Source organism: Moschus berezovskii, chromosome 28, assembly GCF_049115385.1.
Source record: "Moschus berezovskii isolate FMDL1 chromosome 28, NW_MosBer_1.0, whole genome shotgun sequence".
In the NCBI taxonomy this organism is placed as follows: domain Eukaryota; kingdom Metazoa; phylum Chordata; class Mammalia; order Artiodactyla; family Moschidae; genus Moschus; species Moschus berezovskii.
Window position 1 is genome coordinate 15,238,220 of NC_142487.1, and position 122,327 is coordinate 15,360,546.

At 41.6% G+C, this 122,327-nt stretch overlaps 1 protein-coding gene and 1 pseudogene across 2 annotated transcripts; one reads left to right on the forward strand and one right to left on the reverse strand.

The window, feature by feature from the left end:
* The first annotated feature begins 13,989 nt into the window (after positions 1-13,989).
* On the forward strand, positions 13,990-118,622 carry KATNAL2 (katanin catalytic subunit A1 like 2). 2 transcript variants are annotated; one of them, XM_055416820.2, is made up of 16 exons: positions 13,990-14,116; positions 65,449-65,519; positions 69,115-69,281; positions 70,811-70,853; positions 72,597-72,714; positions 73,778-73,876; positions 76,260-76,358; positions 76,568-76,645; positions 80,738-80,836; positions 84,189-84,252; positions 84,451-84,569; positions 94,567-94,658; positions 96,814-96,924; positions 116,662-116,824; positions 117,611-117,713; positions 118,224-118,622. In XM_055416820.2, the coding sequence occupies exons 1-16, from the start codon at positions 14,066-14,068 to the stop codon at positions 118,361-118,363; spliced, it is 1,617 nt and encodes a 538-aa protein (XP_055272795.2). In that variant the 5' UTR covers positions 13,990-14,065; the 3' UTR covers positions 118,364-118,622. The 2 variants fall into 2 exon arrangements, with proteins under 2 accessions (XP_055272795.2, XP_055272801.2); XM_055416826.2 differs by lacking the exon at positions 13,990-14,116 and adding an exon at positions 44,488-44,608.
* Positions 35,936-37,897, reverse strand: LOC148773580 (elongin-A pseudogene; annotated as a pseudogene).
* Positions 118,623-122,327: the final 3,705 nt, after the last annotated feature.

Genomic DNA, 122,327 nt, shown 5'->3' on the forward strand with positions numbered 1-122,327 from the left:
TATAAGGAACAAGCTTGACCTGCCTCAGGGGGACATCAAGCAAGGGAACCTGTTACTTGTTCTTGCTCCCCCTGCTGCAGCACGGGCCCCACTAAACCCTTGCTGAAAGAAAAAAATGGAGTTTTAATAATATATATTTAGAGATGAGTTATCTGTTAGGCATCTTTCTTGTCATTCTTGAAAACTCTCCTGCATCCTTGCATGCCCAGTTAGAAGCTCTGTGGCGGTAGTTTGATGTAAGTGAGGCTGTGAATACAGGATCCAAGGTGTTTGTGTGTGGAGGGGCTACTGGAGAGAAGGGGAGAGGCCTTGATGGATTCATACACACTTTGAAGAACACAGTCAATAAAAAATAAAGGTTTATGAATAACATACACTCACAATTCGCCCTATAGAACATCTTCAAGCTGTAAGAGAAAGAACAAGTGGAATAACTTTTCTCCGACTGAAGTTGGACTGTGTTTTTCAATATTTTAGAAATAATATGGCTTGAAAGAAAAAACTAATATCCCTTGAGAAATAAGTGGTAAGCTTTGATTCTGTTTTGTATACATCAAAGGAAAAACTTGGAAACGTCACTAATGTGCACAGTTCAGTTCAGTCGCTCAGTCATGTCCGACTCTTTGCGACTGCATGGACTGCAGCACGCCAGGCCTCCCTGTCCATCACCAATTCCCAGTTTACTCAAAATCATGCCCATTGAGTCGGTGATGCCATCCAACCATCTCATCCTCTGTCATCCCCTTCCCCTCCTGCCTTCAATCTTTCCCAGCATCAGGGTCTTTTCAAATGAGTCAGCTCTTGGCATCAGGTGGCCAGACTACTGGAGTTTCAGCTTCAGCATCAGTCCTTCCAATGGATTTTCAGGACTGATTTGCTTTAGGATGGACTGGTTGGATCTCCTTGCAGTCCAAGGGACTCTCAAGAGCCTTCTCCAATACCACAGTTCAAAAGCATCAATTCTTCAGCGCTCAGCTTTCTTTATAGTCCAACTCTCCCATCCATATGACTACTGGAAAAACCATAGCCTTGATTACATGGACCTTTGTTGGCAAAGTACTGTCTCTGCTTTTTAAATATGCTGTCTAGGTTGGTCATAACTTTTTTTCCAAGGACCAAGCGTCTTTTAATTTCTTGGAGCCCCAAAAATTAAAGTCAGCCACTGTTTCCGCTGTTTCCCCATCTATTGGCCATGAAGTGATGGGACCAGATGCCATGATCTTTGTTTTCTGAATGTTGAGCTTCAAGCCAACTTTTTCACTCTCCTCTTTCACTTTCATCAAGAACCTCTTTAGTGCTTTTTCACTTTCTGCCATAAGGGTGGTGTCATCTGCATATCTGAGGTTATTGATATTTCTCCCAGCAATCTTGATTCCAGCTTGTGCTTCCTCTAACCCAGCATATCTCATGATGTACTCTGCATATAAGATAAATAAACAGGGTGACAATATACAGAATCGACGTACTCCTTTTCCTAATTGGAACCAGTCTGTTGTTCCATGTCCAGTTCTAACTTGCTTCCTGACCTGCATACAGGTTTCTCAAGAGGCAGGTCAGGTTGGTCTGGTATTCACATCTCTTTCAGAAATTCCCGCAGTATATTGTGATCCACACAGTCAAAGGCTTTGGCATAGTCAATAAAGCAGAAATAGATGTTTTTCTGGAACTCTTGCTTTTTCAATGACCAGCAGATGTTGGCAATTTGATCTCTGGTTCCTCTGCCTTTTCTAAAACCAGCTTGAACTTCTGGAATTTCACAGTTCACATACTGTTGAAGCATAGCTTGAAGAATTTTGAGCATTACTTTACTAGTGTGTGAGATGAGTGCACTTGTGTGGTAGTTTGAGCATTCTTTGGCATTGCCTTTCTTTGGGATTGGAATGAAAAATGACCTTTTCCAGTCCCATGGCCACTGCTGAGTTTTCCAAATTTGCTGACATATTGAGTGCAGAGCTTTCACAGCATTGTCTTTTAGTATTTGAAATAGCTCAACTGGAATTCCATCACCTCCACTAGCTTTGTTTGTAGTGATGCTTCCTAAGGCCCACTTGACTCTGCATTCTAGGATGTCTGACTCTAGGCAAATGATCACACCATCGTGATTATCTGGGTCATGAAGATCTTTTTTGTATAGTTCTTCTGTGTATTCTTGCCACCTCTTCTTAATATCTTCTGCTTCTGTTAGGTCCATACCATTTCTGTCCTTTATTGAGCCCATCTTTGCATGAAATGTTCCCTTGGTATCTCTTATTTTCTTGAAGAGATCTCTAGTCTTTCCCATTCTTTTGTTTTCCTCTATTTCTTTGCATTGATCGCTGAGGAAGGCTTTCTTATCTCTCCTTGCTATTCTTTGGAATTCTGCATTCAAATAGGTATATCTTTCTTTTTCTCTTTTGCTTTTTGCTTCTCTTCACAGCTATTCGTAAGGCCTCCTCAGACAGTCATTTTGATTTTTTGCATTTCTTTTTGTTGGGGATGGTCTTGATTCCTGTCTCCTGTATAATGTCATGAACCTCCATCCTTATTTCATCAGGCACTCTGTCTATAAGATCTAGTCCCTTAAATCTGTTTGTCACTTTCACTGCAAAATTGTTAGGGATTTGATTTAGGTCATACGTGAATGGTCTAGTAGTTTTCCCTACTTTCTTCAATTTAAGTCTGAATATGGCAATAAGGAGTTCATGATCTGAGCCATAGTCAGCTCCCGGTCTTGTTTTTGCTGACTCTATAGAGCTTCTCCATCTTTGATTGCAAATAATATAATCAATCTGATTTCGGTGTTGACCATCTGGTGATATCCATGTGTAGAGTCTTCTCTTGTGTTGTTGGAAGAGAGTGTTTGCTATGACCAGTGCGTTCTCTTGGCAAAACTCTATAAGCCTTTGCCCTCCTTCATTGGAAGGACTGATGCTAAAGTTGTATCTCCAATACTTTGGTCACCTCATGCGAAGAGTTGAGTCACTGGAAAAGAATCTAATGCTGGGAGGGATTGGGGGCAGGAGGAGAAGGGGAGGACAGAGAATGAGATGGCTGGATGGCATCACCAACTCGATGGACATGAGTTTGAGTGAACTCCAGGAGTTGGTGATGGACAAGGATGCCTGGAGTGCTGTGATTCAGGGGGTCACAAAGAGTCGGACACGACTGAGCAACTGAACTGAACTGATTCTGTGCTCCAAGGTCAAATTTGCCTGTTATTCCACGTGTTTCTTGAATTCCTACTTTTGCATCCCAGTCCCCTATAATGAAGATGACATCTTTTTTGGGTGTTAGTTCTAGAAGGTCTTGTAGGTCTTCATAGAACTGTTCAACTTCAGCTTCTTTAGCATTACTGGTCGGGTCTTAGACTTGGATTACTATGACATTGAATGGTTTGCTTGGAAACGAACAGAGATCATTCTGTCGTTTTTCAGACTGCATCCAAGTACTGCATTTTGGACTGTTTTGTTGACTATGATAGCTACTCCATTTCTTCTAAGTGATTCCTGCCCACTGTTGTAGATATAATGGTCATCTGAGTTAAATTCACCCATTCCACTCCATTTTAGTTCGCTGATTCCTAAAATGTCTACGTTCACGCTTGCCATCTCCTGTTTGACTGCTTCCAATTTGCCTTGATTCATGGACCTAACATTCCAGGTTCCTATGCAATATTGCCCTTTACAGCATCGGACCTTGCTTCCATCACCAATCTCATCCACAACTGGGTGTTGTTTTTGCTTTGTTTCCGTCTCTTCATTCTTTCTGGAGTTATTTCTCCACTGATCTCCAGTAGCATATTGGGCACCTACCAACCTTTGTGAGAGCCCCATGAACTAATGTGCACACCTGATGCAATTTTCATACTTTGATGATTAGGAAAACAATGTTTCAAAACTCAAGGATAAGAAATTTATTGAATGTTTTATAAAAGAAGAGGAAAATAAAATTTCCTTAGAAAGAGGGCGTTTTTCTTTTCTCTGTAGGTATGAATAGTTTAGGAAGCAATTAATGGATATATTTTTAAAAATGGTTCTGGCAGTGTGGGCGGGTCACCTGATGCCTTTGCAGTCCCTGGAGTTGCAAAAGAAAGGGAGGTCGGATTGTCACTCTCTTCCTCTGAGATGTCTATTGCTGTTCAGTTTCAAGTCCTATACGAGGCTAAGGGTCACTTTTTCAAAGTCACTTTAATTTCTGGAGAATATTTTCACTGGATATAGAATTAAGTTGACAGCATTTTGTTTTCTCTTAGCACTTTAGAAATGGTTTTCTATAATCATCTGGGCTCCTAGGTTGTTTCTATGTCTTTGCCATTGTAAATAATGGTGCTATGAACATGGGTGTGCAGATATCTCTTCAAGTAAGTCATTTCATTTCCTTTGGGTATGTATCCAGAAATGGAATTGTCATAGCATATGAGTTCTATTTTTAAGTTTTCTGAACCCCCCCTTACTGGTTTCCATAGTAGTTACACTAGCTTACATTCTCACCGAGAGTGCTGTTGCCTTTTTTCCACAGCCTCATCTCTTGTATTTTTAATAATAGTCATTCTAATAGGTGTGAGATATGATACTGTGGTTTTGGTTTGCATTTCCCTTATGATTAATGAGGTTGAGCACCTTTCTACGTACTTATTGACCATTTGCATATCTTCTTTAGAAAAATGTCTAGTTCAAGTCCACTGGCAATTTAAAAATCAGATTGTTTGTGGTATTTTTTGTTATTGTATTGTATTACATAAGTTCCTTATATGTTTTTGTATATTAACCCCTTATCAGAAAGATGGCAAATATTTTCTTTCATTCTGTAAGTCGGATAATTTCCTTTGTTGTGCAAAGCTTTTTAGTTTGATGTAAGATTGCCAGGAGAAATATCAATAACCTCAGATATGCAGATGACACCACCCTTATGGCAGAAAGTGAAGAAGAACTAAAGAGGTTCTTCAGGAAAGTGAAAGAGGAGAGTGAAAAAGTTGGCTTAAAGTTCAACATTCAGAAAACTAGATCATGGCATCCAGTCCCACCACTTCATGGCAAATAGATGAGGAAACAGTGGAAACAGTGGCAGACTTTATTTTTTTGGGCTCCAAAATCACTGCAGACGGTGACTGCAGCCATGAAATTAAAAGACGCTTACTCCTTGGAAGGAAAGTTATGACCAACCTAGATAGCATATTAAAAAGCAGAGATATTACTTTGTCAACAAAGGTCCGTCTAGTCTAGGCTATGGTTTTTCCAGTAGTCATGTATGAATGGGAGAGTTGGACTATAAAGAAAGCTGAGTGCCAAAAAATTGATGCTTTTGATCTGTGGTGTTGGAGAAGACTCTTGAGAGTCTTTTGGACTGATCCAACCAGTCCATCCTAAAGGAAATCAGTCCTGGGCGTTCACTGGAAAGACTGCTGTTGAAGCTGAAACTCCAATATTTTGGCCACCTGATGCCAAGAGCTGACTCATTTGAAAAGACCTTGATGCTAGGAAAGATTGACGGCAGGAGGAGAAGGGGACGACAGAGGATGAGATAGTTGGATGGCATCACCGACTCAATGGACATGGGTTTAGGTGGACTCCGGGAGTTAGTGATGGACAGGGAGGCCTGGCATGCTGCGGTTCATGGGGTCGCAAGGAGTCGGACAGGACTGAGCAACTGAAATGAACTGAACTGAATCCCACATGTTGATTTTTACTTTGGTCATTTGTGCTTTGGGTGTCATATAGAAAAAAATCATTGTCAAGGCTGGTGTTAAGGAGCTTTCCCCTTATGTTTTCTTCTGAGAGTTTTATGGTTTCAGGTCTTACACTTAAGTCCTTAGTTCAAGTTAGTTTTTGTGATGCAAAAATGTAACGCAAATAATTCAAGATAAGAATCCAATTTCATTTTTTTTGCATAAGGATATCGTTTTCCCAGCATCATTTATTGAAGAGATTATCCTTTACTCATTGAGTATTCTTGGCTTCCTTGTCGAAAGATGTATTTCTTAATATGGGGCCTCAGAAATATTTGAAAGTCAGTGGTCATGTGGAGAAAATTCTTTAGAAAAAAATTATATTACCTTTGGAAATAAGGCAAAAGAGAATATGGCATGTCCTGTCAATATCATACCAGAGTAATATTTAAGAGGCCCAACTGTTTTTCAAAAAGACTTTTTGTGACAATGGAAATGTTCTATATCTATGCAGTCCAATATATTTGTCATTAGTTACATAAGACCATTGAATACTTGAAATGTCACTAGCCTGACTGAGAAACTAAATGTTTAACTTTAATTTTAATTAGTTAAAATACAAATGTAAATAGCCAACACTAGAGGAATGTTTCTATGTCCTTTAGAAAAGAAAATGTCAAGATCTTATTGCCCCGTAGACTATCAACTAGTTTTGTATCTAACCTAGAAATCTTATTTTAATTTTTTTTCTCAAAATGCCTATAAATACCCAGTTTGTCAAAATGCTCTTTAAGCTTCACCATCTTATTGGCTTCCTCAGTTAGTTAGACAAAAATCTTTGACATATGTCCATTCATATCAAAGAGAATCATATTTTTAACTTTTTGAAAATCATGTCAACAAAACAATGTGATAAATGTCGTGTAAAAGGGTGTATAGTGAAATCAAGGCTTCCCTGGCAGCTCAAGTGGTAAAGAATCCTCCTGCGATGCAGAGACCTCAGTTCGATCGCTGGGTTGGGAAGATCCCCTGCAGAAGGGAACAGCTACTCACTCCAAGATTCTGGCCTGGAGAATATCATGGACTGTATAGTCCATGGGATCACAAAGAGTTGGACACGACTGAGCGACTTTCATTTACACTTTCAATGGAATCAAGAACTAGTGTTCTCTCCACCTCAGCTCTGCCTGGAGTTTAAGTGTGGTGATCTCATGAACGCCACTGACTGAACTGTCCTAGAAAGTGATTCCTGAACTGACTCTTAGGAGGTAAAAGGGCTTTTATTAGACCACTGAGGTAGGGGTCTGATCCTCCAAGCAAAAGCAACTGCTCAGGACTGGTTCACAAGCATTGCAAGGAGTTCATTTAGGAACTGAGTATAGTGGAGAGAAACACTGGTTCAGTCAGGAGACCTGGGTTTGCATCCTAACTCTGTCCTCTTGGATGACCTAAAATTAGTTAACTCAGCTCTTTGAGCCTGTTTCTACAACTGTAAATTGGGAGTATTAATAACTTTCCTCAGGGTATTACGAGTAAATTAGATAATCACATGAACCACATAGTACATTGCTTGGTGTCCTGCTTTAAATGTTCAATAAATTACAGCTATTAGTACTGATGAGAGAGTGGTGAACAATTTCAAATGGTGCCAAGTTTAAATATAGTAAAGTGTAAAATAATCTGTAATTAAATTTTCTAATTAGGAAGTTGGGCTTCCCTGGTGGTTCAGTGGTAGATAATCCGCCTGCCAATACAGGAGACATGGTTTGATCCCTGGGTTGGGAAGTTCTCTTGAAGATGGAAATGGCAACCTACTCCAGTCTTCTTGCCTGGAAAATCCCATGGACAGAGGAGCCTAGCAGGCTAGAGTTCATGGTGTCCCAAAAGAGTCAAACATGACTTAGCAACTAAACAACAACAACCATTAGGAAGTTTCTGGCAACTCTGACAGGAACAGTTTCAACAGAGTAGGGACAGAAAGTTTTGAGAAATGAATGGGAGGTGAGGAAGTGAAGAAGTCAGTCAGTCAGTCCTTTCAGAAAGCTTGGAGAGAGGGTCAGAGAGGTGATTCAATTTAATAATTATAAGATGAGAACTTTTTTAGACTGAGGTGACTGAATATTTTTGTATCCTGAGGGGAGCAAATGGATGAAGAAAGCCAAAGAATGAAGAGGAGATGCTTTAGAATAAGATTCATAGCAAGAGAGACAGAAGGGAAAGACATTGAAGACACAAGAGTAGTTTAGTACATGAAGAAAATAAGCAGAGGAAAATGTAAAGTCCATGTTAGTCCACATATAAGGAGTAGCTCTCATGCAGTGGAAAGTGGAGGAGAATGGAAAATTTAATGCAATAAGAACCCACCTGCAATGCAGGAGATCTGGGTTGGGAAGATCCTCTGGAGAAGGGAACGGCTGGCTACGTACTCCAATATCCCGGCCTGGAGAATTCCATGGACTGTAGTCCATGGGGTCGCAAAGAGTAGGACACGATTGAGCGACTTCCACTTTCCACTTTCACTTGAATCCAATAGTCTCTGACAACCAAAGTCCACAGTAGATTCTATCAGTCTAAATGGACCAAATACAGACAATTTCAAAGTAAAGTGAAAATTGGAATTTCCAAACTTTTCCTTTAGTTGGGAGGAAGGGAGAGCCTAGAGTAGACAGGATGCCAAAATACAGTCTTGGGAACGTAAGCATCAGCTCATAAACGCCTGAACATCTGCTGAAATAAAGGACAAATAGTATGATGCATAAACTTTAGAGACAGAATTAAGAGAAACAGACAGTTGCTCCCCTACAAATTCATCAAAAGATCATTTGAATGCTGAGCAACTTCCACAAAACAACTTCTGAACAGTGGCAGAGGACACCAGGCACCCAGAAAGGCAGCCCATTCTCTTCGAAAGGATATAGGACATAATACAAAAGACAAAAAGGGAGACAAAAGAGGTAGGGATGGAGACCTATCCTGAGAAAGGAGTCGTGAAGGAGAAGTTTCCACACAGTAGGAAACCCTCTCACAGGTGGGTGTGGGGGAAGTTTTGGAATCTCAGAAGGCAACATAACCGAAAATAAAAAAAAAAAAACCCATAGAATACGTCTAACCTCAACCACAGAAAAGAGAACTTTCCTTCCAAAGGTTCTAACCTAACAAGTTAATGTGCAACCTAGTCCACTCACAGAACAAAGGATTGGGCAAATACCAAAGGAGAGCTAGCTGGCTGTGGACCAGCCCCTCCCCATCCGGAGGCAGAGAGGTTTGCGACAGCCAGAGCTGGAAGGCAAGGAGCTGCTGCAATATCAGCCTCAGAGATGGAATCTTCTACCAAACTGTGAGCAGGCTCCCAGCTGCTAAACTCATCTTCCTGAGATCCTGGATGGTTGACAGCCGCCAGGAGGGTTGCAGCCTGAGATTAGCTCTACAGAGGAGACACACGCACACCTGAGATAGTGTTCTTGTTGTGCAGCCAGGACACCAAGTGGCCAGGAATGGGAGGTGATTAAGACGCACAGTCCACCTTGGACAGTGCACTCACCAAGCACCTGGTTACCTGAGCTGATCAGACCTGGGAAGGGCACAAAATGCACACCCAATCCACAGAGACTGAGCCAGAACTGTGTCTGAGTGTCTCCTGTGGAGGTATGGGTCAGCAGTGGCCTGCCATAGGGGCAGGGGCTCTGGGTGCAGCAGACCTGGGTATTGCATAAGCCCTCTTGGAGGAGGTCACCATTAACCCCTCCATAGAACCTCCAGAACTTACAGAGGACTGGGGAAACAGACTCTTGGAGGGCATAAACAGAACCTTGTGCACACCAAAACCCAGGAGTAAGGAGCAGGGACCCCACAAGAGACTGACTCAGACTAGCCCTTGAGTGTCCAGGAGTCTCCGGCAGAGGCATGGGTTGGTGGTGACCTGCTGCTGGGTCGGGGGCATGGATTGCAGCAGTGCATGCATGGGACCTTTTGAAGGACCTTTATCTTCATTACCTCCACCGTAGTTTGGCCTCAGGAGGGAACACAGCCCTTCCCATCAACAGAAAATTGGGTTAAAGATTTACTGAACATGGCCCTGCCCATCAGAACTTTGGCCACCTGATGAAGAACTGACCCATTTGAAAATACCCTGATGCTGGGAAAGATTGAAGGCAGGAGTAGAAGGGGACGACAGAGGATGAGATGATTGGATGACATCACTGATTCAATGGACATGGGTTTGAGTAAACTCCGGGAGTTGGTGATGGACAGGGAAGCCTGGCGTGCTGCAGTCCATGGGGTCAGAAAGAGCTGCACACGACTGAGTGACTGAACTGATCAAAACAAGACCCAGTTTCCCCCTCAGTCAGTCTCTCCCATCAGGAAGCTTTTATCCTTATCCTTATCCATCAGAGGGCAAACAGAGTGAAAACCACAATCATAGAAAACTAATCAAACTGATCACATGGACCACAGCCTTGTCTCGCTCAATGAAACTATGAGCCATGCTGTGTAGGGCCACCCAAGATAGATGGGTCATGGTGGACAGTTCTGACAAAATGTGGTCCACTGGAGAAGGGAATGGCAAACCACTTCAGTATTCTTGCCTTGAGAACTCCATGAACAGCATGAAAAGGGAAAAAGGTATGACACTGAAAGATGAACTCCCCAGGTCAGTAGGTGCCCAATATGCTACTGGTAAAGAGTGGGGAAATAACTCCAGAAAGAATGAAGAGATGGAGCCAAAACAAAAACAACACCCAGTTGTGGATGTGACGGGTGATGGAAGTAAAGTCTGATGCTGTAAAGAGCAATATTGCATAGGAACCTGGAATGTTAGGTCCATGAATCAAGGCAAATTGGAAGTGGTCAAACAGGAGATGGCAAGAGTGAATATCAACATTTTAGGAATCAGTGAACTAAAATGGACTGGAATGGGTGAATTTAACTCAGAGGACCATTGTATCTACTATTGTGGGCAGGAATCCCTTAGAAGAAATGGAGTAGCCATCATAGTCAACAAAAGAGTCCAAAATACAGTACTTGGATGCAGTCTCAAAAACGACAGAATGATCTCTGCTCATTTCCAAGGAAAACCATTCAGTATCACGGTAATCCAAGTCTAAGCCCCGACCAGTAATGCTGAAGAAGCTGAAGTTGAACGGTTCTGTGAAGACCTACCAGACCATCTAGAACTAACACCCAAAAAAGATGTCATCTTCATTATAGGGGACTGGGATGCAAAAGTCAAGAGATACCTGGAGTAACAGGAAAATTTGGCCTTGGAGTACAGAATGAAGGAGGTCAAAGGCTAATAAGAATTTTGCCAAGAGAACGCACTGGTCATAGCAAACACTCTCTTCCAACAACACAAGAGAAGACTCTACACATGGACATCACCAGATGGTCAACACCGAAATCAAACTGATTACATTTTTTGCAGTCAAAGATGGAGAAACTCTATACAGTCAGCAAAAACAAGACGGGGAGCTGACTGTGGCTCAGATCATGAACTCCTTATTGCCAAATTCACATGTAAATTGAAGAGAATAGGGAAAACCACAACACCATTCAGATATGACCTAAATCAAATCCCTTACCATTATACAGTGGAAGTGAGAAATAGATTCAAGGGACTAGATTTGACAGACAGAGTGCCTGAAGAACTATGGATGGAGGTACATTGTACAGGAGGCAGTGATCAAGACTATCCCCAAGAAAAAGAAATGCAAAAAGACAAAAACGCTTGTCTAATGAGGCCTTACAAATATTTGAGAAAAGAAGAGAAGCTAAAGGCAAACGAGAGAAGGAAGGATATACTTGTTTGAATGCAGAGTTCCAAAGAATAGCAAGGAGAGATAAGAAAGCCTTCCTCGGTGATCAATGAAAAGAAATAGAGGAAAACAATAGAATGGGAAAGACTAGAGATCTCTTCAAGAAAATTAGAGCTACCAAGGGAATATTTCATGCAAAGATGGTCTCAATAAAGGACAGAAATGGTATGGAACTAACAGAAGCAGAAGATATTAAGAAGAGGTGGCAAGAATACACACAAGAACTATACAAAAAAGATCTTCATGACCCAAGTAACTACGCTGGTGATAGTTTATGGTGAAATGTGTCGGATTCATGATCTCCAAAGATTTAGTTTCGGGACCAGAGACCAGCCTGACCACTCAGGGTTCTGAGTGGCAGAATTTTTATTACAATGAAAAGGGACAGAGAAAACTTCTGACATAGACTTCAGAAGGGGGCAGAGAGTTCCCTACTTGCTAGTCTTCAGCAAGGGAATTATATACTTTTTAATTAGTTATTACAATAAATCAAAGAATGTCTCAAGTTTGTGAAAATTTTACCAGATCCACTCCCACAATTTACATTTTAGGATAACAGGATCAGAACTTAAAAATAGAAAGATCCTATTAGGCCAACTCCCATAATTTACATTCTAAGATATCAGTATTAGTCAGAGGGTTTTCAGGTAGGAGAAACTATCCTCAAGCAGGATATATTGTTGTTGTGTAATCCCTAGTACAGAATTTAAATTGAGTTGTTTGTTGCGTAACCATCAGGGCTTAAAGAAAAAAATGTTTTATGTGACTAAGACTAAGGAATGTAGAAAAAAAAAAGTTTGTCCTTTCCTCCTCCTTGAGAATTCCAGACCCCTATCTCCTTCTCGAGAACCCCAGACTCCTCTCTCCTCAGAGACCCCCCCGACTTCTTTTCAACCTGCCTAGGAATTAACTCTCTCAATGGTGTGATCACTCACCTAGAGCCAGACATCCTGGAATGCGAAGTCTAGTGGGACTTAGGAAGCATCACTACAAACAAAGCTAGTGGAGGTGATGGAATTCCAGTTGAACTATTTCAAATCCTAACAGATGATGCTGTGAAAGTGCTGCACTCAATACACCAGCAAATTTGGAAAACTCAGCAGTGGCCACAGAACTGGAAAAGGTCAGTTTTCATTCCAGTCCCAAAGAAAGGCAATGCCAAAGAATGCTCAAACTACCGCACACTAATTGCACTCATCTCACACGCTAGCAAATTAATGCTCAAAATTCTCCAAGCCAGGCTTCAACAGTATGTGAACCGTGAACTTCCTGATGTTCAAGCTGGATTTAGAAAAAGCAGAGGAACCAGAGATCAAATTGCCAACATCTGTTGGATCATCGAAAAAGCAAGAGAGTTCTAGAAAAACATCTTCCTCTGCTTTATTGACCACGCCAAAGCCTCTGACTGTGTGGTACATAAGAAACTGTAGAAAATTCTTAAAGAGATGGGCATACCAGACCACCTGACCTGCCTCCTGAGAAATCTGTATGCAGGTCAAGAAGCAACAGTTAGAACTGTACATGGAACAACTTACAGGTTTCAAATCGGGAAAGGAGGACGACAAGGCTGTATATTGTTACCGTGCTTATTTAACTTATATGCAGAGTACATCATGTGAAATGCCTGGCTGGATGAAACACAAGCTTTAAGCTGGCTTAAAACTCAACATTCCGAAAACTAAGATCATGGCATCTGGTCCCATTAGTTCATGGCAAATATATGGAGAAACAGTGGAAACAGTGCCAGACTTTATTTTTGAGGGCTCCAAAGTGACTGCAGATGGTGACTGCAGCCATAAAATTAAGACACTTGCTTCTTGGAAGAAAATCTATGACCAACCTAGACAGCATATTAAAAAGCAGCGACATTACTTTACCAACAAAGGTCCGTCTAGTCAAAGCTATGGTTTTTCCAGTAGTCACGTATGGATGTACGAGTTGGACTATAAAGAAAGCTGAGGACCGAAATATTGATGCTTTTGAACTGTGGTGTTGGAGAAGACTCTTGAGAGTCCCTTGGACTGCAAGGAGATCCAACCAGTCAATCTTAAAGGTAATCAGTCCTGAATATTCATTACAAGGACTGATGCTGAAGCTGAAGCTCCAATACTTTGGCCACCAGATGCGAAGAACCGACTCATTGGAAAAGACCCTGATGCTGGGAAAGACTGAAGACAGGAGGAGAAGGGGACGAAAGGATGAGATGGCTGGATGGCATCACCGACTCAACGGATATGAGTTTGAGTAAGCTCAGGGAGTTGGTGAAGACAGGGAAGCCTGGCATGCTTCAGTCCATGGGGTCGCCAAGTAGTCGGACACGACTGAGCGACCGAACTAAACTGAACTGCCAGTCATCCCCTTTGTGTCTCTCGATTGGCCAGTGCGGTGCAGAAGCTCCGGATTAACAGGTTTATTTTAACGTTGATTGGCATGCGGAAAGAATCCATCTTTGCCCAGTGATTGGCCGGCAATTCTAGGCTCTGGCCAATCCTGAAGGGGGCGGGCTGGTTAAGCGTCAGGTTTCCCTGAATGGCCTCGTTGGCTGTACTGGTCGGCCAAAGAACTGGTTCCTTTTCTTCTTTCTCTCGGTTCCTAAACGCAGCGTCCGATGGAGCTATCTTACCAGACCCTCAGGTTCACCCATCAGGCTCGGGAAGCGGTAAGGAAAGCATATACTATCAGGAACTCCTCTCCTCTTGCTGCGGGCCGAGGCCTGTGTCCAGTTGCTATGGCGACGGACTCCGCTGCTCTTGTGGCGCAAGCGCAGTCTGGTGACTAGGGTTGAAGCGGGGCTGCGGGAAGAGTAGGATTTGGGCTCGACTACTGTGAGATCCATGAGTTTGAGTATACTCCGGGAGTTGGTGATGGACAGGGAGGCCTGGCGTGCTGTGATTCATGGGGTCGCGGAGAGTCGGACACGACTGAGCGACTGAACTGAACTGAACTGTGAGATCCAGCCAGTCTATTCTAAAGGAGATCAGTGTTCATTGGAAGGACTGATGCTAAAGCTGAAACTCCCATACTTTGGGCACCTCATGGGAAGAGTTCCGTTCCTTTCCGTCGCTCAGTCGTGTCCGACTCTATGCGACCCCGTGGACTGTAGCCTACCAGGCTTCTCCGTCCACCGGATTCTCCAGGCAAGAATACTGGAGTGGGTTACCGTTTCCCTCTCCAGGGGATCTTCCCGACCCAGGGATCGAACCCGGGTCTCCCGCATTGGAGGCAGACGCTTTAACCTCTGAGCCACCAGGGAAGCCCCCATGGGAAGAGTTGACTCACTGGAAAAGACTCTGATTCTGGGAGGGATTAGGGGCAGGAGGAGAAGGGGACGACAGAGAATGAGATGGCTGGATGGTATCACCGACTCGATGGGCGTAAACTCACGTCCATCTCAAACTCAAACTCAAACTCGAGTGAGCTCCGGGAGTTGGTGATGGACAGGGAGGCCTGGCGTGCTGTGATTCATGGGGTCGCAAGGAGTCGGTCACGACTGAGCGACTGAACTGAACTGAGCTGTTTGATGAAAGAGACGGGAGAGCTTGTGACTGAGGAGATGAGGTGTTGAGGGGAAGGTATTATTATCAGGCAGGCTGAGTCTTGATGAGTGAGCGGATTTAGAGTATGGTCAAAATGAAATTGTTGAAACGCAGGATAACACTGACCTGGGAGTTGGAAAACAGGGTTCTGGTCGTGGTTCACCACTACCAAGGTTGAGAGACCTTAGGAATTTAATTCCTCTGTCAGGCTTCTGTTCCTGCAGTAGAAAGTAAGGTAATTGGACTATAATCCTTTCACACAAAGATTTCATGAATTTTACAATGCGTCTTGTTTCCTATTGTCTGTGTCATTGGCTAACTGGCTCAACAATATTTTCCACAACAAAAAACGTGAATTGAAGCTGTATTATATGCCAGGCATCAAGGATATAACAATACTTCAAGGGGAAAATTATTACAAACTTTTTTTTTTCAGTTGAAGAATACTGATATTTAAGCTCCATCTCCAGAGAGTCTGATTTACTGATTTTGGTGTATCCTGTTCATTGATAGTTTTTAAAACCTCAATTGTGATCTCAATCTCAATTGCAATGTGTCGCCAAGATTATGAACCACCACTGCTGTTTCCCACCTTTAAAAAGAAGCTGCTGCTAAGTCACTTCAGTCGTGTCCGACTCTGTGCAACCCCATAGACAGCAGCCCACCAGGCTCCTCTGTTCCTGGGATTCTCCAGGCAAGAACACTGGAGTGGGTTGCCATTTCCTTCTCCAATGCATGAAAGGAAAAGGGAAAGTGAAGTCGCTCAGTCATGTCCGACTCTTAACAACCCCACGACTGCAGCCTACCAGGCTCCTCTGTCCATGGGATTTTCCAGGTAAGAGTACTGGAGTGGGTTGCCATTGCCTTCACCGAAAAAGAAGCTAATAATACACAATAAAAGGTAACCTTTTGGCCTTACACTCCCTCTGCCTAGCAGTGTCTCTCCAACTTCTCCAATTTCTTTCCAACTTCTGGAAAGGATTGGCTACACTAGTTGTTCCCACTTTGTCATCTCTGGATTGTGCTTAAGCCCTTCCAAACTGAGCCTGAACCACCTGCATCAAAACATTTGGGGATGGCTTTTAATAAAGCAGATTTCTGGACTTCACTGAGAATTACAGAATCAGAAGCTCTCTGGGATGAGGATCTTGAAACTTGCATCTTAAATTCAGACTCCAGGTTTGAAAACCACTGCCCTAGATACTCTCATACATTTTCATGACTTCCAATGCCATCTGTATGCCAGCAGCTTCCCTAAACTGATTCTAGACTGACTTATTTGCTGAGCCCCAAATGCATGTGATATCCTAGAATATGAAACACAGAGAGGATGATAAATCAGTTGCTTACTTGACAAATCCAGTGGAGAATCAAGTATCTGCATGTTAACTTGTTCACCCCTAACTCTTAACCTTCCTTTCTAAAACTTGTAGCTTTCCCAGTCTTCCTCCATCTGGGAATGTGAAACCACCATCTACCCAGTGGCTCAAATCAGAATTCTGAGAGTCATCCATAGCTCCTTCTTCCTGCTACTTCCTGCTTAAGGAAGGCATCAGCAAATCTCACAGGTTCTATTTATATAATGGGCCTTTAATAATAAATATGTCTATAGCCTTTATCTGGGTGCAAGCCACCATAATCTATCACTTGAACCATTTCAATAGCCTCTTAACCATTCCCCCTGTTGGTTTTACCTCCTTTCAGTCAATTCTTCCTCCAATGATCAGAGTGATCTTAAAATTGTGTCACTCCCTGGCTAGGATCCTTTTAATGGCTTTCCATTATACTCGGGATAAAAGTACCACCTTGACATGATCTACAGAGCATGGTAATGTTGTGGCCCAACTTCCCCTTTGCCTCCCCACTGCTCAAGGAACATTCTCTCAAATCTGACATGTTTCTGAACTCCATAGAGTTTGTACCATATAGTTTATTATTTAATTGTGATTAATTTATGTTATTACCTATTTCCTGCATGTGATATTGCCTCTCAGACAGAATTCATGTGACTTGAAGACAGAGGCCCAATCTTGTTTTTGTGTTCTGCTCCCAAGATGGCACTAGGGAGAGCCATATTTAGGTATGCTCATTGATGTCTTAAACTCCTGGGGTCTAAATGCAAGGAATTGTACTGATTAGGGGTCTGTGAAGGGGATCGATTGAGGTGGGAAAGATAATTGGTGAGTTTGATGTATGTCTGTAGGAACTTTGATCGCCTATGTTGTCTACTGTATTGGATTTCAAGAATGCTTCCTCTTTATTTGGTTGATTTTTATTGTTGTTTCAAAGTTTAAATATATATGTCCTCATATATATATATATATATTTCAATTGGATTTTTGTTTTAAATAATGTAATGCCACCACTCAGTTTTAAGAAAGTTTCCTGTTCCCTTTCACATCCTCAAGTATTGCTCCCCAGAAGCAACTGCTTTTGCCCTTCTTAGCAGCTTCTTCAAAATAGCAAGTTAAAACTTCTTAATTGTGATTTTCCATTGTCAGATGTAAGTTCTACTTACTTTGATGGAAAATGACCGTTTGGCTTTTTTTCATCCTACCTCGTTCCTTCCCCATCCTCTCTCTCTAGCCCATACTTCCCTTCGTCCATTCTCCCAAGATCGTTTTATCACAATTTTTGGTTAAATACATATTCAGTAAAATTGTGTATATTAATCCGACCATGAAACCATTATTCACAGCTGAGCCATAGGGTAAACTGTGGTTGTATTTTATTTTTTATTTAACTGTGGGATAGGACTCAATAGTAGCTTAACTCTGCCTTCTTCTTAGGCTTACTTTTCTGTATTTTTGATTCTACTTTCTTCCTAAATTTTCTGAAGGAATTGTAAACCTCCTCTCCATGTGGTGAAGCTCACCAAGAAAATTTTCAGGTTTTTTTCTTTTCCTTCTTTCCTTTTGTTTAGAAGAGAGACTTAAACAATTTGTTCATTTTTGGTTGTGCTGGGTCTTGGTTGCTGCACGGGCTTTCTCTAAGTTGCAGAGAACGGGGCTACTCTCTAGCTGCAACGTGCAGTCTTCTCATTGTGATGGCTTCTCTTGATGCAGAGCACAGGCTCAGGTCACGTGGGGCTTCAATAGTTGCTGCTTCTGGCTCAGTAGTTGTGGCCCAGTGGCTTTGTTGCCCTGAGGCACGTGGGATCGTCCCAGATCAGAGATCAAAGCCTGTCCTCTGCATTGGCAGGCAGATTCTCAACCGCTGGGCCACCAGGGAAGTTCTTCTTTTTCCTTCTTCTTGCCTTATATCCCTATTTTAGCAAAATACACCAACCAATGGCTGCCAGAGAAAGGGCACGTGGGAGGCAAAGGTTTTGAAGTATGTATGTACATACATCCATACAAAGCAGCAATGTATGAAGTGGCTTTCCAGGTGGCGCTAGTGGTAAAGCACCTGCCTACCAATGCAGGAGATGACTGAAGCGACTTAGCATGCACGCACACTGTGTGCAACTCTGTCCTTCTCTCACCTTGGCGATGGTTTGGCTGAGTTTGATACTCTAGGTTGGAATTGGTTCATGTCATTTGAGGAGGCATTTCTCCGTTATTTTTTAGCTTCCAGTGGGGTAAGCGACAAGTGTGATGTTATTCATTCTCGGAAGCCTTTTAGAATCTTCTGCTTACCATCTCTAGGTTCTGAATTTTCATGAAGTTATCACTTGTTGAGAATTCTTTTTCATTCCCAGTGCTGGTATAAAGTTATGGGCCATTTAGATCAGGGAATTCATGCCCTCAATTCTGGAAAATATTCTTGTATTATTTCCTTAGATAATTTCTCTGTCTCTTTTTTTCCCTCTCTTGCTCTTCCTTTCTTTCTCTCTCGTCCTTCTTCCCTCCCTCCCTTCCTTTCAAGTTTTCCTTTCCTGGAAGTCCTATTCCTTGAATGTTTGATTTCCAAGTGGAATCTGTAACATACTGTTTTCTATTTTATTTTACATTGCTTATTCTTGTTTTTTCTTATCAAGTGACCTCCTTAACTTTTTATCCCATTTTGTTGAGTTTTAAATTTCTGCTTTCATATTTTTATTTCCAGACACTTTATTATTGTCTCAATGTTCCTTTTCCAAGGCTCCTTTTAACCCTGAAGGTTTCCTTTCCCTCTCCCTCCCTGCCCCAGCCCCTTCCCTCTTTGTCTTTTGCTTCTAGTATTATGTCTGTTTCCTCTCAAGTTTTTCTTTGCTTTTTTCCCTGATGCTCTGGCTTTCATGTTGGTTTTCCTCAGAAATCTAGTGAACCTTGCCTGAGGTAAGACACCTAAAAGCTACTTAGAATCTGTGAGCTTAAGAAGAGGCTCCTCAAATAAGGATGGGTTTTTCTGTTGGATGATCAGGTAGGCAGGAGCCTTTTTACTGTGACATCCACAGAAGCCAGTTTCTGTAGATATTTGCTCTGAGGTTTTCAGTTTCTCCAAGAAATCCTCTTCACTTTCCTACAGGGAATGAGGGCAAAACAAGCATGCTTCCTATCACTGTTGGAGTTAAACAGGGAAAGGCAGTTGTTTGGGGTGGGGGGGTTTCTCTTCACTGTTCAGTGCAAAATTTATACTTAATTACTCTCTCCTTTTTAAAAAAATTCCTTACCATCATTTTAATGTGATTTGGGGAGACAGCAGAGAGAAACAATCTCTAGAACAGTTTTTGTTTTACAGATATGTATTGTCTTCTGGACACAAAGACTCACACCAGCTGCTTTTGCAGGAGGTGAATTTTAAAAAAATCAACTAATATATGATTCGTATCTAAAGGATAGCTTTATTTTGTTATTGTGGGTTTCAAGTCAGGCATTTGTCATACATGTTTGTATGTTAAAATTTACTTTTAAATATGGTTATTTATTTGCATATGATAGGGGTTGGTGGCTGTTAGATACTTCTGAATTCATAGACTGGTTTTTACTTAACACTGAGGTGTAAATATACATTTATTCATCAGTTCCTACAATGAACACTTACTTAGTGACTACTATGTATAAAAACATGGTGTTTTGAGATACCTATGATGTTTTGGGCATTGACACTGCTGATTAGCCTTAGGAAACGCCTCTTTGTTTTCATGATCCTACAGTTTCCTAGAGTTCTGTTTTCCTTCTTGGCCTCTTTAATGCCCTTATCTTTCTCTGTCCCTTACATTTTTGTTCTTTAGGATCTAAACTTGCCCCTTTTGGTCAGGCTGCTTTCCGAACTTGACACAGTGCCCCTCCTTGATGCAAAGAGTAGACATCACCATGCCACCTTTATCCCAGTAAATTATAATTGGATTTTTCCTTGTCGATCCCTTCCCCTGACCGCAGTAGACTATGAGCTCCTCTAGGGCAGGAACTCTGGTAAGTTTCTTTCCTGACTAGTAAACTGATCGTGTTTCGGAAGGGCGTCTGAGTCTCGGTGTGCTGGGATGTTTTGAACATTCAGGTTTTGACCCAGTAGTTCTGGGTGTGCATCATGGTGCACACCTGTGTGGCACCGTAATGATCTGTGGCTAGCAAAGATCTGTGAGTGGAGAATTTTCTCCTATTCCATTTTAAATTTAGTGTTTAATTAAAATAAGGCTATGTCCAATTTGTAAACCTCTGCCACTGTTTTTTTTTTTTTTTTCCTATTTGAAGGTAAGATACTGGGGGAAAGGAACTCTGAGGAGCAATTGCTTCAGTGTTTTTAATTTGACCACAGAATTTAAACCAAACAAATAGTAATTGCTATCAATGCAGAAGAAAGGTTTTTAGAAAGCCATAATTGAGCCACACATTCATGTGCAAAATAATCTGATACAAAGTTACTTTTATTTATTCTCACGTGTCATTACATGTACTTTTCAAAAGTTGTGACTTTGCTTGTGTGAAACTTTTATATTAAAAAAATACCTACTATAAGTGTTAACTAATTAGTGAGGTGGCAGATTAGGTTTTTAAATGAGTGTTGTTAAATGCCTTAGCTTTTATTAATCGCGTGGTCCCCTAAAAAAAAAAAACTAGGGTAATTGAAAATTTAATTACATGCATGTTTTTCTTCAGAGAACTAAGGCTTATTAAACTTTAAATGTTCAAACATTTAAGCATCTATTGAAATACCAATAGCTATAAACAATGAGCAGTTCTAAATACTAATTGAATGAGCTCTAAATCACCATAAGCTAAGCTGAATTTTAAGTAACTCTTATGTTTTAAGTGCTCAGCTCTGCTCTTAACTTCAGGAAGATTAACTACTTCACTGCTGACCACTGGTGTAGCCTTGTGGGGATCTTTAAAAATGCTGTGGCTGATGTAGAACCACACTTTTTCTGTACCTGGACCAAGAAAGGGAGACTGATCAGACAACCTGGAACATTTTGCTAATATCACATTGATACTCTTGGAGATGTGTTTTTTTTTTCTTTATTCCCCTACTTTTAACCACATAACGGAATATACAGATGTGAATTTGTACATTTGGTGTTTTGTGTTAACATCCTTTCTTTCTATTGTAAAAAAACCCCACCACATTAATTTTAATAGATTTTAAGTATAAAAAGTATATATCTCTCCATTCAGATCAGTCTTGTGTACATTTAAAAAATCTGATACAGCTTCCTGCTTTCAAATGTGATACAGCAAATAGTACCAGCAGTTTTGCAGAGATGAGACAGGGAGCTGAATTTGGGAAGACTTCAGTGGTTAGAATTGGGGGGGAAGAAGACCAGAGAGGAGGCAGCTTGGCGAACAAATTGCTCCATGCTTCTGAGTTTTGTGCTGAATGCTAAGCTGTGCATACACAGACTGGAAATGTTTGAAGCTGGGGAAAAGCCAATTATCAGGGAACTGTAAGAGGAACAGCTACCAGTGCTCATGTAACACTGAGATGTTTGAAGTCCAACCAACCTGAGTGGAGACCTCTTGTGGAACAGCAGAGCATTTACTAGAGATTCTAGGAAGGCAGTGCATGGGGGAAGATCCCCTGGAGGAGGGCATGGCAACACGCTCCAGTGTTCTTGCCTGGAGAATCCCAGGAACAGAGGAGCCTCGTGGGCTGCAGTCCACGGGGTCGCAGAGTCAGACAGGACTGAAGAGACTTGGCACAAAGCTAGTCTTAGAATAAACATGACTTTACATAACCTCTTTCCTAACAAAACTTGACAGGGTCAGAATTACCTGCAAATAACTGAACCATCTGCTTCCCCCAAACCTTCGACATACTTAAAAGAAGGTAATATAATCTAGAGATTTGCAGGACTGGCATCCAAGGAAAAACCTACTCAGTTCAGTTCAGTCGCCCAGTCATGTCCGACTCTCTGCGACCCCATGAATCACAGCACGCCAGGCCTCCCTGGCATCCAAGGTAAAACCTACTAGCGGTCATAAAATACAAGAAAATGTGCCAAAAGGAGGACAAGAATCCGTCAACAGAAGACTCAGTAATACAGCAAAAGACAGAATTAACAGACGGGGGGTCTTTAAAAACAGTTGTTATAAATACGTTTAAACATTTAAGAAAAACATTATTATAAAAAGGAGAAAAACAGAAGCTATAAGAAAATAAAACTTACAGACTTGAAAAATAGGCAGAATTGTTTCTGGGTCCTCAAGTCTTTTTGTCTATTTCCTATGCCATTGCCACACTGTCTTAGTAATATAGTTGTATCCATTCTTTTCTTTTTTTTTTTTAGTTATATCCATTCTTCCTGGGCTTCCCAGGTGGCTCAGTGGTAAAGAATCCGCTTGCCACCGCGGGAAACGCAGGATTGATCCCTGGGTCGGAAAGATCCCCTGGAGAAGGAAATGGCAACCCACTCCAATATTCTTGCCTAGGAAATCGCCAGAGGAGTCTGGCAGCCTACAGTCCATGGGGCTGCAAAAGAGTCAGACACTTGTTTAGTGACTAAACAGCAATCCATTCTTGATATCCTCTAGAGCAAAGACTTCTACTTGTTCTTTTTTGTCAAATGGTCACACTATTACTGACATGTGTTTTACATATTTTAGAATCAACTTGTCAAATTCCACAAAGGTTGCTGAATTTTGATTGAGATGGCATTGAGTTGGAAGAATAAATTTGAGAAGAACTGATGATTTAAAAATAATGAGAATTACAAAGAATTCTCCAGTTGAAGAGTATCGTTTCTCTTTTTATTCTGGCTTCCTTAATTTTTTTCAGTAGCAGTTTAGAGTTTTCAGCATAGAAAACTTGCCCATTTTTGTTATAAATACTTGTAGTTCTTGATACTATTCTAAATGATTTTCATATCATTGTAAATGGTTTCTTGGTTTTTAAAATTTAATTTTATATTTATTACTGATATGTATAAATGCAATTGATTTTGTATGTTGATCTTATTTTAGCAATATAAAATAGTGTGCTCAGAGTTCTTTTTTTAATCAAAGAAGTATGTTGATTTTTACCAAATACTTTTCTACATTTGTTAAAGTGATATATTTCTCTTTATTTTGTAATGTGGTGCATTAACTATGTTGTTTGATTCTCTAATATTAAAGAGTCTTACCTCATTCCTGGGATACGCTGAAGTTTGATGTTACATAATGGTGATTCAATTTGCTGATATTTTGCTTAGACTTTTTCCATCTATATTAATGAGACTGGCCTATTGTTTTCCACTTTTGAGTGTCTTTGTCAGGTTTTAGTATGAAAGATATGTTGTCCTCATAAAAATTGAGACATATTCCCTCTTCTTCATTCAGTAGAAGAAATTATGAAGATTGCCATTGTGTTTTTCATTGAATGTTTGGTAGAATTTGCTTTGAAAGAAATCTAAGAATGGATTTCCCATAGCAAGTGTTTTGCTTTGTTTTTTTGTTTGTTTATTGGTTGGTTTTTAAGAAATTCAGGTTATTTTCATCAAAACTGTTGGTACTGTAGAATTTCTTTTTGCTGTTGGTTTGGTGTGTTATGTTTTCTTAGAATTTATTGATCATCTAAATTTTCAAATTTATTGGCATAATCATAATATCCTTTCTTAAAAAATTCAACATGTATGGAATCTAACCATCTTCCCTTTTTATTCTTACATTGGTTTTTTGTGCCTTCTCTCTTATTTTTCTTCATTAATCTTACCAAAGGTTTATCAATTTTGTCAGTCTTTTCAAAGAACCAAGTTTTGTTGATCCTGTCTATGGTCTGTTTGATTTCTATTTCTCTACTTTTGCAGTCTTTAAAATTATTTCTTTGCAAATCAAAACAACAATGAGCTATCACCTCATACCAGCCAGAATGGCTAGCATAAAAAAATCTACAAACAAACGTTGGAGAAGGTGTGGAAAGAAGGGAACCCTTTTAGTCTGTTGGTGGGAATATAAATTGGTACAGTCACTATGAAGAACAGTATGGAGGTTCTTAAAAAAACTAAAAACAGAGCTACCATATGACCCTACAATCTCACTCCTGGGCGTATATCCAGAGAAAAACATAATCTGAAAGGATACATACACTCCAGTGTTTATTGTAGCACTGTTTATAATAACCAAGATATGGAAGCAGTCTAAATGTCCATTGACAGAGGAATGGATAAAGAAGATGTGTTACATATATACAATGGACTATTAGTCATTAAAAAGGATGAAATAATGCCATTTGCAGTAACATGGATGGACCTAGAGAGTGTCATACTGAAAGAAGTAAGTAAGTCAGAAAAGGAGAAATATCATGTGACATCCCTTTTATATATGAAATTTAAAAGGAAATGATACAAATGAACTTACAAAACAGAAAGACATTCACAGATTTAGAAAACAAACTTAGGTTGCTGGGGATGGGAGGGATAGTTAGGGAGTCTGGGATGGACACGTACGCACTGATATATATATATATTTTTTAATTTATTTTTATTTATTTATTTATTTTTATTTTACAATATTATATTGGTTGGTTTTGCCATACATTGACATGAATTCGCCCCAGTTGTACATGAGTTGTCCCTCCTGAACCCCCCTCTCATCTCCCTCCTCCCTTTATCCTCCCTCTGGGTCATCCCCACACACCAGCCCCGAGTATCCTGTAACATGCATTGACCCTGAACTGCTGATTCGTTTCACATATGACAACATACATGTTTCAATGTCATTCTCTCAAATCATCCCACCCTCACCCTCTCCCACAAAGTCCCAAAGACTGTTCGATACAACTGTGTCTCTTTTGCTGTCTCGTATACAGGGTTATATTTCCATCTTTCTAAATTCCATATATATGTGTTAGTATACTGTATTGGTGAGTTTCTTTCTGTCTTACTTCACTCTGTATAATAGGCTCCAGTTTCATCCACCTCATTAGAACTGATTCAAATACATTCTTTTTAATGGCTGAGTAATACTCCATTGTGTATATGTACCAAAGCTTTCTTATCCATTCGTCTGCAGATGGACATCTAGGTTGCTTCCATGTCCTGGCTATTATAAACAGTGCTGCAATGAACATTGGAGTCCATGTGTCTCTTTCAATTCTGGTTTCCTCGGTGTATGCCCAGAAGTGCGATTGCTGGATCATATGGCAGTTCTATTTCCAGTTTTGTGAGGAATCTCCACACTGTTCTCCATAGTGGCTGTACTAGTTTGCATTCCCACCAACAGTGTAAGAGGGTTCCCTTCTCTCCACACCCTCTCCAGCATTTATTGCATGTAGACTTTTGGATAGCAGCCATTCTGACTGGTGTGAAATGGTATCTCATTGTGGTTTTGATTTGCATTTCTCTGATTATGAGGGATGTTGAGCATTTTTTCATGTGTTTGTTAGCCATCTTTATGTCTTCTTTGGAGAAATGTCTGTTTAGTTCTTTGGCCCATTTTTTGATTGGGTCATTTATTTTTCTGGAATTGAGCTGCAGGAGCTGCTTATATATTTTGGAGATTAATCCTTTATCAGTTCCTTCATTTGCTATTATTGTCTCCCATTCTGAAGGCTGTCTTTTCACCTTGCTTATAGTTTCCTTTGCTGTGCAGAAGCTTTTGATTTTAATTAGGTCCCATTCATTTATTTTTGCTTTTATTTCCAATATTCTGGGAGGTGGGTCTTGGAGGATCCTGCTGTGATTTATGTCAGAGAGTGTTTTGCCTACGTTCTCCTCTAGAAGTTTTATAGTTTCTGGTCTTACATTTAGCTCTCTAATCCATTTTGAGTTTATTTTGGTGTATGGTGTTAGGAAGTGTTCTAGTTTCATTCTTTTACAAGTGGCTGACCAGTTTTCCCAGCACCACTTGTTAAAGAGACTGTCTTTTCTCCATTGTACATTCTTGCCTCCTTTGTCAAAGATAAGGTGTCCATAGGTGCGTGGATTTATCTCTGGGCTTTCTATTTTGTTCCATTGATCTATATTTCTGTCTTTATGCCAGTACCATACTGTCTTGATGACTGTGACTTTGTAGTAGAGCCTGAAGTCTGGCAGGTTAATTCCCCCAGTTCCATTCTTCTTCCTCAAGATTATTTTGGCTATTCAAGGTTTTTTGTATTTCCATACAAATTGTGAGATTATTTGTTCTAGTTCTGTGAAAAATATTGTTGGTAGCTTGATAGGGATTGCATTGAATGTATAAATTACTTTGGGTAGTATACTCATTTTTGCAATATTTATTCTTCCAATTCACGAACACGGTATATTTCTCCATCTATTAGTGTCCTCTTTGATTACTTTCACTAGTGTTTTATAGTTTTCTATGTACAAGTCTTTTGTTTCCTTAGGTAGATATATTCCTAAGTATTTAATTCTTTTCGTTGCAACAGTGAATGGAATAGTTTCCTTAATTTCTCTATTTTCTCATTATTGGTGTATAGGAATGCAAGGGATTTCTGTGTGTTGATTTTATATCCTGCAACTTTACTGTAATCATTGATTAGCTCTAGTAGTTTTCTGGTAGAGTCTTTAGGGTTTTCTGTGTAGAGGATCATGTCATCAGTGAACAGTGAAAGCTTTACTTCTTCTTTTCCAATTTGTATTCCTTTTATGTCTTTTTCTGCTCTGATTGCTGTAGCCAAAACTTCCAGAACTATGTTGAATAGTAGTGGTGAGAGTGGGCACCCTTGTCTTGTTCCTGACTTTAGGGGAAATGCTTTCAGTTTTTCACCATTGAGGATAATGTTTGCTGTGGGTTTGTCATATATAGCTTTTATTATATTGAGGTATGTCCCTTCTATTCCCACTTTCTGGAGGGTTTTTATCATAAATGGATGTTGAATTTTGTCGAAGGCTTTCTCTGCATCTATTGAGATAATCATATGATTTTTATTTTTCAGTTTGTTAATGTGGTGTATTACGTTGATTGATTTGCGGATATTGAAGAATCCTTGCATTCCTGGGATAAAGCCCACTTGGTCATGATGTATGATCTTCTTAATGTGTTGTTGGATTCTGATTGCTAGAATTTTGTTAAGGATTTTTGCATCTATGTTCATCAGTGATATTAGCCTGTAGTTTTCTTTTTTTGTGGGGTCTTTACCAGGTTTTGGGATTAGGGTGATGGTGGCCTCATAGAATGAGTTTGGAAGTTTCCCTTCCTCAGCTATTTTCTGGAAGAGTTTGAGTAGAATAGGTGTTAGCTCTTCTCTAAATTTTTGGTAGAATTCAGCTGTGAAGCCCTCTGGACCTGGGCTTTTGTTTGCTGGGAGATTTTTGATTACAGTTTCAATTTCCGTGCTTGTGATGGGTTTGTTCAGATTTTCTATTTCTTCCTGGTTCAGTTTTGGAAAGTTGTACTTTTCTAGGAATTTGTCCATTTCTTCCAGGTTATTCATTTTATTGCCATATAATTGCTGATAGTATTCTCTAATAATCCTTTGAATTTCTGTGTTGTCAGTTGTGATCTCTCCATTTTCATTTCTAATCTTATTGATTTGGTTCTTCTCCCTTTGTTTCTTGATGAGTCTGGCTAGTGGTTTGTCAATTTTATTTACCTTCTCAGAGAACCAGCTTTTGGCTTTGTTGATTTTTGCTATGGTCTCTTTTGTTTCTTTTGCATTTATCTCTGCCCTAATTTTTATGATTGCTTTCCTTCTACTGACCCTGGGGTTCTTCATTTCTTCCTTTTCTAGTTGTTTTAGATGTAGAGTTAGGTTATTTAGTTGACTTTTTTCTTGTTTCTTGAGGTGTGCCTGTATTGCTATGAACTTCCCCCTTAGCACTGCTTTTACAGTGTCCCAGAGGTTTTGGGTTGTTGTGTTTTCATTTTCATTCATTTCTATGCGTATTTTGATGTCTCTTTTGATTTCTTCTATAATTTGTTCATTATTCAGCAGCGTGTTGTTCAGTCTCCATATGTTGGCATTTTTAATAGTTATTCTCCTGTAATTGAGATCTAATCTTACTGCATTGTGGTCAGAAAAGATGCTTGGAGTGATTTCAATTTTTTTGAATTTACCTAGGCTAGATTTATGACCCAGGATGTGATCTATCCTGGAAAAGGTTCTGTGTGCGCTTGAGAAAAAGGTGAAATTCATTGTTTTGGGGTGAAATGTCCTATAGGTATCTATTAGGTCTAACTGGTCTATTGTATCATTTAAAGATTGTGTTTCCTTGTTAATTTTCTGTTTAGTTGATCTATCCATAGATGTAAGTGGGGTGTTAAAATCTCCCACTATTATTGTGTTATTGTTAATTTCCCCTTTCATACTTGTTAGTAATTGTCTTACATATTGCGGTGCTCCTATGTTGGGTGCATAAATATTTATAATTGTTATATCTTCTTCTTAGATTGATCCTTTGATCATTATGTAGTTTCCTTCTTTGTCTCTTTTCACAGCCTTTGTTTTAAGGTCTATTTTATCTGATATGAGTATTGCTACTCCTGCTTTCATTTGGTCTCTATTTGCATGGAATATCTTTTTCCAGCCCTTCACTTTCAGTCTGTATGTGTCCCTCATTTTGAGGTGGGTCTCTTGTAGACAACATATATGGGGGTTTTGTTTTTGTATCCATTCAGCCAGCCTTTGTCTTTTGGTTGGGGCATTCAACCCATTTACGTTTAAGGTAATTATTGATAAGTATGATCCCGTAGCCATTTTCTTTATTGCTTTGGGTTCAAGTTTATACACTCTTTCGGTGTTTCCTGTCTAGAGAAGATCCTTTAGCATTTGTTGGAGAGCTGGTTTGGTGATGCTGAATTCCCTCAGCTTTTGCTTGTCTGTAAAGCTTTTGATTTCTCCTTCATATTTGAATGAGATCCTTGCTGGGTATAGTAATCTGGGCTGTAGGTTATTTTCTTTCATCACTTTAAGTATGTCTTGCCATTCCCTTCTGGCCTGAAGAGTTTCTGTTGAAAGATCAGCTGTTATCCTTATGGGAATCCCCTTGTGTGTTATTTGCTGCTTTTCCCTTGCTGCTTTTAATATTTGTTCTTTGTGTTTGATCTTTGTTAATTTGATTAATATGTGTCTTGGAGTATTTCGCCTTGGGTTTATCCTGTTGGGGACTCTCTGGGTTTCTTGGACTTGGGTGATTATTTCTTTCCCTATTTTAGGGAAGTTTTCAACTATTATCTCCTCAAGTATTCTCTCATGGTCTTTCTTTTTGTCTTCTTCTTCTGGGACTCCTATGATTCGAATGTTGGAGCGTTTAACATTGTCCCAGAGGTCTCTAATATTGTCCTCATTTCTTTTAATTCGTTTTTCTTTTTCCCTCTCTGTTTCATTTATTTCTACAATTCTATCTTCTAGTTCGCTAATCCTGTCTTCTGCCTCTGTTATTCTACTGTTTGTTCCCTCCAGAGTGTTTCTGATCTCATCTATTGCATTATTCATTGTATATTGACTCTTTTTTATTTCTTCTAAGTCCTTATTAAATCTTTCTTCCATCTTCTCAATCCTTTTCTCCAGGTTATTTATCTGTAACTCCATTTTGCTTTCAAAATTTTGAATCATTTTCACCATCAAAATTCAAAATTCTTTATCAGGTAGATTCCCTATATCTTCTTCTTTTGTTTGTGTTGGTGGGCAATTATCTTGTTCCTTTACTTGCTGGGTATTTCTCTGCCTCTTCATCTTGCTTATATTGCTTTGCTTGGGGTGGCCTTCCCCTCTTCTTGCAGTTTGTGGAGTTCTCTTTATTATGTAGTTTCTTTGCTGTGTGTGGGGTTGGACGGGTGACTTGTCCGGGTTCCTTGTTAGGGAAGCATGTGTCGGTGTTCTGGTGGGTGGAGCTGGATTTCTTCTCTCTCCTTTCAAAGACAATGGGCTGCTTTTCCGGGTGCCTGATGTCCTCTGCCAGTATTCAGAAGTTGTTTTGTGGACTTTACTCTGCGTTCAAATGTTCTTTTGATGAATTTGTGGGGGAGAGAGTGGTCTCGCCGTCTTATCCCTCCGCCATCTTGTTCCTTCCTCCCCAAAACACTGGATTCTTATATTCCACTTGGTCGTGGAGTATCTCTTCACAGCTGCTCCAGCAAGGTGCAGCCGCTGTACCTTACCTTGGACGAGGGGTATCTCCTTAAGGCCGCCCCTCCTGCTTTGAATGTGGAGCAGCTCCTCTCGGCCCTCTGGTGCCCAAGCAGCCACCGCCTCTTGGACGTGGTACAGCTCCTCTCGGCCACCGCCCTAACCCTGGGCGCGGGGCAGCTCCTCTCAGCCACGATTCTGCACGTGGTCGGTTGTGCCGGAGCCGGGCGTCTCTCGCGTTTGTGCCGCCAGAGCCGGGCGTGTCTCGCGTCTGCCCGCACTGATATATTTAAAACGGATAACGAACAAAGACCTACTGTATAGCACATGGAAGTCCTGTCAATGTTATGTGGCAACCCAGATGGGAGGGGGGGAAATGGATACATGTGTATGTATGACTGAGTTCCTTCGCTATTTACCTGAAACTATCATAACATTGTTAATCAGCTATACCCTAATACAAAATAAAAAATTCAAAAGAATTAAAAAAGTGTAAAAAATGGTTATTTTCTTTCTTATGCTTTCCTTGGGTTTATTATTTTTTATAATTTCTTAATATATTTGCTTAATTTATTAATATTTACCTTTTTTCTCTTTTAACAGATGCATTTAAAGATTTAAACTTTCCTTCAATCACTGCTTTGCCTGCTTCCATATGTTTTAATATGTAGCATTTTAATTTTTCCTTTTCATTCCCTTGTGGCTCAGCTGGTAAAGAATCCACCTGCAATGCGGGAGACCTGGGTTCAATCCCTGTGTTGGGAAGATCCCCTGGAGGTTGGAAAGGCTACCCACTCCAGTATTCTGGCCTGGAGAATTCCATGGACTGTACAGTCCATGGGGTCACAAAGAGTCGGACACGACTTAGTGACTTTTGCTTTTTTCATTCAGTTCCAAATATTTTCTTAGACCTATTATGATTTTTCCCTGACTCATAAGTATTTAGAAGTGTATTATTTACATATGGGAAGTCTGCTGATACCTTTTGGACATTGTTTTCTAGTTTAATTGTGTTGTATTTACTAGCAACATTCTACAGGATTTCAGTCCTCTGACATTTGTCAAGAATTGTTTTATGGCTCAATATATGGTTGTTTCTTAATTGTGTTATTCAAATCTTTTATATCTTACAGATTTTTTTTTCTTTTTATTCGAAGGCATACAAGTATCTCTCACTGTAATTGTATTTTTTGCCTATTTCTCCTTTTGATTTTGTCAATTTTTGCTTTATCTGATGTTATGTTATTAGGTACCTAAACACATAGAATTGTTATCTTCAATTAATTTGTGTGTTTGATGTGAGATAGGGGTTAAGTTTCATTTTTTTCCTATTTGGTTATCCAGGTGCTCCAGCACCTTTAAAAAAATTTTTTTGAATTACTGTGGCATATATTTGTGGGATTATTTTTGAACTTTCTGTTCTTTTTGATTGATAGATTTGTCTATATCCATGCCACTATCAAACTATCTTAATTATTGTGTCTTAATACTAAGCCTTAAAAACTTAAATTCTCTGACTCAGCTATTTTTCAATGCTATCTTGGTTCTAAATTTCCACATAAATGTCAGAATCAGATTTTCAATTTATACAAAAAAGTTCACTGAGCTTTTGATGAGATTGCATTCAATCTATACATCAGCTTTCAGGAGAACATCTTAAAAAATTCATTTTCTCAATTCTTAAACGTTATAACTTTAAAAATATCTCTTAGCTCTATTTTGTCACTTTCAGCATAGAGGTTGCATTATTTTGCTAGGGTTGCCATAACAAAATATCACAGAATGGGTGTCTTAAACAGCAAAAATTTACTTTTTCACAGTTCTGGAGGCTACAAGTCCAAGAAAAAGGTGTTGGCAGGTTTGATTTATCCTGAGGCCTTTCTCCTTGGCTTGCAAGTGGCCACCTTTTTGCTGTGTCTTCAACATGGTATTTCCTATATTAGAGAACCATCTCTGGCATCACTTCACATGTCCAAATTTCCTTTTCTTCCAAGGACACCAGTCAGACTGGATTAGGGCCCACCCTAATGGCCTCATTTTAATTTATTAACCTCCTAAAGGCTCTGTCTTTAAATAGAGTCACATTCTGAGTTATTCAGGGTTAAGGCTTCAGTGTATGAATTTGGGGAGAAGGGGATACCATTCATACTGCAACATCTTTTGTTAAATTTGTTCCTACTTGATTTTTATAGACTATTGTAAATTATGTTGATTGAAATAGTCTTCCTCAAGTCTGTGTCTGATACTTCTAATATCTTGAGGTCCATGTGGATCTGTTTCAATTTTCTGTTATTCCTAATAAAACTGGGTTGTTGGGTATATTTTGGAAGTGTGCCAGAATTGGTGAGTATCTCTCTACTTTCTTATGCTGTAAACTGTTGGCCAGTTATATTCAAGCAAATCAAAATGTCAGTTTTTAAAGTGCAAACTTCCCTGTTGTGTACCTTTTTGCAGCACTTTATATAGAGTTCCACGTAACTCGTTTCTTGACACTATTTAAAACGATTTCACAGATACCTTCTAATATTCACTAATAGGGAGATGGAAAGCAGTTGGGTCAAAGGTCTCTGTAATTTAGACAGTAAACATATGCATTCCTGGTTTTGAGGAGATTACAGCCAAGTATGTATATCACACATAGTATATAGAGCATGCTGTTCCGTGTAACGTGTACCATTTTGATAACTGAGGATGATTTTTGCACTTAATGAAAGGCTTGCTGAGCAACTATCTAATTGTCCTCTGGTAAGTCATAGAATGGGCTTCCCTGGTGGCTCGGAGGTTAAAGCGTCTGCCTCCAATGTGGGAGACCTGGGTTCGATCCCTGGGTCGGGAAGATCCCCTGGAGAAGGAAACGGTAACCCACTCCAGTATTCTTACCTGGAGAATCCCATGGATGGAGAAGCCTGGTAGGCTACAGTCCATGGGGTCGCAAAGAGTCGGACACGACTGAGCGACAGAACGGAACGGAACGGAATGTTTTTTGTTTATGTTGTTCTTCTCTTAGACTATGCATGGTAGTGTAGTTGATTTGTGTTTAGAAATAATTTGTGATGAAGGATGATGATATCTCCCTGTAAAGGTAATTTAGGCTTGTTTCTGTCTTGTGCCTGGTGGGAGGCGGAGAAGGCAATGGCAAGCCACTCCAGTACTCTTGCCTAGAAAATCCCATGGATGGAGGAGCCTGGTAGGCTGCAGTCCATGGGGTCGCTACGAGTCGGACATGACAGAGCGACTTCACTTTCACTTTTCACTTTCATGCATTGGAGAAGGAAATGGCAACCCACTCCAGTGTTCTTGCCTGGAGAATCCCAGGGACGGGGGAGCCTGGTGGGCTTCCGTCTATGGGGTCACACAGAGTCGGACACGACTGAAGTGACTTAGCAGCAGCAGCAGCAGCCTGGTGGGAGGAGCTAGCAATTCAGGAACATCTCAATCCAAATTTAGGGACTGAGATTTTTCTGGGTTTCCCTAGTAGCTCAGCTGCTAAAGAATCCATCTGCAATGTAGGAGACTCCCAGTCGATTCCTGATCCGCTGGAGAAGGGATAGGCTACCCACTCCTGTGTTCTTTGGGCTTCCCCAGTAGCTCAGCTGGTAGAGAATCTGCCTACCATGTGGGAGACCTGGGGTTCAATCCCTGGGTTGGGAAGATTCCCTGGAGAAGGGAACAGTTACCCACTCCAGTATTCTGGCCTGGAGAATTTTAGGGACTGAAATTTAGGGACTCAATCCAAATTTAGCGACTGAGATTTTTCTGGGCCATACAGAATATGGGCACCTTACCTTATCTTTTGTCCTCATTCCTAGAATGGAATAAGGACTGAATATTAATTGGTTTTGCCAGGGTCCCCTATCTTCATGGGTCTTGGTTTAGAACTTTTGCACCTTAGCACTTTGAGGTTGTCAAATATACTACTCAGCGTCTTAGCCTTTTAGAGACAGGTGGGTCGGGAAGATCCCCTGGAGAAGGAAATGGCAACCCACTCCAGTATCCTTGCCTGGAAAATCCCATGGACAGAAGGGCCTGGCAGGCTGTATAGCTCATGGGGTCACAAAGAGTGGGACACGACTGAGTGACTAACACAACACAGATGTTCTAGAGAAAAGTGGATTCACATGCCACGGTCATGTCTTTGTATTAATTAAATACACACACACATACAGTTGTGTCTGCAGAATAAAGTCCTATCAGTGAAATTGCTGTATCAGTTTGTGTATGTGTATATTTGACCTGTGTGCATCTGAAGAATGCAATTCTGTGGAAATAAAAAAAAACACCCATATTGAGGAAACAGGCTATTTATTGAGCGCTTGCTATAGTAAGAAAGTCAACTATCATCATTTGCATTTGGCAGGCAGGGGAGTAGGAAAGCTTTATAGTGAAAAAAAAATGGGAAGATTTTAATATTTTCTGATTAGAGGCTGTTCACTTGGGAAATTTGGAGTTGGGCTACCTAGAAGTGGGGCACCTTATGTGAGTGATTTGGAGGTCATATTTGGCTTTCTTGGTTGGTCCTGACTTGAAGGCTAAGAGCAAAAATAGGGAGGATGGCAGTTGTTGAGCAAATCTCGACCATTCTGGGCCAGTTGCTATGGAGGTTGTGATTTAGTTTCTTGGATAGATTGTTATAGGGTCTGTGATTTGGTTTTCTGAGATGGTTGCTTACAGAGGTTGTGGTTTGGCTTCCTGAACTTATGTGAGTCTGGCCATTATCCATTTATATATTCAGTTTCTCATCCTAAGTGATACTGTAGTACCAAAGAATGTATATAAATTTGCCTTTTAACTTCAGTAGAAGTTGTAGCAACTTATCATTTTACTAGTAATGTATGGTCATCTGCTCCAACATAGCAGGCTATTAATTTTTTGAATTTTACTCAACTGATACATGGAAATTTGTATTTTTCAAATTTGCATTTTTGTAAGATTGAGCATCTCGTCATATAGAGTCATTTGTGTTTCTTTTTGTGTGAACCATCTTTTCCTATGCTTGTCCATTTTTATAGTAAATTATTGATCTTTTTTCTTTGCTTTGTGGGCACTTATTATATATAAAGGAAATGTGGCCTTTTGAATGTTAACTGAGTTGTAAATATCTTTCCCAGTTATTGTCTCTTGACCATTTTTATATATTTAGAATTTTTTATGTGATCAAAGATATCAGCCTTTTTAATTACTGGCTTCTGGGTTTGTGTTCTAAAAGGCCTCATCTACTCTGAGATTTAAAAAAAAAATCCCATGTTTATGTATTTTTATTTATTTATATAAATACAACCTGAAGATAATATTTGTTAATTAAGACTATTTACTGTTTTACAAAGAGGTTAGTTAAGAACAAAGGTATAATGGATCTTAAAATTGTCAGTGAGAATGAGGCTTCTCAATCTTCAGAATTCTGAAGTGTTCTCCAGGTAGGGAGGCAGGGGCTTGGTGTGCAGGCCTACAGGTACAACACTTGAAAACTATAGGAGTCCAAGTCCAAAAGTTTATACAAAGCAAAAGTTGCTGGTCTCCTTTGAAAGTCCATTCCATAACCCCCACTGCCCTTGTATTTCTCCCCCTGAATTCCACCTCCAAGGCAAGGCCTCAATTTATCGTCGGGAGAATCTGTTTTTGAAATCTTTAATTGTCTTGGCCATCATGGGAGCAATTTTCTTCACAGGTTTCCTGCCGCTGACCACCTGTGGCAAGTGGGTATTGGTAGTGCTTGAGCATGTGTGGGCCGGCTTCTCATGGGTAAGGTTAAAGCTATTGCTGCTGGAGGGAGTATGGCTGGTTTCTGTGGGGTATGAGGCTGGCTTGATCTTGACTTTTTCAGGGACAGCTGCTTCTCCTCTTTCAAACTGCTGCCTCCTTTGGACGTCAGAAGGTGGCCGGGCCAGAGAGTTGAATAGGATCATTTTTGCTTGTCTGCCTTTGGGTTTATTGGCGTGTGCAGACTGGATAGTCACTGTCAGTGCTCGAAGTCGCTGCTCCTGGGCATCCTGAAGCCGCATGTACATCTCTCGCCATGACTCATGCTCTTGTGGCCTTTCTTTTCTAAAGTTTTGGTGACAATGAATTTTCCATAGTTGATCTGTTTCTTGAACTAGTGTATGATTATATTTCTCTATGCGATACAGCTGATCGGGTGCACAGCTCTTCAAGATGGGTTCAAGAACTGAATACGGGACTCCTCCCACTTTGAAGATTGAATTGATGTTGTTTTTAAGTACCCAGATGCACTGTTGGCGCAGGGTCATCATTTTGGCGAGATAGGCACACTTAGAGCCAGAAAACACTTGCATCTTAGAATTCATTCTGCATCCAGTAAATCCAACTTCCTCCTCTTCCTGGGGTGAAGACAGTGCTTTTTGCTTTGGTCGGAAGGAGGACATCAATCTAGACGCAGGAAGTGGATGGTACTTGGTTGAGATCCTGGGTAATGGAAGATCTGGCCACACTGGTGCATCAGTGGGGACCTTTTCCAGCTTGGCCCAGACCTTTCCAGATGGTTGCAGCTTCTCTGATCTGTTTTCATTCACCTTAGGCAGTTCCTGAACCAAGTCCAAGTTTTTACTTGAGTCATTTTTTTTAGGTCCTTTCTCTTCAAGAGCAGTGGCTGAAGTTTTCATAATCTTTTTCTCCCTAGGCTGGTCCTGGTTGAGGAATGAATGAAAAGACACAGTGGGCGGCTTGCATTCATTATCCATATCTGTCTCCTCAACTTCAGGGAGGGAGCCATCTGGCTTTCCATCCAAATGAGGAGGTCTTACTTTGCCTTCTTGAATCTTTTGGTTATTGGTAGCCTTCTCGTTCACCTTGAGTAACAGGCCTCTTGTCCCCTCTGCTATGTCCAAGCGGTTGAGACTTTGCTTGTTTTTGTCGGGTTTGGTTTTCTCTGAGTCTTCCTGCTTTTGCTTTTTAAAGTCTGAAGGGTGCCCAAAGAAAGGTGAAAACTGGATCTCGCGGCGCCTTCTTTCCTTCTCTTTATCGCCAGCAGAAGGCGGATTCTCCTTTGCTTTGTCCCTGGGGACAGACCGCGGGCTTTCCTCTCTGGAGGAGGCCAGGACTGATTTTTGGCTGGTCAAAGTAGAAGACTTCTCGTATTCTTTGGCACCCAAAGGGTGTCTGTCCTTGTGGGGAGGCTGGTGCCCCCAGCTTAGACTCCTAGCCTCCCTCCCGTGGGGGGCACTCAGGCGGTGGTCTTGACTGAACCCCAGTCTGGCCCGAGGAGCATCATAGGGGCTTTCTCCAGGCCCCCGCTGTACAACGTAGGCCTCCGCGGGGAGTCTGTGACGGTCCCCGGGCATCAGACGAGGACGTGTAGACGGTGGTGGCGACCGGCTGTAACCACAATATGCCCGCCCTGAGGAATAAGCTGGGGAACCCCTGCGGCACTGCCTTCTGTCCTCGTCCCTCTCCCGGCCGCGGGACCCACGGTGGGGCCCCGCGGGCTCTGAGGGCTGTCTGTGTCGCTGCCGTCTGTGCTCGCGGCCAGGCGAGCGACCGCTGCGGGCTGCGAGGTGTGCGCGGCCGCCTCCCTCCATCGCCCCCTCCTCCTGAGGAGCGTCCCTGGGGCAGGTTCCTCTTACGGTTTCAGTCCCCCGGAGCCAGCCTCCTCCACTGCGCAGCTGGGTCCCGGACAAGCCTCCGACGCAATGGCGTTTGCGCCCGCCACTGCCGTCGGGCAGGCCCGGCGCTCCGCGAGAAGCGCCACGGGGCCGGGCGAGGCCGAGGGCACTTCTCGCCTCTCCACGGCCTCCTTGGTGTGGGGATGGGGGCGGCCAGGCCCCGCGGCTCCTCAGCAGCCTGGTGCCCCGACGCCGCCACCGCCACCACCGCCGCCCGGCTCTGCCTAGAGCTCCCCCTGGAGCACGCGGCGCGCGACCCCGCCTCTGGCGCTCAGAGCGCAGCGCGCAGGCGGGAACCGCTACCTGCGCTGCGTCCGGGACGTGAGGAAACCCCAGCGCCCCCTTCCTGCCGGGGCTGCGAGCGGTGCCCACGTCACACCACCACCTGCCGGGAATCCCTCGGCCACCTCGCCCCGCTCCCGTCCCCAGAGCAGCAACAGCGACGGCCACCCTGGCGCTGGACGCCTGCCATCGACTAATTCCAGCCTGTAAGAACCAAAGAAGAGCTATATTATCCCCATTTTACGGGTGAGGCTTAGAGAGAATAAAGTAACTTGCCTGTGATCACGAAACAGGAAGAGGTGCAGCCGCACTTTGACGGGAAGTAGTTGAGATCCAGAGTCACAGCTCTGAACACGTTGAGGACCTGAGGTCTACCGAGAGAAAGGGATTTGCCTAAAATCCGACGGCTTAACCCCACGAGGGCAGTAATAGTCCCTGTGTCTGATTTGCCCTCAAGCAATATATAACAAAGGTATCAATAATTCTGAGAGGAATGAATGCCTTTTGCTCTGATCACAAAACGTCAGCAGTAGGGCCCGCGTCGGATCAGTTCAAGACAGTGCCTTAGACCCAAGTGTGCTCGAGGGAACAAGCTCTCATCTTGGAAGGCCGAAATCTGTTGCGATTGTTACTACTAAAAGGCACACTATATAGACTTACATCTTATTTGATTAGATCGGATCTTATTAGATTATTAGATTCTAGCTAGAACTCTAATAAAGAACCCACTCATTGGAAAAGACCGTGATGCTGGGAAAGATTGAAGGCAAAAGGAGAAGAGGGCTGCAGAGGATAAGACGATTGGATAGTGTCATCGACTAGGGGACATGAATTTGAGCAAACTCCTGGAGATAGTGAAGGACAGGGAAGCCTGGTATGCTGCAGCCTAACTGAACTGAACTGATAGGGTCTCAAAGAGTGGGACACGACTTAGCAACTGAACAGCAACAACTTTGGTGTAGATGGCAGGCTCTTCGAAGAGCTTGGTTCCTTCCTTAGATAGCCCAAGACTATCTGATTATCTTTGGTCTCCTCATCCCTCTTGGACCTAAAGAAATTCCAAGTCACTGATGTTATCTTCTTCCCTTTTTAAGCAGAGAAGTGACCTCCTCCTCGCCAACCAGACTTTTGATCTGAAAACAGGATCCTGTCATTGACAAGAACAGAAAGATTTTTGTTTCTTCAATGAGCCCAAGTGGTTGGGATACTAGGGTCAGAAGAGGACCAAGATTCTGTGCCAAATTTCCTGGCATGTTGCAGCCTATGGGGTCGCAAAGAGTCAGACATGACTTAGTGACTGAACAACAACAAGAACTCTTAAGAATGCACCTGGCCTGACCTCTTGCCCAAATCAGGAGAGACCAGTGATTGCTGTCTTTGTTTTTTCCATTTAATTTTTTTTTTAATCTCTTGAACAATTCTATAAGTATGCATTGTGAGCTATGGATCAGCTTTAAATTTTTTACTTCAGTCATATTTAACAATGAGTAATCTATATTTCTTCCATCATTTTGGTTTTAAAGATTTCCCAGGTCTTCAGTTCAGTTCAGTCACTTAGTCTTGTCTGAGTCTTTGCGACCCCATGGACTGCAGCACGCCAGTCCTCCCTATCCATCACCAACTCCTGGAGTCTTAGAATTTATTAATCTAAGAATTCCTGACAGTTTTATTTTGTTTTCAATGTTCTCAGTAGTATAAATTGGCAGTTCTAGTGGTTACTCACATAATAATAAGTCAAACTTAAAGAAATAATAGGTAACAAATAGAATAAATAAGTAAAACCAAAAAATTCCCACAACCCAGATATACTAATGTATTACCCAGTGGTGAACCTTTGTATATATCCATATATGTTTCCAGGTCCTTTGGCATATGTGTGTATACGCATACATGCACAAAAACGTATGTTTTATCAAAACGAAATTGTACAGTACATGTTATTCTTTAACCAACTAGTTCTGTAATCTAGGTCTAAAACAGGGTCATTCATTATACCGCATTGTATCCCCTAAATATCTCTGAATTTTCACAGCTCCCCCCGTCTCTACTTTCTCTATTTCTATTTTATTTATTTAATCTTCTAGTTTTATTGAGATATAATTGACATATAGTACTATATAAGTTTAAGGTATATAACGTAATGATCTAACTTAATACATTGTGAAATGATTATTATAAGTTTAGTGAACATCTAGCATCCTGTGTAGATACAAAATTAAAGAAATAGAAAAAAATTCTTCCTTGTAATAAGAACTCTTGGAATTTGCTCTCTTAACTACATTCATATATAACATGCAGCAGTATTGATTATATTTATCATGTTGTATGTTATATCCCTAGTACTTATTTACCTTATAACTGGGAGTTTGTGCTTTTTGACCACCTTCATCTAATTCCTCCTCCTTCCACCTACCGCCTCTGGTAGCCCCAAATCTGATCTGTCTTTTATTTATGAGTTTGTTTGTTTTTGAAGTATAATTCACTTACCACACTATGTTAGTTCCTGTTTTATGACATAGTGATTTGGTATACATTTGATTTATATAATTTCAAAATGATCAACACAATAAGTTAGTTTTGATCTGTCATCATCCAAGGATATTACATAATTATTGACTATTTTCTCCATATTGTACATTTATTTTGCAACCAGAAGTTTGTATCCCTTAATCTCCCTCACCTATTTCTCTCCTACCTCTCACTCCCCTCTGGCAAATCACCTGTTTGGTCTCCATATCTTTCATTCTTTTTCTGTTTTGTTAGTTTTGTATTTTAGACTCCACCCGTATGTGAAACCATATGGCATTTGTCCTTCTCAGTTGGATTTATTTCCCTTAGCATAATACCCTCTAGGTTCATCCATGTCATTGTAAATGGCAATATTTTATTCTTTCTATGGCTGTGTAATATTCAGTTGTATATATATACCACATCTTCTTTATCTGTTCACTTATTGTTGGGCAGTTAGGTTGCTTCCATATCTTGACTATTGTAAATAATATTTCAGTGACCACAGAGGTGCATAGATCTTTCCTAATTAGTGTTTTCATTTTCTCTGGATAAATACCCAGGAGTATAATTACTGGATCATATGGTAGTTCTGTTGTTAATTTTTGAGGAATCTCCATACTGTTTTTCATAGTATCTATACCAATTTATATTCCCATCAATGGTGTTAGAGGATTCTCTTTTCTGCACATCCTCAGCAACACTTGATATTTGTTATCTTTTTGGTAATAGCCATTGTGAAAGGTCTTGCCTGAAAAATCCCATGGACAGAGGAGCCTGATGAGCTGTAGTCCAAAGGGTCACAGAGAGTCGAACACAACTGAGTGACTAAACACACAACATAACACACATTGTGGTAGGTATGAGGTGATATCTCATTATGGTTTTGACTTGCATTACCCTAATGATTAATGATGTTGAATATCTTTTTATCTGCCTCTTGGCCATCTGTATGCCTCTTGAAAAATATCTATTCAGATTCTCTCCCTCTTTTTTAATCTGGTTGTTTTTTGATGTTGAGTTGTGTGAGTTCTTTGTATATTTTGGATATTAACCCTTTGTTGGATATACTGTTTGCAAATATAGTCTCCCATTTAGTATGTGGCCTTTTCATTTTGTTGATGGTTTCCTTTGCTGTGCAATTGATGTAATCCTATTTGTTGATTTTTGCTTTTGTTTCCCTTACTTGAGAAAGCATATTCAGAAAATATTACAAAGACAAATGTCAAAGAGCATATTGCTTATGTTTTCTTCTAGAAGTTTTATAGATTCAGGTCATATATTTAAGTCTTTAATCCATTTTTAATTTATTTTTGATCATGGTGTGAGAGTACTCCAGGTTGATACTTTTGCATGTGCTGTACAGTTTTCCCTGGTGATTCAGACAGTAAAGCATCTGCCTACAATGCAGGTGACCCAGGTTCAATCCCTGGGTTGGGAAGATCCCCTGGAGAAGGAAATGGCAACCCACTCCAGCATTCTTGCCTGGAAAATCCCGTGGACGGAGGAGCCTGGTAGGTTATAGTCCATAGTGTTGCAGAGTCAGACACGACTGAGCGACTTCACTTCACATACAGTTTTCCCAACACCATTTATTAAAGAGGCTGTCTTTTCCACATTGTATATTCTAGCCTCCCTTGTTGTAGATTAACTACCATATATAAGTGTGGTTTCATCTATGGGTTCTCTATTCTGTTGCATTTGATCTATGTGTCTGTTTTTGTGCCAGTACTATACTATTTTGATGACTGTAGCTTTGTAGTATAGTTTGAAATCTGGGAGTATGATACCTTCAGCTTTGTTCTTTCTCAAGAGTGTTTTGGCTGTTTGTTTTGTGGTTTCACACAAATTTCAGAAAATCTTTGTTCTAATTTTGTGAAAAATGCCATTGGTATTTCAACAGGGATTATATTGAATTTGTAGATTGCTTTGGATAGCATGGTCATTTTAATAATTTTCCTTCTTCCCATCTATGAACATGGTGTATTGTTCTGTTTGTGTTGTCTTCAATTTCTTTAATCATTGTCATAGTTTTCCAAGTACAGACCTTTTATCTCCTTAGTTAGATTTGTTCCTCAGTATTTTTTATTTTTAATGTGATGATATATGGAATTTTTTCTCAATTTCTCTTTCTGATAATTCATTATTAGCATACAGAAATGCAACAGATTTCTATATATTAATTTTGTATCCTGCAACTTTACCAATTTCACTGATGAGTTCTAGTAGATTTTGGTGGCATCCTTAGAATTTTTATGTATAGTATTATGTCATCTGCAAACAGTGACAGTTTTACTTTTTTCTTTCCAATTGGATTCCTTTTATTGATTTTTCTCTGATAGTAGTCCCTAAGATTTCCAGTGCTATGTTGAATAGAAGTGGTGAGAGTGGGCATCCTTGTATTGTTCCTGATCTCCAATGAAATGCTTGTAGCTTTTCACCATTGAGTATGATGTTAGTTGTAGGCTTGTCATATATGGCCTTTATTATGTTCCTTTTGTGCCTACTTGGTTGAGAGTTTTTTTTTATTGTTGTTATCATAAATGGATGTTGAATTTTGTCAAAAACTTTCTCTGCATCTGTTGAGATGGTTATATGGCTTTTAGTCTTCAATTTGTTAATATGGCATATCACATGGATTGAGTTGCAGGTATTGAACCATCCTTGCTTCCCTGGAGATAAATCCCAATTGATTACTGTGTATGATCCTTTTAATGTATTATTGAATTCAGTTTGCTAATATTTTGTTGAGGATTTTTGCATCTATGCCCATCAGTCATACTGGTCTGTAATTTTTTGTGTAATGTCTTTGTCTGATTTGGCATCAGGGTACTGCTGGCCTCATGTTTGGAAGAATATGTTTGGAAGTGTGTGTCCCTCTGCAGGTTTTTGAAATAGTTTGTGAAGGATCAGTTTAACTATTTTCTAAATGTTTGGTGTAATTCACCTGTATAGCCATCTAGTCATGGGCTTTTGTTTGTTGGAAAGTTGTTTGTTTTTATTTGTTGCTGATTCGATTTCATTACTGGCAATTGTTCTGTTCATATTTTCTATTTCTTCCTGATTCAGTCTTGAGAGATTGTACATTTCTGTGAATTTATCCATTTCTTCTAGGTTGTCTATTTTATTGGTATATAATTGTAGTAATCTCTTATGATCCTATGTATTTCAGTGGCATTATTTATAAATTCTCCTATTTCATTTCTGACTTAAATTGATTTGGGCCTTCTTTTTTTTTTTTTTTTGATGAGTCTAGCTAAAGGTTTATCAATTTTGTGTATTTTTTCAAACAACCAGCTCTTAGATTCATTGATCTTTTCTGTTTCATATTTTAGTCTTTATTTCATTTATTTCTGCTCTGATCCTTATGATTTCTTTCCTTTTACTAACTTTGTGGTTTTCTTCTTTCTCTAGTTCCTTTAGGTGTGAGGTTTGGTTGTTTGAGAGTTTTCTTGTGTCCTGAGGTAAGCTTGTATTGCTATAAACTTCCCTGTTAGAATTACATTTGTTTTGTTTCATAGATTTTTAATCGTGTGTTTTTGTTTTCATTTGCTCCATGTTTTTAAAATTTTGCCTTTGATTTTTTCAACAACTCCTTGGTTGTTTAGTAACATATTGTTTAGCCTCTACATGTTTGTGTTTTTGCATATTTTTTCTTCTATTTGATTTCTAGTCTCATAGCATTGTGATTGAATCTTTTCCAGTTTTCTTAAATTTACTGAGACTTGTTTTGTGACCTAGCATGTGATCTATCCTGGAGAATGTTCCATGTGCACCTGAAGAGAATGTGTATTCTACCACTTTTGGATGGAATGTTTCATATAAATGAATGTGATCCATTTGGCCTAATGTGTTTTTAAGGTCAGTGTTTCCTTATTAATTTTCTCTCTGGATGATCTGCCATTGATGTAAGTGAGGGTTGTTAAAATGTCCATTACTATCATTGTAATACTGTCAGTTTCTCCATTTCTATCTGTTAATGTTTGCTTTATGTATTTAAGTGCTCTTATCTGGGGGGCATATATATTTATAATTGTCTTCTTGGATCGATCCCCTGATCATTAGGTAATGTCCTTCTTTGTTACAGTTTTTGTTTTAAAGTCTTTCATCTGATATAAGTATTGCTACCCTGGCTTTTTTTTTTTCATTTTAGTCTGCATAAAATACCCTTTTCAATCCCTTCACTTTCAGTCCATGTGTGTCTTTAGATCTAAAGTGAGTTTCTTGTGGGCAGTGTATATATAGGTCTTGTTTTTATGTGCATTCAGCCAATCTGTGTATTTTGATTACATTTAGTTCATTTACATTTGGAGTAATTATATATATATATTTATTGCAATTTTGTTAATTGTTTTGTGATTGGTATTGTATTTTTTCTTTTGTTCTTCTTTTGCTCTCTTCCTTTGTGATATGATGACCATCTTTAGTGTTATATTTGAATTCTTTTCTCTTTCTGCATGTGTGTGTATTTATTATAGATTTTGGTTTGTGGTCATCATGAAGTTCATATATATAGAAATATATATTTTAAGATGCTGATCTTTTAAGTTCAAATGCATTTTAACAATCCCGCATTTTTACTTTCCAATGTTTATTGCTTTTGACATCTTTTTTTTTGTTTTTTATTTTTTGTAAATTAATTTATTTTAATTAATTACTTTACAATACTGTGGTGGTTTTTGCCATACATTCACGTGAATCAGCCATGGGTGTACATGTGTCCCCTATCCTGAACTCCCCTCCCACCCCACACCCCCCCCCCCACCGCCATTCCATCCCTCAGGGTCATCACAGTGCACTGACCCTGAGTGCCCTGTCTCATGCATTGATTGACATCATTTTTATCCCTTAACTACTTAATATGGATATAGATGAGTTTACTACACTTGTCTTTTTGTTAAGATTTATGTATTTATTAACTCTTGGCTGTGTTGGGTCTTTGTTGCTGCATACGGGCTTTCTCTGGTTGCAGCGAGTGGGGCTACTTGTGCACCGGCTTCTCATGTGGTAGCCTCTCTTGTGGGTCATCGGCTCTCGGGCACACAGGCTTCTGTACCTCTGGTGCTTGGGCTCAGTAGTTGTGGTGATTGGACTCAGTTGCCCCGCACAGCATGTGGAATCTTCCTGAACCAGGGGTTAAACCCATTTCCCCTGCATGGGCAGGCAGATTCTTAACCACCAGACCCCCAGGAAAACTCAACCCTTGTCTTTTAACCTTCCTACTAGTTTTACGCATGATTGGTTCACTGCCGTTATTGTCTGTGTGCCTTTACCAATGAGGTTTTTCCTTTCATAATTTTCCTAGTTCTAGTAGCAGCCTTTTCTTTTTCACTTAAAGAAGTCTCTTTAACACTTCTTGTAAAGCTGTTTTGGGAGTGCTGAGCTTCTTTAGCTTTTGCTTGTCTGTAAACTTTTTGATCATTCTATCAAATTTGAATGAAAGCATCGCCTGAGAGAGTATTCTTGGTTATAGGTTTTCCACTTTAAATATATTGTGCCACTACCTTCTGGCCTGCAAAGTTTTTGCTGAAAAGTCAGTTGATAACCTTATGGGAGTTTCCTTGTACTTAACTTTTTGTTTTTCTCTTGCTATTTTTAATCTCTCTCTTTATCTTTAATTTTTGCTACTTTTATTATAGTTTGTGTTGGTGTGGTCCTCTTTGGGTTAATCCTGTTGGGGAATCTCTGTGATTCCTGGACCTGATGTCCATTTCTTTACATAGGGAAGTTTTCTGCTATTATTTCTTCACGTAAGTTATCTGCCACACTTTCTCTCTCCTATTTCTGAGACCCTATAATGCAAATGTTAGTACCTTAAAGTTGTCCCAGAGTTCTCTTAAACTCTCTTCATTAAAATTTTTTTTTTCCATTCAACTTGGGTGATTTCTACTACTCTGTTTTCCAGCTCACTGATTCATTCCTCTGTATCATTTAATCTACTATTGATTACTTCTAGTATATTTTAAAATTTCACTTATTGTAGTTTTTATCTTTCTTTGGTTCTTCTTTGTGTTTTTTAACCCCTTATTAATAACTTTTAACTTCTTACTCTGCTCACCTAATCTTCTCCTGAGTTCTTTGAGCATCTTTACAATTATAACCTTGAGGTCTTTATTGGGTTAATTGATTATCTCCACCTCACTTAGTTCGTCTGGGGTTTTATAATGTTCCTTCATTTGGAGCATATTCCTATGTCACTTCATTTTGCCTAATTTCCTTTTTTTATTTCTGTGTATTTGGTAGGAAATATAGCCCTTGGAGAAGTGGACTTTTGTAGGAGATGTCCTGTGTTTCCCAGCAGTGCACTTCCCTCTGGTTGCAAGAGTTATATGCTTTAGGGTTATCCCCTGTGAGAGCTGTGTGGGTCCTTATATTGTGACAGGCTGACTACTGTGGGTTGTCTGGTAGGCCTGGGTGGTTTATATATAGAACTTCCCTGGTGGCTCAAATGTTAGAGAGTCTGCCTAGAATGCAGGAGATCCAGGTTTGAACCCTGGGTCAGGAAGATGTCCTGGAGAAGGAAATGGCAACCCAATATATATAGTAATATAAATAGCTATAAACCGTATTGGTTTGTTGCCTGTGCTGAAGCTGCTAGCCACTGGTGGGTGAGGCTGTGTCCCAAAGCAGCTGAGTACAAAGCCCTGAGGGGTTCTGGGGCTAGTGCTAGTCCATTGATGGGTAGAGCCAGGTCCTAGGATGGGTGGTTGCAGGGCTGGTGTGGGGCCTATTCCTGACACAGCTATCTGTGGAGTCCAGGGTGTCTGAAAACAGGTGTTGGCTTGCTGGTGAGTGGGGCTGAATCCTGGGGCTTGGGGGTCCTAGGGCTGGTGTTGGCCTCCTGATGGATGGGCCCAGGGCCAGGGGTTTCCCAGGGCTAGTGCTAGCCTGCCATGGGTGGGACTGAGGCCCTTGGAGTCCTGGGGCTAGCGCAGGTTCACTGGTGTGAGGGTTCTGGGGGACAGGTCCTGAGGCAAGGTGGGTAGGGTTTTATCCCCACCTGTCTTGGCCTGAGGTGTCCCAGTACTGGTGCTTACAGGCTTGTGGGTGAGGCCAGTCTCCATGCTAACAAGCTGCAGGGAGGATTCTAAAATGGCACTAGTCAGCAACAGTGTCCTTGTGATGGAATGAGCTTCCAATAATGGCTGCTACCAGCGTCTGTGTCCACAAAGTGAACTCCCATGTCTTCCTGCCTCTCCAGGAGGCTCTCAGAGATCACCTGGGAGGTCTGACCCAGGCTTCTTTCAAATTATTGCTTCTGCCCTGGATCCCAGCACATATGGGATTTTGTGTGCACAAAGAAAAAAAAAATAGAGGTGAAGTCTCTATTTTCCACAGCCCTCTGGCTCTCTTGAAATTAATCCCCATTGGGGGGCGGGGAGCTAAGGGCTCATCTTCTTGGTGCAGGACTCCCAGGCTAAAGATCATGATGTCATGATGTGGAGCTTGAACCCCTTACTCCTTGTGGAAAACCACAGCAGTTGTAATTATCTCCCCATTTGTGGGCTGCCCACCCATGGATATGGGTCTTGACTATACAGCATCTCCACTCTTCCAGCCTGTCTCATTGTGGTTCCTTCTCTTCTATCTTTAGTTATAGAAAACATTTCCTGCTCTTCTTCTGGTCTTATCAATAGTTGCTCTGTGAGTAGTTGTAATTTTGGTGTGCCCATGGGAGGAGGTAGGTGCAGGGTCTTCCTACTCCACCATTTTGGCCATTCTCCTTTATTTTTAATGACACTGACTTGTTCAGGAGGCCATGTCGATTATCCTGCAGAACATCTCCTTTTCTATAGTTTTCTGATTGTTTCCTCAAGGTTTCACCTGCTGTTTTATGCCTGGTCAGACTGTGATGTCACCTTACCAGGATGGCAGTCTGATCTTCCCATCATGCAGCTATGTTGCAACTAGAAAGTAGTCTGTCTGAGCATGAGCTTTTGAAAAGAACATAAACCTCGTGATTCCATAATCTAGTTCTGTGTTTATAACAATGGCATGGCACAGAAAGTCCTCTGTATTTCAATAGGCTTTATACTTCCCTGAATGGAACACTGTTCCTGAGCATAATTGACCGGTTCTGATTTTTTATTAAGTATAGCAAATACCTTTCTTGGATCTGTAGACACCACTTTTGGTAGTTCCAGTGCTTTATCAAGTTGAGCAGCATTTGAAAGTTGGGAAGTTTCCTGGTAGAAACAGGAGGTAATCAGGAAACAAACAAAAAACAAATTAGAACTTATGGGTATATATATTCAAGCTTTTAAGTGAATTTTAGATGCAAAGACTGTAAAAGAGAACTATAATAAAAACATTTGAAAGAAGAAATGTGTCCTTTTTAACTGTTTGTTTTTGAGATGGAAAGCTTAATGCAAAATTTGGATCTTATTACAGAAATTGAAACGAGCTCATGCAAATTAATCTCCATTGCACCCGTAAAAAAGAAATTAAAAGCTCTAATGCTGCTTGTAGTGTATATACAGTAACATTTCCTAAATATCTTCTGGGTCTAAAGCTAGGAATGATATTCAATGCTTCCTTTTCCTCAGGCTACAGTATCATAGGATTCAATTTTGAATCTGATAATGGAGGCACTTTTGTTGCACAATAGCCCAGAAAGGAAATGAAGGCAGTAGAAAACAGGCAGATTATTGAAGCAGAGACAAATGAGACGCCTCAGTTAGATGCTCAGTTCTGGGCTTCCTTTCTTTGGTAGACAGAAATTAATTGAACATCTAATTGTGTCCATTTCAGGGCACATTATCTTTTACAGTTTAAATTGACCATTGGTGGTGGCCTATTCTTAGTCTTTTAATACAGAAGATAGTTTTCTATGTTCATTTGAATGACATGAGTAGAAGATGTTACAGATCTGGCAAACTTTATACTTTTAATTAACAAATTTATAAGATGACATTCTGTGTTTCAAGTAATTACATATCTTAAATAGTTAACACTAGGTATTTGCGTAGAGTTTTCTTAGCTCTCTTTTCTGTTCTTAACAAATTCTGAATTTCCATCAAACTTATCTCAAAGAAAAGTAGTGATTTTATTTTAAGGCCTGGGCACCTCAAGTATAAGCTGTTTCACAATCTGCATAGAAAGGAAGCCATTTTTGAAGCAACCCCATAATCAAAGAATTCTAAGTTACTGAGCCACAGCGTGTCCTTCAGTCCCCATTATCTGCTGTAGAGAGCAAGACTACTTGCCAGACTTTGTGATTCCAGCCGTAAAACCCTAGAAATACTCTTGACTGGAGTTGAGACAGCTACCATTTTCCAGGAATGTAATAAAACTTTACACAGGCACGTTTATAGTCTTTCAAGAATATGGTCCACATTGCTCAGATCAGCTCAGGATCCGGAAGTCCCTCCATTCCAAGAGTTAGAGCTTTGCTTTCCTATTCATCTTGGTCTACCAGGATTTCACCAGGTCAGTGATTCACTGATTAAGTGACGCTGCAGGGGTTCTAGAAGGAATTTGAGGGAAATTATTCTCACAAATCCTTCAGCTCATTTGGTGAGGGCAGCTGTGAAACCCAAGGCTCTCCCTATGTGTGTGGATAATTGGATTCCTAGATTTCTCTGCCTCCGTGTATATGTACATGAAGGGCATATGTATATTCAGTGTATAGGCATGCGAGGTCAGGGGGACATGGGAGTAGGAAGTGTAGTGTGGAGAAGGAAATGCCTATGGGTGCCTCTGTCTGGATCTTTCCCTCCTAGTGAATGTAATACCCAAGGCCAGCATCAGTGTCAGGACATTTCCCACCCCTGTACCTATGCAGAAGAGGGGAGGGAGCCCTGGTGTCAGAGTGGCTCATCTGCCAAGGTGATGATGGAATTCCTTAGCGTAGAAATTTTTTGATCTGTGAACAGTAGAATCCATTCTATTGGGTTTCCTTGCTTTGTACTTGCCAAAGTGTTAAACAATTCAGAAACCTCTGGATAAAAAGAAAAAAAATGGAGTTGCTGTACCCTCATCCTGTTCCTCTACCCAGAGGTATCTACATATCTAAGTTTTTCACCAAATCACAGAAATACACATCCACACTCTTTCACTCATAGAAAAAGAAAGGAAAAACATTAGATATGTAGATACCTTTTCACCTTACATATGTCTTGGGCTTTCCTGGTAGCTCAGACGGTAAAGTGTCTGCCTGTAACACGGGAGACCCGGATTCGATCCCTGGGTCAGGAAGAGACTCTGGAGAAGGAAATGGCAATCCACTCCAGCACTCTTGCCTGGAAAAGAGGCTGCAGTCCATGAGGTCACAAAAAGTCAGACACGACTCAGTGACTTCACTTTCACTACATATGTCTTAGAATTAGGTAGATCTGCATTCGCTTACACAGAGATGTTCAAGACATATTATTAAATGGGGGAAAAGGCAAGGTGCCAAACAGTATACACAAAGTGATTCCATTTTTGCAAATTTAAAAGAGTTTGTGCATATATATATATATTGATATATTCATAGACCCCTTTCAGAACAATTACATGAGAAATTAGCAATAGTGGATAGGGTGGAAAGCTAAACGTTTCTTTTTAAACTTTTTGTATTAATTGAAGTTTTTCTTTGTCCAATTTAAACATAACCTTTATATTTTAAAAAGCTGTTTATTTTTGGCTGCGTTGAGTCCTCGTTGCTGCACGAAGACTGTCTCTAGTTGAGGCGAGTGGGGACTACTCTTCCTTGAGAGGGCTTCTCATTTCAGTTTCTTGTGTTGCAGAGCACAGGCTCTAGGGCACGGGCTTCAGTAGTTGTGGTGTCCCGCAGTATGTGGAATCTTCCTGGACCAGGGATTGAACCTGTGTGCTCTGCACTGGCAGGCAGATTCTTAACCACTGTACCACCGGGGAAGTCCAAACACTACCTTTAATTCAAACTTTCTTTCTATTTGGGAGTGGACAGACAGTATGTGGGTGGAGAGAAAACACTATGTCTTCAAAATCTTTCCTTGTCAGTGTATATAGATCTACTTTCTTCTTTGTGTTAGGGCATAGTGATCCATGGTAAGCCTGTATAATGATTTATTTAACCTCTAATGGACATTTTCTGTGTGTGTGTGTGTGCTCCATCAATGTCCGACTCTTTGTGACCCCATGGACTGTAACTTGCCAGGCTCCTCTGCCCATGGAATTTTCTCGGCAAGAATACTGTAGCAGGTTGCCATTTCCTACTCCAGGGGCTCTTCCTGACCCAGGGATTGAACCTGAATCTTTTGTATCTCCTGCATTGGCAGATGGATTCTTTACCACTAGTGTTTTAGATATTTCTAATTTTGGAGGAGAATATGCATAATGCTTTATTAAATATCCTTGAACATAGTGTAATTGATCTTGCATAAATGGTGAGGTAAAGAGTCGGACACGACTGAGTGACTGAACTGAACTGAACTGGTGAGGTGTGGAATTGCGAGTTGGTGGGCATGTGTTTCATTTCACTCTGTAAAAATGTTGTACTAGTTTATATTCCCACCAATTGTATCTGAGTACAAATTCTTTCATACCTTGCCTGCTCTGAATATTAGCTGGGTAAAATCTTAAAAATTTCTGCATTAAAAAATTTTGAGATTCTTTTCGAAAGCAGCTAATATTTTTGTCCAAATGAACTGAGGAAATACTAACAATACTTAAGGTGGTTTCTTCAATTTTCTGTGCATGGAAAGCTTTTTGATGCAACCAAAAAGAAAACTTATGAAAGGAATATCTGCTTAGATGATTTTGTGTGTTCTTTTCTTTCTGGGGACTCTATCCTGTAGTCACATTGACTCAGCAAGTTTGTTACAGCCAATTCATCAGAACATGTAAAGGTGCATTGTTGCCAAATTCTAAGACGTGACCCGGCTCTGCCATCAGGGCAGTAAGGAGACCCTCATAATCGTGTGGGTGATAAGCAGCCCCCCATTTCCATTTTGAATAACTTCAAAATATTACATGAAATCATTTGTATTTCCAGTCATATCATTTATTTTATATTACTCAAAAAATTACTCAAATTATTTACATTCATTTTAGCCTTTTTCTCCCTACCTCTCCCTGTTTTTATGTATTTTAAGACAGCTTTGTTGAGATATAATTCACATACCATGCAACTCACCCATTTTAAATGTATAGTTCTATGGCTTTTAAGGACAGAGGGTGGCAGCTAAGGGGTGCAGAGTTTCTTTTGGGAGTAATGAAGATATTTTAAGATTATTATAGTGATCGTGGTGCTGCTGCAAAGTCGCTTCAGTTGTGTCCGACTCTGTGCGACCCCAAAGACAGCAGCCCACCAGGCTCCCCTGTCCCTGGGATTCTCCAGGCAAGAACACTGGAGTGGGTTGCCATTTCCTTCTCCATGAGTGATCGTGGTATAAACGTGTAAATAAACATGGGCTCTACCCAGGTGAGCACCTTTAGGAAATTCAGGGCTACCAGCCAAAGCCAGAGCAGTGCGTGTCATACTGAGAAGCACAAGCAAAACACCCCTGACTGTCTTTTCTAAGCATCTTAGTCATAAGAGAACATGAGTGCGTGTTTAGATTAGGAAGAAGCTCATACTTCCAGAGTGTAGCATGGAAGGACTCTGAACTCTATGAACAAAGTAACTAATAGCTGTTGAGCTCCCACCAAACACTGACCCTGATGCTGGCAGAACACCCACAGTTTTAGAAAACACTGCCCAGGTAGAAATGGTCACAGTCAGTGTCCAGTGCAGTCCCTCTGGGGATGTTTGTAGCTTTCATGGCTCTTTAATTCAGATCCTTTTGTTCTCAAAAACCTTTGCTTACAAATGAAACAGATGAGCTTCAGGTACAGCAGGACTGTGACTTTTCTGGAGTTAAAGGCATAAACCCTACAAGATACACTTCTCCCGGTGCAGCAGAGTGACTAGTTAACTGAGGCCTGGCCAGTAGTTGCTCTGAAATGGTCACTAAAATTGTGAGATTCAGTTTGAGGACCTGTAAGGGACACCATTTGTTACTAATGTGAAGTCAGCCAAGAATTACTGGTAACCATAGTTTGATTTTGGCAAATTTGGCACACCATTTTTGACAAATTAAAACAGCAACTTCTGAATGTGCAGGGGTGGGAATGGACATTGATGAGTAGGGGTTAATGCAGGGGAGGAATTGATGGAGGGAAGCTTATTGGCCTGGGAGTCAGAGACCTAGGTTCTGAGTCAAATCCTCAAGTGTGAGTTTGAGAATGTGGACATTTAGAAACATATTCCATCAATCTTGCTTGTTTAATATGCAGTTTTAGTTTTTATTTTGCAAGCTTGATTTGAACTGAATTTTATGCTGATCATCTTTATTATGTAAACAGCCCTTCAGAACTACCCAAATTTCATGAAAGGACCCTAATGCTGGAAAAGATCAAGGGCAAGAAGAGGAGAGGACAGAGGATGAAATGGTTGGATGGCATCACCGACTTAATGGACTTAAGTCTGAGCGAACAGCGGGAGATAGTGAAGGACAAGGAAGCCTGGCGTCTGTGGGCTCGCTAAGAGTCAAATACGATTTAGCGATTAAAGAGCAAAATTCACGAAGTGCTTCCCCTCCTCATACGCTAGATGGCACTATAGGTGAGGCAAATCGATGTACCAAAAAGAGACTTGGATAACCAAGTCTTGGATTAGAAAAGTTTAGCACTACAGGATACTTCTGTTTTCTGGGAAACAGAAGAGTTACCTTGAGAAGCCTTAAGATAGCAACCCTCTAAGACACTGAAATTATGCCCACAGGCTAGAAAGCAGTGGAGGCAGATAACTGAATGAAGATATTATGAAATAGCTGGATTATACCTAAGCTCTTACTTTGATGTGAACTTTTTTTGGGGGGGAGAAATTACATACTGTGAAATAAAAGTAGTCACAAGAAATAAATGTAAATAAATGTAAATTCATATAATGTTAAAAAATGTGAAAACCTAAACCTAGAGTCTGTTATACAGAGTGAAGTAAAGAGAAAAACAAACACCATATATATATATTAAGTTAGCTACTCAGTCGTGTCCGACTCTTTGCGACCCCATGGACTGTAGCCCACCAGGCTCCTCTGTCCATGGAATTCTCCAGGCAAGAATACTGGAGTGGGCTGCCATTCCCTTCTCCAGGAGATCTTCCCAACCCAGGGATCAAACCCAGTTCTCCCGCATTGCAGGCAGATTCTTTACCGACTGAGCCACCAGGGAAGCCAAAAATAGTTACTCATGATCACATTTTAACTAACTGAAGAGTCTATTACTAAGAGAATAAATAAACATTATGTGATACATTCTTTTTTAACTTTTTTGTGTGTGTTAGTTCCTTCAGTTGTGTCAGACTCTTTTCGACCCCACAAACTAACCTGCCAGGCTTCTCTGTCCATGGAATTCTCCAGGCATATATATCCTATATATATATATATATACGATATCTAAACGATGTACTCTAGAAAAATAGTACTGATGAACCCATCTACAGGGAAGAAATGGAGACGCAGACCTAGAGAACGGACTTGTGGACACAGCTGGGGATGGAGAGGCTAAGAGAAATTGCGAAAGTAACATTGACATATGTTCACTATGATGTGTGAGATAGATAACTGGCAGGAAACTGCTGGATAACACAGAGAGCCCAGCTGGTGCTCTGTGATGACCTCGAGGGGTGGAATGGGGAGAGAGAGAGGCTTTAGAGAGAGGGGATATGTAGAAAATTATGACTGATACATATTGATGTACAGCAGCAACCACCACAACATTGTAAAGCAATTATCCTCCAATAAAAAAGTTAATTATCCTCCAATAAAAGCAATTATCTTCCAATAAAAAAGCCCTTCCTTGTTAGTATAGTGGTGAGTATCTGCATCTGTCATGTGGGAGACGGGGGTTTGGTTCTCCGACAGGGAGGCTGTATACATTTAAAGGACTTCACTGTAGCTCAAACAGTAAAGAATCTGCCTGCGATGCAGGAGACCAGGGTTCGATCCCTGGGTTGGGAAGATCCTCTGGAGAAGGGAATGGCAATCCACTCCAGTGTTCTTGCCTGGAGAATTCGATGGACAGAGAAGCCTGGCGGGTTAGTTTGTGGGGTCGCAGAGTCAGATATGACTAAGGGACTAACACAAAAAAGTTGTGTGTGTTAAAAGAATGTATCACACAATGTTTATTCATTCTCTTAGTAATAGACTCTTCAGTTCATTAAAATGTGATCATGAATAAATATTTTTGAATATTAAAAAGTGTGAAAACTATCTACAGTGTTTTTTTTAAGGATGTATGGTAGGCTTCCCTGATAGCTCAGTTGGTAAAGAATCCTCCTACAATGCAGGAGACCCTTTTTCAATTCCTGGGTCAGGAAGATCCCCTGGAGAAGGGAAAGGCTACCCACTCCAGTATTCTGGCCTGGAGAATTCCATGGGGCCGCAAAGAGTCGGACACGACTTTGTGATGTTCACTTTCACATAGTTGGTAAAACCATAAAAAGGGAATGCTGAGCATAACAATTGGGATGGAAGTTACCTCTGGTGGGAGGAGGGGAAACGCCTGAAAGGAACAGTGAGGGAGTTTCTAAGACACAGAATGTGCTCTGGGCTTTAACCAGGGTGAAGCCTGTTGTTATTATTAAAAAGGAATGGATGTTTTATACTCTTCTATATGAATTATATATTCATAATAACAGATAAAAACATAGCAAAGATTACAGTAATTCCCTTCTTGATTCTTTATCTTGCCTTGGTAAGTTGCTTTCCAGTTTTTTAACTCACCTTGATGCTACAGATTTCTTCAAGGACAGAGGGGGAGATGTACCCAGGGGCATTTTTTAAGGATGGACTGTCATCTGCTTTTAAAACTCTCTTAATGTTATCAGATCTGTCCCTGAGGGCAAATTTGGAGTTTAGAAACAATCAAAGCTGCTAATAAAGTGTGTTCTTAAATTTGATGAGGCCCAACTTCAAACCTTGAGAATATATGCAGATCAGGAAGCAACAGTTAGAACTGGACATGGAACAACAGACTGGTTCCAAATAGGAAAAGGAGTACATCAAGGCTGTATATTGTCACCCTGCTTATTTAACTTATATGCAGAGTACATCATGAGGAATGCTGGGCTGGAAGAAGCACAAGCTGGAATCAAGATTGCCGGGAGAAATATCAATAACCTCAGATATGCAGATGACACCACCCTTTGGCAGAAAGTGAAGAGGAACTCAAAAGCCTCTTGATGAAAGTGAAAGAGGAGACTGAAAAAGTTGGCTTAAGGCTCAACATTCAGAAAACTAAGATCATGGCATCTGGTCCCATCACTTCATGGGAAGTAGATGGGGAAACAGTGGAAACAGTGTCAGACTTTATTTTTTTGGGCTCCAAAATCACTGCAGATGGTGATTGCAGCCATGAAATTAAAAGATGCTTACTTCTTGGAAGGAAAGTTATGACCAACCTAGACAGCATATTAAAAAGCAGAGACGTTACTTTGCCAACCAAGGTCTGTCTAGTCAAGGCTATGGTTTTTCCAGTGGCCATGTATGGATGTGAGAGTTGGACTGTGAAGAAAGCTGAGCGCCGAAGAATTGATGCTTTTGAACTGTGGTGTTGGAGAAGACTCTTGAGAGTCCCTTGGACTGCAAGGAGATCCAACCAGTCCGTTCTAAAGGAAATCAATCCTGGGTGTTCATTGGAAGGACTGATGCTAAAGCTGAAACTACAATACTTTGGCCACCTCATGCAACGAGTTGATTCACTGGAAAAGACTCTGATGCTAGGAGGGATTGGGGGCAGGAGGAGAAGGGGACAACAGAGAATAAGATGGCTGGATGGCATCACCGACTCGATGGAGGTGGGTTTGAGTGAACTCCGGGAGTTGGTGATGGACAGGGAGGCCTGGCGTGCTGTGATTCATGGGGTCGCAAAGAGTCGGGCATGACTGAGTGACTGAACTGAACTGAACTTCAAACAAGAGGACTCTCCAACAGCTGAGGGGTGATTAAGTTATGATGCTTTCTGTGTAGTCATTAAAACTTTTAATAACTGGGAAAAACATTTACAAAGTATTTTTAAGGAAAAAACACAGCTTATCAAAAGAAGAGAAGCCTATTTTGTAAGAAGATGGAAAGAATGTAACCAAAATGTCTAATTTTTTTTCTTGTGCATTTATGCATTGTTCCATTTTTCTACAGGGCCACATATTATTTTTGTAAATGTGGGCTAGGGGAGGATGAAGTGAAGTGAAGTCACTCAGTTGTGTCTTACTCCTTGGGACCCCATGGACTGTAGCCCACTAGGTTCCACGATCCATAGGATTTTTTCAGGCAAGAGTACTGGAGTGGGTTGCCATTTCCTTCTCCAGGGGATCTTCCCGACCCAGGGATCAAACTCAGGTCTCCTGCATTGCAGGCAGATGCTTTACCATCTGAGCTAACACGGATGAATCTACATTGAAGATAATTTTAAAAGAAGAGTTTCAGAAATGTTTTGAGCAATGGAATAAAAGCATGACCTACTAAGGTGACTACTTTGAAGGGTGACTCCATTTAAATATATTGAGTTGGCCAAAATTTTCCTTCAATTTTAAAGTAAAAATAAAAGACCTATTTTTCATTTTCACCAGGAACTTTATTGAACAATGTACTTACTGTTTTCTTCCACTACCTTCTGCCATTTTCCAAACAACTTCATAATTCCATATTCCCAAAACTTTTTCTCTTTTTGCGCAAAGAACTCTTCTAGGTGCTTTTTACAGTTCTAGGGAATTGAATTTTTTTCCATTAAGGGAATTTTGTAAAGACCAAAATAAGTGGAAATCCAAAGGTACAATGTTTGGTGAATACCTTGGATGAATCAGAACTTCCCAGCCAGGTTTTTTTTTTTTGTTGTTGTTATATTTATGTTTATTAAAAACTGCTACAAACAAAGCCTGTACAAAAAACTTGAACATCCAGCCCTGTGAAAAGTAAGCTCCAGCAACATTATCGCTTAGGACTTCACATTCCTCTGCCTTGGCCTCATAGTCTTCCTCTGTCACCTATCCGTCTTCCTGCCCCGCTATGAAATAGTAGTCTTGAGAGACATTATCGCCTAGGACCCCCTCTTCCTCGGCCTCGGCCTCTTCCTGCAACAGCTTCCCTTTTCTTAGACTTCACCTTTGGTTCCACATCCACAAGCAGTGTATCCAGAGGTAAGCTGTCTGGCAGAATAAAATACCGAATGTTATTGCCTCGAATACTCAGTGTTTCCAGCTGTACAGGTGCTCTGTTCTTCAGGGTCATTTTCACTGCTTTAAGATGTGTGTTCATACTGACATCTACACCTGTGATTGTTCCATGGACCTGTGTTCCATTCTTTAATTCAACGGTTACAGTTTCGTGACTCAATTTCATCAAAAATCTCACGAGCTTCATCCTAGCAGCGCCGTCACCCTTTCGGCCCGATAGTACACGAAATCCGATCATCGAGAGCCGAGGCAGGGCGTATGAATGGCCGGAAACACTTAGCTCTCGGGGCTCCGACGTGGAGACCGCCCTCAGCCAGGTTTTAATAGTTTTTGTCTGGTCATGAGAGAAATATGTGGTCTTTCGTTATGTTGATGGAAGATTGCGTGTTTTCCGTTGACTGATGCCGGACTCTCTTTGTTGAGTGCTGCTTTCAGTTGGTCTAATTGGGAGCAGTACTTGGAGTTAATAGGTTTTCGGCAAGGAGCTCTTAATAAAGGACTCCCTTCCAATCCCACCATATACACAACAGCACCTTCTTTGGTTGAAGATTGGCTTTTGGTATGGTAGAGGGTGGTTCATTTCACTTGCCCCACGATCTCTTCCGTTTTACGTTATTGTACAGTATCCACATTTCATTGCCCGTCACAGTTTGTTTTTTAAAATGGACAGTTTTCATTACATTTAAGTAGAGAATTGCATGCAGAAATATCGTCAAGAAGGTTTTTTTTCACTTGACTTATGTGGAACCCAATCATCAAAGTGATTAACATAACCAAGCTGGTGCAAATCAGTTTCAACGCTTGATTTGGATATTTTGAGTATATCAGCTGTCTCCTGCGTGATATAACATTGATTGTTCCCAATTAATGTCTTGATTTGATCTCTATCAACTTCAACTGGTCTACTGGACTGTGGAGCATCGTCTAGGTAAAAACTCCACAAAGCACTTTTGACATGTTATTTCACCTTCTCCAAACACTTCAAAAATCTTTTTTCTGTGTGTTTCAGTTGAGTTTTTAACCTTTCTCAAAATAATAAAGCATAATGTGCCAAAAATGTTGCTTTTTTCTTCCATCTTCAATATTAAAATGGGCTACACAAAAATTCACCAATTTTGATGCTTTTAAAAAAAAATTCCACACTGATATGACCGCTGTTAAAATATAATCTGACAAAATTGTTTCCAATGAAGTTAAAGACAACTGAATTATCTAGATCCATTTTACAGAAAAAAAAGAATGAACTTTTTGACCAACCCAATATTAGATCTGATATATTTGTTTAAAAATCAATTCATATTAAATTTTTTTTTAAAGACCAGTTTTGGGTTCACAGCAAAATTGAGTGGAAAGTTCAGAGAATTCCCGTATATCTCCCACCTCACGTGTCCACAACTCCTGTATTACCAATAATCTTGCATCAGATGAATCTACATTGACATGTCTTTATAACTCAAAGTACATAGTTTGCATTGCATTAAAAGTCACTTTTGGTGCACACTATAGATTTTGACAACGTGGCTACCTTTATAGTATCATGTAGAATAGTTCACTGCTCTGAAATCCTCTGTGTTCTGCCTCCCTCTCTCTTCCCACCGCTGATCTTCTTATTGTCTTCATAGTTTAGCTTTTTTTCCAGAATGTCATATAAGTGAAATCATACAATATGAAACTGTTAATATAAATAATCAATAAACAGTCTATAATAGGAATTAAGTGGAAGTGTTAGTTGCTCAGTCGTGTCCGACTCTTTGCGACCCCATGGACTATAGCCCTCCAGGTTCCTCTGTCCATGGGTTTTTCCGGGCAAGAATACTGGAGTGGATTGCCATTTCTTTCTCCAGGGGATTTTCCCAACTCAGGGATCGAATCCTGGTCTCCTGCATTGTAGGCAGATTCTTTACTGTGTGAGCCACCTTGCCAATCCCATAATAAGAGTAGAGAATGTTTATTTGAGCCAAACCAAGGACTATAGCCTGGGAGACACAGAAGCAAGAAGCATTTGAATTATGTTCTGCAGGATTACAAAATGGGGCAGACTTTTAAAGGCAAAAACTGGAAGGTTACAACTAGTTATATGAGCTGTTTATCAAGAATAACTGGAGCTGGAAAGAATTAAGTGTGCTTGTGGAGTAAGGATTGGTTGGGGTCCAAATGGTTGCAGCTGCTAGCAGATACTGGTTTGAGGATAGCTAGTGGTGTCCTTGAGTCTGATACTGTTCAGAAATTCAAGTTCTTAGTAATGTAGAACCTGTCTGAAACCACATTCACAATGGCCACCAGGCTCCATTTTGGATGCTTGAACCGCAGTTACTCCATTTTCATTTTTAAAAGCATTCTTTTCTTTAATGGTTAAACCAGATGTACAGTTTATATTTGATAGGCTACAGACTGGCTATTCTAGACTAAGCCAAATCATGTGTTAGTCAGAATGACTTCTCCATAACTCAATATTTGAAAGTTTCTTCCATCGTTACCTTTTCAGATTGGCTTCTTTCACTTAGTAATATGAATGTTTCCTTCATGCCTTTTTATGGCTTTTTTATTTTTAGTACTGATATTCCATTGTGTAGATGTACTGTACTTTATTGATTCACATACTGAAAGGGTATTTTGGTTGTTTCTGGAAATTATGAATAAAGCTGCATCGGCAGCTTCAGAGTGAAAGTTTGTGTGTAGATGTGTTTTTAACTCTTTGGAGTAAATTCCAAGGAGCATGACAGCTGGATCATATGGTAAGTGTGTGTTTAGTTTTGTGAGAAACCACCAAACTGCCTTCCAAAGTGGCAGTACCATTCTGTATTCCCACCATCAGTGAACGGAGTTCCCATGGCTCTTCCAGTATTAGTGGTGTTAGTGTTTTGGATTTTCACCATTCTAAGAGGTGTGCAGTGCTATCTTGTTTTAATTTGCCACTCCTTGATGACATATGTTGTTGAGCATCTTTTCATATATTTGTTTAGTCCATCCATATATCTTCTTTTGTGAGGTGTTTGTTCATTATTTTTTGCCCATTTTCAATTGTATTTTTTGTTTTCTTATTGTTGAGTTTTAGGAGCTCTTTGTGTATTTTTAATTATAGTTCTTTATCAAATGTGTCATTTGTAAATATTTTCTCCCAGTTTAAATCACTATTTTTTGTGTTAAATATTTGATTACTTCAAGGATTATAATTTTCCTTTAATCTCCTTTTCTTTTAGACTTCTGGGGAATTTTGCTTTATTTATTTCACCCTGAATTCAAAGGAAAAAGTTTAACTGAAAATATAGCAGCAAAGTATGTATAAACTGGGTGATAAAATGCAAATTAATTTTTTAAAAAAGCAATAATGATCTTTGAATGGCAGAAAGCAAATTTTGGTTGAAAAGGTGGTACTATGAATCCTTCACAAGGTCTTTGAAACACAAGTTGCTTTATTTTCTGTATTTTCTGGCAATCTGAATAAAAACTTATCACCTTAAGCAACAAAACTTTATTTGAATCATTTTGGGTGGATATCTTTATAAAATAGTGTTTTACTTGCCTACATAAACAGTAAATATTGAACATAACTGACTTTGAATCATAAGAGCATAGTGTATTCAAAAAACAAGAACAAGATGTTTTGAAAAAGGAACATCAGAGCATAAGAACAAGCTTTTGAAAATTAAAAATGTTATTGTCTAAATAAATTCTGTAGAATGGTTTAAAAACAAGGCCAAGGAAATTGCCCAGAGAATAGAAAAGAAAGAGACTAAACAATGGGACACTAAAGGGAAAAAAAAAAATCTTATAAAACATGCATACAGGTACATAAAAATCAAATAGTACTATAGTACTATATTTTAAATTTCTTTTTCATTGTGATAAAATATGCATTACATAAATTTTACCATTTTTGACTATTTTTTAAAGGTGTATTTATCAGTTTTTGGCGGTACTGGGTCTTCATTGCTGCATGTGGGCTTTCCTCGGTTGCAGCAAGTGGGGGCTCCTCCTCGTTGAGGAGTTTAGGCTTCTCACTGCAGTGGCCTCCCCTGTGCAGGCCACGTTTCGGTAGTTGCTGGGCGTGGGCTCTAGAGCGTAGGCTGAATAGTTGTGGTACAAAGGCTTAGTAGACCCTCGGCATGTGGGATCTTCTCAGACCAGGGGTCGAACCCACGTCCCCTGCATTGGCAGGCAGAATCTTTTTAACTCTGGTGTTCTGAAATTACACAACTTTATTTATGCCAGCCTTTTTCCATTCGCTGTGCTTGCCATTGTCAAACCAGACATTCTCATGCTTCCATTCTAAAATAAAATGTCTTTTATTATTTCTTTGATAAATTATTCCCCTATGCTTTCTCCAGTTTATTTTTAAGAACCTCTATTAACAGGGCATAACCTGGATTGATTTAAGATTTTTTCCCCTATAATGTCCCGTTTTTTGGTCTTTTTTTTTTTTTTAATATTTTCTGGGCAGTTTTCTTGGCCTTGTCTTTAAACCATTCTACAGAATTTATTTAGACAATAATATTTTTAACTTCCAAGAGCTTGTTCTTATTCTCTGTCCCTTTTTCAAGAGTTGGCTTAAGACTAAATATTAAAAAAAACTAAGGTCATGGCATCTGGCCACATTACTGCATAGAAGGGGAAAAGGTGGAAATAGTGAGAGATTTCCTCTTCTTGGGTTCCAAAATCACTGGGGACAATGACTGCAGCCATGAAATCAGAAGACGATTGCTTCTTGGCAGGAAAGCCATGACAAACCTAGATAGTGCATTGAAAAGCAGAGACATTATTCTGCCAACAAAGATCTGGATACTCAAGGCTATGGTCTTCCCAGTGGTCACGTATGGTTGTGAGAGCTGGACCATAAAGAAGGCAGACTGCCAAAGAATTGATGCCTTTGAACTGTGGTGCTGGAGAAGACTCCTGAAAGTCCCTTGGACAGCAAAGGGATCAAACCAGTCAATCTTTTTTTTTTTTTTTCCAAACCAGTCAATCTTAAGGGAGATCAATCCTAAATATTCACTGGAAGGACTGATGCTGAAGCTGAAGCTCCAGTATTTTGGTCATCTGATGTGAACAGATGACTCATTGGGAAAGATCCTGATGCTGAGAAAGATTGAGGGCAGAGGAAGAGAGTGTCAGTGGATGAGATGGCTGGAGGGCATCACCAATGCAATGAACATGAACTTGGGCAAACTCTGGGAGATGGTGAGGCCTGGAGTGTGGCAGTCCATGGGGTCTCAAAGAGTCGGACACGATTGGGTGACTGAACAACAACAATGCATGTTTCAATTTTATTACATTAATTTTTAGGAAGTTTGGATGAATGCCTGAGAAGTTTCTGTGTGTCATCATCGTGTTTGTGCCTAGATTTTATGATATAATTTGGGCCACTTGGGCCTTTCTTGCTTTTATCCAGTTCTTACCTCTGTTCTCTTTAGATAAAGATAAGCATTTTCAAATAAGGGAAGTATTAGTGAAAGTAAATATTTTATGAATACATTTTAAGGGAATGTGAGATACCAGATAATGTAATTGATATTGATAATGGAAAGGTTGGGGGCGGGAGGAGAAGGGGACGACGGAGAATGAGATGGCTGGATGGCATCACTGACTCTGTGGACATGAGTTTGAGTGAACTCCGGGAGTTGGTGATGGACAGGGAGGCCTGGCGTACTGTGATTCATGGGGTCGCGGAGAGTCGGACTCGACTGAGCGACTGAACTGAACTGAACTGAACTGAACTGAATGCACATTAATACTATGAATAAAAGTACAGCTTCATTCAGTTTGAATAAGGACATTGTTAGTTGGGAATGTCACCTTTATGGCCCCTGCTACTCAAGAAGATATTCTAAATGCCAGGGTAGGGTTCTCCTGAGTGGTTTGTTGGAGCTTATCTCCAAATTTAAAAAAAAATTATTTATTTTTAATTGAAGGATAATTGATTTACAATAGTGTGTTGGTTTCTACCAAACATCATCTCCATGTTTGTGAAGGGTGGGATTCTGGGTGAATTTAAGGGCTTCCCTGGTGGCTCAGTGGTAAAGAATCTGCCTGCCAATGCAGGAGATGCGGGTTTGATCCCTGAGTCTCAAATATCCCCTGGAGAAGGAAGTAGCAATCCACTCCAGTATTTTTGCCTGGGAAATCTCATGGACAGAGGAGACTGGCCAACTACAGTTCGTAGGGTTGCAAAAGAGTTTATCTTTTAACATCACTTTGCTTCACCTGGTCCAAATGTGTGTGTATTTGTTCCTTTAGTGATAAGCAATAAAATGCCAATTAGTTTGGTAGTAAGAAGTGAGCTAGTCAAGTGCAATCCCAATTGAGATCATTGTACCTTCAGTTTACAATTGAGAAGGCAGCTCTGAGAAGAAAATAACAATGGAAAAACAACTTTATATATCCTTGGAGACCACAAACTACCTTGCAGCCGTTCAGTTATGCTTCTTGCTTTTGACAGGTTACAATTACCTTCAAGGGTTTACTGCTATACAAGGAATGTTATATTTTATTGTCATCCCATCTGCATTTTCTTTTTTGTTCACAGTGCGAGGTGAGGACAGAAGCACGGCGAAAAAATCTTCTGATTTTGATTTTGCATTACTTAACACAAGAAGGGTATGTTACATTACAGATATTTACAGAGATGATTCCTCTCTTTCCCTGACCTCTGCTTTTCCAGATACACACTTTGGAAAGCAATTAATAAGTTTATTTTTTAGAGCAGTTTTCTATTTACTGAAAAGTTGAGCAGAAATTTCTGGTATATGGGCGAGAACTCCCATATATGAGCAATCCCCCGCCCTGCCTTGTGTCCCCGGTTACAGCTTACATTGGTGTGGTATGTTTATTGCACTTGATGAGTCGATATTGATATATTATTATTGAAGTCTGTAGTTTACGTCAGAGTTCACTTTTGTTTCGTATCGTCACATATTTTTATTGTCTCATTTGTCCAGATATTTTTCACATTGTGCATTTACAAACATTTTATTAACAAACTACCCAGTTCATGGGATACTTGCCCTTTCCCATTCAGGTTTGAAGATGGTATAGGCTTTTTAATAAGATCTCTGAAGTCCCACTGCTGGCACACAAAGATAACTTTCTTACTCCTCAGTTTTCCTTCCCTCAAAATAAAGGTTTTGCATTTACCTGGATGACTTGTACTTGACTCTCTTTCCTGAGGAAATTAGGAAGCATTTGAGTTTGGCCACCTACCTACATTTTAAGGGAATGTGAGATACCAGATAATGTAATTGACACTGATAATGCGACTGAACTGAACTGAAGCTTGGCAAATATTGGGTTAAACTGGGTTAAACAGGCTCCTTTATTTCCTGACTTCTCAGATCTTCTAATCTACATACAATGGGAATATCTGTGCTGAAGTCACAGTATTCAGGGCTTTGCAAACCAATTTGGCCAAGGAACTCATTTTTCCTCAGGCCATCGTTAGGGACTAGTTTTTTCCTGGAACACTCTGAGAAATGCTGCCTGCACAGATTCACTGACCCTTATAAACCTGAATTCACCTTATAAGACCCCAACATCATGAGCATTGTATTCATAGATGCTTGATAAGTGTTATTTGAACACCCATTGAGGAACTTATTAGCTTGTAGATGGGTGAAATAATTGGAAAGAAAGACATGGCCATTCACACAGGTAATTACTGGATTTTTTTTTTGTATTCTAGAAACTGTATCAGAAAGGAGAACTGTAAAAACAAAAAGACAAAAGTCACATAGCTATCCTTTCTCCTGCAGGTGCTATTATGGCCTCAAGAACTGTTTACAAAGCAAGCATTTCCCCTTTCTGCCACGAGATGGCCTCTTGCATCTGTAATTGATAGAAGTTATGCTCAAGTTGATCATCTCCAGAGACCTGCTGGGAAAGGGAGAAATGAATGAATTATCAAGTTGAAAAATGTTTAAGGACATATTAGTGTCACGAAAGTAGACCTGCCTTTAACGAAAAGCTGAGAGGATTATTGATTTTTGTGTATTAAAATAAATAGAGAAAGCGTTGTAGGGAAGGCCATGTGAGCTGGTCTTGAAAGATGGATAAAACGTGGATAGACAGTTGTGATGGACAAGGACGTTTTAGACGGGCACAGAGCAAGCAGGGGCAGGGCATCAGTGAACCACTAGGTACACAAAGAGCAGAGATCAAACTCATGAGGGAGAGTTAGTGAGAGCGGACAGTGAGGGGTTGTGGCTGCGGTTCCTCCAGCGCTTCACGTACACCTCCTCTGGCCCCAGTGCCTGTTACCAGCCTCTCCCTCGTCTCTTCTGCTGTGGCTTTCTCCTTACTGCTCGCACCTTTTTTAAAAGTCCTGTCCTGTCACTCTGTTGGTTAAGAACTTCCAGTAGCTCCTCCTACCAACTCTGTTAAACTCAGACCTCATTCAAGCCCAAACGGTGGAATAGGAACACACAGACATAGCTCTGGGGACTTCCCTGGTGGTCCAGTGGTTAAGACCTTGTGCTCCCAGTGCAGGGGGTACAAGTTCAATCCCTGGTAGGGAAGCTATGATCCCACATGCCCCATGGAATGGCAAAAAAAAAAAAAATCCTATTTTCCTGATCAATTAGTTTAGGAAATATGGGGCCTGCCATCATCTATTGTTATCATTTTTAAGCCAAAATTCTATGATCCTGGAAAGTGTTCAGAATGTGATGTCAGGAAAGCAATCTTTATATTCAGGCAATCTCTAATGTATGTTCCCATCTTTTTTTTTTTTTAAACGAGTGTACATATGTAAGTATATGTGTATTTAAGTCATTTTAAAAATGTTTGGAAAGAGAGAAAATGTTAACACTGTCTCTGAGTAGTGCAATTTTCTTTTGACTTATCTATATTTTCTAATTTTTTCTTAAATGAGCATGTGTTACATCATATTAAACAAAAAAAATTATAAAAATGGATTTCTTTTTTTTCTATGTAAAATGGGGATTAAGACAGGACAGAAGCCTGATGAGCCATTAGTAAGCATAGAAGCTGACTGACCTGATCAGTTCACGTTTGCAAATTCTTTAAAATAAGCAAGGTACTGGAAATTGTCATGGCGACCTCTTTTAAGAAAGTTTAGCCCTCTAACTGATCTGAATCTGGAACACAGAAGGAAGCATGATAAAAAAGGAAAGTTTTCTCCTCTATATGTTCCCAGGTTTGAAATCAAAGAGAAAGAACTCTAACTGGAGTCCTTAATCTGAGGTCTTTGGATGAGTTCCTGAAACTATATGCTAATTTGTACGTATTTGCATGTTTTTAAGGAGAGAGTTTTTGGTTTTAAAAGAGGTTGAGGACTCAGATTAAAACTAGAGAGTTTTTCCACTTTCAGAGGATTGTGAGACAGGGAGCTTGCTTTTATTGCTGAGGCCACTTAAGTCGGACAGCCTCACAACTGACCAGGTTAAAATGAGTGAGGAACCCATGGTGACGACACTGCATGCATACAGGGGAGCCTGGTGGTGTAATCTGTGATCGATGAAGAAATTATCAGAAACAATATGTCCAAGTAGATGACATTTTCTTATACTAAACTTCCTTAGTGATGTCAATCAACAGATTTTTGGAATCCCCTTCAGAGCACATGACATATTCTTTTGAGTTACTTCAATGATGGCAAGCCTTGCCTGTTGTGGTTAAACTGGGTTTTATCACTTGTCAAATGTTACCTGAAATGAATACTAGTAAATAAAGAAGTAAGCAAGTTGGGCAAAGAATCATCTTTGGCTAAACATGAATAAAAGTAAATTATAAGACATTTTCTTAGTTGATTTACTTATTTGACTTTTAAGTACTTCCAAAATATCTTTTTAATTTTTATTTATGTATTTACTTGGCCATGTTGTGTCTTAGATTGGGCACCTGGAATCTTCCATCTGCGTTGAGGCATGTGGGATCTTTAGTTGTGGCATCTAAACTCTTAGTTCCCTGACCAGGGATCAAAGCCAGGCCCCCTGCATTGGGAGTGCAAAGTCTTAGCTGCTGGACCACTAGGGAAGTCCCCAAAATGTTTTGAAACACAGTGTCTGGATATACTTAACCTGGAGCTCCTTACTATACAGGCAAACCTTGTATATTCTAGTTTTTGTTTAATGTACTCTTTAATATAAGCTTACTATTTGTATTGAGTTTCTTTGGACTTTGCCTTTATTCTCTTTACCTAGAGTTAATTTTTTTTTTTCTTTTGTGAAATGGCCAGATATATTGATGCAGCCAATACTTTGGAGCAAGAAACTAAAATGGGATTACGACGCTTTCAAGTTTGTGACAACGTTGATCTTGAAACCATTTTGATGGAATATGAGAGCTATTATTTTGTAAAATTTCAGAAATACCCCAAAATTGTCAAAAAGGCATCAGACACAGGTACATGGCTATGTTCTAGAAGTAAGGTGCTATCTCATCTTTAAGTTCTGTGTGTCTTCCTCATTTTATTCCCAGATAGAGGATGTTTCCCCCACCACCACCACTGAAAGAATAGACCAGAAGGATTCTGTAGCCTCTTTGAGATCCATTGCAGGCAATTTAAACATGATCGTCCGAACACTGTTGTCCCTTTTCGTTGTGTCGGCATTTGCTTGAGGACTGTATGATTTAGGGCAATGAAAGCAAAACCCCAATGTGTCATAGGTACTTTTTAGAAGATCAACATTACTTTCATTTCTTTAGAGATGGAAAGAGCTGTTGGAAGACTAATAAATGACAGAAGACTTTTTTCTTGTTGGGAAGACCTATTATCTATCTTGAAAATAACATGAAAATGAGTATTGGTGAGGCTAATAGCTCATGTATAGATAATGAAATGCTTTTGAAAGCCATCAATCCAGATAATGATCAATATAATGCAAAGACCCAGTATAGGTTAGCAGTCAAGGAGGCTGGCTGGAGGAAAGATCTAAAGTTAGGGCCCTGTGTTTTGTAGTGACATTGACTTAGAAGTCTGTAAGTGGGGGAAGTAATTATAAACCAAGGGAGATCATTGTCCTGTTTACAAGGCACTTGTTAAGCCACAGACTTTAACATTTCATGTAGGGACCAGGAAACCAAAAGGAACGTCAATTAAAAATAGCCAGGGCTGAATCACAGAGCTGGAAGGGGTCCGAGAGAGAGAAAGGTTTTATGTGCGCTCCCTTCCAGTACAGTGTCCATAGCACCACATCCTTGGCTGGTTTTTGGATCTGAGTTTTGGTAGAAAAAAGCAGAGACTCCTAATCACTGGGCCACCGGGACTGTTACTGACGACTTGGTTTTAATGCTAGTTCTAGCTTGGAACCATACTCTCCTGGGATATTGGACACAATGTCTTTAGTTTAAGGTAAACAGGCAGGGTATGACTGGTAAGTGTTCTATCCCCCAGAAAGTGAAAGTGTTAGTTGCTCAGTTGTGTCCAATTCTTTGGGACCCCATGGACTGTAGCCCGTCAGGCTCATCTTTTCATAGAATTCTCCAGGCAAGAATACTGGAGTGGGTGGCCATTCCCTTCTCCAGGGGTCTTCCTGACCCAAGGATTGAACCCAGGTCTCCTGCACTGCAGGCAGATTCTTTACCGTCTGAGCCATGTCCCAGGGACCACAGCAAAATAGTGTCAAGTTCATGAAAACTTAATGAAATGATAACTATAAAGCAGCCCACACTGGAGCTGCCACCGAGCGTGTGGTCTCCCAACATGTTTGATATCTTCTGAGGCCTTTGGGGTCTTTGTGTGGAAATGCTTGGGAAGCATGGGCTTCTTTCTCTTTGCTGGTAATTCCATTCCTCTCTAGATGAGAATAGCTTACAGTTTCTGCACGTAGCACACATTTTAAGAACAATGTAAAAGGACAGACATACCTGAAAAATCAGTTTCTCGTCAAAATTTAATTTTCCTTCTCCTCTTGCTATTTGTTTTGCCACAGCAGAAAACAATTTACCTCAAAGAAGTGGAGGGAAGACCAGAAGGTAAAGTAAATGGTAATTCATCTTGACCAACTCAACCCTTAAGAGTTTGTGGGATCTGTTTCCAGAAGATTCTCCAGTGCGGCTCCATGTCTGCCAAGCAGCAAATCAGACCATGGTCCTGTGACCTTGGGGGGCCAGCCATGGGCTCGCCTTATGTTACCGACAGCCAGGGCGTGGACCAATGTCTGTCGGCTCTCTGCTTTTACCACCAAGAACTGCGTCCGCTGATGCTTTGTCTTTCTAGGCTAGGTGGTATGAAAAGTATGGACCTCAGAGACCGAAAGATCCAGGTTCAATTCCTGGCTCTGCCACTTACAAGCTTGGAGCAAGAGTCTGACACATAGTGAGTTCCCAGAACATAGTAAACACCCCCCTAGAAATATTTTTCCTTTCAAATGGTAAGGGTCGTTTCTCTGTGTTCTCCAGGTCACAGGTCCTGAGAGTCTGGAGGGAATCAGGTCTTTCTCTTCCTCTCCTTTTCTCACACTCAGCTTCTATTTCTTTCTCCAGCTTCTCAAACCCAGTCTCGTCTGGGAGTCGTGGTATCTGACTGGAGCCCCTCTGTCTCCTGACTCTTCTGGGTTGACACAGAAGAGGGTCAGCCTCACTTGCCTCAGTGTTCCCCGCGTTCCTCTCCTCCCACTCCGGGCCACACGCCTGTCAGCAGAGCCTGCTCACAAAGTGCCCAGGACGGCACAGCTGAGGGGCATCAAGGCCTGTGGCTCTTTGCTATTATAGGAAAGCCCAGACCTCGGGGGAAGGTGGCAGTGGGCTTCCAGTAGAGACGACACAATCACTCAGGCTGTGAGCAAAGTTTAAAAAAAAAAAAATCTTAGGACACAATTAAAAGAAGAAAACTTAGATTGTGATCGTGGTAACTCATTGGCCCCTCAAGAGCTTGTGAGCCCCACTGGATTCCCTGCTATGTGACTCTAAGTCCCTTGTCCGCAGCCTGAGAAGGAAGGGACTTAGCCACTTATCTTTTATAAGTGAAGACCTTTGGCGTCGCGGAGCCCAAGCCTACTTCACTATGACAGTCACAGGGTCCCTAAGCCTGAGGCTACCTTTGCTTTTGTGCAGTTCTTTCCGAACAGCCTCTTTGTTTCCACCAAAGTGTTCGTCTTTCCTTTAGAGTTTCCATAAAGCTAGTCAGACTCCGGTGATAAATGATCACTGCTCGTGAGCGGAAACAGTGAGCAGCATTTTCAGAGGCGGCCTTGGGATGCGTAAGGAAGCCTGATCGCTTTTCAGCCACAGGTTCACCCCTGGGACTTGCTCAACACTCCGTATCTGGTGGAACGCTCTGTGAGCGAATGTCTGGGAGTGCCTTGCTCATTTAGGCCTGGAGCAGGGTGGCACGGGGCAGCTGGGGGTTTCTTCACCTCCTCTCTGGGTGGCTGTTTATACACGGCAGCCATCGAGGTTGGGTGGCAAATTGTTGGCTTTAAGAAAGATAACTAGAAAAATGGTGCATGGCATCTGTGTATCATCTTTTACTCTAAATAGTTATTGAAATGAGAGGTTGTGTCATGAGAGGAGGCGGTGGACCCTCTAGCCCCGCCTTAGGCCTGGGGGTTAGACTGATGATGGGCAGGGCTGGGCCGGACTGGGTGGGAGGATGGTCCAGATGGATTTGTACCTGCAGATCTTTCCAGAACTCTCTTTAAATGTACTGTGTGAGGTGTTTGCAATCTCAGATTCAGTTAACAGGATTTCCTCAAAGGTCTTTGTTCCCTGCCCTAGGGTGATGACCGACAGTTGTCACAATCTTCCCAAGATCCACCAGCAGAGGCCGCGGTCCAAAACTACAGTGGGAAAGCCTGGGGATGCCAGGCCCCTCCACACGGAGCATCCCAAACAGGTCGGGATGGCTTTGCTTGGCGCCGATCCCATTGCAGGTGGCTGAAAAACAGCCCCAAGGAAATAGTCACATTTATTTGTTCATCGAGGACAGTTTGATTTTGTTCAGTTACAGAGTTTCTTCCAACATTGGAAAGAGGACTCCTTCCTCCCCACAAATTTTGGGCTGGTCTGAGTGCTGGGCGACAGGCCTTGAGGGGTGAATCCTAGGCCCAGTCAGAGCAGGAGGGCCTGGTTCTCACAAGGCTCAGGCTTCCTCTTGAGGAAGCTGGAGGCGCCAGCTCTTCCTGTCCCACAGGGTGTCCCTGGGGTCCTAAGTGTAGGTTGGGGTGGTCTTGGTGTGGCTGGGCTCCAAGCCTCCTGTTGGGTTTCTCCAAGGGACACGTGGTGGGTCGCTAACCCAGACCTCCACACCGGGCTTTCTGTGGGGGAGAGATGGGCAAGCAAAAGGAGAGAGAGCCCAGAAGGTGAGTGAAACCCATGCTGAGAACCTTAACATACCAACCAGGTTTAAAGGAAAGAGAACCAATGGAAATAGTGAAGAAGACTGGAAGAATGCTTGTCAAAGCTGTCCCGGGGGATAGAAAGTCATTATCTCACAACTCAGTTGGTCAGAGGGACTCTCTCATCTTCAAGGGGGTTGTGTGGTGCTGGCCATTGTAGACTGGCTCAGGTGGAAGCGAGGTAAAGCAAGAGGGGGCAGGATGAATCCCACAGGAGGCTGGCTGACTGTTGACTCTGCTGTGTTTCCAAACTCAGCCACCCCTAGCCACAAGCACCTCTGGCCCCAGGGGAAAAGACAGGCCTGTGAGTGGAGAAGGTGGAGGCCCAGCCATTTCCTCCACTGTTTGTGGGGCTCAGAGCCCATGGCTTCCTGGGACAGCTCTTCCCACCCAGCATAAGCAGCGTTTATTCGTCTTGTTGGGTCTGCACAAAAGTGGCAGAATCACACATGGCAGTCCCCATTTGCAGAAGGATTTGGGACGATGGGACAGGCAGCTGCAGCCAGCATCTCAAAGTTGCTTTCTGTCACTGACTTCTCACTTCTCTTCCTCTTTTTCCAGGAGGTTGTCAATCACACTCACAAGGAGAGCGCTGACTTCGGCTTAAGTATATCTGGAATCAACAAAAGCAGTGGAGAAGAAAACGTCCGTCCACAAAAAGTAAGCGGGACTCGTGAACCGAACACTGAATGGGGGAATTTCCCTTTTCTTTTTGAAAATGAAAAATTTTGAGTGTTTTGTCAACAGGTAAGGTAATATGTGATGATCAAAGGTTGGCTGTGGGGTGAACTGGGAAGAGATGGGCTGAGGATGAAACCCTGAGGTCCTGGACCGGGTCTCCCTTCTGGATGGGTGGGTTTGAATGGGTGGCTCCATCTCCAAGGCGCTCAGTTTCCCATTTGTAAATTGCGGAGTTTGGAAGAGATGGCTTGGTTCCTTTCAGCTTAAAAATCCTGTGATTACAGTGATAAACTGTCCCGCATTATTTAAGGAGTTGTGGCCTCACATTCATTCCTTTCTGCCCTGTCAGTGGGAGTTGACTAGCAGTGTCCCTTTCTCCTTGGAGATATGGCTCCAATTTGAATGCAATTTCATGTGAACCTCAGTTGTTACAAGGTTGATCTTGTCCTCGATAGCTATTTTTACTGCTTTCCTAATGAACTTCATGTCCTGATTCGTGTGTAATAGTCTCTCAAACAGAAAGGACCCTGTTTGGGTAGCTGTAGGCTAAAGGTAGGTAAAAATGTGTCACTTGGAAATAAAAAGCAGCAGCTTTTTATAAAAATAAATAAAAAGACACCAGTGTGTTTCTCTTGACTGTAACTTTGAGGACTGAATTCCATTAAGAGTTACTTTTCTTTCTTCGATCCTGTGGGACTGCTGGCTCACCTCTAGCCAGCTCTTCTCAGGCAAACTAAACTCTGGGTGTGTGTGTCTGGAGGGAAATGGGGAGCATCCCCTGGAAATCAAGGGGAACTGGCTCCTTTTAGGGCCTCAATTGTATGGGTGATTGCTGGAGGTGACACATTCCAATCAGCACCACCCACAAAGTACTTCCCTGCTTATTACCCTTCATGGCGTTTCCGGTCACTTTTGTGGCCAGCAGTGTTGCAGCATTGTAGATCTTATGAATATCTCACATTGATATGAGTGGATATTTCTGATCAGGTCAAGGAAGGGGCTATTTAATCCAACACTTAACCTTTGAAAGAATCTGGCTATAAATTCTGTTTGCAGCAGAAATGCCCTCAGGTTAAAGTGTGGACAGTTTCTCCCTAGCATTTCATGAGCTGAAGAAAGGCTTATAGTCAGGGGGCCCATCTCCAAAAACGGATATTTCATTGCCATCTCAGAGGTGCCCGATCTCAGAGCCTCCAAAGCTCACGATACCCAAGTCCCCCTGCAAATTGACTAGGTGTGTTGTTCTCAAGGCACCAGCTTTGAAGTCAGCCTGCCTAGGTTCAAATCCCACGTCTCACCTTCCTGACTGTGATTCTTGGGCAAGTTTTTAGATCTCTCCAAGCCTCATTTCTCTCATCTCTGAAATGGAAATAATCATAGTGTCCACCTCCAATGTCATAGTGAACGGAGAGCACGTGATAAACACTCAGTAACAGCAATACTTTGGGCACCTCATGCGACGAGTTGACTCACTGGAAAAGAATCTGATGCTGGGAAAGGTTGGGGGAGGGAGGAGAAGGGGACGGCAGAGAATGAGATGGCTGGATGGCATCACCGACTCTGTGGACATGAGTTTGAGTGAACTCCGGGAGTTGGTGATGGACAGGGAGGCCTGGCGTGCTGTGATTCATGGGGTCGCGGAGAGTTGGACACAACCGAGCGACTGAACTGAACTGAACTGAACTGAAGTGTTGGCTCCTGTTACTGTTATTTAATTTTTACGTGTATCCTTGCTTTTTCCTTCTTCCTCTGGGGGGACAGTGGCATCAGAAGGAATCTGGGTATGGGAGACAGATATCTGGGTTTGAATCCTGGTCTTAAGTTCCTGGGTAGATCATGTCACTCCACATCAGTGAAACTAGGATGCCACTTTCGTCTAGCAGAAGTGTTATAAGAATTGGCGATAATCCACAGCAGGTACCTCACACACCTGATTTGTGCCAGGCACTCTGCTGAGTGGTGAAGGTACAGCAGTCAGTAAATAGAAACTATCATTATTCTTGTGCCAGTGAGTTCTTTCCACGTGTGGAATATTTTAAAAGGAAGATGATGCAGGAAGTGGACACGTAGGAAACTGATGGTGCGTCAGGAACTGAAAAATTCTCGGGAATTTTATTCAAGCCAACTTCACTGTGAAAAATTTATTTATAACGTGTTTTGTTTTTTTTTTTCTCCTGGAGTGCCCCAACGTGAGGAAATCATCTTGTTCATTATTGGCATAGCTTCCTCCTAAAGCTTCACTTTAAATTTGCACTGCAGACCATGGTACATAAATGTGTCTTGATTTAATGAAGCTGAGCTATTAAGGAGAGTCTTCCCTCCTGTTTTAATGGCTGCTGCAATAACTATTACTCCCTTTCAGGGCCCAGTCATTGACTTCCGAGGGTTGCTCACAGATGCCATCAAAGGAGCAACCAGTGAACTTGGCTTGAACAGCTTCGACTGTAACCCAGATCCCTCAGTAAGTGGCTGGGATGGGACATTCATCTTGCAAACTGCCAAAATCCAGATGAAATTCTGGAATACAATTTTGAGTCCAGAGGAGCCTTGAGATCCAGTTAAAGGTCACAGTGATCTGCCACCATTTGTGTCATGGAGCTCTGTGCCCTGTTTTCCCTCCTAAGTGATGAAGCAATATTATAACGTGAGGCTTTCTACTCTCATCACCAGGAACGACTGTTGAAACCTCTGAGTGCATTTATTGGCATGAACAGTGAGATGCGAGAATTGGCAGCCGTGGTGAGCCGGGTAAGATCTGATATTCAATTCACAAATTTACGGAGGCAGACTGGGGCTCCAGGAGCATTGTGGGCTGCTTCTTTTATTAATAACAATAAATATGATCATTTATTTATAAAGTGCCCCCACTTGCGAAGGCACTCATATTGTTTAGAGGCACAATAATGCATGATGAATAAATTATAGAATCATAAAATTACAATACAAAAAGCCCACCATCTCACTATAGAGGCCAAGAAAACCCAAAGAGAAAAGGACTTAGAAAGGAAGGGACAGGTGAAAGGTTTTAGAGCTAAGCCAAGATTTAAGGAAAGAAAGCCTCTTAGAGAAGGAGAGAGCACGTCTGTGTTTTGTTTAAACAGTCTAAGCCTAGAAATAGAGATGTCGGGAGTCTGGTTTCATAATTGGAAATTTTCATGAAGAAACAGATTAGTAGGAAAGATCTTACCATCTACACGACTAATTTTTTTCAAGCTTGGTCCCCCAGGACCTAAAGGCAGTGAAATCTAGTGGTTGATGACACAAGCTCAGGAATAGGTTGACCTGGATTTGATTTCTAGATCCTCCTCTTTTTCTCTCTGTGTTTCTTGGGGCAAGTTCCTTGGTAACCGAATAGATTCCTGAGTTATAGGAGATTTTTCTAATCTCCAGTGATCTCATATTTAATGAAAGACTGAAACCTAGGCAGGTTCCTTCCTGGATGTTTAAAATGATGCAAAAATTGCACAGCTGCTCTGAGGTCATTAAGGTCCCCAGGTCTCCATGTAGCCCAGCAGGTATCCCCTGCACGCCTCTGATGTGTCAGGCACGTGCTGGCGGGTGGAAACACAAAGGTGAACGTTGCTGGAAAGGATCTGTATCTTCTTAGGGAAGAAGAGACACAGGAAATAGCCCGTGAGAAAGGGTAGAGGAGAGCGGAGGGGAGGCGTTCTGGGCAGAGGGACAGACAAGTGAGTTGTAGCGCTTATGCAGTGTTTCTGGGGAACCACCTGAAACACCATTAGAAATGGCGGGAGAAGGGACTGGAGAGCGAGGCTGGGGTCCCGGCGGGTAAGGGCGCTGTGAACAGTGCCGGAGGGGCTCAGTCTACCAGATGCAGAATCTCTGAAAGGCGTCCATCAGGAGGATGTGATGACAAGTGTGCTTTTAGACAGCTTGTTCTAGTGACTGTGTGGAAGGCCATCCCAGAAATGGAAACAGGAAGACCAGCTCAGAAGTTATCATCAGTGAGAGGATGGGGGGGTCGAGCCAGGCTACGGTGATTAGGATGCATAAGAGAGCAGAGAAAAATATGTTATACCCCCAAGTCAAGTCTTGTTGCTGTCTTTGCAAAAGGATACCGTGATGATAAAGCTGTGGAGCAGAAGCAGCCTGGAATGATTCCACCTGGAATCCTTTCTACAGAACTGCGAGAGGCAGTCATACGGACTCTGCTTGAAAGCCGACAGGGACGGGGAGCTCACCTCCCGCTGAGGCAGTTCTACTGAGTTCTGATAACTTTTGATTGAGATAAGGCGGAACTTCCTATTGGGAAATTATTAACACTACCATGTGGAATTCAGTGTCAATGCTTGATGAGGACCAGAGATACTGCTGTTACGATGGACGCCTTGATCTCCAATGAATGCCCATTGTGTGCAAAGCTTTTCCTAAGAAAGTGTGGTAATAAGAGTGAGTGGCTGGTCCTTTCAAGACGGGGTGGTTCTCCCAAGATTTGGGAAGACTGAGGCCTTTGTCATCTCACCCAGGAATGGATCCTACATATCACGCAGTATCAAAATCAGCTGCGAAAAGAGTTTCTCTAAGAAACGTTGTCACCCCTTGTGGACGGATCTGGGAGGATGGGGGACTGAGTAGGGGCATAACATCTCACCAGCATTTAAAAATATGTTTTTCCGTATTATATATATTTATTTATTAGGTTGCACCAGGTCTCAGTTGCAGCACTCAGGATCTTCGTTGCATCATGGGGGATCTTTTGTTGCACTGTGAGGGCTCAGTAGTTGCGACACTTGGGCTTAGTTGCCCCTTGGCACATGGATCTCAGTCCCAGGCCATGGATCAAGCCCACGTCCCCTGCATTGAGAGGGTGATTCTTAACCACTAGACCACCAAGGAAGTCCCTGGTTTTATGTTTTTGAATCATGTGCACATATCACTTTTAAAAAAATTAAATACATATAAAATTAGTTTCCAGATTGTTCTGTAGTCACTCAGAATGACTATGGAAAGGAGGTGGGTTTTTTTTTTTTCTTTTTGCTATAACACTCTAGACAAGTTTGCCCAATACAGCTCCACTGAGACAAGCCCCTGAGTGACTGTTCTGAGCATATTGTGAAATTGAAGTTTGGAGACTGCAAATTAGTTATCAGTAAAAGCTACCTTAATTGATTATCCTCCGTGGTTGCTACGGGGCTCTACTCTGTGAGGGGAAAACTGTACTTTCACTTGGTTGTTGGCTTCCTTGGATTTTGTAGAAGCAATTGCTCCTGATGGAAGTAGGGAGCAATCACTAGGGAAAAAGAGAAATTGGTTTCAGAGGAGCATTATCCCTTTTATGTAGCAAATTAGAAAGTGTTGTTGAGATCAAGGAGCAGGAGAGAGGCCAGGCACCAGCTAGGAACTATGTTTCGGATTAAAAGCTAATGAAATTTGTAGGCATGTTCTGTAGCTTCTTTGATTACAGTCGTAAATCAGCATGGTTTGTTATTAACTGAAGACAGGTATAGTCCATTGTTCAGAGATTTTTTTCTTTTTGGTAAATTTTATTTTGTATTGTTGTTTAGTTGCCAAGTCATGTCCTACTCTTTTGCAGCTCCATGGCCTGTAGCCTGCAAGGCTCTTCCATCCATGGGATTTTCCAGACAAGAATACTGGAGTGGGTTGCTATTTCCTTCTCCAGGGGATCTTCCTGACCTCAGGAATCGAACTCAGGGATTAAACCCACATCTCCTGCATTGGCAGTTGGATGCTTCACTGAGCCACCTGGGAAGCCCTTTATTTTGTGTGTGTGTATGTAGTTGGAGAAGGAAATGGCAACCCACTCCGATATTCTTGCCTGTAGAATTCTATGGACAGAGGAGCCTGGCGGGCTACAGTCCACGGGGTTGCAAAGAGTCGGCCATGACTGAGTGACTAACACTTTCCCTTTCATATATATACATACATATATATTTTGTATATATAGCTAATATTTGTATATATACATATTTTGTATGCATATATATGTATATGTGCATGCATGCATGCTAAGTCGACTCTTTGTGACCCTGTGGACTGTATTCCATCATACTCCTCTGCCCGTGAGATTGTCCAGGCAAGAATACTGGAATGGGTTGCCATGCCCTCCTCCAGGGGATCTTCCCGACCCAGGGATTGAACCCACATCTCTTATGTCTCCCAGTGGCAGGCGGGAACTTTACCACTAGAGCCACCTGGGAAGCCCATGTATGTATATGTATGTATACAAAGCCTTTTAAAAATGTATATATATATATATATATGTATATAGTATATATGTGAATCTCTATATATATGTATACACCCCTGGAGAAGTAAATGGCAGCCCACTCCAGTGTCCTTGCCCGGGAAATCCCATGGACAGAGGAGCCTGGTAGGCTACACTCCATAGGGCTGTAAAGAGTCGGACACAAATGAAGCAACGTGGCACACACGCATATGTGTACACATGTACAGATATAATTTGGCTGCACCAGGCCTTAATTGTGGCGTGTGGGCTCTAGTTCCCTGACCAGGGATTGAACTTGGGTCCCCTGCTTTGGGAGCCCAGACTCTTAACCACTAGACCACTAGAGAAGTCCCTAGGAGATTTTTGTTTTTCACCCTAAAAGTACAGTATTATATTATGAATATCTTCTTCAGGGAAAATTCACTGAATGTTTTCATGGCATCCCTTTGGTGAACTCACCTCAAATTACAATATGTATCTAATTAGATACATATGTATCTAATATGAAAAGTTTTTTTTTATCAGAAGCACTTTATGTCCTATTGCAAGTCAAGTATTCTGCTGCTCCTGTGTTTATTACAGCAGTGAAGGAGAACATTAGTTTTAACAGAATGATCAAATGTGCATTGCAGGACATTTATCTCCATAATCCAAACATAAAGTGGAATGACATTATTGGACTCGATGCAGCCAAGCAGTTAGTCAAAGAAGCTGTTGTGTATCCTATAAGGGTAAGGATGGGAGGCCTCTTGGGAGGCCAAACTTCTGTTCATTGTCCATGGGGCAAGCTCACCTATCAGGAAGAGAAAGACAGGGTGATGTTCTGTTCACAGGTTGACTCTTTTTTTCTTTTTTAAAAATTCAAATATATATATATATATTTAAATTTAAATATATTTAAAGAATTTTTACAATGTTGTGTTGGTTTCTGCTGTACCACAGTGTGAATCAGCCATAATTACACATACATCCCCTCCCTCCCGAGTTTCCCCTCCTCCCCCGACCCCATCCCTCCAGGTCATTGCAGAGCGCCAGAGGGCTCCCTGTGCCACCCGGCAACTCACCAGCCATCCATCTGACAGCTGATAGCGCATAGATGCTCATGCTGCTTCCTCCATTTGCTCCACTCTCCCTCCGGCACTGTGTCCACAAGCCCATTCTCTACGTCCGCATCTCCATCCCTTTCCTACAGACAGATTCTTCAGTACCATTTTTTAGATTCCATATACATGCGTTAATACCCTATATTTCGTGTTCTTCTTTCTGACTTACTTCAGTCATAGAACAAGCTCTAGGTTCATCTACCTCACTAGGACTGACTCATTCATCCTTCTTTATGACTAAGTAATATTCCATTGCATGTATTTATGCATTCATCTCTCCGTGGACGTCTGGGCTGCTTCCACGCCCCGGCTATTGTCACTAATGCTGCTGTGAACACTGGAGTACATGTGTCTTTTTCAATTACGATTTTCAGATGGTATATACCCACATATGGGGTTGCTGGGTCATATGGTAGATTTATTCCTAGTTTTTTAAGGAATCCCCGTACTGTTCTCCATAATGGCTGTATCATTCTCATTTTACATTCCTACCGACAGTGGAGGGTTCCCTTTTCTCCACATCTTCTCCAGCATTTATTGTTTGTAGATTTTTTGATGATGGCCATTCTGCCTGGTGTGAGGCCATTCTGCCTCATTATACTTTTGATTTGCATTTCTCTGATAATTAGTGATGTTGAGCATCTTTTCATGTGTTTACTGGTCATACATTAGCTTTTTGCCTATGTCACAGTATTTTGTCGACCCGGGAGCTCCAAGGCTCTGTCCATTCTAGGCCATTTGAAATCATGTTACATATTGGTTGAAGGCAGGTGTCTTCTCTAAGAGGTAATTTAAGATCTAAGACTCTGTAGTATATATGATTAGTCAGTTACTGTCAGCCTATCTCCCTAAATATACTTATTACAGTAAAAATACCTGCCATAGGAGAGAGCATCTGACTGTGTTTGCGTGGATTTCCCCCGCCTCGCCCCAGTACTCCCGTCACTGCAGGCTTTGCTTTCGGCTGGTTGTAAAGACTAGACAGCCCCTTCCAGGGTACCAGCTAGTAGAGCCATTGAGTTGTGCTCATTGCTTATTGCTGACAAATCTTTGTGCAGAGTGGCTCACTAAACAGGAAGAAAAATGGAAAAACAAGCCTCCATGTTTGGTTTACACCAGTGGCGGTGAGGTCTGTGTTGTTGTTGTTTGGTCACTAAGTCATATCTGACTTTGCAACGCTATAGACTGTAGCACACCAGGCTTCCCTGTCCTTCACCATCTCCCAGAGTTTGCTCAAACTCATGTCCATTGAGTCGATGATGCCATCCAACCATCCCATCTTCTGCCTCTTCATTCTCTTCCTGCCCTCAATCTTTCCCAGCATCAGGGTCTTTTCCAATGAGTTGGTGCTTTGCATCAGGTGGCCAAAATATTGGAGTTTCAGCTTCTGCATCAATCCTTCTGATGGATATTCAGGGTTGATTCCATTTAGGATTGACTGGTTTGATACTAAACAGGAAGAAAAATAGAAAGCAAGACTACATGTTTGGTTTACAGCAGTGGCGATGAGGTCAGTGTTCCACATGGCTTGCTATATAACAGACCACCCCAACACTTAGTGCCTTAGAACTGCAATCATTTCCTTGTTTGCAGCAGTTCTGTGGGTGGGCATTTGGGGCTGGGCTCGGTAGGGCCAGCTTATGCTTTTCCGCATGATGTTGGTTGGACTCACTCACATGTCCGGGGTATCAGCCAGTCTGGCTGGAGAAGATGGAGAGGCTGGGAAGGCTGGGGTCACCAGGACACCTGAGACCTCTCTCTGCCTCTCATCCTCCAGCAGGAGAGCCCAGTCTTGTTCACATGGTGGCAGCGAGTTCCCAGACAGAAGCAAGAAAGGGCCCAATCGCTGAGTCTTTCCCCTGTCTCTTTTCATATACCTTATATCTTCAAGTCTCTTATTCTACTTGCTAATGCCCCACTGGCCAAATTCATGAGGCCAAGTCCAGATTCATGTGGTGGAGAAATATCCTCTGCCTCTTGATGTAAGGAGCTGCAAATAATTACTGTCCATTTTTGGTGATCTCCTGCAGTCAGGATTACAAATTTACTTTCTTGAATAACCTATTTATTCTTACCCCTGAGCCCTTGCAGCCCCTGATTTTTAGATGCTTCTATTCAAATGAGACAAAATCAGTCAGTTTGGACTGTCCTTTCTTCCTTCCTGTGTTCAGACATGTTGGGGAGGAACTATAGTGGTGGTCAGAGTAAGTAGAAAGGTGTTCCCTGTTTCCTCTGAATGGCTCCATTGTTCAAGTCTTCTGTGCAAAAGGCTAGGGCATCTCATTGAGACTCTCTGGATGTGTTGTCGCCATGGTATTTGAAGTTCCATATGATGTCAAGATTTTGAACTAGCATCAGCAAGAAGCTAATAGCTAGTTATAATTTTACTATTCCTTTTCCTTCTCTCTTGTCCTTTACCAACTCCAGATGGTTTGAATTTGAACTAACAGGAGAGATTCACTGAAGTCCATGCGTGTCCTGTTTGGAGTCAGTGTCTCATTACATATCGTGCATTGCACGTTCTCAACTTCCAAATCGGGCTTCACCATAACTTTGAACTTTACTCACATACACCTTTCTATATTGGTTTAAAAAAGTTGGCATCTTAAAGAGCGTACCTGCTTCACAACATTCAAAAGACTGCTCGAACTCTGGAGGAAATAACATTTTGCGTTTGAGAAGTGACTACTTCAGTGGAGCGGATAGTACCTATACATGCCTTTCTTCTCCTTAAAATAACTGCTCTTTGAAAAAGCAAAAAAAATCGGCCATGCATCCTATCAAGAGTGAAAGTCAAATTGGGATAAATGAGATACTCGTGTGTGTGTGTGTGTGTACAGAGAGAAAGCCAGTCTTAAAAAAGGAGGGGCTGGGCCAGAGTTGCATGTGTTCCATCCCAGCTCCCCTGGCTTGCCTGAACTGAGGGTGTGCAGGCCGCCCTGCAGGTACCTAACCTCATCATTGTTCCTTGCTCCCACAGTACCCACAGCTCTTTACAGGAATTCTTTCCCCCTGGAAAGGACTGCTGCTCTACGGACCTCCAGGTAAAGGAATCTTTTTGCTGTGACCTTGGTGTGAAGTGAGTGTGCAGAGGATGGGTTGCCCCACCTGTCTTCCCTTCGGGACTGGGGCAGCGCGCGCTGTGTACCCACCTCCTGTGTGGCTTGTGTGACTGTCCTCTGTCTGTCAGCAGAGGGATGGAGTTTGAGGGTCACTCATGTTTTTCCCACATGTGTCTCCAGGTACAGGAAAGACTTTACTGGCCAAAGCTGTGGCTACGGAATGCAAAACCACCTTCTTTAATATTTCTGCATCTACCATTGTCAGCAAATGGAGAGGGGACTCAGAAAAGCTTGTTCGGGTAGGGTTTCTTGATTTTGTTTCTTTAGAATGAATTCTGGCAGAAGACAGTGGTACAAAATGATGACAGTGGCCTTATTTCTTCTTAAGTGATTTAAATGTTCAAATTTATCATGGATCTTAATGACCAAAAGGCCGGGAGGTGGATTGACTACTGTGTAGCTGCTAGTGGTGTACCATCAGCAAACATAATCTCCCTTCTTTTGGGAATTTGGCCAACAGCCCCTTTTCGATTCATGTGAAATAGAAATAGAACTGTGAAAAAAATTGTCTCTGTAGTGGCCTATTTTTCTTTTATTCAAGAAACATTTATTATTAAACATGTTCAGTATATTCAGTTAAGATTTACTGAGAGGCTACTGCGGTATGCTTGTCCTTATATTAGATACTCTAAGGAAGAATCAAGAAACTTAAAACTACTCTTTCAGATGCTCCAAGCAACTTTCCTCCACAGTGCCATAGACTGTATGGATTTTTTTTTTTATTCCCTTAGGAGATTGTTTTTATCTTTATATCATTTCTAAGAGTATATGGTATATATTTTAAAAAATATTTATTTATTTTAATTGACTGATGATTGGTTTACAATATTGGTTTGATTTCTGTCATACATCCACATGAATTAACCATGAAAGTGAAAGGTGCTCAGTCGTGTCCAACTCTTTGCGACCCCATGGACTGGATCCCACCAGGCTCCTCTGTCCATGGAATTCTCCAGGCCAGAATACTGGAGTGGGTAGCCTATCCCTTCTCCAGTGGATCTTACAACCCAGGAATCAAACTGGGGTCTCTGCATTGCAGGCAAATTTTCTTTACCAACTGAGCTATCAGGGAAGCCATAGGTATACATATGCCTCCTCCTTCTTGAATCTCCATCCCACCTGCCGCCTGTTCCCACCCCTCTAGGTTATTACAGAGCCCCAGTTTGAGTTCCCTGAGTCATACAGCAAATTCTCATTGGCTGTCTATTTGCATATATTAGTGTATATACATCCATCCTACTCTCCATTTATTTCACCCTCTCCCTCTTCTCCCCAACGCTTGTCCATGAGTCTTTTCTCTATGTCTGCATCTGCATTGCTGTTCTATGAACAGATTCATCAGTACCATCCTTCTAGATGACATATATATGCGTTAATACAGGATTTTTTTTCTCTTTCTGACTTACTTCACTGTATAATAGGCTCTAGGTTCATCCACCTCATTAGAACTGACTCAAATGTATTCCTTTTTATGGCCGAGTCATATTCCATTGTACATATGTACCACAGCTTCTTTACCACTCATCTGTCAGTGGACATCTAGGTTGCTTCCAAGTCTTGGCTATTGTAAGTAGTGCTGCAGCTAACTTTGGGGTATATGTGTCAGTTTTGGTTTCCTCAGGTAATGCCTAGAAGTGGTATTGCTGGGTCACATGGTGTCTTTATTTCTAGTTTTTAAAGGCATCTCCATACTCTCTTCCATAGTGACTGCATCAATTTACATTCTCACCAGCAGTGTAGGAGGGTTCCCTTTTCTCCATACCCTCTCCAGCACTTGTTGTTTGTGGATTTTTTGATTATGGCCATTCTGTCTGGGGTGAAGTGATAACTCATTGTAGTTCTGATTTGCATTTCTCTAATAATGAGTGATGTTGATCATCTTTTTATATGTTTATTAGCCATCTGTATGTCTTCTTTGGAGAAATATCTGTTTAGGTCTTTTGCCCACTTTTTGATTGGGTTGTTTGTTTTTCTGGTATTGAGTTATATGAGCTGCTTGTATATTTTGGAAATTAATTCTCTGTCAGTTGTTTAATTTGCTATTATTTTCTCCCATTCTGAGGGTTGTCTTTTTACCTTGTTTATAGTTTCTTTTGCTGTGTAAAAGCTTTCAAGTTTAATTATGTCCCATTTATTTATTTATTTTTGTTTTTATTTCCATTCTTGGAGGTGGGTCATAAATGATCTTGCTATTATTTATGTCATAGAGTGTTCTGCTTATGTTTTCATCTGAGAGTTTTATAGCTTCTGATTTAACATTTTGGTCTTTAATATATTTCAAGTTTATCTTTGTGTATGGTGTTAGGGACTAGATCCGATAGACAGAGTGGCTGATGAACTGTGGAGGTTCGTGACATTGTACAGGAGACAGGGATCAAGACCATCCCCAAGGAAAAGAAATGCAAAAAAGCAAAATGGCTGTCTGAGGAGGGCTGACAAATAGCTGTGAAAAGAAGAGAAGTAAAAAGCAAAGGAGAAAAGGAAAGATATACCCATTTGAATGCAGAGTTCCAAAGAACAGCAAGGAGAGATAAAAAGCCTTCCTCAGCGATCAATGCAAAGAAATTGAGGAAAACAATGAATGGGAAAGACTAGAGATCTCTTCAAGAAAATTAGAGATACCAAGGGAACATGTCATGCAAAGATGGGCTCGATAAAGGACAGAAATGGTGTGGACCTAGCAGAAGATATTAAGAAGAAGTGGCAAAAATACACAGAAGAACTGTACAAAAAAGATCTTCACGATCCAGATAATCACGATGTTGTGATCACTCACCTAGAGCCAGATATCCTGGCATGGGAAGTCAAGTGGGCCTTAGGAAGTATCACTACGAACAAATCTAGTGGAGGTGATGGAATTCCACTTGAGCTATTTCAAATCCTAAAAGATGATGCTGTGAAAGTGTTGCACTTAATATGTCAGCAAATTTGGAAAACTCATCATTGGCCACAGGACTGGAAAAGGTCAGTTTTCATTCCAATCCCAAAGAAAGGAAATGCCAAAGAATGCTCAAACTACTGCACAATTGCACTCATTTCACACACTAGTAAAGTAATGCTCAAAATTCTTCAAGCTATGCTTCAACAGTACATGAACCATGAACTTCCAGATGTTCAAGCTGGTTTTAGAAAGGGCACAGGAACCAGAGATCAGATTGCCAACATCTGCTGGATCATTGAAAAAGCAGGAGAGTTCCAGAAAAACATCTATTTTTTTGACTATTCCAAAGCCTTTGTGTGGATCACAATAAACTGTGGAAAATTCTGAAAGAGATGGGAATACCAGACCACCTGACCTGCCTCTTGAGAAACCTATATGTAGGTCAGGAAGCAACAGTTAGAAATGGACATGGAACAACAGACTGGTTCCAAACAGGAAAAGGAGTACGTCAAGGCTGTATATTGTCACCCTGCTTATTTAACTTATATGCAGAGTACATCATGAGAAATGCTGGGCTGGAAGAAGCACAGGCTGGAATCAGGATTGCCAGGAGAAATATCAATAACCTCAGAAATGCAGATGACATCACCCTTATGGCAGAAAGTGAAGAAGAACTAAAGAGTCTCTTGATGAGGATGAAAGAGGAGAGTGACAAAGTTGGCTTAAAGCTCAACATTCAGAAAACTAAGATGATGGCATCTGGTCCCATCACTTCATGGGAAATAGATGGAAAAACAGTGGAAACAGTGTCAGACTTTATTTTTGGGGGCTCCAAAATCACTGCAGATGGTTATTGCAGCCATGAAATAAAAAGACACTTACTCCTTGGCAGGAAAGTTATGACCAATCTAGACAGCATATTAAAAAGCAGAGACATTACTTTGCCAACCAAGGTCCGTCTAGTCAAGGCTATGGTTTTTCCAGTAGTCATTTTGGATGTGAGAGTTGGACTCTAAAGAAAGCTGAGTACTGAAGAACTGATGATGCTTTTGAACTGGGGTGTTGGAGAAGACTCTTGAGAGTCCCTTGGACTGCAAGGAGATCCAACCAGTCCATTCTAAAGGAGATCAGTCCTGGGTGTTCATTGGAAGGACTGATGTTGAAACTGAAGCTCCAATACTTTGGCCTCCTGATGCAAAGAGCTGACTCATTGGAAAAGACCGTGATGCTGGGAAAGATTGAGGGCAGGAGGAGAAGGGGGCGACAGAGGATAACATGGTTGGATGGCCTCACCGACTCAATGGACATGAGTTTGGGTGGACTCCGGGAGTTGGTGATGGACAGGAAGGCCTGGCGTGCTGTGGTTCATGGGGTCACAAAGAGTCAGACACGACTGAGCGACTGAACTGAACTGAAGTGATGGTGTTAAGAAGTATTCTAATTTAATTCTTTTGCACAGAACTAGTTATCCAGTTCTTCCAGCACAGCTTATTGAAGAGACTATCTTTTTCCTATTGTATATTCTTGCCTCCTTTATGACAACAAAAACATGATGACCCAAAACCTATGGGATGCAGAAAGAGCAGTTCTAAAAGGGAAGTTTATAGCAGTACAACCCTACGTCAAAAAACAAGAAAAACATTGACTAGATAATCTAAAGCATCTAGAAAAAGAAACAAAAAGTCCCAAAATCAGAAGAAGGAAAGAAATCATAAAGATTAGAGCAGAAATAAATGAAATAAAAGGAGAAAGAAACAATAGTAAAGATTAATAAAACTAAAATCTGGTTCTTTGGGAAGATAAACAACACTGACAAACCATTAGCCAGACTCATCAAGAAAAAGGTGGAGAAAAATCAAATCAAGAAAAAAGGAGAGGTTACAACAGACAACACAGAAATACAAAGGATCGTAAGCGAATATTATGAGCAACTATATGCTAATAAAATGGACAATCTAGAGGAAATGGACAGATTCTTAGAAAAGTTCAAGCTCCCAAGACTGAACCAGAAAGAAATAGAAAGTATGAACAAGCTGATTACAAACACTGAAGTCAAAACCGTGATTGAAATCTCCCTAAAAACAAAAACCTAGGACCAGATGGCTTCACAGGGGAAGTCTATCAAACATTTAGAGAGAGCTAATCCCTGCCCTTCTGAAAGTCTTCCCAAAAATTGCAGAGGAAGGGACACTTCCAAACTCATTCTACGAGGCCACAATCACCCTGATACCAAAACTAGACAAAGACAAAGATATCATGAAAAAAGAAGGTTACAGGTCAATACCACTAATGAATACAGATGCAAAAATCTTCAACAAAATTCTAGCATGCAGAATTTAACAACACATTAAAAAGATCATACACCATGATCAAGTTGGGTTTATCCCAGAATGCAAGGATTCTTCAATATACACAAATCAATTAATGTGATACACCATATTAACAAATTGAAAAAATAAAAACCCCATGATAATCTCAATAGATGCATAAAAACTTTTGAGAAAATTCAGCACCCATTTATGGTAAAAACTCTTTAAAAAATGGGCATAGAACGAACCTACCTTAACATAATAAAGGCCATATACAACAAACGCACAGCAAACATTCTCAGTGGTGAGTTACTGAAGGCATTTCCTCTGAGGTCAGAATGTCCACTCTCACCACTGTTATTCAACATAGCTTTGGAAGTCCAGTTACAGCAGGCAGAGAAGAGAAAGAAATAAAAGGAATCCAGAGTCAAAAGGAAGAAGTAAAACTGTCACTATTTGCCGGTGACATGATACTATAAGTAAAACCCCTAAAAATACTATCAGAAAATTACTAGGACTAATCAGTGAATTTAGTAAATTTGTAGGATACAGAATCAATATACAGAAATCACTTGCATTCCTATATACTAACAATGACAAATCAGAAAGAGAAATTAAGGAATCAATCCCATTTACCTTCAGTTAAGTTTAGTTAGGTTGCTCAGTCGTGTCCGACTCTTTGCGACCCCATGAATCACAGCATGCCAGGCCTCCCTGTCCATCACCAACTCCTGGAGTTCAGTCAAACTCATGCCCATCGAGTCAGTGATGCCATCCAGCCATCTCATTCTCTGTCATCCCCTTCTCCTCCTGCCCCCAATCCCTCCCAGCATCAGAGTCTTTTCCAGTGAGTCAACTCGTCGCATGAGGTGGCCAAAGTATTGCAGTTTCAGCTTTAGCACGAGTCCTTCCAATGAACACCCAGGACCGGTCTCCTTTAGGATGGACTGGTTGGATCTCCTTGCAGTCCAAGGGACTCTCAAGAGTCTTCTCCAACACCACAGTTCAAAAGCATCAATTCTTCGGTGCTCAGCTTTCTTCACAGTCCAACTCTCACATCCATACATGGCCACTGGAAAAACCATAGCCTTGAGTATATGGTATATTTTATATTATAAAATGTTATTATACCTTCCAGTCACCTTAAGAAAATACTTGTTTTGATTTATGCCTCAATGTAACATGGGTCCTGCTCAGAAATCCTGTTAAACTATTGCACTCTGTCGGGTGACTGGTAAGTAATCAATACAGAGTGAATGTAAATATATTTTCTGAAAAGAAATTCCTTTAAAATATTACACTTAAGTTACATTTCGTTGGAGAGGCTCATCTTCAAAGTATTATGGCTTATTTGAATGTGATCATAAAATATTTTTAAAAGATTGATTTACCTAAAATACCTAAAATAACCTATTTATTACTTTGTGATTGTCCTCAAGTTACTTCAAAAGTAGGTATTTTTATAAATTTTTATCACCCCTATCAGATTGTAATTTATGGAAATCTACGTTGTCATCTTCTGTTTCATTGTTCATCTTGAGTCTAACTCAGTGCCAGATGAGATTTAAATCTAATGCTCCTAAATTTATGGGTTTCATTTGATTCCAGTTAGCTAGATTTCAATTAGCTTAAATCCAACTAACTAGAATTCTTATCAGTCTGAAGACTTCTTTTTAACATTCCATTTCTATGGGCTGAGGAACAGCAAAACTTACAAGGTGCCCTCAGAATCAGCTTCGAACCAGTGAGCAAAAAACACTCTAAGGTGCTTAGAGAAAGATTCCATCAGATTCCTTGGACAGGACTCACCTAAGCAGAAGAAAAAACTCAGATGTTTATGAATATGGATTTTCTTGTTAAATGTTGAACAGCCAGAAAAGTCAACTAGAATGCTCCATTCTCTGGGAGCGTTTTATAGTTAAATAAATTGGAGTTAACCAATTTTCCTCTGGTTCAGAAAGACTTCTGAGAATGAGGAAACAATTCCACCCCCAATTTCTCCCCTTTCCTTCACCAAATATTTTAAAAGTTGTCTTTAACACAATATTAATAGTAAAAAGACCCCTGAGCTATCTTTCCAGAGGAAACCATAGCAGTTGCTGGTACAGCTTTCCAGACCATTTATTTATATTTACATTAACCTCAACAACCGTATCTCTATTTTCCCTTCCTTTTAAAATACAAGTAGGAACATAGTACACATGTTCTTCTGTACCTTGTGATTTTTTTTTCACACTCAACAATGTAACTTGGATATTGTTCTGCATTTTTATAGACAGACCTAACATGGTTTTTATATGTCTGCATGACATTTCGTTGCATGGTTAAACACAAAATGTGGTTTTTGTGTCTAGTCTTTTCATAATGGACATTTAGGTTGTTTCCAGTCTCTTGCTATTATGAAGAAGTCTTTCTACGCACCTGTCTGCACATAGTGTAGTGTAGGACGGTTTCTTTGAAGTAGAGTCACTGGATCAGAAGAAAGGAAAACTACTGATTGACAAATTTCCTGCCAACAGGGTTGCACCAGCTTACACTCCTGTCAATATGTGTGTGTGTGTTTGCTCAGCCAACACCATGTAGCACCCAAATTTAATAATCTTTGCCAGTCTGATAGTGGAAGTAATATTTCAGTGCTGAGATTTGCATTTCTTTCATTCTGAATGAATTTGAACATCTTTTTATAGGTTTATAAGATACTCATATTTCTTACTTTCTGTGAAATACATTTTTATTTTGGATATTAAAAATAATTCAAAAGGAGAACAGAGTCAGCTTGTAGTGCAGGAGATGCAAGAGACCCTGGTTCGATCCCTGGGTGGAAGAGATCCTGGAGAAGGAAATGGCTACACATTCCAGTATTCTTGCCTGGAAAATTCCTTGGCCAGAGGAGCCTGGCGGGCTATAGTCCATAGGGTCACAAAGAGCCGGACATGACCGAACAACTAGGTCCGCACACAATCACGCAACTTGGAAGGAACCTATCTTCTGTGATTTCTGAAATTACTCTGTTTTCTGAGCTCCTGCAAAGAGCCACACCTGGAAAATCTTGGTCATGCTCTCAAGATTCTTATTGTGAAGCTTTCAGATAAAGAAAGCCCTTGAAGACCTTCACCTAAAGCAGAGATGCTTTCCTACCATTTGATTCTCTTTCTACTCCAATTAAGGAGTTATTTATAGGGAACCCTTTTGTTTCTCCCTCCCCTCCTAATGTTCATGCCTCTTAGGAGTTGCTGCTATTGAGTAGTTGAGTGGTCTCTTTAGCAAATGCGCACACCTGTTGGTGCTTACATCTTTCAACATTTCACCACCACCGCCCCCTCCCCCCAGTTGCATCATTTAACTTCCTCCAAGTACTTCTGAAAATTTTAGACTAATGCTTCCCAAGTGCTTACCCAGGATTCCATATGTTTTCTGGCCGTGGGAGAGCAGCGGTCCACGTGGAGACGTAGGCTTCAGATGTGGTTCTCTTTCCACCCGGATGTTTGGTCTTATTGAGCCTGTTGGCCTTTCTGCAATTTGGGGAGTCCTTAAAATGTGTATGGTTCCAAAAGAGTCCGAGTATGCCATTTTTCATTGGGTAGGCTGCTGCTGCTGTAATCATCCTTATTATCAGGTCTATTTCAACATTTCTGTTTGTGACAGGAAGAGAGATTACCTGCTTCTAATGAGGTGGTCTCTGTTGTCTGTCTAAAGAGCATTTTTGATGTGTGTCCCAGCATTGACACTGTTCTTGTAAGCTCCTTGGGCTGAGCCAGTTGTCCTGGCCACATAAAATAGGATTCTGTGAAAGGAAAACACTTGCATATGAGCATGGAAGGGGCGCTAGTGGTAAAGAACCCACCTGCCCGTGAAGGAGACATAAGAGATTTGGGTTCGATCCCTGGGTTGGGAAGATCGCCTGGAGATGGGAATGGCAACCCACTCCAGTATTCTTGCCTAGAGAATCCCATGGACAGAGGAGCCTGGCGGGCTATGGTCCATAGGGTTGCAAAGAGTTGGACACAACTGAAGCGACTTAGCACGCACGCACATGAACATGCAGGGACCACACGCACAGCAGTGAAGATGAGGCTGTTCCCATTCAGTGACAGCGAGGCCTGTAAAAGATGACTGGCTGCTACTAGGAAAACCACAACCTGGCCTCTTCTGAGCCCTACCCCTCTTCTTTCCTCTGTGATGCTTTGCTAGTGCTAAGTGACGTGGAGAATAAATCCCCTATGCCTACTTAAGAACATCTATTCTTTTCTAAATCTCTAATGCTTTCTCTGAACAACCAGGGAAAAACTGTATATGGTACTCAAGCGATCAGTTTCAGGGTTTTTTGAAAAAAGGTATAGTTTCTTATACTCTTTTCATCACCACCGCATCTCCCTCTAGAGCTCTTGAGTTTGTTTTTATATGTCTGTTCTTTTCTGGTTGCTTTCCTGTTCCTGTTCAGTCTATAATATTTTACTGTGGAACGGAACATTTTATTCAATCGGGAATTGCCTCGAAGTACCTGAGCCTACCAAAAGCAGTATTGGGGGTCCTGGGGAGTAATTCGGGGAGCAGAAAAGGGCAGAATTCTTCACCTTGTTTCTCACAACTGGAACTCTATTCTTTTTCTGCAGTTCTTTCTTCCGAGAATAACCTTCTTATTGTCCCTAAGTGTTAAGCGAAAAAAATTGTTAAATGATTTTACATCTTCTATGGCTTTTGTGTCCATACGGAACACGTCATTGGCAGGGGGTCTCAAGGGTTAACTAACCGACTGGAAGTTCAGGAACTGAGTTTTATCTTAAGCTCTCCTGCTTATGATTAGTAACCTTGAGCTCACCACTTATTCTCTCTGGCTCTCATTTTATCAGGTGATAGATGGAAATGATTGGACTATCCAACCCCATGGGGTAGGGCTAGGGAGAAATAACTAATGATTATAAAGTTATTGTGAGACAAAGTGCAGCATAGATGCTTAATAGTAAAGCCAGCCTAATCTTTTAATCTCTGGGGGCATCTGAGAACTTTAAGTATGTGGATTTGAACATGTTGGTTTCTCCCACCCAGGTGTTATTTGAACTCGCCCGCTATCACGCCCCCTCCACCATCTTCCTGGACGAGCTGGAGTCAGTGATGAGCCAGAGAGGCACGGCTCCTGGGTAACAGACCGGGGTTTTTTTTGGTCCTCACTTTTCCCCTCCTGTAAGTGTGTTTGATGGTCGGAAGCCCATCGACATTTACCAGCAGAATGAGCCTATTAATAAGCCCACAAATTTTCTGCAGACACACGGAAAGGTCTTTAAATTAGATCCTGTTAACTGAATAGCTGATTTAAGTAGTTTTTATAACCGGAGGAAATGTCCTCCTCCCTTCCCCCCTTCCCCACAGAGTGGTTTTCAGGCCTAAAGATCACCCAGCCCCTGATCCCAGGCTGCCATAACCGTTCTGCTAGCTCAAAATAGCTGCCTGTAAGCGCCTCCGCTGGAGCCAGAGGGGCTGCCTGTGGGCAGCAGGGCTGCCCAGGGCCGAGTCTTGAGAGGAGGCCCTTGATAAGGTGTGTGAGGCCGGGGAAGTCACTGCTTCTCTGTGACACCAGACTGCGGCTCAGCCTGACTGATTGTGAACACGTTATAACACACACGTTATCTCTAAAGATTAAGTGTCCACTAGGGTCCCCAGCCAGAAAGCCCACATCTCAGACTGTAATGAGGCTCTTCCTCTGTGTGTGTGTGTGTCAGTGGTGTTTTAAGAGTTGTTTTTCTTTGAAACGTTTTACTAACCTTGGTATCCCTGACTTGAAAAAACAGGTCTCAGGGAAATCTCAACACAGCTGCATTTATTGATGGCCTCCAACGGTCTGTCATCAAGACAAAATTGATAGTAATAAAAAGCAAATAATTATCTTGTTGGAGGTATAACTAGAATCTAATTTATGAAATTTTACTTATGAAGAGCCATTTCCCCAGCAGAGAGAAACAGCCATCAAGATGTACCCAGGATGCTCAGGACTGTGACTATGTCTATGGCTTAAAGGGTGCTAGTCAGCCCTGGACTGGGTGCTCTGTCCCTCCAAAGGGGGCCTGATGGGAGAGGCAGCTTCAGCAGGGCCTAGTGGGGAATCCACTGGAGTGCACTAGTGTCACTCCGTCTGCAAAGCCCCATGCACCCAGGCTGCCTTCCTGCAGTGACTGTCATCCTTATATGCAGTCTGTCCGCCTCCATCCCCAGGGTTCCCCCCAGCTGTGACTGAGCTGATTGGGAGACTTTTCCTCTACTAGCCTTGAGCATGTCAGTTTCCTCCTCTGGATGTTAAACACTAAAACTGGAGGCTTCAAAGGATCAGGGAACAAGGGCAGGTGCTCTGAAGACTTTGGGGGTCATGTTATGTTAAAAGGGTAGCAATTATGTGTTGCTCTTAGATAAATATATAACTCTACCGTGAGACTGGCTTTTCTCTGAGGTAGAAAGAGGCACAGTTCCTAAAAGAATCCCAGAAGCCTAATTTGGGCTGCCAGCCTGTGCCTGCAGAGATGCGACCCTGAGTGCTGTGTTGTGATAGAAAGGCCTTTTATTGTCCTTTATCTTGATGTACATGAGAGCTTGCTGGAGGCAGTCAGGCTTAGAGCCGTCTAGATTGTGCAGGTCCAGGTACTCTGGAGTCTGAGGATGGCCTCAGGCAATGGGGGTGGTGGTGGTGGTGGGGGTGGGTGGCGGGGAACTAGAGGGTGAATTTGCACAGAAAATGGCCTCTAACCCGTTTTCCCTTGCTGTGCATGGAAACCCTAGTTTCCCCTTCGTTCTCTCGTCTCATTAGAAGAGAAGGAAACAGATTGTGTTGTAGCTCATCTCTCTTCTTGGACAGTTTATATCCATAGATTACACTAAACAATAATGTGTGTAAAATACTCTCATGCCTGCTGTATAGATGAAAATGATTATTCTCAATGAAGCCATTTTTTTTTTTTAAAGGGTAGATGATACTGCAGGTCAGTACAGCCGGGCTGCCTCTTTAAATCTACGAGTGCCACGGTCTCCCCCTCTGTTATTTTCCAGTTCATTGCCAACCTTTGGTTTTCTTTTCGGTATCATCATTATAGTCATTTACTTCCTTTCTGCTGCTGTTTGAAAAGAGTTCCAATTGCTCGTTACCTCCAACCCTGGGGTGAGCAGCTCCTGGGAACGTGGCAGGGCAGGGGTTATTGTCTGAGGGGAACTCGGTCTGCCGTCACCACATCCTTACTGTGAGGGTCACTGTGGTCTCAGAAGCAAAGACTCTGCCTCTTGGGAGCATCTCACCTCCTTGTCTTTCTCTAGGGGAGAGCATGAAGGCAGCCTGAGGATGAAGACGGAGCTTCTGGTGCAGATGGATGGGCTGGCTCATTCCGAGGATCTCGTGTTTGTCTTAGCAGCCTCCAACCTGCCATGGTAAGAGATCCAGAGAGTACATTCTGAATGCATTTTCAGGAGCCACTGTGCAGGTGCAGATATCATATTGATTGCTTCAGGCAAAGTCTCCTTGTTTGGTTCCAGCCCTGGAAGGTTAAGCTGAAGGCTTTCCTGGACCCAGTTCTCAATCCTTGCTACTTGGATTGTAAAAGAATTTGCCTGAATTGAAGGAACATAGGTCAGGGCTACCACTGACTATTTAAAATGGATTTTCTGAGCCAAATTATTTACTGTGTTTAAGCAGGGCTTTGGCTGCTGCTGCTGCTGCTAAGTCACTTCAGTCGTGTCCGACTCTGTGTGACCCCATAGACGGAAGCCCACCAGGCTCCCCCGTCCCTGGGATTCTCCAGGCAAGAGCACTGGAGTGGGTTGCCGTTTCCAGAGAACCATAAAATACTAAAATCTCCAGTACTCAAGAATATTCCAGAAATAATATGTTTGGATTTTAACAGTGTTAAATGTAAACTTTTTTTGAGTTAGGAGGAAAATCTTTAATATTGTGCAGTAAATAGGAAACTAAATAATCTCTAATTGAAAGTATAATCTACTCAGAGAGTCTGTTATTCAAATTGTATCCCAGAGTGATATAAGAACAATTCTAGAAGTAGAATTGGGAAATATGAGATGTTGACTAGAGAAAAATAATTTCGACTTGGAGAGAATATTTTAAAAAATAATTATAATCCCTTTATAGTTCTTAAGAATATGATCACATTGTTTCTTTTGAGCTATAGGTGAGACATGAGACAGATAAGGAAAGGCTGCTCTTACCATTTGCAGAGGAGGCCAAGGTCAAGGGAGGACAATCCACCCAAAGTCAACAGCCTATCTGCAGCAGAGCTTGAACTAGCGATACCCTTCCCCTTTTCCCCTACCTAGTCCATTTCTGTTTCTATATTCAAAGATGCAATGCTTCTGTGTGTGCACACCGATCATCTAGGCTCCCAAAGAAGAAGTCATTGGAGAGAGATAATGACGTTCATGTGGAGTCTGTTATTTTAACTATATTTATAATTTCAACCCAGCTTCGCCACTTCTCAAATTTATAAGACTTTTCTGATGTGCTAAGGTGGTCAGCATTTTACATTGTGAGGAGAAAGGTTTTTATACACAATGTTGAAGTTGAAATCAGAGAGCTATCATTTAGGCATGGAGAATCCTTTAGAGAGAGAATCTCCATTCCTTCACCTGTTTGAAACAGGGTTGATCATAATCTCTTTACTTATGTCCTGGGGAGACTGTGAGAGCCAGCTGAGGAGGGTGGGTGAAAACTGGACAGCTTCGTGCACAGCTCTGGAAAGGGCTGTGCCCACCAAGGAGGAGTGGGGAGCCTTCACTCCCAGCGAAACCTAGGACTTCCCTGGGAGGTTGTGGTGCTGCCATAGTTTCCCTTGGGCGATCAGTCTTTGGTCAACTCAAATAAAGTGGTTCAGAAAGGAAAAATAAAAAGCTGGCAAGCAATCACAAATGAAGAAGCTCAGAAGGGCTTTTCTGAAAGAATTACCTCTCATCATGAAAAAAGTGAAAGTCCATCATGGCAAACGGCAAATACACATGTTTTTAAGCTTAAATTCCTTGACATCACAGATTGCAACCCTACAGCACACCTGGAACTGTCCTACGCATTCTTGAACGTTGCTGGGTTTAAAAAACTTTTTATGATGAAAAATTCTTGACAAACACTAAAGATGAGAGTACAAAGAACTCAACATTTTCCAGTTTCAGTAACTAGCATTTGGCCCAATTGATTTTAATCTGTTCCTACTTCCTCTCTTGTTTTGCTGCAATATCTTAAACTATATCCCAGATTCTCATGTTATTGCTTACATATGTATACTTCAGCATACATCTTAAAAAATAAGGGCATTTTCTTACATTATCACAATGTCATTATCAACCCCAACAAAATTAACAATAATTGCTCAATATCATCTAATGCCCAGTTTATATTCAGATTTCCCATACTATTCCCAAAATATCTTTGTACAGTTGGTTTACTGAACTGGTAACCAAACAAAATTTGCATTTTGTAATTGGCTGTTCTCTTAAGTATCTTTTAATCTAGAACAGACTCTTTCTTCCCCTGCCTCTTCCCCACTTGCTATTGACTCGATTGCTAGAAAGGTCCTACAGAGCCTAAACTTTCTGGATGTGGCTCATTGTATCCTCATGATACTGTTTAGCTAGTTCTTCTTACCCTTAAAATTACTCTAGACTAAAGGTTAGATTGATAAGATGTGATTCAGGACCACTGGCATTTTGGGGTGAACATACTTCGTAGGTGATGCTGAGTATATCACATTGCATCGTACGCAGACACATATAATGCCTTGTCGTCCCACCTTGTGGTTATACCAAGGTTGATCCATGGGTTCAGGTGTGTCAGCCAGGTTCCTCCACTGTGTAGTTCCCATGAATGGTTGAAGCATCCATTGATATCTTTGCCTGAATCACTTATTTCACTAGAAGTGTGATTCTGTCCTGGCTTCTGATTGATAGCTGGAATTATTCTCTACGATAGAACTTTCCCCCATCCAGTAGGGTTGTCTGATTACCCTGAAATGTAATTCATCCTAAAAAAGTAGAATTCTTTCTCTGTGATATTTAGAGTCATGTGTTGTGCCCTAGCAACCTCCAGGTAATTAATGAGTCCTTTCTCTGTCTCTCTCTGATATCATGCCTTGTTTGATATAACATCATTTGTCTTTTTTAAGTTTTATTGATATATAACTCACATACCATACGCTTTACCCATTTAATGTGTACAACTCAATGGTTTTAGCTATATTTATATGGTTGTACAACCATCACTGCAATCAATTTTAGAACATTTTTCTTTACCCCAAAAGAAACCCTATACCCATTAGCAATCATCCCCATCTCCCACTCCCAGCACTAAGCAACCACCTAATCTATTTTCTGTTTCTATAGATTTGCCTACTTTTATACCTATTAATATGAGTGGAATTATTATGGTAACTCTGTGTTTAATTGGGCTTCCCGGGTAGCTCACCTGGTAAAGAATCTGCCTTCAATGTGGGAGACCTAGGTTCGATCCCTGGGTTGAGAAGATCCCCTGGAGGAGGGCATGGCAACCCAATCCAGTATTCTAGCCTGGAGAATCCTATAAACAGAGAAGCCTGGTGGGCTCCAGTCCATGGGGTCGCAAAGAGGCTGTGACTAAGTACACACACGCATATTTAATTGAGGAATGACCAATCTGTTTTCAAAAGTGGCTGCACCATTTTACACTCCTACTTGCCATGCACTAAGCTTCCAGTTTCACCACATCCTCATCAACACTTGTTATTATTTGTCATTTTTATTGTAGTCATCCTAGTAGATGAGAAGTGCTGTCTCCTCTCTTTGCTTTGCTTTTCCATGGTGACTGATGATATTTATATTGAGCATCTTTTCATGTACTTATTGGCCAATTGCACATCTTCTTTGGTGAGATGTATTTTTAAATCCTTTGTCCATTTTTAAGTTATTGAGTTATAAGATTTGTTTTGTTGTGTATCAGATATATGATTTATAGATATTTTCTCCATTCTTTGGTCTGTCTTCCCTCCCTCCTTCTATCTCTGAATTTTTTTGTACCTTTCTATCTCTTCATGCCCTTGCCAAACTTCCCATGGCTATCCCAGTTCCTAAGCCCCAAGTCTTTCAGAAAACACTGTGACCGATTTTTTGGCAGTAGTTCTGTCTAATAGAAATACAGACTTAAAAAATGTCTAGTAGACACATTAAAAAATAGCAAAAGAAACATATACAACTTTGTTAACATGTTTTATTTAACCCAGTATATCTAAAATATTATTATTTCCTCATATAATCAATATAAAATTATTGTGATATTTTACTTTTTTTTCACACTAAATCTTTGAAATCCAGTGTACACTTTACACTTATGGCCTGTTCCAGTTTGAACTAGCCACATTTCAAGTGCCCAATAGCCACACGTGGTTGGTAGCTACTGTATTGGACAGTGCAAATCCAGGGGTAATTTGTCAGTCCCATACCTCTGTGGCAGAGATTGATAACTGCCTCCCAATATTTACTTCATCCTTCTAATGTAATAATAGAACCCCAATTTCTGGTTCTGTTTCTTAGTCTTCCCTGCTGTTAGGTGTGGCAGAGCCAAGTTTCTTTATCATTTGCACAAGATGACCCAGGCTCAATTTTAATATTCTGCTACAGACTTGGAATCAACCATTGATTCACAGAGCCCTGGTTCCCTTCACCGAAATGTACTGTTTAAAGATCATGGTCCCACAGTTTTGGGTGTTCCTTGCTACTGGATTATCATTGATTCGTGGCCTTTTGATTGAGTAGAGCTAGGAAATACATATCTAGTGTCAAAAGGGGGCAAATAATGAGCTCGTACTAGTATTTCCCATTCAAATTTAAGATTACAAGGTTTTAGTTAAACTAGTTGATTTTATATTTGTGTCTTTTCTTTGTGAAAATTTTAGTTCTTAACAACGGTATAATTACTATTCACTTTATCCTAATATGTAGATATATTTTATATTTGTGTCTATAACAGAATTTTCAGTAATATTACCAGTACTATCATAAGAGTAGTATCTTTATAAAGGAAATGGTATGGACCTGACATAACTAAGATGAAGAGCTAATTTGAGATTTCTCATCTTCAGCGCCCTTGACATTTGGGGCCAGAGAGCCCTGCTCTGGAGCCTCCTGTGCACTTTGCCACGTGGAGCAGGATGCTTGGTCTCTGCCCACCAGATGGTAGTAGTGTCACCCCCAGTTGTGATAACCAAAATATTTCCACAGACTCTGTCAGGTGTTCCCTGGGAAGCAAAATCATCTCTAGTTGAGACTCACTGGATTAATGGGAGGAGTGGCAGACATTAATTGCATGGAGACAAACTGTCACATCCTCCACAAATAAACTCTCGAGTTTTTGTTTCCAAGAAAACCGTAAAATAACTGAACTTGGTTTACTTACATGAAAGGTGGCATATTATAGAAATTGTCCTGTATTTTGATTTTTGCCATAACAAAATGTTAGAGATCTTTCCAAATAAGTACAGAAAGTTCTCCTTCCCATTGCAGCTGCATGCGTTCCATCTTGTTCATATAATTTATCCCACTCACCTACTGATGGGCCCTTGGCTACTCCTACTCTTTGCTATAAGTGACGTTGCAGTGAGGAACAGTAAGCACATATATCACTTGGTGTGTTTTTCAGTCTATCTTTGGGGAAGGTTCCTGGAAGTAGAATTGCTGGGTCAAAGGGTTAATGTGCATGAAATTGTAGTCGAGATTGCCAAACTTCCCTCCATAGAGGTTGTGCATTTTGTATTCCCACCAGTGTCTTGCTTTCATTACTTAACATTATAGTAAGAACATTTTAAATGTCATTAAATAATCCTTGGAAATTGGATTTTGTAATGACTGCCCAAAATTCCCACATGCGAATATACTATAATTTAGTTAATAATTCCTTTCCTATTGGACATAAATGATGCTCCCAACTTTCTCTATTATAAATAACACTGAAATGAACTTCCTTGGATAAAAATCTTTGACCAACATCTAGTTATTTCTTGAGGAGAGATTTCTTGAAGTAGGATTGCTGTGTCAAAGGGTATAGATTTTTTAAAAGTCCTTGGTTACGTATTGCCCAAGTTCTTAAATTAGGAAATAGGATTTTCATCAGACCACCTTATCTGTCTCCTGAGAAACCTGTGTGTGGGTCAAGAGACAACAGTTAGACAGGATATGGAGCAGCAGACTGATTCAAAATTGGGATATACAGTCAAGGCTGTATATCGTCACCCCACTTATTTAACTTATATGCAGAGTACATCATGTGAAATGCCAGGCTGGATGAAGCACAAACTGGAATCAAGATTGCTGGGAGAAATATCAACAACCGCATATATGCAGATGATACCACTCTACTGGCAGAAAGTGAAGAGGAACTAAACAATCTTGATGAGAGTGAAAGAGAAGAGTGAAAATGCTGGCTTGAAACTCAACATTAGAAAAACTAAAATCACGGCATCTGGTCCCATCACTTCATGGGAAATATATGGGGAAAAAGTGGAAATAGTGACAGATTTTCTTTTCTTGGGCTCCAAAATCACTGTGGATGGTGACTGCGTCCACGAAATTAAAAGACACTTGCTCCTTTGAAGGAAAGCTATGACAAAGCTAGACAGTGTATTAAAAAGCAGAGACATCACTTTGCCAACAAAACTCCATCTAGTCAAAGTTATGGTTTTTCCAGTAGTAACACATGAATGTGAGAATTGGACCATAAAGATGGCTTTCAAACTGTGGTGTTGAAGAAGACTCTTGAGAGTCCCTTGGACTACAAGGAAGTCAAACCAGTCAATCCTAAAGGAGATCAACCCTGAATACTCATTGGAAGGACTGATGCTAAAGCTGAAGCTCCAATACTTTGGCACCTGATGCAAAGAGCCGACTCAGTGGAAAAGACCCTGATGCTAGGAAGGATTGAAGGCAAAGGAGAAGGGCGGGGGGGCAGAGGATGAAATGGTTAGATAGCATTACCGACTTAAGTATATGAATCTGAGCAAACTCTAGGAGACAGTGGAGAACAGGGAAGCCTGGAGTGTTGCAGTCCACTGGATTGCCAAGAGTTGGACATGACTTAGCGACTGAACAACAACAAAAATTTTTATCAAGAATATTGGGACATACCTGTATTTTGGCTTTAGATAAGGGGATAAGCTTATCTAATCAAAGCAGTCTGCCCTTCTTGGGGAAATAACTAAATCATACCAAAGTATGTAAAAACCCAATCATAAAATCCCCAAAGAAATCCTTTCTGGTTGGTTAGTGGTGTTTCCTACCCACAACATCTTCCAGAGCGCTAGGCTATCGTCTGCTGCTTGTTAACTTATCACTTTCCTTAGACAAATCCGTTTCGTCTCGAAGGGCCATCATTCTCTCCCTTCTCACAGTGAGGCGGCATGCAGCATCTTTGTTTAGTCAGTGCTTCTCCTCGAAGGAGCCCCTTCCTTGATCTACAGCGTCACAGAGAAGACAAGAGAGGAATAACAAATGTTGCATCTTTAATATTATCACTTAAAGTAATAGCCATGGAAGAAGTGTTTAACAAACACAATTAGAGCTAATTTGACCCGCCTCAACTATTGAGTATTCAAAAACTCAGGCCTGGGAGTCCAGAGGGAAGCAAAATACTGAACAGGGCTATTAAAGTAAATGCCATCTTTAGATGTCTATTTAACTTGATGGTAGTTGGTATGAAGAAGGTACAAAAATTGTATGTGTGAAGCATGTTGAAACTCATCCTTTCTTTGTTAAACCCTAGTGAACTTTTTGGCCTACTCAGTATTTGCGAAAAGGCTAGACATTTCACTGTCCCTCTTAAAAATCATCCACCTGGTCTGACCACACTCTAGATTTTTTTTTTTTTAATCCTAAAATGTAGAAGAAAGAATAAGATCTGAAAGGTATGGAAGGGTTTGTACACTGGGAATGTGCAAAAATGTACCGATATAAACTGACTTCTTCCCATGTGGGCTCTCTCCTATCTGGCATGAGATCTCCACAGAAGTGTATACATGTGATCAAAGAGGTCAGCAGACATAACTCTGGGCTTTTCCACAATAACTCCATGCATCTGCTGGGCTCCAGGGAGAAACTGTGCTCTCTGGGGTCCTACCTTTCAGCCTCATGTCTTGACTGTCATCACCTTCTAGATCAACATTTCTCCAAGAATGGTTTCCCACAGGGTCAGGTCAGTTCAGTTCAGTCGCTCAGTCATGTCCGACTCTTTGCGACCCCATGAATCACAGCATGCCAGGCCTCCCTGTCCATCACCAACTCCCGGAGTTCATTCAAACTCATGCCCATCAAGTCGGTGATGCCATCCAGCCATCTCATCCTCTATCGTCCCCATCTCCTCCCACCCCCAATCCCTCCCAGCATCAGGGTCTTTTCCAGTGAGTCAACTCTTTGCATGAGGTGTCCAAAGTATTGGAGTTTCAGCTTCAGCATCAGTCCTTCCAATGAATGCCCAGGACTGATCTCCTTTAGGATGGACTGGTTGGATCTCCTTGCAGTTCAAGGGACTCTCAAGAGTCTTCAACACCACAGTTCAATCAGATCCCCCAAAAAGGGATCTCATGGGATCTAATTTAACTCAGAGATACTGAGTTAAACATAGTTCAACTGATTTCCCCATGGCAGGACTTTTCAGTGCCTTCAAGATGCTCTTGTGTGTTCTGACTCTCTAAGAAAAGCTATGAGAAAGCAGTGCATTCCATATATATTTGATCCCAGAATCCTTTACCTTAAAGAGCATCTCATAAGACCAGTGTTCTATTTGAAAACTTTTTGCGAATAGTGGTTTGCATTAAGTCACTCTGATCTGATAATTGCATCTTTCATTGCAATGGTATTCAATCTTGCTTTTAGGCTTTTAAAATATTTTGTTTTTAAAAAAGTGACAACAGGCCCAAAATGAGTCACCTGTTCTAAGCCCATGTCATTAAACCAAGACTCAGTCAGTTCAATTCAGTTGCTAAGTCGTTTCTGATTCTTTGTGACCCCGTCGATTACAGTACACCAGGCCTCCCTGCCCATCACCAACTCCTGGAGCTTGCTCAAACTCATGTCCATTGAGTCAGTGATGCCATCCAACCATGTTGTCCTCTTCTCCTCCCACCTTCAATCTTTTCCAGCATCAGGGTCTTTTCCAATGTCAGTTCTTTGCCTAAGTGGACAAAGTATTGGAGCTTCAGCTTCAGCATCAGTCCTTACAATGAGTATTCAGGACTGATTTCCTTTAGCATGGACTGGTTGGGATCTCCTTGCAGTCCAAGGGACTCACAAGAGTCTTCTCCAGCACCACAGTTCAAAAGCATCAGTTCTTTGGTGCTCAGCCTTCTTTATGGTCCAACTGTCACATCCATACATGACTACTGGAAAAACCATAACTTTGACTAGATGGATCTTTGTTGGCAAAGTAATATCTCTGCTTTTTAATATGCTGTCTAGATTGGTTGTAGCTTCTCTTTCAAGGAACGTCTTCTAATTTCATGGCTGCAGTCACCATCTGCAGTGATTTTTGAGCCCAGGAAAATAAAGTCTCTCACTGTTTCCATTGTTTCCCCATCTATTTGCCATGGAGTATGGAACCAGATGCCATGATCTTCATTTTCTGAATGTTGAGTTTTAAGCCAGCTTTTTCATTCTTCTCTTTCACTTTCATTAAGAGGCTCTTTAGTTACTCTTTACTTTCTGCCGTAAGGGTGATGTCATCTGCATATCTGAGGTTATTTTTATTTCTCCTGGCAATCTTAATTCCAGCTTGTGCTCCATCCAGCCTGGCATTTTGCATGATGTACTCTGCATATAAGTTAAATAAGCAGCATGACAATATACAGCCTAAACGTACTCCTTTCCCAATTTGGAACCAGTCCGTTGTTTCATGTCTGGTTCTAACTGTTGCTTCTTGACCTGCATACAGATTTCTCAGGAGGCAGGTCAGGTGGTCTGGTATTCCCATCTCTTGAAGAATTTTCCACAGTTTGTTCATATGTAGCCTAACTTCAACCTTTTCTAGGAATGGAATCTTAACCAGTCAGTCTGGGATTGCCTGGTCAGTACTGGTGAGGTAATCCACCAGCTGGACTCTGCTGTCCCCACGGGAGGGTGACCTTCCCTAAAACAGTCCACTCTCTGCTCTTCGCTTTCCTGTTGTATCCCTCGCTTATGAAAGTCTTCCATTTTTACAGCTCTTCAGCGTTCCTTTCTATTTGCTATGTGAGATGCTCGTGGATCCCTGAGTCACTGAACAAGAAAAGTCAGATCTTTAAGTTTACTCATTTGAATTTTGTTTTTTAACAGTAGTATGTCCATGTCTGCTGGTGGTCAAATTGTTTTGCTTGAAGTTGCTTCTCTCTGTACAAAGCTTCACTAACCCATGCAATCCTGTCGAGTTTTTAATTCTCTGCATGTGGCTGTTGGGTGATTCTGACACAACCAGGAAGGAAGCGCGAGGAGCAGGATTTGGTGGGTGCAGCGGGGCAGACACAGGACTGACCCGGCAGGAGGTTACTACGAGTACCCTTGGTCTTGCCCCGTCCACACCTTCTCAGTCTGTTTGGTTTCCTCAGACATAAATTGATTTCAGCCTGGCCTCCTGTGGCATTACTTTTTCTTCTTAGGGTGCAGGTTGACATGTGAACTATAATTCTAAGACCAAACTTTTAAAAATATAAAATTAACGTAACCATTTTACAGAAAATTTGAGAGCTAGAATAAAATCACTCATAATTTCAGCACTGTGATTTTAAGTATTATCATCTTTGTATACATCCTAATGATGGAAGTATTTCAGTTGTTTGTTATCATTTGTTGCCTGTGTATCCTTCTGTGGTAATTTTTTTCCCTGAGAGGGAAGTTGTTTTTATAATTTTAGCTATTTATAAAAAGACGCATGTTCTCCATAAAAATCATATTTTATATGCTTTGGTATTGCTTGAAAGTGAAGAGTCCCTTATAATTGTACGCACAGACACCATCACCCCCAGAAACAAAAACATTACATATTATTTTGTTTTACAGCCTGTTTTTTTTTTTTCTTTCATTTAATACATTGTGGACAACTTTGAAAATTCTACCTATTTCAGTACAGAATCCCACTGTGTGAGTGAGCTGTAATTTGTTTTTTAAATTAATTTCTGAATTTTTTAATTGGAGAATAATTGCTTTACGATGTTGTGTTAGCCTCTGTTGTACAACAGCATGAGTCAGCTATAGGTATGCATGCATCCTGTCCCTCTTGGGCCTCCCTCCTACCCTCATCCTACCCCTTAGGTTGTCACAGAGCACCGAGCTGAGCTCCCTGTGCTGTAGCAGCTTCCCACCAGCAATTTATCTTACACGTTTCTTCTTGAGGGCTTTAATACAGCACCAACCCATTGGACCAAGCTCCTTCTACCATGGCTCCCAGCACAGACACTCGAGGTGGGGGGCAGTTTTCCCTTTGGTGTTTGGCTGAAGCAGCGGAGGTAAAAATCAAAATGGCTTTGTGTCCTGATGGACCTCACTTGGCCAGTCCTTTGTTCGAGAGGAGATTTTCTTGGGGCTTTTGTCTGTGCCTGTCAGCAGTTTGTCAGCAGCTTTCTCCAGGGCCCCATGTGGGCGGTCTGTGGGGGGCAAGAAGGGAACCCCAAGAACACTGCCCTCTCGTTGTGCGTGCCCCTCCGCGCCCCTCAGCCTCCTTCCCAGTGTCTTCCTAGGTTTAGATGCTGCAGGGATTCTGGTTGCAGAGCGTGGACTAGAGAGGGACAGTCTTCTCTATCTCGACCAGAAGCAAAGTCTCTCATAGTTTTGATCCCCTCTTTTATCTCTGTATGCATCTTAAATGCAGTTCTTTTATAGTCTGTGTCAGTGAAGTCCAGTTCTGTTTCTTCTGCAGACTCTCATTCATGGTGCTTCTTTGTGTTTCATAATTTTGGATGGTGAGCTTCCATTTAGTGAGGGGAATCTTGTATGCATGCCCCCACAGAAAATTTATGTCTGACTAGGTCAGGCTGTGGGCCGCTGTAAGCTGATTTCTCAGCATAGGGTTTCTTCAACCATGCCTGTGAGGGTGAGTAGTGAAGGTTTTCAGTGAGGATTCCCCCTCCCCACAAAGTACAAGATAGACAAATTCCCTTCGTTCCTTCCACTTCCAGTGAGGAGATTTTTCTAACCCACCCTGTGATAAAGGATGTGCCATCTAGTTTTTGTTTGTTTATTTGTTTAATGTGATGGACTTTGTTTCTACCTACCATCTAGAATGGGTCCAAGGCCTCCACATGTGGACTTTAAAATCCAAACTTTTTTGGTAACTAAGAGGCAAACAGTCCTGAATCAACCACAACTTCATTTTCACTTGTTCAGCCTTGAGTTTTGGCTTCCTCTTCATTTTTAGGGCTTGAGAATTTTGGTGCCATTTCCTTGTGGACTCTTTTGTTGTATATTCCAAAAAAATATGTCCTAGCAAGTTTTTTTGGAGAAGGAAATGGCAACCCACTCCAGTGTTCTTGCCTGGAGAATCCCAGGGACAGGGGAGCCTGGTGGGCTGCTGTCTCTGGGGTCACACAGAGTCGGACACGACTGAAGTGACTTAGCAGCAGCAGCAGCAAGTTTTTTAAGGGACTTTGTATCAAGAGATGTCTGAATGTCTAGCTCATCATCTTGGTGGAAAAAGAAGTTTCCCATTTCTTTTCTCAATTATTGGTCATTTATTTTCTGGCAAGAGTAACGGGAATATATTTCCTTTGTCGGGGTTGTAGTAATTTGAAGTAGTTACGATCCTTTATTATAAATGAGTGATGCCCTTAACCCCAACATCAGTAGGGCGTGGACTGAACTGATGGCTCTCCTGCTGGATCCCCTTGTCTAATGCTTGTGAGCTTATCCTCAGAATAAGTACAGTCTCTGGAGATGAGAGACCCCATATGGAGATTCCATCTTTCACCTTATCTTCAAAAGCATTGCCCAGCCAAGTGAGTTGAATGAATCATTCCCTACAATCATCATTTCCATTATTTTTTTTACTAAAGATAAAAACAAAATGTTTTATTCCTATGTTGGTTTTCTCTGTTAATTCTAGCTAATGATGATTATAAAGTGCTTGTTTTCAACAAAGCAGATTTACCTTCATAAATAAAGACTGGGCTCTAAGGAAGCCTATCATTTTACTTGAAGCCAGTAGTCTTGAACTGAAAGATTCTTTACTTAGCCAAAGTAGTATCTATTGAATACCTATTGTGAGTATTCTGTGTGATGGAAGGAGGAACCCAAGATATATGGTCCAGAGGCTGGCTATCTGATGTGACAGTGGATAAGATATAAACATAAATAACTAGGAAGTAAGGCTATAGCCAGCCACATGGCTGGTACAGACAATACACAGGATAAAATTATATAAGGAAGAGGCCATTTCTGATGAAAGATACTTAAAATGGGGTAGAGGGCACTTGAACTGGGCCTATAAAATGTACCTGGCTCTTGGTAGACAAAATGAAAGTTCCCAGTAAAGAAAATGGCCTGAATAGACCCTCCACTAGAATGGCAAAGGGTAAATTCAGACAAAAGCAGATAAAGGAGTTTGGTCCAAGTGGGAAGTGTAGGTAGGAGGAGTCAGCTCCGGCAGACCTTAGTGCAGTGGATGAAGTAGCTTTTGAAGCTTTGCTTGTTGGTTGTCATCTGCCAAAGCCCACGACAGTTCTGAATCTTCTCTTCAAGGATTGCCACGATCTCTTTCTTCACGTTGGTTATGGACATTCTGCAAAGACTCTGCCTAACAATCTGAAGGTTGCTTTCCTCTTGCCACACTGAGGTGGCTTGAAATTAACGTTTTCATGATGGAATGAGCAAACTAGAATTGTGTTTAATTTCCAAGTTCTGTTAACTTTGGAATGATCATTTTCCCAGGAACAACACTGTTTAACAGGAGACACAGACCAAGGGCTGAGGAAAGGCCCTGACAGTTTGGCACAGGAACCCAGGAGCTCAGGTGCGAGGTCTCGTGGCCCATGTCAGCTGTCTAGGTGGCCAGTGGGCACTGCCACCTTGTCTCTTGCAGTGGGCACCGGTCCAGTGGTCAGGCTGTGAGACCCGCGAGCCTTCACTGAGTCCCAATCTCTCTTGCTGGTTGCTTTTGACCTTCGAGGTGATGAAACTATGAAATGACCAAGATAAAGGAGATGAGAAAACAGAGTAATTTAGGTTTAAAAATCAAAGTGTAGAAGCTAAAGGGAGTGTTTTCTGGTTGCCGCAGGTTAAATTTTTTCACATGAATATATTGGCAGAAAGAATGATTCCTGGGTACATTCCATTTGTCCTTTGTTTCCTCCCTTGTATGATTATATTATTATTGATGTCATTAAAAGTGCATTCATCAGGCCCGGCTGTCAGTGACTTGCACTTATTTTGTGCCCACAAGCAGTTTTGAGGTAGATCTCTTGCTTTAGGGCATTAGCTGATCAATAACACCATCTGTCGTGAGGGATTGTTTTTCCCACCTCCCTCTGCTGCCTCCATTTTCCCAGGGCATTCGGGGATCTGGTCTTCTTCTCACTAAGAAGTCCCTCCTGCTGGGATGGAGAGACCAGAGGTGCCCCCACCAAAGAGCCATCCTTCCGCAGCCCCTGCCCTTTCTGGAGGGACAGCTGGTCCAAGGGGAGGCCTTGGGGGAAATATGGCGACTGCCCACCACCCCAGCACTGCTGTTTCTCCAGCTTATTCTGTCTTCCTTCTTGGTTTTCAGGGGCTCAGGTCTTGTTTTATCTTTGAAGTTTATGGGGCCCAACATTCCTTCGGTCCAAAGCCCAGGCCTCCCTGTTATTATAGCCTATTATTTACATAGAAAGTGAAAGTGGCTCAGTTGTGTCCAACTCTTTCCAACTCCATGGACTGGAATTCTCCAGGCCAGAATATGGAGTGGGTAGCTTTTCCCTTCTCCAGGGGATCTTCCCAACCCAGGGATCGAACCCAGGTCTCCCGCATTGCAGGCGGATTCTTTACCAGATGAGCCACAAGGGAAGCCCATGTACATAGAAGTAGGGAGTTTATCACATTCATTTCTGTGTACTGGAGACTCAGCAGTTGACAATACACTTGACAGGAGGGGAACATTGCTGGACTGAATTCCTAAATGCAAGTCTAATGCTTTCTCTTCTCTGTTAGAAGATCCCCCCCACCCCCACCCCCTCCTGCCGCCAGTCCAGGCCCAGCTCTCTGTTAACTGTCCAAAACGACTCTGGATTCACTCAGACTTACCAAAGGTGTTCAGCCCATTTCGTCTTCTTGGAGGCACGCCTTCCAGAGCCTTCTTACAGCTCCAAACTGAGTGGCTGTCCTCTGCACCCCGGGCCCCCATGTCATGTCTCTGTCAGACCCTCTGTTTCTTGGAGCCCGTGTGGCCCTTTGCTTCGGCTCCTCCTTGGGTCCTCTAGTACTATCTTGATTAAGGGTACATGGGAGGGAGGTGATATTTTTTTAGGCTCTGCATATTGGTTTGATCAAGATACTGATTGCTACATTGGAAATTATTTCCCTCAGCATTTTGAAGACACCACCCTATTTTTTTATCTTATATTGTTGATGAGAAGTCTTATTCTCCATCCATTGGATGCAACCCGTTTTTCGTCTCTGGAAATTTTTATGATCCTCTCTTGGTTCTCAGGGTTCTGAGATCTCACGTTAATGTGACTTGGGGTCTCTCTGCTGCTCCTGCGCTGGTGTCAGTCCAGTGACCGAGGCACAGGCTGCGGAGCCTCCCTGTTTGGGTTCGAGTCCAGGGCTTTCACTCACTCGCTTTGACCTCAGGCAGGCTACTCTTCTCTGTGCCTATGTCCTCATCTTTAATGGAGATGGTAGTACCTACCTCATAGGGTGGTTCTGAGAATTAAATTAATATCTGAAAAGCACTTGAAACAGTACCTGCCACTTGGTGAGTGCTGTTTAAGCATTAGTTTTTTATTATTATTTCAAATGTAAAAATTAATCTCCTAGAGGACATCCCTTGTAAAGAATCCACCTGCAATGCCTGAGACCTGCTTTCGATCCCTGGGTTGGGAAAATCCCCTGGAGGAGGGAAAGGCTACCCACTCCAGTATTCTGGAGAATTCCATGGATTATATAGACCATGGGGTTGCAAAAAGTCAGACACGACTGAGCGACTTTCACTCTCTCACTCAGAGGCCTGCAAAGTTCCCTTGACCCTGTGTCTGGAATATAAACGTTGGCCCTGAGAGGGGGCATGGTTGTGCAAGTGGCTGAGTGTCTGATGAGATAAATTTCAACAGGGTGAAGTTGATAAAGCAAATGTGAAAAAGAAATAGGTAATTGTTATTGCTAGGAAAGCACCCTGGATGGGATTCTTAGCTCAGAGGAGTAACAGGTAAAGAAAAAACATAATCTTTTAAGAAATCTGGTCATCCCAATTTAGATTCAGATATATTTCCTTTTCAACTTAAAAGGAAATATCATGACATAGATTCAGAATGAGAGTAAGAAAAATGGGAAGATGTTTTGCAAAGTCTTGGTATCTTTAGGGCAGAAAATTTGGGGACCATGTATTCACTGTTACTGTTTAGTAGTGGCTCAGCCAAACCAACACGCAGGCGTGTCCTAATTTCTTACACTGGAATATCAAACAGAGATTGCCTTCCCATCTAGGAGACTGAAATTTTAACATACAAAGAGTTCATAAACTTACACTCAGAATATGTTTTTAATAGGTACTCAAGGTAACCAGAGCCGCAGTCAATGAGGGAAAGTTCCACTTTACATAATAATTCCAAATAATATATTTGGAATGGAAAAGATTTTTTAAATTGCCATTTTGCATTGCTCTCATGAAACCATTTATTCAAAGATCATCAACAGGTGCTAAAACCACTAATTGAAATGGCACGGGGAAAGGGGTATTCACATGATGCCAAAGTAGCCTACACAGAATACTTACTCCTTGCAAGGGATCGTATCCAGTGCAGAGAGCCGTAGTCAGCAGATCATCTCAGTAATTAAACATCACATCATTAAAAGTGAGATATACCAACATGTGGATTCCAATGTAATTAATACGAAAACGTATCATCTGTGAAATATACTTGACAGAACTGATTATCCGAGTCTGATTAAGTTTTGAGATCTCATTTCCATATTGGAGGACAGGGGATAGAGGAACCAGATACTTGATACCATGAGGAAAACAGGCGAATCCAGAATGTAGGGCATTGTACAACTATCCTTATCTTTTCAAAAAGAGGCCAAAGCAAGGAGACTGCTTTAGATTACAGGGGATCTAAGAGATATAATCATACATGGTTCAGTTCAGTTCAGTTCAGTCGCTCAGTCGTGTCCGACTCTCTGCGACCCCATGAATCACAGCACGCCAGGCCTCCCTGTCCATCACCAACTGCCGGAGTTCACTCAAACTCATGTCCACAGAGTCGGTGATGCCATCCAGCCATCTCATTCTCGGTCGTCCCCTTCTCCTCCCGCCCCCAACCTTTCCCAGCATCAGAGTTTTTTCCTGTGAGTCAACTCGTCGCATGAGGTGGCCAAAGTATTGCAGTTTCAGCTTTAGCATCAGTCCTTCCAATGAACACCCAGGATCGATCTCCCTTATAATGGACTGGTTGGATCTCCTTGCAGACTCTCAAGAGTCTTCTCCAACACCACAGTTCAAAAGCATCAATTCTTCAGCGATCAGCTTTCTTCACAGTCCAACTCTCACATCCATACATGACCACAGGAAAAACCTGAGCCTTGACTAGATGGACCTTTGTTGGCAAAGTAATGTCTCTGCTTTTCATACGTGGTACATAATCTTTAATTGAATTTTGGTTGAAAAAAACTATAAAAGATATTTGGGGGATGATTGGAGAGATTTTAAGTTTGAATTTGGCAATAAGGAGTTCATGATCTGAGCCACAGTCAGCTCCTGGTCTTGTTTTTGCTAACTGTATAGAGCTTCTCCATCTTTGGCTGCAAAGAATATAATCAGTCTGATTTCGGTGTTGACCATCTGGTGATGTCCATGTGTAGAGTCTTCTCTTGTATTGTTGGAAGAGGGTGTTTGCTATGACCAGTGCGTTCTCTTGACAAAACTCTATTAGCCTTTGCCCTGCTTCACTCCGTGCTCCAAGACCAAATTTGCCTGTTACTCCAGGTGTTTCTTGACTTCCTACTTTTGCATTCCAGTCCCCTATAAGGAAAAGGACACCTTTTTTGGGTGTTAGTTCTAAAAGGTCTTTAGGTCTTCATAGAACTGTTCAACTTTGGCTTCTTCAGCATTACTGTTTGGGGCATAGGCTTGGATTACTGTAATATTGAATGGTTTGCCTTGGAAACGAACAGAAATCATTCTGTCGTTTTTAAGATTGCATCCAAGTACTGCATTTCGGACTTTTTTGTTGACAATGATGGCTACTCCATTTCTTCTAAGGGATTCCTGCCCACAGTAGTAGATATAATGGTCATCTGAGTTAAATTCACCCATTCCAGTCCATTTTAGTTCACTGATTCCTAGAATGTCTACGTTCACTCTTGCCATCTCCTGTTTGACCACTTCCAATTTGCCTTCCATTCAGAAAACAAAGATCATGGCATCTGGTCCCATCATTTCATGGGAAATAGATGGGGAAACAGTGGAAACAGTGTCAGACTTTATTTTTTGGGGCTCCAAAATCACTGCAGATGCTGATTGCAGCCATGAAATTAAAAGATGCTTACTCCTTGGAAGGAAAGTTATGACCAACCTAGATAGTATATTAAAAAGCAGAGACATTACTTTGCCAACAAAGGTCCGTCTAGTCAAGGCTATGGTTTTTCCAGTGGTCATGCAGGCATGTGAGAATTGGACTGTGAAGAAAGCTGATCGCCGAAGAATTGATGCTTTTGAACTGTGGTGTTGGAGAAGACTCTTGAGAGTCCCTTGTACTGCAAGGAGATCCAACCAGTCCATTCTAAAGGAGATTAGTCCTAGGTGTTCATTGGAAGGACTGATGCTACAGCTGAAACTCCAGTACTTTGGCCACCTCATGCAAAGGGTTGACTCACTGGAAAAGACTCTGATGCTGGGAGGGATTGGGGGCAGGAGAAGGGGATGACAGAGAATGAGATGGCTGGATGGCTCGATGGAGGTGGGTTTGAGTGAACTCTGGGAGTTGGTGATGGACAGGGAGTCCTGGCGTGCTGTGATTCATGGGGTTGCAAAGAGTCGGACGAGACTGAGTGACTGAACTGAACTGAACTGGAGAGACTTTAATATGTAATAACCATTAGATATGTTATGTAATGATTCTGTTAGTGTCATAATGATATTGTAGTTATATAAAAAGTCCTTTCATGGGAAAATACACAGTGAAGCATTTGGGGGTGGAATTTCATGATGGAATTTACATTGAAATAGTCTAACAAGAATAGATACATAGATATGAAGCAGATTGGCAAAATGTTAACTGTTAAGATGGTAGGTATGTGGATATTTGTTGTTTTATTCTATTTTTCTACTTGCTTGAAATTTTTACCGATATATTAAGAAATGTAAGGAAATGGCCCTCAGATGCAAAATTGCACAAACCTTGCCTGATAGCGTTTTGAGAGGAGCAAGGGTCAGTGTTTTAAAGGGCCACATTTGCACTGGGCACCCAGGAAGGAGCATTCACCTTCACTCACAATGGAGTGAGATTGTTATTCGCTCCAGAATGTATGTGAGTTTTGGAAGAATTAGTGTCTTTCCCAGTGTGCCCATATGATTGTCAGGAATAATGTACTCACTGGCAAGATCAGATTGAATAAATGATGTTACAGCTGCAATGGGATTGCTCACATATTTGGTTGTTGTTAGCTGGATTTATTTCCCTTCAAATTAAGCCACTTAAAATGACCTCCTTCACATGAGTTCTTTGGGGGATTTTTTTCCCTTTCTTTCTCTTTTTCTCTTATTCTCCTTCCTTCCTCCTTTCCTCTCTCCCTCCCTTTCTCTCTCTCCTTTTTTTTCTTAACTGTTTCTTTCTCCGAAACAACACGAAGTGGTGGTGCCATCCACTCAAGCACGGACGTAGTGTCACAGGGAAGATGCAGGATTGTCACCTGCTAATTTGTTCTTCAGATATAGTTGTCGCTCATGAAGCGAGTTTACTGCCTCAAACTAGTTGCTCTGTTTTGGATGTGATTCAGGGAGCTGGACTGTGCCATGTTGCGCCGCCTGGAGAAGAGGATTCTGGTGGACCTGCCGAGCCAGGAGGCCCGGGAGGCCATGATCCACCACTGGCTGCCCCCCGTGAGCAGGAGCAGCGCCCTTGAGCTGCGCGCGGACCTGGAGTACAGCCTGCTGAGCCGGGTGAGCCGCCTGGGGAGGCGACCCTGAGACCCTCTTCTCGGCAGGGTCATCTCATGAGCTGTTCAGAGGTTGGAGTCTCCTAGAAAAGATCCAAGCTACCCCCAACAACCCGACAGTCCTCTCCTTCATGAAAGAGTGAGCTTTTTGTCCCTTGCAAGCATTCCAGCAGAAAGGGATGTTTTGAAGTGGAAATAGCATAGGGCTTAGACTCAGAGGGCCTCCGGTCAGATCCTGGCCCTGTCGCTTATTTTAGCTGTGTGCCCTCGGGGACATCATGTCCTCTCTGAGCCTCAGGTTCATCTGTAAAATGGGTCACAGGCCACGGAGGGTTACTGTGATGATTAAATGCACATTTTCACAAACAGCAACGCTTTAGGTCACCTGTCTTTTACCCCCATGGCCACTGGTGTCACTGCTTTCTCGAAAGAACACTTGAACGTGGTGTTCTCTGAGGTTCCTTAGAGACAGGTTATAATCTTATTTACAAGAATAAAAATGTCCACCAAATTTGATCATCCTGGGATCTGGGCACAAAGACCCCTTAGGCTGACTTGGGCGGGCCAGTCCTCACCACCTTTGTTTGGATGGTATTAGGAGGCCGTTCGTTGCCCAGCTTCTTAGGTTATCCAGATATGTTATCAGCCTCCCTCCCCCCAAACACTGTTTATCCAGGAATCTTTGTATATAGTGTCCAAACGGGCTCTGACACCTGGTCCTGCCTGTGAGGATGTAACCACCGCCCGCATCCTGCCTGCTGCCTAACGGCTCGGTCTGCGGGTGTTTTAGGAGACCGAAGGCTACTCTGGCTCGGACATTAAGCTAGTCTGCAGGGAAGCAGCTATGCGGCCTGTGAGGAAGATCTTCAACGCCCTTGAAAATCACCAGTCAGGTACGGTGGGGATGACAGCCAAGGGGCTCTGGGAGAGAAAATCGTTTAAAATTTTAGCTTTCGCCAGCAGGTGGCGCCTCGCCCCTGTTCCTCGTGGCTCCCTACATTGGCATTCGTTCTTTGGTGGAAATCTTCCTTCTGTACCCAACTCCTTTCTCCTCTTCTGTTGTGTTTTGGATCAACTTTGCCCCCAGGTGATAAACTCCTTAGGGCTCGGTCTTTTATTTCTCTGGTACACTATGTGGGGCTGGATCCATTTGCGGCACTATATAAATATTAAATAATACTTTGTAACGATACATTTAAGTCAGATTTTGTGTACGGGCTTCAGGGGCTCAGTTGCACATTAAAGACGTTTTCCCCCAACCTTGTTTAGCCTTGCCTGTTGCTGCATTAACCATTAAGAATGCTGCATTATGCATTGTCTTGAAAGAAGGTCTATTATCGTTTCAAGAGCATTGATCACCATTAGGTCGATTGTTGAGGCTTTACTCTTGTGTTTCCATCTAGAGAGCAGCAATTTACCTGGGATCCAGCTGGATACAGTGACCACTGCCGACTTTTTGGATGTGCTCGCGCATACCAAGCCTTCAGCAAAAAGTCTGACTCAGAGATACGCAGCCTGGCAAAGTGAGTTCGAGTCTGTGTGAGGTCACATTTACCCTGACTTGGCCGCAAAGAAAACCACAGAGGCCTCCTCATTGATTAGTGTAAGTTTACAGGAAGAACAGAAAACTGGAATAGAAAACAGAAAATTACCTTGGATTGGATTGGATTAATTTGGACAACTGTACTACTTTGGAAATAGATATTTTCATGGTCATTGTCAGCAAAATACTGAAGATTCTAATTAAGGTATGTGTGCTAGGAGGTCATGCAGGGGAGACTTTTCTCACAGTGAGACCCCATAAAATTTCAATGAGTAATTTCTTGTAGTGTTCTTCCTTTGTGAACTGGCATTTTTATTTTGAAAAACGTGTGGTTGGGAAAGTTGTGTTGGGATGCACAGGGTGGTTCTGAGTTGGGGAGCCAATCAGAAGCAAAGCTTGACAGACCATCTGACCAGCGGACAGTTCAAGGGCGGATAAGGGTGAGAGCATGGAAGGAAGCAGACTTTGCTTCCTTCTTCTGACAATATTCTGAACCTCATCAGCTCTCCCTGATTCTGACTCCAGCTGTTCTATCAGCAGAGCCAACTCCTAACAGACTAGCCCCACTCAGGAATGTCACTGGTCCATCTCTGAGTGAAAGTCACTCAGTCGTGTCTGACTCTGCGGAGTGGGTTGCCGTTCCCTTCTCCAGGGGATCTTCCCAACCCAGGGATCAAACCCAGGTCTCCCGCATTGCAGGCAGATTCTTTACCATCTGAGCCACCAGGGAAGCCCATCTGTGGAGATGAGCTAATAGCAGTGGGGACAAGCAGCCACTTTCCCCACCCACCAGTTGCAGTGTTTTGAGTTCTGATCCCTGTTAACATCTTCACATCTCACACCCTGTGTGTTCAGCCCTTCTCTTTCCATTGCCACAACTCCTCGTTGGATCCAAAGCTTAGGATGGGATACCTGAGCTTCTAGAACAGTCCTCCCTGCTCTTAGGCTCCTCCTTAATCTCCTTATGGGGTTGGAAACAGCTGGAAACATCTCATTCAGAAACCCACAGTCTGAGGCATCCACTTGCAGATCCTGGTACATTTTGAAGACTTTCACTAAGTAATGCTGTCCCTACCCCCAACTAGAATTTTCCCATGGTAATCACCTTCTGTTGTCTCCCTTCCCTTGTTTTCTTCATCCCTGCAAGTCAGACTCATTCAGAAAACTCTTCCAGGAAAAAAAGGACATTTTGGCTAAATAGTCCAAAGGATTTCACCCTTTAAAAAAAAACAAACCACGTTGGGGTATTGATCATTTTGAACAGAATATTCTCAAATGCCTCTTAAAATATCATTTCATGGAAAATGTGATCAAATTGAAAAGATACCCTTATAAAACGAGTTTAAAAGAAACAAGAAGACATTTCATCTTAGCAGAAGTGCAACTGAAACTTCTTCATGGTCACTAGGTATGGCCCTGAGCTGCGCTGCTAACAGCCAGGATATGGAGGTCTCCAAGTTCAGCGGCTTCAATGTTGTGCTGCTCGATCTCCAAGAGCTGCCTTCTGTGCTTTGGGGTTATTTTCTTTGTCCAGCTGTCAACTGACATTTCTTAGAGCTGTTAGGACGTTTGCTTGTGGCTTTTGCCATCCTTTCTGAGTTCATAAAATCTCAAGTGGATGGAACCTCCACTTGAAAAGCAGATGTACTGTACAGGTACTTAAGATGTATTTAAGATATAGGGTACTTAACATGTACTGTACGTGTACTTAGAGTGAACAGGCAAAGGAGTGCAGTAGGGCTCCTGTGGACAGCATGTTTTGTGACAACAGAGTTGGTCTCCTCAGCTTACTGCCTCAGAGTTTCCGACTCTGTTCAGGTGAGTGTGGTTTCGCCATCCTACCCACAAATGCATGTAACCTTCCATTTCCAGAGCCCACCTACACATCCTTTATCCATTCCTTTTAAGAATCTCCAAATTCATCTTTGGAGCACTTCCACCTGCATTCAATCACATTCTCCTTTCCCCATTCCTTGGAAAGTTTGTCTGCAAATGATCATGCATGACTGTTCTTAGATCACGCCTTTATTTTAGTGGCTTCTTCATCACTTTTATACATTATCTAATGACCTCCTGCTTTGGATGAAATGAAATGTAGCTTTTTCATTCCTTTGCCCCATCCATACCACACACATATGTCTTTCCCTATCGTCCTCAAATAGTTTTATTACAGTTTTAAGTTAACTCAACAATCATTGTTCATTGTACATTGTTCACTGCAGAGCAAGAATTGGATCAGGTTACATTTCCTTTCTTGATGGGTTTTGTCTGTCTTGGAATTAATAACTGTCTCTTTTTTTTCATTTGCTTAGTTTTATTGGCAACATTCTGAGATTTGTCAGATGCCCATCAGTGTTGAGGGCTTCCCTGATAGCTCAGTTGGTAAAGAATCAGCCTGCAACACAGGAGACCCTAGTTTGATCCCTGGGTTGGGAAGATCCCCTGGAGAAGGGAAAGGCTACCCACTCCATTATTCTGGCCTGGAGAATTCCATGAACTGTATAGTCCATGGGGTCGCAAAGAGTCAGACACAACTGAGCAACTTTCACTTTCATCCGTGTTCTCTTCTAAATGGCCAAACACACCAGATACACCTTCAAGCCCATTCCCCCGCACTCTGGTCCTGGAGGTAAGGGGAAGGGGACCAGAAGACCGGTGCAGCGTAAGCATAGATTTACCTAATCCCGTTTTCAGCCCTGCATGTCACGCTGGCCCACCCCCCAACCCCAGTCTCCAAGGCCTTAATGTTCACAGGTCCACTCTCCCAGAGTCAACCTCCTCTCCTGCCTTGCTGAGGTGCTTATCTGGCTACTTAGGGTGGGGAGGGTTTCTGGGCTTCCAGCCTCTTTCCCTGCTTTGAACCAATTCGTTGCTTCTCAAACTTGCCCCACACCTCATACCTCTCTGCTCAGTGTCTCCAAGCTCTGTCTCTGAGGTTGTCTTACAGGACGAATTCTGGTTTTTTTCTTTGTGCCAATTTTAGCACAAACACTCCAGCCTCTTCACAGATCCTGGATAACTGTACTCTGTCATCTACCGATGTCTCCTCTGCTACTCGTGTGGGTTTATTCCAACTTTATTCCTCTCTTGAGTGGGGCTTTGAGAGATATCAACTAATCCATGATTAATCTGCTTTGTCTCTGGTTACTTTTTCAAAAGTAGACAAAGTATGTCTAAGTTTATAGGGATACAAGAGACCGGCCTGTTAGTTGTGGATGGAAATTTTAACTTAATTCCACGTGTGCTATTTTCTTCTAAAGCAGAGGTCAAAACTGAAGTGCCTCTACTTCGAGCTTAGTAACACACGGGTAGAGTAAGGTAAGGAGAGGTGGGGACTGTGGCGAACTGCAGAGGCCAGGACCGACGAAGGACACAGCAGCGACCCGGCTCCAACCGAACAGGGAAACGCCGAGGCTCTGACCTTCCCAGGAAAACCAGTCGTGGTTTGCATTTGCCCTCGCCTGACAGTTCAGACACTGGCAGCTCGGGGTCTTCACCCGATTCACCCACGGCACTCATGCTGGCCATCAGAGGCCTTTCCTGCTGGACTAGGCGTCTGTGGAACAGCAGCCTCACGCTTACGGGCTCTGTTCTCCGTCACTTGTCAGTAGCCCCTGCCTGAATGTTAGCCCCGTGGCTGTGGTCCTTTCTGCCACTGCTGCTGAATGGGTGCAGTGACGCAGACCTCAGACTGACTGAGCACTGTATGCGCTTCAGAGGCTGGACGTGATCACTGGTCCGAAGCCCTTCGCTCACTGCACATCCGCTTTTCTCTGGGAGGACTTACGCGGCCACCGCAAACTTGCCAGAGCGCCTTGGACCTTTAGGCGCCCTGTTTACACGCTTTCACTTCCCAGCCAGAGGATCTGTATCTAGGAGTCGGAGCTGCAGTCTGCTCGGTCTTCCTTGGCGCTTCGCTCCTGGTGGGCATTTAAGAAATAACTCTGATTTCCTCAGGCCCAGC

Bases quoted from the DNA above. Each gene is read 5' to 3' on its own strand.
- KATNAL2 (XM_055416820.2), top strand. From the start codon at position 14,066: ATGGAGCTATCTTACCAGACCCTCAGGTTCACCCATCAGGCTCGGGAA. The intron at 84,570-94,566 runs GTAGGGTTTCTT...TCTCCCACCCAG, and splicing joins ACTCAGAAAAGCTTGTTCGG to GTGTTATTTGAACTCGCCCG. The intron at 116,825-117,610 runs GTGAGCCGCCTG...CGGGTGTTTTAG, and splicing joins AGTACAGCCTGCTGAGCCGG to GAGACCGAAGGCTACTCTGG.